This window comes from Zalophus californianus, chromosome 1 (genome assembly GCF_009762305.2).
Source record: "Zalophus californianus isolate mZalCal1 chromosome 1, mZalCal1.pri.v2, whole genome shotgun sequence".
NCBI classification, from domain to species: domain Eukaryota; kingdom Metazoa; phylum Chordata; class Mammalia; order Carnivora; family Otariidae; genus Zalophus; species Zalophus californianus.
The window spans coordinates 129223546-129367724 of NC_045595.1; the positions used below are offsets into that span (position 1 = coordinate 129223546).

At 38.5% G+C, this 144179-nt stretch overlaps 1 long non-coding RNA gene across 1 annotated transcript; it reads left to right on the forward strand.

Moving 5' to 3' along the window:
- The first annotated feature begins 50521 nt into the window (after positions 1-50521).
- LOC113916159 lies at positions 50522-117136 on the forward strand. Its single transcript, XR_003517854.1, has 3 exons — positions 50522-50787; positions 96147-96207; positions 117103-117136. It is a non-coding gene; the product is annotated as an uncharacterized LOC113916159 (long non-coding RNA).
- Positions 117137-144179: the final 27043 nt, after the last annotated feature.

Consider the following 144179-nt stretch of genomic DNA (forward strand, 5'->3'; position numbering starts at 1 on the left):
CTACGATCCCATATAATCAAATATAATTATAATTTTTAAAAGCAGAGAATTTTCCTCACCTGTGGCCAGAGAGAGATAGAACTCTGGAAGACACATCAGAGAGATGTACATTGATGGATTTGAAGATGGTTATGAGCCAAGGAATGCAGACAACCTTTAGAAGTTTGAAAAGGCAAGGATGTGGCTTCTCTCCCAGAGCTTCCAGAAGGAACACAGCCCTACTGAGACCTTGATTTTAGCCCAGTGAGATCCACACTGGACTTCTGAACTGCAAAATAATAATTTTTTGTTGTTTTAAGCCACAAAGTTTGTGGTAATTTGTTATGGTAGCAACAGACAACTAATATCTTTCAAAAATGAAGGTGAAATTATGACATTTTCACATAAGTAAGGGTTGAGACCATTCATCTTTAGCAGACCTGCATTACAAGGCATTTTCACCAAACAAAAGGTGAGAGAACTAGTCAACAGTAGAACTAAGCTATAAAAAATACTAAAGGAAGTTCTTCCAGGTGAAGGGAAAACAAACCAGATCCATGAGATTGAATGACTAGTGTTCAAAAGTATAAATTTGTCCTGTTTGTTGTTGCTGTTGTTGCTATAGTAAGAATGGGAGCATCACTCCTTCCAACTCTGCATCTTGAGTAGAATCTGGAAGTCAACAGATGCCCTTTCAGTGCAATGATACAGGTTGAGAATAAGAGGATGGCCAAAGAGAAACCATGCCAAAAGCTTAAGAAAGCTGGTGTGGCTACCTTAATATCAGACAAAGTGTACCTTCAGGTCAGGAGCATTACCAGATGTAAAGAGAGTACCTTTTTTTTTTTTTAAGATTTTATTTATTTATTTGAGAAAGAGAGAGCCTGAGCACAAGCAGGGGGAGGGGCAGAGGGAGAGGGAGAGGCAGACTCCCCACTAAGTAGGGAGCCTGACTCGGGGCTCGATCCCAGGACCCCGAGATCATGACCTCAGCCAAAGTCAGACACTTAACTGACTGTGCCACCCACGCCCCAAGAGAGTCCTTTTGAATGATAAAAGGACCACTTCACCAGTAAGTCATAGAAATCTTAAATGTATAGGCATCTATCTAATCAGAGCACTTAAAATACATGAAGTTAGGGGAAAATAGACAAATCTGTAATTTCAGTTAGATATGTAGATAGAAGTCTTCTCTCAGTGATTGAGAGTGAAAGACAACAAAATCCAACAAGAATATAGATACAGGGGTGCCCAGGTGGCTCAGTTGGTTAAGCGTCTGCCTTCACCTTAGGTCATAATCTCCAGGTCCTGGGATTGAGACCCGCGTCAAGCCCAGCATCGGGCTCCCTGCTTATTGGGGAGTCTGCTTCTCCCTCTCCCTCTGCCCCCCCCCACTCATGCTCTTTCCCTCTCTGTATCTCTCTGTTTCAAATGAATAAATAAAATCTTAAAAAAAAAAGAATGTAGATACGGTTCTGAACATCATCAGCCACCTGAACCTAATGACTACTTGCAGAACACTACACTCAAAAATTGCAGAATACACGTTCCTTTCAAGTACTCACGGTATATGCACCTAGATCATCTTCTGGAACTTAATATAAATCTCAATTTCAGATGACTAAAAGTGTACAGCATATGTTTCCCTGACCAATGTAACTAAATTAGGAATCAAGTAAACTTTCATATATTTGGAAATTAAACAAACTAATCCCAAATAATCCATGGATCAAAGACGTACTCACCAGAGAAATCAGACAATATGTTAAACTAAGTGATAATGAAAAGCATCACACATCAAAATTTGTGAGATGCAGCTATGTTGGTTCTTACAGAAAATGTGTAGATTAAAATGCTTACAATGGAAAAAAATATTAAAAATGAACCACTTCTTGGTGCTCAATAATTAGTATTTAGTCATTGCCAATGGTGCCATCTACATAGAAAGCTTGGCAAACAGTTTAGAAAAATTTACAAAAAATTACCTGTGCAGTAGATTAATGTTACCTATAGTATTCATGATCAATGACCATTCTTAAACTTGACAAGAAATTTCATTAGCATAAATTCTATCTCGTGGTGAAGGAAAAGAGCAAAGAATTTGACAATGCTTACGATCCTGGTCCCCACTTCTTCCTCTGCCAGTTACAACTGCTCTGCCTAACCCTCCTGGTTTTGATTTCCTCAGAGAAAGAATGAAACCCACTTTGTGTATGTCATAAAGTTGCTCTAGAAAATGAAATACTACTTGGGAAAGGGTCTTTAAAAATGCCAAGTGCTGGGGCGCCTGGGTGGCTCAGTCGTTAAGCATCTGCCTTTGGCTCAGGTCATGGTCCTGGGGTCTTGGGATCGAGTCCCACATCGGGGAGCCTGCTGGGGAGCCTGCTTCTCCCTCTCCCACTCCCCCTGCTTGTGTTCCCTCTCTCGCTGTGTCTTTCTCTGTCAAATATATAAATAAAATCTTAAAAAAAAAATGCCAAGTGCCAAAATCAGTTAAAGCAATTATCATTATCAATGAATGAAGCTAGAAAATATTACTGCTTCTATTTTTTATTTATCACTTATTTTACCAGCACAGTCATTCTCTCTGATTTTCAAATGTGACTTTGAACTCACCAAAGGTTGATATGAAAGATCTTCTACAGAAATCATTGCTTTATTTTTTCTCACTTCCCCTATGATCCTCTGTTTTGTTTCTTAAATTCCACATGAGTGAGATCATATGATATATGTCTTTCTCTGATTGACTTATTTAGCTTAGCATAATACCCTCTAGTTTCATCCACGTCATTGCAAATGGCAAGATTTCTTTCTTTCTTTCTTTCTTTCTTTTTTTTTTTTTTGATGGCTGAGTAGTAAAACAAGATGAAATCAGAGAGGGAGACAAACCATAAGAAACTCTTAATCATAGGGAACAAACTGAGGGTTGCTGGAGGGGAGGGGGTGGGGGCTGGGGAAACTGGGTGATGGGCATTAAGGAGGGCACATGATGTAATGAGCACTGGGTGTTATAAAGGACTGATGAATCACTGAACTCTACCTCTGAAACCAATAATACATTATATGTTAATTAATTGAATTTAAATTAAAAAAGTATTTAATTTGAAATAGAAAAGAACCATCTATTGTATATTTATATGCAAATAGTAATATTTGTAAAACTAACATACACTATTTGTAAAATTATATATGTATTAAATATGTGGATATATAATAGGAATATTAATGAGCATATTAAAATAACTATAATTTTGATACTTTTTAAAAATGATATACTGTTATTTTATATTGGATCCTTACTATGTGCTAGATACTAAGCTAAACATTTATTTTTAATATGCATAATCTTATTTCATTCTTCTAAGACCCTTAATAAACAAATTTTATTTTCCTCCCTCCCCCCGCAAAAGAGAAATTATTGCAAAATGAGACCAAAAAAGAGACTGGAAACTATAATGTTTGGGGCTCGAGCCGCTTCCCTGGCCTGTGACACCCGTTGAGTCCCTTTCATGCTCCTGGGTGTAAGTCAGGGGTCTCTAGTTCCTGGTCTCTGTTCTCCAACCTCAGCTTATCCCACTTAACTCTAAAACTTTCGTGCTCTGTTTCATGAGTTTTGTGTATGTGATCATGCAGTACCCTCTGCCCTGAATGTTTCAAACTTTGTCTTTACCTGAAAAACCTATTTTGGCTCCATCTATTTTGAGTTCAGGCATCTTCTTCCTCAGAAAGGGTTTCCTTTCCCCTCTCTCCCCCGCCCCCCCAGAGAACCCTACACATCATGCTGCCTTATGGCCCCTGACGTTGTCTGTGTAGGAGTCCATCTCATCTATTATGCTCTAAGTGCCACAAGGGAAGGACCATATTTTATTCATTTTTGTACCTTTAGGGTGTAGTAGAGTGCATAGTGCATATTAAAAACTCTACAAATACCCACTGAATTTTTAAAAATTGAATTGCTTATACTTATGAATGTATTGAAAGGGTCATGGCAAGAAGCAAAGCTCTAAAAAAGCCATAAGGAAATTATGGAATTTTCAGTTTTTTTTTTAAATTTGGTTTCCACTAAATATTAAAAAATGTATTAATAAAATATTGAAATAGATATAAATGAAAATTCAGGTACATTTTTCTTTAGATGAACTTGGTATATAGACATACGTTTTTATGTGGTTAAAATGGAAAATTTGGAAATGATTCTTCATTTAACAAAGGAGCCTTTGTTTTACAAAATAAGCCACAAGATCTCTTTAAGCAAACTGTTTATAGACAGTAAATTGACCAAAAAAGATTTAAAATGTCTATTTGCCAAGAACATGTGATATGCACAAAATTAAGTGTATCTGTATCTTAATAGAATGTGTTGGGCATGGCTCTAAGATTTTCCTTTGATTTTAAAAGAAACATAGGGTATAATATTTTCAAAAGATTGTATATTACTCCAACTAAAACTTTCAATACAGGATCAATTGTCATGACTACTTCAACCAATATGAGGAAATTGGAAGATTTCAATAGGGGAAAAGAAAACAAAAATGAAAATAGAGATTGCCAAAGCCCAAAATAAGTTCCCCAGAGAATTTGGGAGTCTTGGCCTTGATAGGATGTGGGATGGGAATTTTCCTAGCGCTTTGGAATTTGGGCTAAGGTCCAAAACTGAAGGCAAGTAGTGACTGTTGTTCCACGTTCTAAGAGATGTACTAGATTTGGTCCTTATTAGATGTGCTGAGAGGTGGCCCAGTTGTCAAGTACTGTCACTTCATAGAATACTTTTAACAGCCCGGAGGTTCATTAGAGGATAATTTCTTGAAGGAAATTTGCAGCAACAGAGAGCACTGTGGAATGGGAGGGTAAGCAGCAATGTGACCTCACCTCACGTCAAGGAAGGAGACTGCAAGAAACACCTTTCAAGAAAAGATAAAAGAGAGGTGTTTGCTGGCGGGGTAGATGCTGTCTTACAGAATGTGAGAAATTTCTTGGGAGAATTTTAAATGTGTCCTCTAGAGCAATGCTTCACAATGGACACAGACTTGGATAACATTTGATAGAACTGAATTTCTAGAAAAATGAAATTAAAAATCTTCACTGATCACACATTCTGTATAGGAACGTCAAATTGCTATAAAAATTTGTAAACAGTACTCTTGATTTCTGTACTTATTTTGTCAGGGATTGGTAACGGACTATTCAGGGATCAGCGTGGGGTTTCCAGACCTCAGATTAAGCAGCACTGCTCTAGATCAGAGCTTTACCTGGAGATCTGGTTAAAACGCCCATTAGAGGAAGCATACAGGAAGCCCTAATGTCTTTATTTCTAAGAGGCTGCTTAGATGTTGACGCTGCTGGTCTGGAGCATGCTTTGATTATCAGAGCTCTAGAGCCAACCAATAGAAATATCATGTGAGCCACATTATAATTTTTTTTACATCTTTGAGATCTCTATTTGGACTAGCCGCATTTGAAGTACAAAGCCATATGTGGTTAATGGCTACAGTATTTGGCCAGCAGCTCTAGAGTTTGGGCAGCATAGGAACTCCTGATTCTTTTCAGGAGAAATGAGAAGGCATGAGGAGGGCTGGAGACGTGCAAAGTGACATACTGAGGCCAGGAGGGCAGCTGTGCCTCCAGTCTGAAAACATGGCAGGGAAGGAGGTGTTTGTTTTCTTGTGGACAGGCGGAGGCTGTGCAAGATGGCACAAGTTGTCTCGACAGGACCTTGCGTGAGAAAGATGCTTGCTTAGGTCAAGGGATCCTAAGAAATTTCCAGGATTAGGAATCGAGGATCTTGCAAAGGAGAGGCTAAAGAATTTTTACAAGCATCAGGAAATGCTGTGTGAGCCCCTGATATTTTGAACATCTTCTCTTACACAGGGCCATTTGATGACAAAGAGAGGTCTGTAAAAAGACCTGAGTTGGGAAGGAGAGGAACTTTGAATTGAAAGAGAAATTGAAGTTTTGGCATTTGATTGGAGTGGACTTTTTTGGTTCTTGAAAAGTTCTATAGTGCCCAAAAGTAAGCCAAAACTTGTGGGATCTACCCAAGGTGTAACTGAGGGGTGAGGAAGAAATCCTTGACAGCAGGTTTGAGAAAGGTTGTGAAGACAGATTCAAATTTTGTTTGTTCCTCATCATATCAATCTGATTTAACAAACTGGTTATAATCTGTGTGAGCTCATGGTGCATAAATGGCAATCACTTGAATGCTCTGTCCTTCGCATCTTTAGTCAGCAGGCTGACACTGGCTGGAAACATCACCAGGAAATGCCAAGCAACACCTGCAAGATACATTCCAGAAAGTACTGTTTCAGTCTTGTTAAATTATCTTATTCCCTATCTTTGTGGCAGAAACTTTTAACATAAACAGTTAGCTTTGGAATCTTCTGAAATGCCTAAACTCAGAAGGTAGAGACAATTGAAGGGAGTCAAAAGAAATTGGTTAGTGTGTTATTGGCTGCAAATGATAGAAACCCAGATGCCAAAGCTCTTAAATGACAGTAATAATATCAACTCATGTAACTGAGTCCTACGTAGGGCAGGCCTCAGAGTTGGTTGACACTGTGCCTCAGTGATACTAAGTTTGTTGTTTTTATCTTTTCTCCACTCTGCTGTTCCTTGAGTTGGTGTCATGTTCAGATTGGTATTGAGAAGGCTGAGTCAGTTCTAAGCAATCTATTTATGGGCACTACTACCTAGGTGAGGAAGAAAAGAGTCTCTTCTCATGCTTCTTCTCTTTTCTAGAAAACCCCACATCTAGAAACCCCCCCTCACATCTCCCTGTCCAGAGTTGGCTTCTATTCCTGTTACTGAGTCTATTTTTGGCAAAGAAAATAGAATTAGTCATATTTCTTTGGGGCTGATGCTGGAGTTGGGTTCGATACTTATAAATTCCTCTTATAAAGAGGGAAGAGAGTTATTTGGACAAAATTAGTTTCTGCTAAAAAAAAAAAGGAAGAAGAAGGAATGGATGCTGGATAGGCACCAGTACTGTTCACCAAAGACACATAGGTTTCTAATCTTCAGGAAAGCGTGTTTTTAATGGCCAAAGATCCAAGACACACTAGATGATGGAATATATATGTCTAAGCTGAATGGGGCAGTCCCTGTGAATGCAAACCAATTACTGAAACTGTTTTCTGAATGACATCATATCATGTCACATCATAATTAAGATTATGAAATTATGAAAAGGCTTATGTGTAGAACTGACTTTAAATTAAAAGACCTCTCCAGGGAGATACTGTATTTCAGTGGAGGACCTTTATAAAAAAAGCACATCTTCCAGATACCCGACTGAGTTAAACTTGGATTAGATCACCATGTCCACATTAGATGCATCATACTTAAGTTTTAAAATGCCCTTCTTTACTGGTGATTAACATAACAATAAAAATTATTAAAATAAAATAAAATAAAATGCCCTTCTTTACTTGTGTGAAACCTTTGCTTTAGACTAGAATAGGAAAAGAAGAAATATGTTTTTATGAGTATGGTTGTTTTTCTGCCTTTGTTATAAATGGAAAGTTATGAACGTTTCAAGAAATACTATCTTTTTAAGCAGTTAACTGTCAAATTACCGTAGTTAAATCTTGAGACAGAGATGAAGTTTTTATAAAACCTGCAACAATTCCAGAAGATTATTCAAACTTATGGCTTTTTTAAGCATATTTTTTTCCCCAGCACTCATTTAAACTTTTCTTGGAGCCATAATGTGTAGTTCTTGTTTTTCCGGTATAGTACCTGAGCATAATAGTATGGTTGGAAATTTCCTTCTATCAGATCTACTATTTTTTTTAAAGATTTTATTTATTTATTTGACATAGAGAGACACAGCGAGAGAGGGAACACAAGCAGGGGGAGTGGGAGAGGGAGAAGCAGGCCTCCCGCCGAGCAGGGAGCCCGATGCGGGGCTCGATCCCAGGATCCTGGGACCATGACCTGAGCCGAAGGCAGACGCCTAACAACTGAGCCACCCAGGCGCCCCAAGATCTACTATTCTACAGAGTGATAGGAATAGTTAATCCCAGATTAGTTCCTTCACAAATAATACTTGGGGAAAATTTTCACTCTTTTTATTGGCAGCTCATATTAATGTACCTCACCTTGAATGCCAAATTTCGAAGAATAAGAAATCCCAAAAGACAGACATTGTTTTCTTTTACTTTTGTTTTGCTTTTTTGTTTTGTTTTGTTTTGTTTTTAGGAGACATATTTTTGCTCCATAGTTTTTCTTGGCTAGATGGTTTTCTTTCAAGTTCTCCTCCATCTTTCTTTCTTGTTTACTCCAGGAATGCAAACTTGACCTTGACTTTAAGGTCAAAGCATTTTCAGACTGTGCAGTCAGCAGAGAATAGAAAAAAAATCAATGTGAAACATATTAGGGAGGAATAAGGGTAAGAGTAATGGCAGAAGTGCTGGGAAGTCATGCAGGAATTGGAAACAACTGAGGTAATACTTAAAGTAAGACTATACCAAGCAGAGATCTTTATGATTCCTTTCCCTTTTGCTTCTCTTTTCTTACATGTGAGTGGGTTAGAATTATGGTAATTTAAAGCCTAAATCATTAACAAAGTACTTTCAGGGGCCTATAATTATTATTGATCTGTAAAATTGAGACTTCTGTTTCATATTTTTCCCCCTGAAACCCTTTTTTTCCTTTCTCTGTTTCTACTGAAGGTAGGGAAAATGACAAGTCCACATACCTGTATGGTACATGAGCTTAGGAGTGTTTCTTGAAGGTCCACTGCTGAAAATTGAATTAAATATTTTGAGGTCTTTTTATATCAGCATTGGAAGTAAATCTAATTTTGAATGATAGTATATTTTGATTTTAAAAGGATACAAACCCCATGTAAAAGCTGAAAAGGGTTGAATAGAATCACAGTGAAAATTTTTATTATAAAACTATGTAGATCTTTCTAGAATCCAGCCACAGACCTTAGAAACAAAGAAAGAAAGAAAAAATGTTAGATCAGTTGTCACTTATGACAAGGCTTATCTTCTCTTTTCCTCCTTATTTACCATTCAAGTCAACAAATTAGGCATAGGAAAAAAATCCCACTAATTTTTGAAGCTTAGTATTTACTAAAAGTTACCGAAGTATAGAACGATCAGAGAAAACTTTAACCTTTATATACGTGTGTGTGTGTGTGTTATAAGTGTGTATATCCTCTCTATATTTGCAAATATGAAATGACAGATTTTTAATCATATTGCCATACAGAAATCGAGTTTGGCTGATTTTTAAGTAATTATTAAACCAGACTATTATGTTATCTGGGAAATGTGAAATGTTTTCTCAAAAAGAGACATGACATTTCTAAAAATCTACCTTAAACATATGTTATACTCGAGATAGAACTGTTCTATAATTAAGATTGTTTAGATGTATACATTAAAGATGATTCTGTGTAAAATAAAGCCTTTGTTACCTAACATTCTCTCAAAACTTGTTACTTTTGCACTGACGTCACACACTTAAATTTTATAAGAGCACAAGAATGAACTGAGAACAGAGCTCCGGGTAGGCTCATTGATAACCATAAGTGTCCATTACTGGCCCGAATGGGTATTGATGATTTTGCCCATATCATAGTTGAAAGTGAAGAAAACTGAAAAGCTCTTTTTCTTCCCCTTTGGAAGCATTTGAAATAATTCCCTGGAAAAGAACAAAATCTATATTGGGGGCTGAGTAGGGGAAGATAGAGGTTGAGCCATTCCTTTGATCAGTACAATAAGTTCAAAGGTTATTTCTACAACTCCTTATCTTACATCGACATCTTATTTCCAATTTGACAGATTCTCTTAAAGGGTCAAAAAAGACAAGGACTTCCAAGCCAAATCAAATACGTGCATTTTAATTCATGGAAAATCAGGGAAACAAGAAAGATTCTCTCCACTAACATTGATTTTCCTTATATTTATTTTTTCAGTTGGACCACTCCAGGCAAAAATTCACTTGGCTTCAACTAATTTGCAAATACCATCATTCACTGCTGTTTTGCTACCCATTTCTCAAATCTCAATTAAATGTGATGACAGTTTACTTGCTAGAAACACACAGAAATGTTCTTTCCCAACCAGAGGGCTTCACTCATTTCCTGCTAGTGGACTTGGAGTCAAAACATCCATTACTGAGGCTGAGTTTTAATTTAGAAGGTTATCACCAGAGTCAGCTAAATAATCATAAAATCCTTTACAAATGCAAACCACAGTAGACATGTAGAGTAACAGCTGAGAACAATACATCGATCATGAGACTTGTTTACAATGGGTTTTTAAAAGGACACTTTTAGGTTCCTAGTTGTGGAAAGCTTGCATAACCTTCTGAGGCACCCTGAGGATGGACTAAAAAGTATTTTCTCTCTGCAAATAATTTTTACATTAAAACCAAAACCAAGCACAACAAACTTACTCTACTAACTTTACTTCACAACAACAATAAAGATCGACTCTGCAAATCTTAATACTCTGACTCAGACTCCACACTTCCTATGAAACTAAAAGCAAGGAGTGAAATGAGACCCAGTTTTGCCTTCAAGAGATGCCAGCTGAAGGGAGGAAAGAATATATTACTTTTCCCTTATTTCTTCTACGTGCATAAATCAATATAAATCTGTTAAATGTAAAATTTAATGTACATATAAATCTAATTAAATATGTGTATGGTATTACTTTGATAGTAATGAGACCTTAACAAATCACAGAATGTTAAGAATATCCCTGTGTGTAAAATGGGTACCCACTTCATGTTAACAGCTACTCAACAAATGTTAGCTACAAAGGATAAAAACAAACTATAAGGAGTCTTTGACAGAGACCAACCCATCAACCCTCCCCTTTATAGTTAGAGAACTGAAGCCCAAGTGGTTGAAAGACTTGCCCACCTCCTAAGTGGGTGATTGGCAGCCAGGCTCAGTGACTCCTCTACCTCATAACTGGCACAGAACCTCTTTGGGCCTCAGCTCATCATTTGATAACAAGAGTAACTCTACCTGCCCAGGGGTTATCGATCAAAGGTAATAGAGGTTGTGAGAATTCCTTTAAAATTTTAATTCACGGTACAGTGCCTTGCGTGTGGCAGGCACTCCATAAATCTCTGAGGAACGGAATTTGTCGAACAGCTATGGTGAGGGCTGGCTCTGATTCACTCACTGGGAATCAAAGCTCACCGTGCTTGTCCAGACTCTTTAATCAGGCTTAGGCAAGCAGCCCCTTTGACCTTGATCGCTTGGTGGGTGCCATCCCCTGTGCTATGGGAGCAGGCACAGGCGGTCTCCACCTGCTCGTGAGTGCCAGGATGGGGACTTTTCCTTTGGTTTAGAAATGAAGGAGCGCTCTGCCTGACCCCGATAAACATCTCACTGCCATGTTTAGGAGCCAAACTGTCCAAGCCTATCTAGCTGCCCCTGGCAACCTTCATTTCCTCTGCTTTTCTAAAACAGAAAAGCCTAAGTGGAAGGTGTTTCTCTCCGTGGTGGCAGAGCGAATTGTGAGGGATGCCCCAGAGGCCCGGCGACCCTTACTGCCTGCACAACTCCCTGCCTGGCCTGTGTATTTTTTTTTTTTTCTTTTGGTGGGCTGCCTTCCACAGAAACAGAGAAGATGTAAGAAAGGGCAATCGGTTCTGAAAATGGGGAAGAAGGAAAAGAAAATGCTAAAAACTGACTTCACACTGAGACGTTTAAGGAGTCTTACACCCCCTGGTTTTTGTTTTGGCTGGCCTTGCAGAGAGGTTGCATTATCTCTGGACTTAAAAAAAAAAAAAAAATGCTGCTATGGTTTTCTTTATCTAGTGAGTACGTGACTGCACTTGGTTAATTGTATTTACACATTCTGGTTCAATGAGATTTTAAAAAGGGAACAACTGTGGGAATGTTTTTAAAGAGCGTGGAGTGAGGAGAGGTAGGTAGGATTTCTGCCACTTCCACCCTGCTCTCTGCCTTGTCTCACGTCCTTCCCACTCTGTGTGCCTCTCCTCCCAGCAACCACTGCATTCCCAGCACAGCCACCATATGACAGCCTTGGTACCCGTCTGGAGAGAGAAGGAGGAGAAGTAGAGTCAGAAGATCAGGGAAGCAAAGGAAAAGACGGCAGCAGAGACTGCTTTGGGAGAGTCCTATGTGTGGGGACAAGTTAGTCTCTGCATACCTCTGTTGGCGTGGCAGGCTTGACTTCCCTCTGACTGGTCTCCGGACTTTAAAATCATGACTTATCAGTACTCACGAACTCCTAGATCAAGTGACGCGTACCTTGCGGGTCAGCGGATGAACAGTACACGGAGATTGCTGACGGGTGCAACTCCATGGCCGTTGGGAATTACATGAGCTGTGTGATCACAGTCAAATCCTTTAGCTTCTCTGCGCCATTTTCCTCATCTGTTAGGTAGCAATGATGCCTGTTCTGTGTTCCTCACAGAGTTGTTCAAAGAAAGAAATGAGACATCGTTTGCGAAACCATAAAGCAGGATGCCAGTCAAGAATATATAGCAATTTATAATTTTGTTTCTATTTTATCTTATAGAAGAACTTGTAAACTGAATGTTCTTAGGTTTCTCCAGCATACAGGTATAGGTGATTTCTCATTTTGAGTTAAACTTGAATTTTGTAGGGCGCCTAGGTGGCTCAGTTGGTTAAGCGACTGCCTTCGGCTCAGGTCATGATCCTGGAGTGCCGGGATCGAGTCCCTCATCGGGCTCCCTGCTCGGCGGGGAGTCTGCTTCTCCCTCTGACCCTCTTCCCTCTCGTGCTTTCTATCTCTCATTCTCTCTCTCTCTCAAATAAATAAATAAAATCTTAAAAAAAAAAAACCTTGAATTTTGTAGTGAATAAAGACATGGATAAAGAATTTTGTAGTGGCCAGTCTACTCACTCTGACATGCATGTCATTCCTGAGACGTCCACCCCAGGTATTTCTGTGGGCCACAAACTAACTTAGGTGGCATCACACATCCAGTCCAAAGTTCCACTCACCACAAAACCCTGCTGCTCTTTCCACCAGCCTCTACCCATCTGAAGAGTGGATCCTTGCCCAGCTGCCTGGCCCCAAAGTCCTCCATCCTCATGGCCCACAAGGTGGTGGTCTTCTGGGAAGTGAGAGGGGAATAGCTTCCTGGTTTCGCTGTTACACCCAAGTCAATGGGCCCCTCTCTTGGGTGCACGGGAGCATTGGCTGAGTTTGGTCTAACGCTGAGGGCGGGCTGTTGCAAGTAGTGCTAGAACTGGTGTGGTATCTGGATGGCCTCTCACTCCTCAGTCTCTGGCCCATGGCTGAGGCAGGCTAGTCATGCCTCTCTCAGTCCTCTCAAACATTTTCCTTCACAAATTGTATAAGATCCTCCTGACACTGTGGCTTCCTTTGCTTTCTACCACCCTTAGCTCCCCCTGCCTATCTGTATACATTTGATCCGCAGTTGGGCATACAGTTTGACATGTTCAGGAGATTCCTCATCCATCATATAAATCACCAGATGGATAGGAACAGTTCAGTGGACAGGAGTTTCTTCTAAACCTAAATCCCACATATACCTGGATCTTAGTTCCAGCCTAACTAGGACTGACTTGTCTACCCCATTCATACTTCTTGTTAGGAAACCTCCTCTGGATGGCATCCTGACAGGCTCTTTGCAATTACATAAAATAATAGAAATCTTTTAACTAATGTCCTGGAGAAATATACCATGTCTTTTATTTTTTTAAAGACCCTATATGCTTAGGATTCACTTTATGTTTCAGGTGAAAAGGTTTAAAATGGGGAGTATGTGAGAGCCTAATATTCTTTTATGTTGCTGAGGAAGTTTAAAAAAAAAAAAAGCCAAATCACTAGTGATTAAGTTCAAAAGTTGGTTCCTTATGAAAAGGATTCGTGGGGTTTAAATTTTCATTATCGGCAATGTTTTACTTTTGTGTGTCTTCTAGCCCATGACTTTAGCAACGCAGGAACGATCTTTACCATTTACCTTAAAACCATGGATGGTGCATTCACTTTATCATTTCTATATTATTCAATGTTAGCACTATAAAAAGGTGCTAAACAGAATTTTCATCCATGAGAAACTTAAAATCTATACCCAAAGAATAATTTATGAATCCAGTCACTCAGCCAGCATATATTTATTGAGTGTTTATTATGTGCTAGATGCTGGAGTGACACAAAAAAATGAACAAGATGTAGATCCTGCCTGGAGGGGTAGCAGTTGATTTCCTCAAGACTCTCTATTAGAATATCATAACATCCAGGGCTCAGCCAGGAGTTACACTGATCATAAATCAATAATCTCATTTCAGGGCTCAAACACAGAGATGGCAAATAATGCCCAGGCCTGCCCCAGGCAATATTGACTGAAGCAACAAATGACTTATAATAGCAGGAAGCAATGAATAATTTTGTGACCAAGAGTAAAAGAAAATCCCCTCCTTGTCTCAATCCCTTTCACTTAAATAGCATTTGGATTTTTTTTAAAAAGTCCACAAAGTTTATGAAATCTTACCATTTGCAAGGATGTGGATGGAACTAGAGGGTATTATGCGAAGTGAAATCGGTCAATCAGAGAAAGACAATTATATGATTTCACTCATGTGGAATTTAAGAAACAAAACAGAGGATCATAGGGGCAGGGAGGGAAAAATAAAACAAGATGAAATCAGAAAGGGAGACAAACCATAAGAGACTCTTAATCATAGGAAACAAACTGAGGGTTGCTGGAGGGGAGGGGGTGGGTGGGGGATGGGGTAACTGGGGGATGGGCATTAAGGAGGGCACGTGATGTAATGAACACACTGGGTGTTATATGAAACTGATGAATCACTGAAGTCTACCTCTGAAACTAATAATATAGTATATGTTAATTGAATTTAAATAAAATAAAATTTAAAAAAATCCACAAAGTTTATATTGAAGCACTATGTACTAATGCTTTGTTTGGCTGAGAAGGGCAGTGTCTGGAAGAGTGTCATCTTGGGGAACAGAGTGGGTTTTGACAGACTGGGCTTCAATCCCTGTTCTGTCATGTACTCCAGGTGTGATCTTGGGCAAGTTACCGCAGTTCTGAGTGCCTCTGTCTCAGTGGATGAGAATAATAGGATCATCTCTCAGGGCAATGGTGAGGACTGGCTGAGAGTAGGTTCTCAGTGCGATGCTAGCCCATGTAAGTGCTGTAAGTGATAGCTGTGGTTGCATCCCAGCTCATGAAGTACGGAAATAATCTTGAAGGCAGTTATTATCCACCTCCTCATCCTTTCCCCCCCCATAAAGCCACTAGCTAAGTTGGAAGTGGGCAGCAATGAGGCCAGATGATTACAGAGAAAATAAAGGGTATTTCTCAAGCATGAACAAAATTACGAATAATCTGTAAGGTGGTTAAAATGGTGATTTGTGAGTAGCAACTTCAGGAGATTTATCAATAGCAAAGCTAGGAGTGCTATTTAATCAAGAATTAATTCTAATCGGAAAATCTCCAATTTGGTATTTATTCATTTTTATTTATAGTATGTATGTATCTGTTTATCTATGTTCATGAATATCTTTTTGGCCTGAAAATAATTTGACAGCTTACAAAATTGCATATCAAGTAACAAGACAATATTAAATTGAAATTAGTAGAAAAAATTAGCCAAAGGGAAAAGAAAGGTAGGAAAAGGAGACAGACTTGTACATGAAATTGTGCCTTGAAATCCCATGCACTTCCTAGGAGTGGCCCACCAAATTGATTCTAAGGTGTCTACTGAACAACTTCAAGAGAAGAAATGAAAGCTATAATACAATGCCATACAATCAATGATATAAAACAAGCTAGTTGCTCAGCAAAAAAACAATCACTACTGATACTGGGGTAAGAGTGATTTCGCCATGTTGCTTGGTTTTAATATTTGTCCTAAATTTGGAATATAGTGATTAATAGAGTCATAGAGTAACTGTTTACTCTGCCCTTGCCGCATAGAAATTATTGTGTTAGGTGCTACAGATATCTAAAACCATCCCTGCTCTCAGAGAATATGCATCTGATAGAAAGTATAAGTAATACATTAATAAACTAAGTTCAAGGTAGATAGTTATAATGAGAGAGAAATGAGTGGTGTTAAAAGAAGCAATTTAAGTCTCATACCAATCTATGGACCACCCCAGGAGAAGATACTGTAACGAGTATGTTCTTTGTACTTTCTATTAACTATGCTAGTTTCTATGGTGGTTTTTAAATACTTAATGATTCTTGAATGTGGATTTTAAAAGCCACAGAATGCAGTATAATGCATAGCCAATTCAGAACTATTAAAGGTAACTGGGGGAAGGACTTGGCATAGATACCAGAAACCTGTGAATTATTCTATCCCCTGTTCCTGTATACAGTTTAGATCATGAATTTATAAACTGCATATCGAGGCTCACATTAGTCCATCATCTCAAATTGTCAAAAATTGGTTCTACAATTTTCAGAGAGAGCAAAGCAAAAATTCCCTCTATTGGACATCTGTTATATTATGGGAGGAATACTGGGCATGGAATTACAAAAGAAGTGAAATTTGGTTCTTTTTCTGAAGGAAAAGAATTCGTTGTTTAGGCGGGGAGACAGGTGTATAAACAAATGATAGCAACATGACAGATGCCAATAGACATATACAAGAAGAGAAAAGACAAGCTCTGCCTAGCAGTTTGGAGAAAAGGCCGCGTTTACCGGGCATTTGAGATTCTTCTGGAAAGATGAGCATTTTGCTGAGTAGAGACTGTATGATTGGGACGATATTCATCCCCGCTAGAGGACATATTCTTGGAGCACCTCCCAGCCTATCAATTTAATATTTCCTAAGTACCTATCAAGGATTCAGTGTGGGGTTAGGTGGTATGGTAATTATGAAGAAATGGAAGACCTGCTATTAGTCTTCAGAATGTCTACTTGTAATGAGTAGATTAAATTTTCCACACACTTTTAACAGTGATTAAGAGGTCATGTCTGTAGGTCTTCAACGGTGTGTTACAACATAAATTCTGTGGATTAGAGGAGCGCGTGATTATGTACTTTAGAGGGACCAGGGCAGGCCTCCCAGATAGGGTAAGCCCTAATCTGTTCCTTGAAAACTGGGATAGGATTTGGATGGTTGTTCAACAGTCCAGCTACCACATTTAGTGAGCGCCTGCCATGGGTCGGGGTTGTGAATGAGAAGACAGCATCAGGGTCAAGAGAGAATTGGGGTCAAGGATGTGTGGATCTCTGAGAAAACCCGGTAAGACCAGAGAGTTGGGGCTGGGAGACTGTGGAAAAAAGAGTCTAGAAGGAAATAAGCCTGGGCAGGATACCTGTAGTTGGATTAAACGTGGTCAGAAAGGCAGTGGCTTTTATATTTCGAATGTATGAAAATGAGGAGTCAGTGGAGGGTTTTGAGTACAGGAGGAAGCTGATGAAAGAAGTATATAAAAAATTAGTTTTCCTCATGATATGCCGGGGCTAGAAAGGATTGGAGAGATCCCTTCACTCACTACAGTCTCCAGATTCCTACTGCCATCATTCAACAGAAAAGAAAATTAAGGCCTAAAGAGGTTATGTGATTGGCTTGAGCCCAAATATGGTAATCGTAACTGCATTTCAGGCCCCTTCTCTCTCTTCCAGTAGTGTGTGTCTTCTGTAGGCTGGATGGCTGGTTAGTCAAGGGGAGAGGAGCCTGGGTGAGCCCAGCATCCTCTCAGTGGGACCACCCAGGCTGGATGTAGAAGGGAAGGTGGGAAGCCTATGTTACAGCCATAGAATCAGAATGTTGGAGCTTGTAGAAGACCTCAGCCTCATCTAGCCCAGCTTATTTCTTTGCAGAGAGGAGAAAGTAGAGGGCCCAGCAGGAAGGTGATTCATACAAGGTGGCAATCCAAAGGTAGAACGAAGGCCCAACTTTTGAAGCACAGCTATTTTTCCTCCAACAGGATCTCTTTCTCCTTCAGATCCTATATTTGTGATGGTGGGCCTCTGTTCTCTGTCTCCAGAGAGTTATCTGCTCATGTGTCTTGGCCTCTCTGTCAAAGAAAAACATTGTTATTTGGGGCCAGGATCCTTGACCTGCTCATGGACCGGCCACTTCTCCCACTCAGTTCCCAGGTGTGGGGGGTGGACGGCGCAGGGTGTGAGGCACATAACAGTATCTCCTCTCTGGCCATCCTCACCTCTGGAAGCCATGTCTTGCCAGGAGAAGTAGGGAGGTCAGGGCCTAGCTGATATCTGGGGCTGCTGGGGAAAGTGTTTTTCAAATGGCAGAGCATGGGAGGGTGAGAATCACTTCACCAAAGCCCTGCTTGTAACTCCACAGTGGGAGTGACAGCCAGAGTCTGAGTCTGAGATGACTGAAAGAGAAGGAGCCAGTTGGGAAAAGCAAGGAGAGAAAATGGGAGATGTTGAAGAAATTCAAACACAAGAACGTTTTGCAAATAGTGTTAAAAGCCGTTAGGAACAGGTATTTAGATTTGGTAATTTTAAAAAAAGTGAACAGGCCCTGAAAGTAACACAGTTGTTCCGGGTAGTCCCTCCACTCCCCCCCCGCCCCCCACCCTGGCTTGTGGCTTATGTCTTTGACTGTGGTGAACAATACACGGACACTCACATTTTGGACATCAGCGATCCAATGAGACCTTAAAAGACAACTGGCCTCGAAATAACTAAGAATAGACTATATAAAATTATCCCTTAGTATAAATAAACAATATATTGTTAAAAAAAATTAATGACCTTGCCCTAACTTTTGCCCTTATAGATAATTTTTGTACAGTGTGAAATTCCAGATTGTATACTTATGGCCATTCAGCTATTTACTTGCTAATGTACATTTATTATGAATACACACAACACTTTTTCTCATTTAAGAGTATAGGTGTATGTTTATAATAAAGAGAGTGAGTATCCCTGAACTTCATTCACATAACTGCACAGTATTTTTTTCATTGATTTAAATTGAGTTGGGATTTATCTATATGGCTTATATGATTATATTTGGGGAAGGCTAAGTAGCAGAAATATTATAACATAGACAATGGTATTAACATATTCAGATCTGCAACTCAGCCCTCACTGCTTTACACATGTAATTAGGTTGTTTCCATGGTAATGATCTAATTATGGGCTTCTCCTTGGCCTTGTGTAATCACATTTGCTGCATTTTGGCAGAGATGTTTTCCTTATTTTGTTGAACTGCAACACTTGACAAGATGTTCTCTCTTAAGATGAATAATCATTTTTCTTGGGCAAGAAAAAGAAAAAAAAATGAAACAATACCTTCAAAGGTGATTTAAGAGGGATTATAGATATTTGACAAATCATGCCAGTATTACAATGTCTATTACCCTTGAAAGCATGATCTGTTGTTATCTTTTGTGTATGTGTCATTAATGATGGAACTCATAGGAGATTCTCATTTTTAAAAAACATGCATGCTATTTAAATATATTTTTTCCATGGGGCCTAGGAACCTGAAGAAAATGTTAGGTCAAGAAAGAGAAAGCTCCAGAGAGCTTGGCAGAAAGAGAACTGGAGACCGTATTCAGCAAGAATATTATATTGCAATTGACAAGGCTATTCATGAAGAGATATTTGATTATGGTTACCATGGCAGTAGGAAACACCTGAAAAAATCAATTAAGGCTTATTTTGGCAGGGATCCAAATGCAATCCTTTATTCATTTGCAAAAGAAGACAGGAAATGTAAATACTTGTAGGAAAGACAGCTTTATTGTCACGGGGTCCCCTCAGAAAATCTCTGGAATATTACGAGAATAAAAGTTTAACTCTTTTATATGTTTAAAATGCCACTGCTCTATAAAGCATTTTATATGGGAGACTTTATACCAGAAAGAATGCATGTACTGGGCAGCACAGGCTGCTTATGCTGAGAGTTAGCAAAAAGGTTTATGGGCTCCAATGGCACAATGTCTGGGCACCAGCGCCCAGGGGCTAGGAACTGAAATCCCTCATCCTTTAACTATAATGGAAATGACTGCAAATCCAGAATTAGTGGATCAGAGCTCTAAGGACCCAGCGTGTTGAAATTGCATCTGAATATCATTTCACAGGGAATAGAGTGGGTAGATAGTTTTTTTATAACCTAATTGATTAAAGGGCACAAATATAGCATGGTGCTTGGGAATAATTATAATGATAATAACTGATCTTCTATTTATAGCAAACCCATCCTTATAAAATATCATATGGTTTGGTTTTAGACTTATATAGTATTATTTTCCTGGGGGAAAATGGAAATAATGAGATATTTAGTTATTATTTGCATAGAACTAACAAGAATGTCAATGTCCTTCTTTAGATGTGTTCGTTCATTGAATAAATATTTCTTTACTGCTTGTAATGCACCAGGCACTGTACAAGGTCTTGGGAATAACAAAAGGTATGATAGAGACATGATTGTTGCTCTCAAGTTATTTATTATTTTGTGGAGTAAACAGGCTAATTTCAACCCTGAGCTAAGCAGTCTAATACAAGGAATCTTAGCGTAAGATGCGAGTACAGAGGGCAGGCGCCAAAGGCAACGTGGGATATGGACTAGATATTACAGAACCACTGCAAGCAGGGTAGTGGGGCGGGAGCCTGCGTGGTACGAGGGAGTTGAGAGATGAGGCAGGAGCTCGAGCAGGGTCCAGAGCACCACAGCCCTTGCCAGTCATGCCCATGGCTTGGCCCTGAGCATAATCACAATCCATTAAAAGTTTCAAGCAAGGGAACAATATGGGCTGATTTGCGACACCTGCTGTTGCTACCTTTGGCATCTAGTTTTGAAACGGTGATTTTAGAAGAATCAATCCAACAAGTTACATCCTGAAATATTTAAACTGCCAACTGGGCTTCGAATAGTGTAGTCTTAGGTGAACCACTATACCTCTCGAGGACACCATCTTATCTTTTCCAAGGGTCTTCGTAGCTCTGTTCCTCTGTAATGATGTGGTTTGTTTTTAGTTTGTAGACAGATTTGCTTATAGTATGAATATACTTGTATGTGTGAGTGAATTATCTTTGATTGCTCAGAGCTCTGACCTGTCCACCAGTTGCCTGATCTAAAACACTTTGAACACCTTCATTCCCACAATGAGGCCCTGCCTCCCAGGGGGTCAAGTCAAAAGGATGTTGGTACCTGTCATAGAGAAGGATGTGAGTTTGCATGAGTCACTGTGTGCAAGAGTGAATGATGGTTTGAAGAGGTAGTCATAAAGCACTGGAAGCATGCAGTGAATGACTTTCATAGTCTCTGCTCTTTTTTGATTACACCAAGGACAGTTTTTTATTGAGTAGCATATAGAGTGTGGCAGGGGTTTGAGTACTCTGAGGCCACAGTTGAAATAAACCAGCTCTGGCTCTGTTTGGTGGACAGAACTACCAAACATGCAAAGAACAGAAATGTACTTGTTGTAAGTCAGAAATATGCCTTGAAGGGAAAAGGAAGGTCAGAGATCTGGTAGTTGGTTATAGAATGAACTTTCTCTTAAGGTTTTGCTGGAGTACGTGGGCCTGAAATTCAGTTTTCTTTTCAGGCAGAGAATGGGAATTCGACAATATATTTTGCCAAACAGTTTTGCTTAGTTTGTTAATTATTAAGCATCAACAATGCTAATTTAAAGAATTTTATGTGTTTCATGTTGGTATATAGGTAATCTTGGCATACTTAAGAAGGGTTACCAGGCATTTATTCAATAAGTGTTTACTAAGTACCTAACATCTGTCAAGGACTTGGTGTAATGAGATGAAAAAAATCCTCAGAAGTTTATTCTAGACTGCAGGATGGTATAGTACATATAGTGAGGAAACATGCTCAAGGGAACACAGATGAGTTTATATAGCCTAACTGTGGGTTGAGGCAGGAGGTAGTGGAATTGTCATCTGTGTCTCTAGAATCCTTAATAGTTCTTAATAGCTCAAATCTAATTCCAGTAAATTGTACCATATGAAAATCTTAGATTAACCAAGAGAATTCAAGAACTAAGGAAAATGAAATATTTAGAAGAATCCTTTGAGCCTGGTCACATAGGCTTTTGTTCTAGAAAAATGAAGGTAAGGTGATCTAGCTGACCTCTTAGCCATCCATCCATCCATTCATTCAACACATGTTTGAGCTTCTATGTCTCAGGTACAATTCTCAGGCTTGAGACTACAGAGATAAATAAGACTGACAAAGTCTTTTCTTGGACTGTCAGGAGCTTAATTTATAGAGGATCCCAAGACGTAAGAACTCCATTTGCTCTGTTACATGCAAAGACAGTCTTAAATTGCCCCAGTTAAACTCAGGCCTTTGGTTTGAATCTTGGAACAGAAAGAACGTTAGTCAAAAAGCTAGCGTATGAATACAATTTATGGGTTAGTAAATATTATTGTACCGATGTCAATGTCTTAGTTTTCAGAGTTATACTATAGTTATGCAAGATCTTAACATCAGGGAAAGCTGGGTGAAGGGTTCAAGGGAACTCTGTACTCATTTTGCAACTCTACTGGAAGTCTAAAATTATTTTAAAAATGACAGCTGAAGCTAAAGCAGAAAAATCAAGCCTTGGCTCTGCTCTACTTTTTGTTGTCTGTGTTTTTCATGTCCCTTTCACCCTTCTGCTTCCTCACCCCAGTGAATATGGTTCAGGCAGAACAGAATGGGTAAAGATCAGAGTATTGTCAGTCTCTTGTTCACGTGCATTACCATTCTGCTCTCTGTTTTTCCATGTCAAAGGCTGTCTGCCTTAGCACCTATGTTACATAATTATCAGAACCCATGATTACTATCATCATTTTGGTCAATGTCATGAATACCAAGGCAGAGGGATAGAGACCTTACAGAGATGATCCCTTTTCTGTATTTCTTGGGATTTTGGTTGTGGGTTTTAATGTCACTCCTTATTTTGTGTCTGGATCTAAGGATGCCGGATTTGGAAGAATTCTTGAAGATCTGGTCCAGCTCTTTCATTTCACAGATAAGAAAACCAAGGCCTGGCCAGATGAAAGGATTCGTCCAAGATCATTGTTCCTAGTTAGTGGGAAAGCTTGAAGCAGAACCAGCTCTTTTGACTTCTAGTAAGATATTTTCTCCATTCTGAGCTGCTTCCTTAAACCCCACAAATAGCTGAGAGCACTCCACAGGTGATGGTTCATTCTATTACAAACAGACGGTTACCATTTACAATGTATGATTTCAGAACCTGTTGGGAAGTCTAACACAGGAAATAAGCCTGTGGTGGCAGTATACATGATTGCTAAGAAGTATTGGCTGCATTAGATTATTCACTAAAAATTCATCAAAACATTCCTTCCATTTTCTGTGATTGCTTTTGCATCTACCTGCATATTTGTATTGACACCGAAAGGGAAAAGTGCCAGAACAGCACTACCCTACACAGTTTTGTTACCTAAGGGACCTAAGTATAGCATAAGTGTTCAGGTAATTTTTTTTTTTAACATTGCATTAGGTGAGGTTCACGTATCTGCAAAAGTCACGTGAATTAGGCACTTAGGAGTCTTACCAGTTTTTGCTTAACACCACAAAGAATATGTGTCAGAGAAAATGGTTGCAAATTAAAGCTGACTCACAGCAGCTGTGACTATAGCCAGCATCTAATCCCAGTTTATTTCCTTTTCTTTCAGGTAAGCTCAGTGATGTGATCAATAAATCTAGATAATTGCAACTATTAGAAAAGTTAAGCGGGATTTTTTTTTTTTTTTTCTTTCTTGACCTATGTAAGTTCTTCCAGGGTAGCCTGGCTGTTGGTCTGGTCTTCCCTACAGTACCTATTCCCCCAGTCCAATGAGCCCCTTTTCTTTGGCAGTGTGGTTAAACCCTGTGCACTGCCCCTGGAGCCCCCCTTTCTGCCTGTCACAATGCTCCTGGGGCCACGGCTAACTGGGCTGTGCAGACTGTCATTCTCTTCTGGAGGCATAGTCCTTGAGGAAACACTGCCATCATTATGCACATCTTGGCTTGGATCAAATCAATGAAGACCTCTCTATGTCTCCCTCTGGTGTGATGCATTCCCCCTGTCTTCTTTCTGCACCAAGCATCTCACAGTCTTTAGCCTCTTCCCCTCCCCTCCGCTTTTCTCTTCTACCCTCTCTCCTACATCCTTTCTCTTCGCCTTTTGTTTCCACCAAATATCTCCACAGAACCTTGCTGTGCCTGGAACAACACATACTGCATACTGAATATGCAAAGGTAAATAGGATGAACTCTTCTTCTCAAGTGTGTGCCTCTCTGAGTCCCTAGCTGTCACCCCATACCCACCAGACTCTGCCTGTCCCTGTCTACCATGGGAGCATCTCGCCAACCCCATGGCTCCTGTGTGCTTTTTCTCTGTACACTGTCAACCTCCGTTTACACCAGGAAGTCTCTGTGGTAATACAGTGATGAGGACTAACTGTCAAACAGCATGAAGATATTTAATGATGGTTTAAAAAGCGCCTGGGACTAAAGTTGTATGAGAAATTTGTTACATATTTAATTTAGGAAAGATTGTTACAGTATCAGGGGAGGAAAGGGAGAAAATATATTGCTCCCCATAAAAGTGCAGTAAAAGAGAAAGCACAAAGAGCCCCTCTGTTGTGTTGAAATATTGTCATCCTGTGATTAAATGGAGGCAGCAAGGTGGTTTCTGTTTGGCACTTATGCAAGAGAGATGTGGGGGAGGCATAAGGTTTCACAGCTATAGTTCTAGGTCTTTTCTAGAGCTCTGAGGAAATTAAAATGCAAACAAAGCACTGGGATTCTGAGGGTCTTCAGAGGAGGAGTCCTAGTGCTCGGGGGGAGAGATGGGCCATGAAATGAACTTGAACTTCAGGACATTCTGACACCTCTCTGTTTTCCTCAGCTTGACAGCACTAACAGGAAACAAAGTTACATCATTTTTTTTTTCAATGTACAAAAACTAATATTATGTCTTTTCTATCCTGGGAATCTAAGAAAAGAACCATCTTGCAAATGAGTCAGCCTGGAGTGTCCAGATAGCTCAGTCAATTTTTGGCTCTGTGCTTTAGCACATTCTGTTAATAGGGTGGATGGTGCTTGTGTGTCAGACTTCAGAAAGTGGCAGGCATTTCCTAGCCTATCATTCATTTGAGCTACTGAACTTGGGATCAATAAATATTCCATTACTGCATTATTTATGGCCAACTATAAACAATTTCTATCATTAAATCTTTGCCTTTTAGTTGTCTCTCATTAGCAAGGGATCAATTTCAGATCCCAGTCTGGGTCATGCCCAGAATTAAAGAAAAGCAATGTGTGAGAATGTTTATTCATATTCATATTTTTTATTAAAATAGATACATGGTGGAAATTATTTCTGTGTCTAATATTTTCACACTGTTTTGGTTCTAAAAGTCACCTTGAGCTTTGTGTCAGATGTCTGTGGTGACGGGGAAGAAACATGGAATAGCACTTAGATGAGTTAGGGTTCTTATCCTGTATCTGCATAGCTCTAATAACTGATTGTATGACCTGTCAGATAAGTCATTTGCCCCATTTGTAAAATGATTGGATTGGAATGGATGATGCCTAAATTTCTCTGTAGGTCCTATGGTCCACAGATGGGGGAGGCTTGTAGAGAGTGGTGGTAGATGATATGTGGGAACAGGATTTAAATAGCATCCTTGCTGATGTTCAGAATTCATATTAGGACAGTGGTAATGAAGGTGTGAGCACCCTCTGGAAGATTACCTGTTGGTTGTGAATGTTTTGCAGTGGACTCTTTCCTACTATAGGGGGCAATTCTATCTGGAAGCACACAAATTGTATCCGCATTGGAGGATTGCCAGTGTGCTGGAGGCAACTGAAGAGACAGTTTATTCAGAACATGGTGTTATTTTTTGTTTTGTTGCTGTGTTGTTTTTAAGGGGGAATTTTAATTCTTTCACTGGGCTCACAGTGTAATTTACCACAGTCGTCCCCACTTGGCCCCCTTTACTTTGACCTCCTTTCCCTGAAGGTATTGAAGTTGGTAAGAGCTAGCCCAAGGAATTCAGAAGGCAGAGCTGGCCTTCTGGCCTCAGGCAACAGCTACTGAGTGCCAACCGTGTGTCCGGTGAAGTGGGTGGCACTAGGGATCCCAAGCGAGATATGCTGGATGCAGCTTCTCCCCAGGGGAGCTCACATTCTAGTGAGGAATACTGGCACAAGCATTCTTTTTACAAATACTTCAATAATCACAGGTTTGCTAAGTATGAAGGAGCCCTGCAGCATGCTGTGCGTGTGTGGAGCAGGAGAATCTAACTTAGTCTCAGAGCAAAGGAAGACTTCCCCAAGAAAAGGATTTTTAAGCTGCGACATGAAAAACAAGTAGAAAGTATTCAACAGAGAATATATAAGAAAATGTTGGGCGAGAGAGGAAGGCACGGAGGTGGTGGGGGCATGACAGCCTTGAAAATGAAGAGCTGATGTCTTGAGCAAGATGAATGTGGGTTAGTAAACATATATCTACGCCTGTTTCCTCCAAAATCATGAGTAAAGGGCTGTATTGAAAAACAACAACAATGAAAAAGCCAAATTTCCCATCTTTTCTCTTGAAACCTGCTTCCTGCCCCCTCCCCAACCTTCCCATTTCTGTGAGTGACTCCTAGAATCTCCCTGTTACTCCGACGCAAACTCTGCATTGTCCTCATCTCCATCTCTTTACACAATTCTCCAGTTTCCAAATTCCATTCCTTCTTTCTGTGGACCATCTTTGACTCTTCTACTTCCTTTCCTTTCCTCTTGCCTCCACCCTTCTGGAGGCCCTCACACTCCACAACTGCTCCGTCACACTGGAGTCGGAGCCACTGTCTTTGTTGGTTCCCCAGGCAGTTGAAGAAGTGTCCTCCTAAAAACACTTCCTTACACAGACTAACCTTTTCAGTTATGTATTTGGCCTTCCATCACCTAAAGAACAAAAGCTCAACCCTTTAATCTTCCACCTTCCAAAGGCCCTAAACCACCTTGAGAGTTTATGTCCCCTTTTACCTCCCCTGTGTTCTTTGGCCTGGCTATGCTGTAGAACACAGATGATCTGGTATCATGAGTGAGCATTTTGAAAGAAAAAAAGTGTAGCAGACACATACATTTGGAAGAATGAGATGATTCTTTTACCCCAATACCCTAATCTGATAGTGATTTCCTTTTTTGTATATTCCTTTTGCTCCTATGCACATGTATCTAACAAATTTTCATCATGGTGTAATAGACTTTTGAACTCTGCTTACTGCGCCCTGTGGCAGATTGTATTTTCTAAGATGGCTGCGATGTGCTCTCCCATTAGCACATTCTTCTTTCAATATGGCATCGACACTCCTCCTATTAGGAAGAAGGGATGATGTTTACTACCCTTGCATCTGGGGAGCTGTGACTACAACCAAAGTCATTCTATGCGAACTCTGATGCTAGGCCATACAAAGTGATGGGGCTCCTGCAGGTACTTCTTGGGGTGCTTGCTCTTGGAATCCAGGCACCATGCCATGAGGAAGCAGGGAGCTCCCACGGGAAGCCATATGGAGAGGCGATGTGTCGTGGACAAGAGTTCTAGCGGAGGTCTGAGGTCATAGTCAGCATCAACTGTGGATTCATCAGGCTTGTGAGTGATGAAGATTTTGAAATGATTCCAGCACCAGACACAAGAGAGACCCAGAGGCAGAACTGGCTGGCAGAGCCCAGTCAACTCCCAGAACTGTGAAAACTAATGAAAAAGTGGTTGTTATAAATTTAAGCCACTTAGTTTTGGGATGATTTAATGTTACAGCAGTAGATAGCCAGACCCATACCTTAAACTAGTGAAATACCTGATGTAATTTTAAATTAAGAACTTTATCCTAAGAAAAAATTTCAAAAGGCAAAATACATACATTATCACAAATACACCAACAGTACTTGTAACCTGATGATAATAGGGAAAGAAAGCCAGATGTCCAATTTTCTTTCTCTATCTACTCACATTTGTTTTACCACTGAGCTTATCAACACCTTAAAGGCAGGCATTATCTTTTAAACTTTGCACACAGTAGGTTCTTCTATTCTATATTATTTTTAATAGGGTAATGTAGTCTATAAATATTTGTTTATGATTTATTTTAATAACTTTTCAAAGTCTATCCAAATGATTTCATTTTATCCTTTGAAAGCCTTGTCTTATTTTACAGGTGAGGTTAGGAGTCTAGCACTGTGTTCTCTATGGACTCAGACCTTCTGATTTTAATCCTGGGACAAATTTTACTCCACCGCAGTTGCTCATTGTCCTGAGTTTCCTTTCTAACAATGTTTGTAGAAACATGATGTATCATCGTATGCCTGGGGAGGGCAGTGTCTTTGTTCTGGAGCCCTGATATGTTTTCAAATGGCTTTACTGAAGCTCTGTGGAAACCAGTAGCTCAGAACTTGAGTCAACATGGGAAGAGTGCCCATCAACCTTTCTGAGAGTTGCATTTTGGGCTCAGTGATAATGTGTCAGGAAGGTTCCACCCAGGACCACCCTAAGTTTTCTTGTGATATACCAGAATGGTTAGTTACTCTTGTATCTTTAATAACTGATCTTTGCAAAGGTTGAGAATGAAAGAAAAGATCACACACAGAACACCAGCTGTGGTGTCAGACTGGATTTGAAGCCCGACTCTGCCACAGTTCTGTTGCTTTGAACCAAATTTACTGAGCTCTCAGAGCCTCACTTTTCTCACCTCCTAAATGGGAACATAGTAGTTCCAACCTCATTGGGTTGTTGACAGGAAATAATGAGATGGGATACGTAAAATGCTCTTTAAAATGCACTTCTCTTGGAATGCCTGGCTGGTGCAGTTGGTTCAGCATCATCTGACTCTTGGTTTTGGCTCAGGTCATGATCTCAGGGTCCTGAGATTGAGCCCGGTGTTGGGCTCCATACTGAGCGGGGAGTCTGCTTGAGGATTTTCTTCCTCTGCCCCTCCCCCAACTTGTGTGTGTGCTCTCTCTCTCTAAAATAAATAGTCTTTACAAAAAATGTAAAAAAATGCCTTGCTCTTAATAAGCATGGAACAATGAATATAACAACCTAAAAATTCATTTTGGTTAAACTGTTTAAAAATGTAAGAGCTCAAATATCACCTGGAACTGTCTAGAAACTCTCAAAGTTTTTGTGTGGCCTTGGGCAAATCACTTTATAGTTCTGGGCCCCAGGGAAGATTTGGCTAGAGGATTTCCAAGATTCTTATCTTCTCAGTTTAAAATTCTGACTTTTAAATAGTAACTTAGATGACATTAAACGGTTTTGGATTTGTTAATCTTCTAATTGGTTTCCTTGTAATTACCACCATGTTTGTCTTTTAAATACTAGGTGACCTTCTGCCATGCTGGTATTTGATTTGCTAACATCTGGAAGATGTTTACCCTTTGCAAACATTTCACTAGTAATGACCACAATCTTTACAGTATCACTGCAGTTTTGCTAGGAATGTAATGGTTCTTCCATCCTCACAGGGCAACATTCAACTGGACGGTGCATTTGAGGTGTCAAAGCTGTTCTTAAAGCCATGTTGGCTTTCTGCTGGTGGTGTCCAGCCTTGTCTACCAAATAGTGTGTCTATTATCTTCATTTATTCAGTCAGAACTAAGTAAAACTAAAATCACATAGGACATTTGTGATTTATAGGGATAATCATTTGCAAAGGGTTGCAATATCAATAATCCTGTAAGTTGATCTTATCCCCATTTATAGATGAGAACCTAAACCTCAGTTTATGGCCTGTCACACAAATATAGATAAACAGAAATACCTAATTTCAGAGCTGAGTCTCTAGGCCTCGTCTTGGTTCTGGAGATTGCTCCTTCTACCACACAGTATGGTTCTCTGTTGCAGAGATTCAGGGTCATTCATGCTGCATGGGGTTGAGGGAAAAATTGCTAACCAATCTTTAAATATTTCCTTTGATTATAAATGAATATATCAGAAAATTAGAAATGGGGATACATCAGAAATATAGCGAAGAGGGGATCAAGGAAATTCTCTTAAGATGGTACCCTTCAACAATTAAACAAAACAAAACAAGGAAATAGGTTAACATTAGCAGTTGTCAAAACTATGATGAGGAGATCTCAGCGTCCATACTGGCGGCAATACCCAGGGCATTAAGAGAAGGCAGGGAACATACAGGGCCTTTTTGTCATCTTCAGACCCTACAGCCCCTGCTCTCCAGATTGTTCCTTCCCAGTCACTCCATGGCTGGATCTGGACCACCTAGCTATACCTCTTAAGTAAGTGGCTGGAAAAGTAGGACTTTCATTATGCTAGTATGATCAGAGCAATGGAGTAAGTACAGGACAGCGAAAGGAGCTAGTGTGTAGGGAAAATTGCTATGGCCCAGAGGTCAGAGGCCTCTCCAAGCTTCAGTTCCCTTACATCTCTAATAGTCTATGACTATAGCAGTAAAATGTTTCCTAGTGATCTTAAAGGTAGAATAGAAATCTGTCCCCAGAATGAATTTAAGACCCAGCCACCCTGCTGAATATGCTCAATGTGTGACACCAGATCTAGGCCTTATTTCCCCATTCACTTAACTGGGAATTAGAAGTGAAACAGCTAATTCCATAAGATATGTTACTTGCAAAACCCAAATATATAGAATGAATATTCTGCCCTCTCATATGTTCCTTCTCAAGGAAGAGCCTTGGAATGCTGCATGGACTTGAGAGTCCAGAAAGGTATGGATAGAAGGACATGGAGTTAATTGAGAAATGTCAGCAGAATAAATGACAGGACAACAGCAGCACGTTTCTTGAGTGGTTGAGATGTGTAATGTGCTTTATACACATCATTTCTAGTTTTCATAATAGCCCTGAAAGGAAGACAATATTATCTTCATGTGACAGACATAGAGGCTGAGGTTCAGACAGATTAAGAAATGTACTTAAGGACCATCAGTAATAATCAGGAGGGCTCTTTTTCCATTAGAAGCAGACAAGGATGGGTAGAAGGAGTCTCTTGGCTAGAGAGTGGTGCAGATGACATATATTGCCCTCCTACCTCTCTGGCAGGCCTTAGTAGAGGCAAGGAAAAGATTATGCAACTGAACATTTTGAAGGGGTTGGAAAATCTGAGAGGGAGGATAGACTTTTGGCTTTTGGGAATTTTTGGCCTCATGGCATTTTGATCACAGATGGATTGGAAGGTTTGAGGCTTCTGGGGGTATAAACTTTTTTTAACACATTTCAGTGGAGGTGATTGATTTCTCTGGGGCTAGGGAAACTTCTGGCAAGGTAGTCCTACTTGGTACTGCAGACCAGAAAAGATCCAAAAGCAAGGTAAGCTGGAGCATGTATTTGGGGCGCTTTCTGCTCAAGGCAAAGAGAGAGAGAGTGCTGCTTAGTTCATTAGGAAATCTAGGACTCAGGACAGATGCTTTGTGTAGGAATAGAGCATTGCTTTAGATGCATTTATTGAGCATTTGCCTTTCTGTGCCTACAAAAACTGAGATGGGATATGGGCTACATGGAATGAGGAATCCCAGCAATAGCCACTTTTATTTTGAAGTGTATATTTTAAAAAGTAAATATATAGAGAGGTTATCAGTTATATAGATTCAGGCCATATTGATTCATGTGCATTATTTATGGTATAACCAATATAACGAAGCTGGTATGTACACAGCCATCAGTTAAAAATGATTTAATACTCATTTGGCATATGACAGATCACACATATTTTAAAATGTGGAATATTCAATTATAAAAATAATCTCAAAATGAGAAGATATGCTACAGACTGGGAGAAAATATTTGCAGTGGACTTATCTGATAAAGATCTGTTCTCCAAAATATAAGAATTCTTAAAACTCAGTAATAAGAAAATGAAAATCTGACTAAAAACTGGGCAAAAGATGTAATCAGACATCTCACCAAAGATATACAGCTGGCTAATAAACATATAAAAAGATGTTCCACATCATAAGTCATTATGGAAATACAAATTAAAACAACAATGAGATACCACCACCACCTATTAAAATGGTCCAAATCCAAACCACTGACAACACTGAATACTGGTGAGGATGTGGAGCATCAGGAACTTGCATTTATTGCTGGCATGAATGCAAAATGGTAGAGTTTAGAAGACAGTTTGGAGGTTTCTTACAAAACTAAGTGTACTGTCGCCATAGATCTAGCAATTATGCTCCTTTGTAGTTGCCCAAATGAGTTGAAAACTGGTGTCCACACAAAAATCTGCACATAAATGTTTATAGTATCTTTATTTATAAATACTAGGATGTCCTTCAGCAGGTGAATGGATAAACTGTGGTACATTGAGACAGTGGAATATTATTTAGTGCTAAAAAGATATGAACTATTAAGCCATGGAGAGACTTGGAAGAACTTTAAATACATGAGGCTAAGTGAAAGAAACCAACATGGAAAGAATATATGTATTATGATCCCAATGAGATGACATTCTGGGAAAGGCAAAACTATGGAGACAGTAAAAAGATCAGTGATTACCAGGGGTTAGTAGGGAAGGAGGGGTGAATTGGTAGAGCATAGAGGATCTTTAGGGCAATGAAACTATTCTGTATGAGACCATAATGGTGGATACATTAGGTCGTTCATTAATGGTTATCATATGTTAGTCCAAACTCACAGAATGTACAACACCAAGAATGAACCATAATGTAAACTATAGACTTGGAGTGATAATCATGTATAATGTAGATTTATTGATTACTAAAAAAATGTGCTACTCTGATGGAGAATGTTGACAGGGGAGGCTGTGAGTGTGTGGGGGCAGAGAGTATATGGGAAGTTTATATGTACTTTCTTTTTTTCTTTTCTTTTTTTTTGTTCAATGATTCATTAGTTGCATGTAACACCCAGGGCTCATCACATCATGTGCCCTCCTTGATGCCCTTTCTGCTCAATTTTGTTGTTACCCTAAAACTGCTCTAAAAATTGTCTATTTAAAAAATATATATATATGCACAAAAGAAGGAATGAAAAACATCTCAATTCTACCATCCAGCAATAAGTCCTGCTCACTTTGACATACACCTTTATCATTTACTCAGTGATTATCGGGAAGCACCTACTATGTATCAGGTATCATTCTAGGCATCGTGGCTACAGCAGTGATTCTAACAGACAAAAACCCTTATCCAGTGGACCTTATATTCCACCTGGGACAGAAGAAGACTCAGAAAATAAATGAAGTGAATGAATAAATGATATAGTATTTTAGATGTTAATAAAATGCTGTGAAAGGACACAGCAAGGAAAGGGGAGTAAGGAGGACATAGGTGAAGAGAAAGCAATAGGAGAGGTGCTCCTATTTTAAATAGATCATTTTGGGAAGTCCCCATTTTTGATATTTGAGGAAAAACCTGAAGGTGAGAAAATGAGCCATGTAGATATATCACATAGGGCATTTGGGGCAGAAGGAACAGTGAACAATGGTTATGGGGCTTAAGGAACAAGAAGGAGGCAAGTGTAGCTTCAGGAGAGGGAGCAGGAGAAAGCCTGGCAGAAGGTGGTCATCATAAAGATTAGCCATGTCAGGCAGGACCCTGTAGGCCATGGGGATGGCTGGTGTTTGTTTCTTTTTGGAGTGAGATTGGAAGTCATTGGAGAATTTTGTGCAGAAGAGACATGTGTTTGGGCTTAGGTTTTAATAGGATCACTCTGGTTGCTCTTTAGAGAACAGATAGTATGTGGAAGTGGTTAAAAGAGGGAGAACAGACAATATGGAGAGAGAGTTAAAATGGGAATATTAGGCTATTTTAATAACCCAGATGAGCCACAGTGTTCACTTGGACCAGGATGATAACAGTGGAGGTGCAGAGAAGTGGTCAGATTCTGGGCAGATTGTGAAGGAGACCTGCCAGTGCTTGCCAGTGGATTGAATGTGGGATGTCCAAACTAGTGTGGAGACAGGAGGCCTGCAGGGTTTTGTGGGTGTCTCCGAGGATGAAGCTGGCATTAGTTAAGATGAGGTAGACTCGGAAAGAAGATTTTACAGGGACCAAGACCTCAGGAGTCTGGTTTCGGACATGTTCAGTTTGAGACTTTTTCCATGCAAATCCAAATGGAGATTTGGATATATGTGTTTGGAGTATAGGAAGAGATTGGGCCTGGGGTATTCATTTGCTAGTTGTTAGCTTAAATGTGGTAGTTAAGGCCATGAGTCTGGGTGAGATCACCATGAGCTGGTACAGAGGGAGTATTGACTTATTGAGTCCTTGAGCCCTACAACAGAAAGAGCAAAGGGGCAAAGGGAATTTCTTCATCTATAAATATTTTAACGTAATAACCTTCTTACATGGTGTTTTAGCTTGCTCTGTTTCACTTAGCAATTATATCATGAACATTTTCCCATTTTAGTGTATATTCTACAATATAACCTTTTAAAATAAGTTAGTTTATTTCCCTAACAAAGAGTTGACATAATACCACTTTTAATGGCTATTTTATGAATGTATTATAAAACACGCAACAAATCCCCTATTGTCTGACTTTTGAGTTGCTTATAATTTTCCCATATTATAACATATTTGATGAATATTCCTATGCACATATATATAATATGTCTTCATTTCTTTAGGATAAATTTCTAGAGTGGAATCATTGGATCTGTTGTTGAATTTTGTCAAATTTCTTTCTGTAGGAAAGATAACAAGAAAGGAGGGCACTGGGTGTTATATACAACTGATGAATTATTGAACTCTACATCTGAAACTAATGATGTACTCTATGTTGGCTAATTGAATTTAAATAAAAATATTTTTAAAAAATGAAATTATTAGAAGGAAATGCTCTCTCTTTATACCATTCCCAAACCATTTTCTGTCAAGCTTTGTAATCTCTGTCAATCTGATGGGTGAAAATGATTGGTGAATAAACAGTTTTATTATATCACTTTAGTATTTTTTATGATTAATAATGTAGTTGAGTATCTTTTCACATTTATTGGCCATTTGTAGATGATTTCTTTTGCTTCTTAGCTATGACCCAGCTGTGGTATTTAAGACCAACCACAGAGCACTTTCTACCCTCCTGTCCTCTGTCAGTGGAGCCCGACTTGGGGTTGGCTTCCATGGACATAAATACCAGGATCAGATTCACTGTCTTTATTGTTGTATTGCCAGTGAAGGTGATTAGCTTTGGGCAGGCCTCTCTTCATAAATTTGCTGTTTATCAAACCCATCACCTACACAGTGTATAAAAGAGCGAGATAAATTCTCTGCTAATATTCTTCCCCACATCTGAGTTCAGAAGTTCAAGAAGACAGGACCTTTGAGTTAGGCCCAGCCAACAATTAGTCTGCAGCAATATACTGCAATTCTAATACTTCTTTTTTTTCCATTTGAAAATTTCTCCATTGTAATTGTCCTCTGGTTAACAACTAGAGTTTATTTCAGGAAAAGTTAATACCATAACTTTTACTTACTGAAGAAGCAAACCATATTTGGAGCTTGGAAAATAATTTCAACTTTTTTTTCCCCTTAAATGTTTCAGGCTTGGGCAAAGCCAAAGATACTCTATGTCAAGCCTCTCCCCCTTCATTTTCTAACCCCTATGTATTTAAAAAGAAATCCAATCTACTTGGTTCTGATTCCTTTACCCTTAAGTCATCAAATGCATTTTATTAAGCCATGCTTGATATTCACAAGAATTTGGGGCTTTGTCTTTTTTACACAACTAGGAAATCTCATTTTGTTGGCTGTGAATAGAACTTGACCTCAAGAGGATAAAATTCAACCTGAAAATTTCAAACTCATGAGCTAAGTTCTCTTTTTCTGGTTATTATTTTCATTTGATTCTCAATCTTTATTTAAAAAATAGTAAAGTTCTATAGAAAATGTATTGATCAACAAAGATTGACTCACACTGTTCTGATTAAATTCCAATTTTTCAAGAGGCTTCTGAGAGAATTGCAGTGATACTATATTGTTCATAGCATTTTCAAGGGAACTGTTCAAAAACACTGGCTGACATTTTCTTTTAGTATAAAGTGACAATCTTTGGGTGATCTAGACTTTATGACATATCCCCAGATAGGCGTGATGAATAAGCAAGTTTTCTTAAGTTGCATTGCTTCAAGTTATCAGCAAGCCTAATACACAATTAGATTTCTTAATAGTTTTATATTTTTAACTTTAATTGTGGCTTGACTATTTCACTATGGTATTGCTACTCCTTAATAAATTTATGCTTGAAGAGCCAATCTTTAATTGAGGAATCTTCACTTATTTACCAAAAGGAGAGAAAGGGGAATTCTGAGAGCAAAAAAAATCATACCACCAGAACAGTATTAAAAACAAAACCCAGGACAAGCTAATGGTACTACCTTTGTCATATCTTCTGAACTGGATGCCTTACGTATCAATTAATTTAGTTTTCCATCTTTATTTTTTACCTTTAAAATTTTATTTTATAATGTTAAGGATACTTAATATGAGGTCTACCCTCTTAATAATTTCTTAAGTGCATTCATAGTACAGTATTGTACAGACATACAAATAGCCAGCAGGTATATGAACACATGAACAACAGGTATGATATTTGTTGTCACTAATCATCAGGGAACTGTAAATCAAAACCACAGTGAGATATTACCTCATACCTATTAAGATGTCTATTGTCAAAAGAACAAGAGACATTGTTGGTGAGGATGTGGAGAAATTGGGACCCTTGTACACTGTTGGTGGGAATATAAAATGGTGCAGCTGCTATGGAAAACAGTATAGTGGTTCCTCAAAATACTAAAAATAGAACTACCATATGATTGAGCAATCCCACTCCTGGGTATTTATTCAAAAGAATGGAGACCTTGAAGAAATATTAGCATACCAATGTTTGGGTGTGGAGACAGGGCATTGCTCCTAGTGACTGGTGAGAACCTGGAAGGGAAAAGAACCTTCATTCTAAAATACCAATCATAGAGGTACAGAGCCCAGTGGCACATCAACCTTCTGCCCCCCACCCCCGACCTGCACCAACACATAATAGAAGACACACCTAGGCAAGCTTGCAGCAACTCCAACCTCTCCCTTTAGATAATCTGGGTGAATAGATGTAAAAGATAATTTAAAAGACAGGCAGCCACAAAATACAACAATTTATATATATCCAGAGAGATATAAAGGATAACATTTTAATATAAAATAAAAATAAACCATTATAAAACAGAACTAGAAATCTTGGAAATAAAAACTGTAACTCTACCATGCAGATATTACTGCTGTTAATGTTTAAGCATATTTCATTCCAGTCATTTTCTCTTCACATTTTTACAAAATTCTTATCAGATCATATTCAATATACTATTTCTACTTGCTTTTTTCTCCCCAGAACAGTTTAGGAAAAAGCCTATTTAACATGCTACTAGATACCATTTCTACTAATTAATATATTTTACCCATTGACTTTTCATTCATAGAACTCTTTGGAACTTTTTATTATAGTGCCTTTCATTAATAAGGAGTCCCCATTTAGGACTTGAACTTGGCTCTTTAACAACCTGGCGCCTTCTTCATTGTCTTCTTTTTCACATTAAGTTTGGCAAAGATGGGAGCACACACTTTCCCTTTAAATGCAGAGTGTTACTTTCATGCTTAATATTTATGACTCTTATAATTACTCTTATAAAAGATCTACTATTACTAGAAACTTCAGCTCTTGGGTTAATAATCCTGCATTTTAATGAGCTCTAGGTAATTATACTTTGAAGTCCAAGACTTCTTTTCAAAAATTGTAAATTGAAGTTCTTCTTTTTAGAACTATGTAATTTTAATTTCATGTTGAAAAGCAATGAAAATTTGCACATTATAGCACAACTGCAATTTTAGAGGGAAAAAATCAGTAATAGACTAGGTAATTTTAATTCAGGTCACTTCTACACAAGGGTAGTGAAAATAAACTGAGAAAAATTTTCTTCAGAAGCTGGAGAATTAATCTCTTACTCACCTTGAAAAAACATCATGCAAATAGGAAGACCCATGGAACAAACTGATTTCTGCTTTATGAAGCTTTTTGTCAAAGCCAAGTGTCACTAACAGCAAATAAAAAATTGCTAGCTTTCCTCTAACCAGGTCATACAGCCACAGTGACACTACTAGGACCATAGGAATTTGAGTTGTCAAGTAAACACATTCTGCTACCTTTCCCATGTTAAGCTAATTCCCTGCTGCCAGTTGACCTCCTTTGTGGCAAGCGTCTCTTCTTTTTTCCTCCAAAACCCTCATTGTATTCTTCTGAATCTCAAGATTTAGTACTAGGTGGTTTCTAGATATGTAAAATTTTGTGATGCCGGTCCTGGCAAATTTTACTTTTCAACATGGCCTATTTTGAGGGTAAGACAATTGAGCACCTCCAGGCTTCCCTTCCCCAAGTGTCCAGGCACCTGGCCTTGGAATGGGTGACAGAGCCTTGGGACAAACTCCTGGGGTGGTTCTATCTTGTAGCATTACCTTCTACTAGATATGAGATTATAAACTTGAGGCAGGTTGTTAGACTTAGAGATCTTTTGTCTTTCTCTTAGCTTTGATCATAATGCCTTGCACATAATATGGCGGGTAAGAGCAAGCTTGCAGGTAAAAATTCCATGAGTTAGACTTGTGCCTCTTAAACTTTATTGTGTGATCTTAGGTGAGTTAACTTCTCCAAGCCTCATTTTTTATCTCTGTAAAAGAGGGATAATAATCGTCCCCATATTATTGTGATTAAACAAGTAATAGGATCTACATAAAGACAGTGGCTCTAAGTGTTTGATAGTTATTCTTAATAATGGTATTGACTCTGCTTCGAAATATTTGTTGATGTATTAAAAGTTTTTCTTCAAAGGATTTATGTTCCTTAAGGCTGAATGTGAATCAGAAATAATCGGCAGCTATCTTTTGATTAGCGGCTATTGTTAGCATACTTTCCATGTGTAAGTATTGGGAAGATTAGTTATCACAAGAAATATTTGGGGAAGTCCATTTTTAACCACCTGGGCAACTGATAACATTCTCATCAATGTCTAAAATGCAGGATTGGCTGAAGATAAGTTTCATAGTAAATAGACCTTACTTTTCCTATATGAAGCAGCTTAAATCTTTAGATAGTTTGCGAAATAAACATAACTTTTTTTGAGGTCAAATTTTAAAAGACACATATTTTGTTGTCTTCTACTGAAAACATATGCTTCATTTCCTTGAGCAACTTCACTTTCAGTTCACAGATTATTTACCTTTTGGGGGAGTTTTTTTGGGGGGAAAGAGATTTATTTTATGGCAAAATTAGCTAAAGCAAAAAATTCTACCTCAGCAGTACTAGATTTATAAATTGGTCTTTCGATGAAAACTAACCTCTTGTCCCTAATTATTATATTTATGAGACAAAATAGGGTACTTGTAGCGTTGTGGCTTTCTTAAACATCAAGAAAACTAAACAAAACAAAACAAATATATAAAAAACAAAGTTTACCCTACTCCTAATCTCTCTGATGAGTTTGCAGTACGGATGAGACTGGATAAGTCTGTCACACAAATATTTGAGATGGTAGCCTCTTGAATCAACACTCAAGAAGAGTATTTTTTAGGTTTCAATTAATAATGAATAATTTACTAATGCGGGGGCTCCTATTTCTAATTGTTTCTTTGTTAATTAAGTCCATTAAAAAAACTATTTTCATAGGATACAAGGGAAAGCACAAACATGAAGGTTTATGCAAACTTTAATTAGGCATATGGAAAAACACGTCAGCATTTTAAAAAGGGAAATGTACTTAAGGAACAAATACACAATTTCTTAAAAGCTTACTCATGTTGACCCACTAAGCAATGTCAAGAGAAAGTCAAAACTCCAACCACTAGAAAATTGGGTCTGTGCCACTTGAAAATTGGTGCAATTCAAAGTGTCAAGCAAGCAGCTATGAGCAAAATCTGTGCTTCAAATGCAATTACACCACAATAATAATAATAATTACTTGTTTTTATTATAATGTAAGCTGAATTTCTCTAGACCTCACCAGTCTATGGCTATAAATGAGGTCACCTTATTAGTCGTTATTCAAATTACTCTGGCTCATTGCCTCTACCTCTATAATGGAGTTCTCTGAAAAGTCTTCCTCAGTTATTTCTGCAAGTCCCTAGATGCGATCACCTACAAACTTGCCCTTGCTATATCCTGCTGCTACTCTGCTATTAATGATTCTTTAAGGGCTATAGTATCTTTCACCATTCTTGTCTGCTGCTGTGCTCCTGGGTACTGTGGGTGCCTCCACTGTTCTACCAAATTCCATTATAGAGGCACTGAGCCAGCACTGTGCCCAGGGTCTTTGCTATTCAATGACAAAGTGTAGGGAGAAGGATGGCTCTTTTCCCATTAGATTATTTTCTGTAAGTGGACATCCACAGTGGCCTTGATAGGGAAGGCCATGGGACTTTACTGCTCAATATGGAATGAAGATAGGAGTCTGATGAGGGCAGGGCCAGGACACAAACCCAAGTAACAAACCTCTTCAAGATTGTGAATTTCTTCTAAAAAATGTACTCATGCATATTGGTCCTCAAATGTATTGACGTTTAAACAAACCCACTTTGTTCAGCCATCATCATGATCATCATAATAGATAACACACTGAACATTTATGGTATGTCAGGGACTGCTATATAGCTTACCTACTTTTTTTTTTTTAAATTCATTTATTTATTTGAGAGAGAGAGAGCACATGCAGGGAGGAGGAGGGAGAGGAGAGAGAAAATCTCAAGCAGACTCCCTACTGAGCACAATACAGGGCTCCCTACCAATGCAGGGCTCAATCCCACAACCCTGAGGTCATGACCCAAGCCAAAATCAAGAGTTGGATGCCCAACCAAATGAGCCAACCAGGTGTCCCTAGCTTATCTACTTCTTACGACTTCACAAATAGGTAATTATTATTATCATCCTTACCTTTTCAGATGAAGAAACTGAAACCTAGAAAATTTAACAGACCTAGGGTCATGGAACTAGAAAGTGGGGGAACAGCATTTTAGGGAAATCTGAATCTTAAATTTGACTCAGGATGGGAAGTGCATTGGAATAATAATGGTAGTTACTATTATTCCCCCCTTATGTACCAGGTACTTTACAGATACTATCTTATTTAATCATCATGAATTTATGAAGAGGTATTAATCTCATGAAATTGTGGAGATAAACAAATGGGATAACATAGAAAAAGTAATTTTCCCAAAGTCCCCTACCTGGAAAGTAGGAGAGCCATAATTTGAATTTATGTATGTCTGATACTAAACATCTTTGCTGTATGTGAAGTCCTTACAGAGAATACTTTTACTGCCTTTATATATGCTTAGGGATTGGGTTTTATCTTCTTCAAGTGTTTGAAATTCTGAGTTCAACTCTTAATGTAGCAATTTACTGCTGTGTATTCTTGAACAAGTTACTCAAGTATTCCAAACTTCAGTTTCTTCATTTGTGAAATGGGGATGATTACTTCCTAGTACTGTTGTGAGGATTCAATAAGATAATTCTTGTAGAGATCATAGTTCCTGGTACATAGAAAGTGCTCAGTGTATCTTAGCTGACACTGAGGAGAATGGTGCTAAAGCAGTCAAATCCTAAATATCATTTAGAAAGATCAAAGCCATCCTGTAAATCTTTTAAGAAATTTCAGATCTTCAATACCAAACAGATAGTCGTCTTTAAAGTTAGTTTCCATACAAAGAAAGCAATTCTGTACAGCTGAAGAATGGGAATTCTCTTCACAAGTTAGGATTGGGAAGGCAGGTTTGTGACCCTGCCTCCAGCAGAGAGATGGCTCCAATAATAGTTGTAAATAGATTGTGATCCTTGTGGATGAGGAGGTCATGAGCTGAAAGAAAGACTTTGTAGATAATATTTTAGCTAAATGAGAAGAGGCAAGATATCTCTTGTGATCTCAGAAAGGGAATTTCAGCGACTCTAGTCTTTTTGATATTTGAGGAGGCTTAGAGACATTCTTTACATTACTATGAAAACCAACCAGACATGAATAGAAAAAAATAAAGGTAAAATTCACCTTTTCCCTTTTCGCCTTCTCTTTTCAACTTCTTTAATCATCTGTGTAAATATGACTGGCAGAGACTTCAGTGTTCATGAAGCTATAAACATAGAAAGGAAAAATTCTATAATATAAGAGTGTGTATCAGAAAAAGTGTGTATAATTATGTAGTGACCAGTGAAAGCAAAAAAAAAATCTGTGACTAAAATATAATAAACTATAACCCAAAACATCTTGATAAGGTAGTACTGTTTTTCTCTTTGTATTTCCCTCTCTTCTTCTCTTCCTTCCTTTCTCCCTTCTTTTTTTCTTTTTTGACCAAATTATATTATCCTCTATAAACTGACCTCACACAAACTATTCAACTTTGTCTCTAATATGTCCACACAAAATCTTGCCTCTCTCTCTGGCTCTCATCTCCTTCCCACCATATTCTGTTCCCTTTACCTGGGATGTGATTCTGCTCCCACTAAACTGTTCACCAACCTGAAGCCCAGCAATTCTGCAAAGCCCAGTTCAAGCCTCCATTTCTGTTAGAAACCTGCTTTGACTTCTTTAAGCATTGCCGTTAGTAGGAAAAATATAAGTAAAGTCTGTGAAGTAAATCCTGGCTTTGCCATTTACCAACTGACCTCAGTCAACCTCTCTCAGTCTGTTTCCTCATTTTTGGAATAACAGCATTTCATAGAATTTTGTCGTTCCTTAACATAATACTTGTAACTATTTTCATTAAAGATCTCTTATTGCTCCAAGTTCTTCTTTCACCTTTAGTCATAACTATATAGTTTAGATTTAGGCTTCCAATTCTAACCATGGTAGACTAATATGTATCAGACTTACCCTCCTAAGATTATTAGACTAAAAAGCCTATATGAAGTAAATATTTCCATATACCTGGACAACATATAGCACAGGATTAGGATCACCGGCAAAAGGGCTACACATGAGTGAGCTCCATATTTACCCAGACTTTTTTCCGGGGGACATTTTCAAAATTACAGCTCCAGGTTGTAGAGGCCAAAGACAGAGAAGTGGTCTTATGAGATGTAGAAAATAGAGACCATAATTTAGGGCTGCTGAGATAGTTGGAATTTGTGGGGCAGGGTTATGGAGAGAAGGAATATTCTAGAGAAAGAGCTTCAGAACACTGCATTAGGGGTTCTTTTGAGTCTTTGGCCGAGTACTAAGAGGTGTGCATATAAGGCATGACTCTGTAAGGTCTGGGAAAGAATGGCTATTGGGGTGAGAGGGACAGTGTGATCCTAAAGGTTTAGCTGTGGTAGGAGAGCTTGGAGTCCTAGTAGCCAGGTTGCAACTTGGGAATTCACCTGCGACTGCAGAAAGGACTTGCCTTAGGAATAGTAAGAAACACTCTAGACCCAACCTAAAAAATCCTCAACGGGATCAAGACAGTCTACCAGTAAATTAATTTGATAGCAACACAAAACTTAAAACTATTTAAAGAAGACGATAAAAATTCAGAATCTCAACAAAATTGCTAGACGTGTGAAGAATCAGGAGAATGTGACCTGTAATCAGGAGAAAAGCAGTCACACCTAAGCCATTCACAGTTAAATCCATGAAAACCAAATATAAAGAGAAAAATCTTAAATGCATACAGAAAAGAAAAAGAGATTATCTTCTGGAGATCAAAGGTAAAAATGAGCATGAGCTTCTTATTAAAAAGGAAGCAAGCCAGGAGTTGGTGAAGCAGCATCTCTAATGTACTGAAAGAAAAGAACTCCATCTGTCTAGAATGGTAGTTGCAGTAAAATATTCTTTGAATTGAAAGGTGACATAAAGACACAATCAAAAAAAAAAAAAAAGGCTGAGAGAATTTACCAAAGCAGTTCTGTACAATAAAAAAAAATATTAAAGACTTCAGACTGAAAGGTAAAGAATTCAGGTCATACAAATGAATAAAGAGCACATGAAGTGATAAATATCTAGAAAATAAAAAAATTAATTTTCATTTTAAATTATTTTAAATGACAGTTACTATTTAAAACAAACAGGAAAATCCAAACATAATGTAACATGGGCTTTATAACATAGGTAGGAATGAAATATATGGGAACAGCTGCTGCAAAGAATGGAAGAAAGGAAATGGAGGCATACTGTTGTAAGGTTCTCATATGTGAAGAGGTATTATGTTCAAGATAGATTAAGTTGAAGATGCGCATTGTAATCCATACAGAAACTATTAAAATCCTAGAAATCCCTATTAAATTACCACCAGCATTTTTCACAGAGCTAGAACAAACAATCCTAAAATTTGTATGGAGCCACAAAAGATCCCAAATAGCCAAAGCAATCCTGAGAAAAAAAGAACAAAGCTGGAGGCATCAGAATGCCAGATTTCAAGCAATATTACAAAGCTATAGTCAACAAGACAGTATGGTACTGGCACAAAAACAGACCCATAGATTGATGGAACAGAATAGAGAACCCAGAAATGGACCCACAACCATATGGCCAACTAATATTTGACAAAGCAGGAAAGAATATCCCATGGAAAAAAGATAGTCTTTTCAACAAATGGTGTTGGGAAAACTGGACAGCAACAAGCAGAAGAATGAAACTGAACCATTTTTTTACACTATACAAAAAAATAGACTCAATATGGTGAAAGACCTAAATGTGAGACAGGAAACCATCAAAATCCTAGAGGAAAACACAGGCAGCAACATCTTTGACCTTAGCCGTAGCAACTTCTTACTAGACACATTGCCAGAGGCAAGGGAAACAAAAGCAAAAATGATCTATTGGGACTTCATCAAGATAAAAAGCTTCTGCACAGTGAAGGAAACCATCAACAACACTAAAAGGCAGCCTACAGAATGGGAGAAGATATTTGCAAATGGCATATCTGAAAAAGGGTTAGTATCCAAAATCTATAAAGAACTTATCAAACTCAACATCCAAAAAACAAATAATCCAGTTAAGAAAGGGGCAGAAGACGTGAATAGACATTTTTCCAAAGAAGACATCCAGATGGCTAACTGACAAATGAAAAGATGCTTAACATCACTCATCATCAGGGAAATACAAATCAAAACCACAATGAGATACTAACTCACACCTGTCAGGAGGGCTAAAATTAACAACATGAGAAACAACAGGTGTTGATGATGCAGAGAAAGGGGAACCCTCTTGCACTATTGGTGGGAATGCAAAGTGGTGCAGCCACTCTGGAGGACACTATGGAGGTTCCTCAGAAAGTTGAAAACAGAACTACCCTATGATCCAGCACTTGCACTACTAGGTATTTAGCCAAAGGATACAGAATACAGATTTGAAGGGGTACATGCATCCTGATGTTTATAGCAGCATTATCAACAATAGCCAAACTATGGAGAGAGCCCAAATGTCCATCGACTGATGAATGGATAAAGAAGAGGTGGTATATATATGCAATAGAATATTACTCAGTCATCAAAAAGAATGAAATCTTGCCATTTGCAATGATGTGGATGGAGCTAGAGTATATTATGCTAAGGGAAATAAGCCAGTCAGAGAAACACAAATACTGTATGATTTCACTCATATGTGGAATTTAAGAAACAAAACAGATGAACATATGAGGGGGGGGGACAAGAAAAAAGAGAGAGGGAAACAAACCATAAGAGACACTTAAAGACAGAAAACAAACCAAGGGGTGATGGAGGGAGGTGGGTGGGTGGGGGATGGGCTAGATGGGTGATGGGGTATTAAGGAGGGCACTTGATATGATGAGCACTGGGTATTGTATGTAGGTGATGAATCATTGGATTCTACTCCTGAAACCAACATTGCACTGTATGTTAACTAAATAGAATTTAAATAAAAATTAGGAAAAAATAAATAAAATAAACTATTAAAATCTTAAATAAATTAAAAGAGATAAATAGGGCTACAAAGGGTGCCCGGGTGGCTCAGTTGGCTAGGTGACTGCCTTTGGCTCAGGTCATGATCCTGGAGTCCCAGGATCGAGTCCCGCATCAGGCTCCCTGCTCAGTGGGGAGTCTGCTTCTCCCTCAGACCCTCCCCCTTCTCATGCTCTCTCTCTCTCTCTCACTCTCTAATAAATAAATAAATAAGTAAATAAATATTTTTTAAATGGGGCTACAAAATATTTAATACATCCAACAGAAGGCAGGGAAAAAAAAAACTAGTACAAGTGGGACAAACAGGAAACAAATAGTATGAAAAAAAAGACACAAAACCATATTCGTATTTGTATTAAATGTAATTGGAGTAAACTCGATAACTAAATGGCAAAGTTTGTCAGACTAGTTAAAAGATCATGAAGATTAAGAATAACTTCATGCACTACAAAGACTTAGATAGGTTAAGAGTAAAGTAACATAGCATGAAAAAACTAATCACAAGAAAGCTGGAATGACTATATTGATATTAAACAAAATAGCTATCAGGACAAAAAATATGACCAGAAATAAGGAGGGAAATAGAGAGGGACAATCACCAAGAAGGCATAATAAAATATAACAATCCTAAATGTTTATGGAACTAGTAACAGAACTTCAAAATATATGAGGTAAAAATGGGCAGAATAAAATGGAGAAATAGACAAATCCACACACGGACTTCAAAATTTTAATACTTTTTCAGTAACTGTTAGAACAACTATACCAAAATAATCAGTGAGGATATAGAAGAGTTAAACAATACTATTGATTGAATTAACACAACTGATACTTATAAGGAATATATATACTTACATTTATAAGAAAATTTATACTCTTTTCCAGAAAACCTAGAACATTCACCAAGATAAACATGTGCTGAGTCATAAAGCAAGCCATAAATTTAAAAGTATCTTATCTCCCTACAGTGAAACTGAACTAGAAATCAACAGCAAAAATGTTTCCAAACATTTATAAATGAAGAAACATCTAAATGCCCCATCAAATAAATTAAAATTAATATTTAAAATGTTTTAAAATAAATGAGAATATAAGCACAACATTAAAATTTGTGGGATGCCATAAAAATAGTGCTTAGCAGAAAATTTATAGCTTTAAATGCTTAGATTAGAACACAGCAATGATTTATAATCAGTGCTCTAGATTTCTACCTTAAGAAGCTAGAAAAAGAAGAGCAAATTAAATATAAAATAAGTAGAAGGAAGGAAATATAAAGATAAGAGTAGAAATCAAGGAAGTGGCAAGAAACAAACAATAGAGAAAATCAATGAAACAAAACACTGATTCCAAGAAAAGATCAATAAAATTGATGCACCACTAGCTAGACTGTCTAAGAAAAAAAAGAAAACACAAATTGCAAATGTCCATAATAGGAGACATGTCTCCTATCCTGTTGACATTAAGAGAATAACATTACAATTTTTTATAATACTACAATTTAGATGGCAAGGACAAATTCCTCAAAAGATGTAAATTGCCAATACTGGTACGAGAAAAATGAGAAAATCTGAATTGATCTACATGTATCAAAGAGAATGAATCTATATTTATTAACATCCCCAAGGCATGGAATCTGTAAACCTGGGAGGCAGATAGTATAAATTTTGGTCCAGTCCAAAGATCTGAGAATCAGAAGCACTGATATCCAAGAGCAGGAAAAGATAGATGTCCCAGCTCAAGAAAAGAGAACAAATTCACTCTTTTTCCTTTTTGTTCTGTGAAGGCCCTTGATGAATTGGATGATGGCTACCTACATTAATGAATGTGACCTTCTTCACTCAGTCTATCAATTCAAATGCTAATCTGTTCCACAAACTGCCTCACAGACATACCCAGAAATATTTTACCGGCTACCTGGGCACCTTGTAGCCCAGTCAGGTTGACTCGTAAAATTAACCATCACACCCAATGAAAATATAAAAGTTAAAACAAATAAAGCCTCTAGAAGAAATTATAGGAGAAAACATATTCATGACCTTGGAGTAGGTACACATTTTTTGATGGTTCATAGAAAATATTATCAATAGAAGAAAAGCTGGTAAATTGCATTTCATCAAAATTGAAAACTCTTCTCATCAAAAGACATGTTTTTGAAAATGAATAGATAAGCTACAGCCTAGGAGAAAATATTTACAATCCTATAGCTAACAAAAGACATATGAAGAATTTCAACAACAGAATTAACAGACAAAAAATCCAATTAAAGTGGGCAAAAGGCATGAACCAACACTTCAAAAAGGAAATACATACAAATGGTCTGTAAGCATGTGAACAAGTGTTCAACATCATTGTTTTTCAGGGAAGACTAAAAAGGTTGACAAATCAAATTTTGACAAGTGTAGGACATAAACAGAATTTTTTTGTTTTTGTTTTTTAAAGATTTCATTTATTTATTTGACACTCAGAGAAAGAGAGAGAGCACAGCAGGGGGAGTGGCAGGCAGAGGGAGAGGGAAAAGCAGGCTCCTCGCTGAGCTGGAAGCCAGACATGAGGCTCGATCCCAGGACCCTGGGATCATGACCTGAGCTGAAGACAGAAGCTTAATGACTGAGCCACCCAGGTGCCCCCATAAACAGAATTCTTAAACATTGCCTGTAGAAGTTCAAAACTCCTTGGCAATTGTTCATAAAGTTAAGCATAACCTACATTGCATCACAAGGATTTTCCTCTAGGGTATTTATCCAAGAGAAGTAAAACATATATACACAAAGATTTTCAAAAGGATATTTGTAACTTCTTCATTCATAATAGCTCACGACAAGAAATAACCCAGATATCCACCAACAGGAGAATGGATAAAAATTGTAGTATGTCCCTACAATGGAGTATTACTCAACAATGAAAAAGAACTACAAAAACATGGATAAATTTCAAAGCCATAATGTTGAGCAAAGAAAGCCTAACACAAAAGAGTATATACTATATGATTATATGATGTTCCAGAACAAGTAAATCTAATACAGAGTAACAGAAATTAGAATAATGATTGCCTCTGAAGAGTGTGAGGGTAGGGATTGATTGAGATACGGCAGGAGGGAACTTCCTGGGGTGATAGATTTCTGACTTGTTAGGAATGTGGCATTTCCACAGGTATATGCATTTGTCAAATTTATCAAATTGTACACCCTATGTAAATTATATCTCAACAAAAAGTCCATTTAAACTTAAATACATAGATATCACATTGTATTTTATTATGTTTTAAGATAAATACTGTCTTGCTTTTAGGTATATAATTTAAGTTATATAGGTTAACACCTACCTGTGTTGTAGGAATTCCAGGCACATGTAAACTGTGCATCTATGTTTAAACAAAGCCAGGCTCAGAGTATTGTAGTTGCAAAATGAATACTCAGTGATTTATAAGGAATTTTAAAAAATCATTTTGTGTCATGTAGAATTCTATTACATATGTGGATTAGTGAGGCAGCAGGGATAGATAGCAGTTTTTTAAAAAGCCTTTACAAATCTAGAGAAACAAAAATAGAGAAAGAAACTGTAGGGTCATTTTATTAGGTGGCAAGCATAATATTTTGGAATAGGAGCATGTCTTACTCATGTTGAGGCTTTTCTGTGTCTCATATTGCCTGGCACACTGAAGTTTAGTATATATGTATTTAGTATATATTAATATATAGTATATATATTTGGGGAATTGACATGACCAGCTTTCTGTTGTAAACACTGTTTAACAAGACCAAATTTTATACTGTAATTATTTTTGCAACTTTCTGTTTTAGTGTTCCAGAGTAAGTTATTTAAAACATAACTTGAGGGCGCCTGTGTGGCTCCATCATTAAGCCTTCAGCTCAGGTCATGACCCCGGGGTCCTGGGATCGAGCCCCACATCGGGCTCCCTTCTCGGCGGGAAGCCTACTCTCTCTCCCACTCCCCCTGCTTGTGTTCCTGCTCTCGCTGTCTCTCTCTCTGTCAAATAAATAAATAAATAAATAAATCTTTAAAAAAAAATAAAACATAACGTGACCTCCCAAAAGCAGACCCAGGTTTATTTTTTTTAAAGATTTTATTTATTCATTTGCGAGAGAGACAGAGAGAGAACAAGCAGGAGGAGAGGCAAAGGGAGAGGGAGAAGCACACTCCCTGCTGGGCAAGGAGCCCGATGCAGGACTCAATCCCAGGACCCTGGGATCATGACCTGAGCCGAAGGCAGATGCTTAACCATCTGAGCCACCCAGGCACCCCATTAGCAGACCCAGGTTTAAAGCAGGATTTAAATTGTGTATTGCTAAGTAAAAATACTTTGGTAATTATTTGGTTTCTCAACTCAAGGATTGTGCTTCTAGCTAATTCTTGGAAATCATACAGGAGTTATGGTGCAATTGGCCTGATGTTTTTCCCTTTCTTAGCATTGCGTGTGTTATGTGAAAAGGAAGAGGGAAGGGACCTAATGCTCTGATCCATGGGTTCATGTTGAGTATGATTAGAAATGACATTGGTTAGCATGGTTTGAAGTGATTTCCAATTCTATCTCTCCTTTTTTGGGAAGTGAGCTATAAATAAGACAGTGTGTTCAGTGCTAGGGTCATAAAAATGAGCAAAAGAAATTTCCACCCTCTAAGAGATCACAGAGCAGTGGGGCAGGGGAGGGAAGCAAGATGAATAACTGAATGGATGATTAATCATAGTCAATTCTATTATTTTGTAGCAGTTAATTTCTGTGTTAATAATTATTACCATATATAAGGCATCTCTCTGATACTTTACAGGTACTATATCCTCAAGGCAAGTATTACTCTCATTTCAGAGCAGTGAAAATGAAGGCTTGGAGAGCATGTGCCACAGACCCTGGGGGGATCGGAATCACGACTTGGACCCATTCTGTATGACTTCCTCGCCTATGATCCTTCAACCAGAATCCACAGTTACCGAAGATGGACTTTAGCCAAGCTTCTCAGCACCGATGTGTAACTTCATAAACCACATCCAAGGTAAACAAACAAACAAACAAACAAACCTCCAAATGAGCTTGCTGCTTATTTTCCATTCCTTTGGTAATTTTTATTTTACACTTTCTCAAATTCTGATAAATAATCAACAAACACGCAGAGGGAAAAAAAGATTCATTTTGTGCTAACCATGTGTTTCCATTTAAAATTTCCACGTGAGGAGATGACAGCGGTTCAGAGCAGCGTACATGTGGTGATTTTGCGCCTAATGTCACATGCTGAGTTCGTGTTCTGGGGGGAGCTTTGGCTGCTCTTTGAAGCAGTGCTTCCTGCCCAGTGGAGGCATGAGGAGGCTTTCTTTATCCCAACTCCAGCTCCATGACAATTAGAGTAGATGGTTGGCTTAGGCACTAAGAGTCTTGCGTGCTATTCAGTGTTACAAACACGTGTTGGCTCTCCTCTCTGGTCAGAGGCTGGGCTGGGTGCTAGAAGAGCTATGGTTCTCAGCCTCTTGCTGTCCTGTAGCTTACTTTCTGGTAGGGGAGACCCTCAGATGACCAGGGGCACAGCTAAGGTTGAGAACTCAGAGTGCGGTGCTCTAAGAAAGTGACCTACAACAACTCCAGAGGGATAATGTTTGCAAGGGCCCGGGGGGGGGGGGGGGCGGTGAGGGGGGACTGACTTCCTGGTAGAAAAATAAAGAAGCTGAACTTATGGACTCTTGATGCAGGTTTTATTTACCTATGCAATATTGTTTATTCTTCCCCACAAGAGTGTGATGGATGTGAATTTTTTACATATGTTTCAATTTAAAAATAATGTAAGTGTAACTAAAAGTTAAAGTCCTGTTAGAGCATATATATCTCACCTCACATTCTCAGTTTCCATCCCCAAGAGAAACCAGAGTAAATAGTTTCTTCTATATTTTTTCTATTAATTTTCTAATTAAACATGTTTACACTTCTCTGTGAATGCATCCTATATTTTTATACAAATGGGAGCACACTAAATAACCTATTCTGGACCTGAAAGTTTTCACTTAAAATATCCCAAGATAATTTCCATGACAGTAGGTACATAGGGCTTTACCTCTTTTTTTTTTTTTTTTTAATACAACATAGCTTTCAATATATGTGTTGGAGTTTTTAGAGGATCCAATAAGTAGCATCCCTCTTGCTCTGTCCCTGGGGTTCTGAACAATTAGAGAAGGAAACAAATGGAGGCCACAGATGTAATTTTATTGCAGATAGAGGCTGGGGTTATGTGACTGGTCAAGCAGGCTTATTAATACTGAGCCTAGGTAGGCAGAGCCAATCTATGTAGCTTAGCTCCATTCCCAAAATGCAAAGGATAAAGCCACGCCAAGATCTGCCATGCAGATAAATTATGCCTGGGGAGAGTGACTCAAAAGTCAGAGGGAGGCCATGGGGATGCTTACAAAATCCCTCTCCACAGAAACCAGAAATGGGGAGAAGGTGCTCCTCTCTGACAGCATGGACAAAGCATCCTTAATTTAGCTAGTCTCCTGTTGATGGATGTTTAGGTTACCTCCATCCCTGCTGCTGGGCATACATGTTTGTTATTCTCTTTTTACACAAAAGGAAAGAGGCTCCAGGAGGTTACATGTTCAAAGTGAGAGCTCCTGAGAGGAAGAGCCAGAGTTCTGACTCATGTCTGACTTCAAGTCCAGGGCTCTTTTTATTTTCCACAGCCCCTACTGTTCACCCAATTCCTAACATCTGTATGGAAAATTAGTAATAGTCTATGAGTCCATTTTAGGTAAGTCCTCTTCCTAGTTCCTCATGCTCCTCATGTGAGGAGGCTGAGGCAGGAAATATTTTCTCCATTTTAAAGAAAAGTAAGCTAAGGTTCAGAGAAGTTATTACTTTTTACCTAGCGGCACTTGTTAATGGCGAGATTTAAGACTCAGCCTCTATTCTTCTCACTTCAGATCCTCATCCTCTATCTCAGAGAGCCTTGAAGCAGGCAGTGAAATACAGAATGCAGACCAAGAGGAGGGAGCAGAGTTAGCAGACATGTTAATGTCGATGGGCAAAGACGGGCTTTGCTCCAGCCGTGACAAAGGGTCTCCTTTCAATGATATGTAGATTATGTCCTTCCTAGGCATGACTGTGTGTGGTCTGTGCATAGAACCGGCTGGGACACATTTAAAATACAGATTCTTATGCCCCACTTAGACCTACTGACTCTAAGAGAATGGAATCAGGAATCTGCATTTTAACATGATGGGGTATTCTGATGGAAGATAGTCTGCGAATCACGGATGGGAGAAACCTTGCTTTGGGAAATTTTTTGAAGTTTGAAGCTTTTTGGGATACAGTAAATGACTCATAATCAGAAGAATTGCTTCTTGAGGCTGTGTGTCATTGTGGAAAGAACATGGGCTTTGGAATTAGCTAAGGCTAAATTGATTTCTTATTCCACCATTCATTAGATGGGTCTAGGAGACAGCTATGAACCTGCTGAATCTGAACCAGCTTATGTACAGTACAATCTGTTATGAAGATTAAGTGAGATGATATATGCAAAAGTCTGCCCTTTCGATCTTCCATAAATGTTACTTGCTCTCCATTTCTTCTAACATTTTTTTCAATAATCTTTCTCATCTCCTCCACCTGCGACTTCTCTGAAGGGCATCCTGTTGGTCTCATTTATCTTCCCATTGCTATTGCTTAAATTTCCTGCTACAGAAAAGAGCACAGATGCCCAGTAGGGCAAGGCTTATACTAATCAGGCTACTACATTGATGGGCCTTGTTGCTTGTTCTATAAGAACCGTGGAATGAGATGAGCAAAGCACAATTACTATGTCCCTTCTCAGAGGACATGTGCGCTGATTCGTTAACAAAATGTTACATTGCAAAGGTCTGCACTGAAATGGGATTTTGCTTGTATTTCCGAAATGTCTTGAAATGAGCGGGGACTGTTAAAGGCAAGCTTTGGAAGTAGGCCCTTTTAATTTTCTTCTGATAGCTCTGATCTCTTTGTCTTCAGTCCTCTCTATGCCTACCGGACCCACCTGAGCAGCTCTCCAGGTGCAGACCTTTCCTCCTTCATGCCTTGGCTTCAAATATGATACCTCCTGTGTCCTCTAACCTCAGAATCCTCTAAGAAGAGGATGGGATTAAAAATAGCCCAAAGAGGGTTTTCATACTAGTAACAGCTGGGTATGCTAATTACACTTGTCTTTTGAAAGGAGGCTTTTCAAGTCCTAGAATAAAAAGAAAGGGAAAAGTAGAAACTTTTCATATCCTAGTAGTTTTAGGATGACATCAGGGGAGAGGTTCAAGTACTGTCTGAGGGATTACATAAACTGGTGATAGATGCGATGATTTACAAATGTAGTCATAACTTTAACAGGCAGGAAAGCAAGAAACATGAATATAAAGAGACAAATATTCTTATGGAAACAATGCAAAGAAATGGTTAAAATCACAATACTAGATGTATGGTCCCAGAACTTATTGATGTGAAATTATACTTTCAATTTGACAGACCTCAATGTGTAACTGGCCTGCATTTTTATCTTATAGGAAAAAAATCACTCACCATGAACAATCACCTTAAAAGCAACAGAGAGAAAACATTTATAAACATTACTTTTTTTCTTATAACAAATGTGATACATATTTGTAGTTGAATATTTAGAAAAGGTAAAAAAAGAGAGAAAAAGCCCATTCCCCAGAGATGATCACTGTGTACATTTGATGTATATCTATTCACTCTTTTTTCTATTCATCAAGTCCAACTTTGGGGAATCAAAAGTGGAATCATAATGTATATATTTTTCTTTTGCTTAAAAAATATGGCACATACCAGTGCTTCTCAAGCTTGAATGCACATAGGAATCAATTGAGGTCTTGTTAAAATGAAGATTTTGGTTCAGTAGGTCTGGGCTGGGACCTGAGAATCCGTATGTCTCACAAGCTCCTGGAGAATGCTGCTAGTCTACGGATCACACTTTGAAAAGTAGTGGGTGTGTGTACCATTCTGTGTCATTACTGATTTCTTACCAATGTATTTTTAAGCACTGCGAGTATTCTGTAGACAATGTATGTAACTCAATAATGCCATATCAGTGGCAGTTAGGTTTATTCATTTATTTTTATTATATTATAGAAGGTATTATGATGAACTTCCATGGAGAGAAATCTTAACACACGTTCATTAGGATTTCTTTGAAATAATTTCCTTGAAATGGAAATCATCAAAACTACTCCAAATTTTAAGGCGTTTAATACATATCACCAACTACCTGATGGAAGAAATTGCAGTTCAGAAAAGTAGTGTTAACTAATTAGATGTACCACCCTGACCTGAATTTTTTTCTTCAGTTTGTCCCTGTATCCTTTCCCTAGGGAGAAGTTGTTCCTGTCTCCATGGTAACCTCACTGCTTTCTCTTGAATCATTCTCAGTATTCTATTACTGGTGTTTGCTGACAAGGATGTCTGCCCCTGGCTGGCCTGTGCCTTAGCCTCAGTGCTGAGCACAGAGCTAGACACTCAAGAAATGCTAGAGTGAATGGTGAAGTGAAAGCCCAAGTCTTTCAATATATAAATACTTGTTAGAGCTTTACGGTAAGGGCAGTATCAATTTCTTATCTAACACGTTACACACTTTGCCCACTAATTTAAACCCAAACATGAAAAATTATTTGCTGCTTCTTATGGAAACTCACACACCACAAGCTTTGGTGTTAAACTATTTCCTTTTATAAAGCACGCCATGCCCATGTAGAGCTGGTTACAGTTTCAAAGCTATGTGCGCCAAAACCTGTGCTCTGTTATTGTCATGCCAGGGGTTTTATTAATAGCATTATGTAATAATGCTCATATACTATTTTGATATGATATTGTTAATGATGTAGTAATGCCAATATAATATGTTACCCATCTACCCTGTATGGATTGTGTCCTTATAATTGTTCACAATGGATTTTTTCATTGTTTTTGATTTTTGAAAATATTGTATTAAGTATTATCTATCTCGATTATCAAGGTTTTTGCATTCCCTTAAATTTCCCCATCCAAAGTAGGTTCCTCACTTGCCTCATTATTGTTCTGGACCCTTAAGTTAACTGTAAATTCTTAAGATTTTTGAGCGGGCAAGTGAAATTTTTAACTCATATCACTTAATCAAATAATATTTGCTCGATCTATCACTTATGTATTTAATTATTTTTCCCTTAGGTGTTCCTATCTAATCAAGTACTTGTTTAAGTTGCTGTACCTGTGGGTGTGGCAGGAATTGGTGCTGGCTTTCTGCAGGCAACAGACAGGAACATTTTTGAGACAGAACTTCTCATACAAATACCTACTTTTATCAACTCAAAGCTCTACCTTTGGTTTGATTGCCGACTCAAGAAATATTTTTTGACTCCCGTTGTGTGATAGGAACTGTGATAGCCAAGTGCTATGTAGGAAAAAATGAGTAAAACATGGTCTTTGCTTTCAAGTCGGTCCCCATTTGATCATGGAGGCAGTCAGAACACTAAGGTAGAACTAAATCCAGGTTTTAAATGGGAGCAGAGAGGAAAGACAGGGATGTTTGGAACACAGGGAAGATGTCTTGGTCATGCCTAAATTGTCTCTTCCAGGAATGGGTTTTGTGCATCTGTTACACTCACAACACCCTCCCTCTCCCCCTCCTTACCCCTCCTCCCACTCCCACCCCACCTCCCCACCCCTTGCCTCTTCCTCAGTCTGTAGCCATTACCCTCGGAGGATTTAGATGCTTTGGCCCATGCTCATTTAATCCAAGTCAAGATTTACAAAACAAAACCTGGCGTGTTATTTATAGGAGCAGGAAGTAATTCTATATTGAAGCCCATACATACGGTGTCACGTGTAGATTGAGAATCACCATGTCTGCTGACCTATGTTATCACTGACTTCGAAGTTATCATTGAGAAGCAGCAGCTGTTGCCAGGAATAGTAAATCAGATCTCACGTTTTAGAAGGAATGATATTGTGGCTTTTCCAAAGAACTCATTTTTAATAGAAGACACAAGTCATCACCCACACGATATACGAGAAAAGTATAGATTTATTTATATTATTTATTTTTGGTGATTTTAATTTGATTTCAAAATACTTACTGAATATTTACTATGTGCAAGTGAATAGGCCCAAATCCTTAATCTTAAGTGGCTGGAAATTTATTTGGGAAAAAGCCATGTCCACAAGTATCTAGAGTCCAAAGCCCCCTGGCCAGTGTGTTAGAACGGATACAAGTTGCTTAGAGGCAGTGAAGGGAAAGAACAATTAAGGTCAGACTGGTGATGGGGAAGAAGAGAGGACTTTGTAGGGGAGGGGGCATTTGACCTGGGTTTTGATGGCTGTGCAGGTTTGGTTTGGTTTTGTTTTAGGAGGTAAATAAGGAAAGGCATTTGATACCAAGAAAATAGTGTGGATACAAGAATCGCAGAAACTGGAAGGTAATTAGGTGTTGCTGTTGATCAGTGCTTCTTAATCCTGGCTGCACATTGGAATGACCTGGGGAGCTTTAGAAATACTGGTGCCTGAGTTTCACCCCACAGATCCTTTGGTATAGCTTATACATTGGGATTTTTAAAAGGTCCCCAATTATTCTAATGTGCAGCCAAGGTTGAGAACTCTGCTGTGGAGTAATATATTTAGCGTGGTACCGTGAAGCAGAGGAAAAAAAAAAAAAAAAGAAAAGAAAACATATTTTTCTTGGGCAGCATTATCTTCGTGCTGCAATTCTTACAAAGGAGCACAGAACATTTAAAGGAATATACCTATTAAGTCTGTGAAAAAAAGTTAAGGGTGAGGAATTCTAATTTACGTTGACAAATGAAAAAAATGAGATAGTCATAGGAGACTCAGGACGATAGAAACATGACCAGTCTCCAGAACTCACTGTGAGAAAGGACAGGGTTTGAGGTAAAAGAGAGGGGAGTTGGATTCAAGAAGCAAAGGGATATTAAGAGGAGTTCTTAATCTCAAGAAACGGAGGGTTGCTGGAGCGGTGGGGGGTGGGAGGGATGGGGTGGCTGGTGATAGACACTGGGGAGGGTATGTGCTATAGTGAGTGCTGTGAATTGTGTAAGACTGATGAATCACAGACCTGTACCTCTGAAACAAATAATACATTATATGTTAAAAAAAAAAGAAGAAGAAGAAGTAGAAGACAGTAGGAAGGGAAAAATGAAGGGGGGGGGGAAATCGGAGGGGGAGACGAACCATGAGAGACGATGGACTCTGAGAAACAAACTGAGGGTTCTAGAGGGGAGGGGGTGGGGGGATGGGTTAGCCTGGTGATGGGTATTAAGGAGGGCACGTTCTGCATGGAGCACTGGGTGTTATACGCAAACAATGAATCATGGAACACTACATCCAAAACTTAATGATGAAATGTATGTTGATTAACATAACATAAATTTTAAAAAATGCAAAAAAGGAAAAAGAAAAAGAAAAGAGGAGTCAGTACTTTGTGTTATTCTAATGGCTGTATTCAGTCTGGATTCTGAAAGTATAGAAACTTGACCTAAAACTACTTCTTTTCCCCCTTTCTTTCCACCAACTACCAAATGTGTGTGTGGGATAGGGTACACACAAAGGGGAAGTGAGTCCATTGAGGGGGCAGGCTTCTTTCCGTGTAGGTGGAGGGGAAGGACAGGCGTTGCTTTCCTCCCTCACCCCTTCACTCTCCTAAGCTCCAGGCTTCCTGGCATCACGAATGATTCCTGCCTCCTCGCCGGGCACGTCCTTTCAAGTCTGCCTGACAATAGCTCCCACATTCTGTCAGATGATGGTCTTCTTCAGGAAACAAAATGAAACCTCCCCATGCAAAAGTTGGATGAATAAAAGTGCCTCCAAGAGAATCTTCTTCTCTTGAAAGATAAATACTTCTGAGCCAGTATTTCTTACCTTTTTGGCTATTCTAGTACAACATGCTTCAAATCCATTCACTCATGCCCTGTTCTCCCTATTTTCCACCATGGTTACTATTCATCACTCTCAACTATGAACTCTGTAAGGGTCTAGATGGCCATCCTTGTTTTATTCTCGGTACCAAGCACAGCACTGGATATAGATTTATTAAATGTTCATTGAATAAATTATCCTACATGTTTTCTAGGCCGTAGTTCCTATTTTTTTCCCTTTCTGCATGTCTTTCCAATATGTGACCTCTGAATAACACATTGACGTCGAGGCCCTGGGATCTTGTTTCCTTAGATCTGTAGCAACTCATTAAAGGTCAAACATTTTGAATGTTTAATTTTCATTAATGCTCTGTCTTTCCACATTCCATAATATCCTCCCACTTCATTCTGGTTCCTAAAAAAAAAGAGAGAGAGAGAGAGAGACAGACGTAGTTACATCCATGTTTTTTTTTTTTTTTTTTTTGCAATAAATACACGAACGCTAATGAGTAAGCTGGACTTGGCAGGAAATACATCAATATCAACTAATTGATCTACCTCTGCAACATTCCATGATGGACCCTCACTCATGGACACCATCTTATTTCTACACATAGAGAAGTGCTTTTCCAACCACAAGAAAATGATGTACTAACCATGACAAGGAATGAATGTGCATCTAGCTTCTTTTTTCTATTCTCATTATTTCTTTTCAGGCTCTACTCAATACCTCCTTTGTTAAAGAGATAGCTTTCTAATTTCCCTGTTTCCTAATTTATCATGTCTTCCCTCTCCATCTCTTTAAAAAATATAAGTGCCAGACAAATTTTTCTTAAATAAGATTGTGATAGTCATTTTCCTACTCAAAGCTTCTCTGTGACTTTCTACTTCTGACTCAGATATGGCCTTCTGACTTGGGTGTTTGTGGGAGCCTCATGCCCTCACCCAATTTTTCCTTCCTGACTCTTATGCCACTCCCTTCTAATACAGGATGTTCAGCCAAATGGGTCTACTCTGTGCACTTTCCCTATAGCCCACTTTCCTGTCCTCTTGGCTTTGTCCTCGCTACTTCTTTCTTATGAACCATCTGTATTCCCACCAAGAACACTTACCCATCCTCAGGGGTTCAAAAGCTCTTTCAAGAAACATTCCTCAATTCCTGCAAGTGAACACAATCCCTCTCTTTCTCCAATTGCTTCATTGATCTGTCTTTGTATTTCTTCTACTTCTCTCAATCTAGTTTGCTTTATAAATATCTATAACCAGGGGCGCCTGGGTGGCTCAGTCAGTTAAGCATCCGCCTTCGGCTCAGGTCATGATCCCACGGTCCTGGGATCGAGTTCTTCATTGGGCTCTCGGCTACTTCCCCCTCTCCTTCTGCTTGCTGCTCCCCCTGCTTGTGCGTGCGTGTGTGTGTGTGCGCGCGCGCACACGCGTGCACATGCGCGCGCGCTCTCTCTGTGTCAAATAAAGAAATAAAATCTTAAAAAAAAAAAACAACTAAGTATCTATAGCCATCCTACACTGTCTCCTGACTGATTCCTCTAGCACCGTAAACTGAACACTGTAGGTGTATCACACGTATTTGGGACACGTTTCATGAAAGTGCAGTGAAGATTTAGGGATGAGAGGAATGACATGCTTTCTCTTGTATCTGCAGTATCAAAAAAGAGGCCTGATGGGGGAGGACAGGAATTACCTACCCATGTAGAGGGCTTTTATCCTTATAATTTTGACCTCTAAACTCTTTATTTTTCCCTTGCACCAGCCATCACCTTCCCACACCCGTATACATACTCACATATACACATGGGTATAGGTAGGACTTTTGCTCTACATGAAAGATAAGGAGGATTAAATTCACTATGATTATTCTAAGGTGGGCGAAAAAACTAACGTCATTTAGATGCAAGTAGTCTTTTGTAAGGAAGAAAATAATCATTAACATTTCTGCCTAGGAAACAGTTATAATCCACTTACTATGGTACAAAACTTCGTGCAGAGAAAATTTAAAAATACGTGATTATATATTTAAGAAGGAAAAAAATGCATTCCAGCTATACCTGGTAGTATATAAAGTAAGGGCGCCTGGTGGATCAGTCGGTTAAGCGTCTGCCTTTGGCTCAGGTCATGATCCCAGGGTTCTGGGATCAAGCCCTGCTTTGGGCTCCTTGCTCAGCAGGAGAGTCTGCTTTCCCTCTCCCCCGTTCATGCTCTCTCTCAATCTCTCTCAAATAAATAAGTAAAATCTTTAAAGAAAATAATATGGAATAAAAAGTAATCTGGGAATACTGAGAGAGAGAGAGAGAGAGAGAGAGAGAGAGAAAGCCTGAACAGCTTCTGTTCTGTACACAGTAAAACTATGAACATTTGAACATTTAGTGACATCTGGACTAAAAGAGTAAGCCGGAAAAACAATCTGTCTTTTGTGACACATTTTTGAGTTGGATCCAAGGAGCAACTTTTAGTCACAAAATAACAAATAAGTGTTTTATGTTGGACAGAGTATTTTGTTCTTCCTTTGCAGGCCGCTAGTCTGTAATGACACTTGCTGTAACTGCCTGTGCTTAATTCAGAAACACTCCACTGGTTGGGTGGCATGGCTCATCTGTAAGCTTCCCCTTGATAGCCAGCATCATCACTACTGGTTTTGCTACTTATAATGATCATCCTCATAAACATTAGGTTGTTTTGATGTGTGATATTAACACCTGAAAATGCCATTTCTACTATCTTCTGTAGAAAATAATGAAAGACCTCGAGGGATTCCTTTAAATTATCCCAAGTAAGTCAAAGATTCTCCTTTCCAGCTTTTTGTTATTGATTTCCTTGTGACAAAAACCAAAACAAATGGCGTACTGAGTCACCATAAAAACTAAAAGTTCCTCATGCATACACCACATTTTAAGCTGCCAAATGAGACCAGGAGAGAATGAAGCATTCTCCCTATACCATGATTGAATTTATAAGGTGATTTCACTTTTTAAATACCAGTGGAGTAGCCTACATATGCTTTTATACTCTATTCCCTCCTGCTCACCAGCACTCCTCTGATTGCTTGATTCAAGCCCTTGAATGGTGACAATGACTACCAAGGCCTCTGGATGCAACCCCGCCTACCCGCTCTCCCTCCTTAGTTCGCCCTCCACACTGCTGCCACAGATGCCTCCAAAAGTAAATTGAATCATGTCATCTGTTGGAATCCTTCTGAGCTTTCTCCTTAGCAGGCCATACAAAGCCTGTGAGGGTCTGACTGCCTTGGTGCTCACCATTTCCCCTCTTGCTGCCCTACCATCAGCGCATGGTCCTGCAGGACTGAGTGCTGTGCCCTTCGCCTGTGGTGCTCTCTTTGGCTTTTATGTCCTCTCCCAAATGTTCTTTCCCTCTCCCCTTGCTCCCACGCTGTTCCCAGTCAACTACTCAGTCTCAGTCTATCCATCACCTCTTCAGAGATACCCCGTTGCCCTCCAACATGTGTCCACAGCCTCCTGTGGTTCCTCCCTCAGCTCTCACCCCCCCACACTGTCTAGCACAGTACCTGCCTCCCTGGCTAGACAGTGAGCTCTCCGAGGGCTATTTGCTATGCCTTTTTAATCTTTCTATCAACATTCCCTCATGCAAGACCATTAACTGGGGTGGTGCTGATTATGTGTTTGTTAAAATAAGATCCATTCTAATTGCCTAAAAATAACTCGCATATTTGCATATTTTATACAACACCCCCCCCCCGTATCATTTCTCTTTTGAACTACCCCTTTTCTGCCAAATCAAAAGAAATCAGTGTGTGTGTGTGTGTGTAAACAATACCATCCAAGGAGAATAGATTCAGCATGTTTACACAGGGCACAAGACCACAAACAACTCACTGTTTAGGTGATTTTTCTCATTTTCTCTTATATGGCGGATATTACTAAGCTCAGTAGCAGAACCATTCTGATCTATTCATTTTAGGTGTTACTTTCGATTAAATCGATCAGCATAGACCATGCTCCATCGAGGCATGATCAGAAAAATTGGTGCTTGTGGGTCTCTGACAAAATATAGACTAACCTCTTCAGTATATGATCTGGAGGTACCTTAAAAATGTTTTGGAAAATTGTTCTGTAGCTGAGTCTGCAGTCACAGTCCACAGACTGGAGAGGAAATCACATACTTGGGAGACGGTGCTCCAAGAAGTATTATTGATGGTGATGAAAATGTACTAAGAGAGAGCAATAAATCAGGGGCTATTTGACCCATTTCATGAACTGTACTCCATGTTAGGTTTCTACAGTAAATTCTTCAATGCGTTCACCATCTTTCTCATTCTCCATGATACACATATGCACATGTATGGGTACACACACACACACACACACACACACACACACACACACACACGCACACACACTTCAGCAAGATTTGGGTAGGAAATAATCCAGCCAGGAGAGATGCGTACAGTCAGAACACAGATTTTATTTTACTTTATTATTTTATTTTTCCTAAAGATTTTATTTGAAAGGGAGACAGCATGAGTAGGGGGAGGGGGAAGAGACAGAGGGAGAAGCAGGCTCCCCGCGGAGCAGGGAGCCCAATGAGGGACTTGATTCCAGGACCCTGGGATCATGACCTGAGCCGAAGGCAGACGCTCAACCGACTGAGCCACTCAGGTGCCCCATGGAAATTTTATTTTAACAAAAATTCTGCAACTTGCAGTCAGAAATGATGCCAGGGAAAGAACTGTTGCTGTTTGATTGGGTGAGTCTACCACTAATTAATAAGAAAAGCACTGTTGCTATTTTGAACACAAGGTATCATTATAATTAGAACAGTTGCCTCATTTGTAAGGAAATAAAACTGTAATTCTTAGCAGTGAGTTATGGCTGATGGGTGAAGAAGATACGCTCTCATATTTAGTTAACGAAAAAGATAACTAAGGATTCACGTTTCTTATGCTATGTGCCCTCTCTCTTGGTAAGCCCTTCCCTTTTGGCTCTAGGTTCCTTGAAGGCAAACATGAAAGTATCTATAGCTGCTGCACTGACACTGGTCAAAATTCTGTGCCCCATGCAAGTGGCTTTGTCTAGACTGGTACATTTGTTATCTTAAAAAATATGAACCTGGCTCCAATATTGTTTTATTTGAAGCACAATCTCTTTTGGAGTGGATCTATTTCACAAAGGTTTTACTGAGGTATTGAAAAGGATCCTTTAAGGCTGTCTGATCTTCCCTTGACATTCAGAATTATGGGGAGCCTTTGATGAACTGAACACCTGGCTAAGTCAGGCAGCTGAGGGAATAGAAAAGAATGGAGGGTCGGGCGGGGCACGGAGACTGGAGTATGTGAAGCAGCCAGAAGCTAAAGTTGTAGGTGCCTCCTACGTGCTGGGCACCAAGAGAGAAGCACTATCCTGTGCTTTATTTCATTTCATTTAATCCTCCACCAGAAGCTTGCGATGGAAATTGTCCCGTCCCTTTTATATGTGAGGGAACTGTCCCTGGGAGATTGATTGGTTTGTACAAGCCATGCATGACAGAAGCAGGATTCAAATACATGCACTTTGAAGCCAGGGCTTTTCTTGACATCCCACACCAGGTGGTGTTACCCACAGTGACTTGGGAGTCACCGTGCTTGGGTTTCCCTCAGGTACTGTGTGGCACTGGGCAAGTCACTTCACCTCTTGGGAGTTTGTTTTCTCTGCCCTCAGCATAAGTAACAATGCCTTTTCCATGATCGTTGTAGGGTGTTGTGATGACCCACCTAAACAGCACCCGTCGGAAATCACTTTGTAAATTACAAAGCACCAAATGAATCTAAAGGGTTACAGCCCTTGGCCCACACCTAGAGAATGAGATATTGAGAAAGAGTAAAGCAATTTGAGAGACACTCATTTTGTAGTCTCTGAACTTGCAATTCACAATTGCATAAAGATCTCTTTGCTACGAGGGTCGATTAATTATAGCTGCCAGTTTTTAGTGCTCGGCTTATCTTACATACAATTAATTATTCCATAAATCAAATAAGCAAGTTGTTGGCAAATGACATCTGCAGTCTTTGAGCTGACAGCAAAATATATTATGCACCATAAATATAACAGGCCAACTTCTATTTTCTAGACATTTTGGTGCTGGTACCCAGGAACAGGTTGTTACTATGGTTGCTGCTGGTGATGGCTGAACATGCCCAGACCTCTCAGCAGCTCAGGGGACAGCTCTTTAAGTTCTGACTTCAGGTTAGCACGTTCATTTGACAATTTAAGACAAAAGTGGGATAATGGAGACTTCACTGAAATAATTTTGTCAGGACCAGCTAAAATACCTTGTGCTGAGAACTCTAGTCCCTGAATACTACTTATCTTATGTGACCTTGATTCCTTTTTTCTTTTCTTTTTAAATTTTTAAAAACATTTTTATTGAGATATAGTTGATATATAATATTAGTTTCAGATTGCAACACAATGATTTGATATTTGTATATATTGCAAAATGATCACCACAATAAGTCAAGTTGCCATCCATTACCACACAGTTACAAATGTTACAATTTTTTTTCTTTTCTTTTTTTTTTTTTCAAAGATTATTTATTTATTTATTTGACAGAGAGAGACACAGTGAGAGAGGGAACACAAACAGGAGGAGTGGGAGAGGGAGAAGCAGGCTTCCCGCTGAGCAGGAAGCCCAATGCAGGGCTCGATCCCAGGAGCCTGGGATCATGACCTGAGCCGAAAGCAGATGCTTAACGACTGAGCCACCCAGGTGCCCCTACAATTTTTTTTTCTTATGAGAACTTTTACGGTCTACTCTTTCAGCAGCTTGCAAATATGCAACACAGTATAATTAATTATAATCACCATGCTGTACATTACATCCCCAGGACTTACTTACAAGTTGATACCTTCTGATCCCCGCCCTCCTTCTGCTAACAGCACCTGGAACAGTGCCTGACACATAGTAAGTACTCAACAAACATCTCGCTCAAGCTCCAATCTTATACCATTTACCTTCTGTTTCCTCAGCATTAATGACTGATTGCCTCTCCCCTTGCAACTGCCCTTGACCTTCAGGGTCTTACACCATGTACAGGCCCTTCTGTATCCATCTGGATGGAGACTTAGCCCAGGATCTTGGTTGTCTCATAGGGCTTCCAGTAGGCTCACATACTGAGAAGTTACAGTTCTGTACAGATTCCTATCTCTCCACTGCTCTCTACCCTCACCTGGGAGCTCTACCCAGGAAGAAGATGACCCTTTCTATAACAATTGTGTTTGGTTGAGATTGACAGAATATAGTCATTCTGGGTGGCTTGATTTAATGTATTTTAACATCACTCACAAAGTACCTTTTTCCATTTTTCAACAAGGTCAGAACTTCTTAATAGAGAAATTTATAATTTAATCCATTTTTGACCTAAAGTGGTATAAATAGCTTTCATTCTTTTAATTTGGTAAATTGTCCCTGTATTGGTGAGTTATAAATGATCTCTTCCAGTCTTTTACCATCCTATTATCCTTTGGTTCTTTTCTCTCTACACATTAGCATGTCACTTAAAATGGAAACGTTAATTTATTTGAACCTTTGAACATTTCTCCAAACACAATAATCCACTCTGTATATCCACGCATACCACCATAACAAGGTCTAACCATTACAATCTATCATGATGTGTAGACCATATTTCATTGATTCTAACATGCCTATCTCTTTTACCTGATAATATCTCTGAACTTGGCTGCATATTACAATTACAAGCATCTTAGTGCTGTTTCATGATCTAATGGACAGTATTTTTTCTTTTTTATAACTATCTGAAAGAGTGGTATATCATGCAACCGGTGGTGCCTTAGAATGGATGAAACGTAATTTAAAGTGAACCATAGCTAAAACTTTTAATTCACATTTGGAAGATACGACATAGGATCTGGTTCAGTCTCATCCCATCCTCCTTTTGCTGTGCTTCTCGGTACTGCATAAGCTGAAATATTTAAAAATTGCCCAGGCTTCAATATAATATGCTAGAGTTTGGGCTGAGAATTGGGTATTGCTAAGTAGATGGGCACACAAAACTTGGAAGGTAAAAATGAGACAAAGGGTGTCTTCTTGTTCCCTTTGCTTGTGTGCTTCCTGGCAAACAGGGTCTTGAGGACAACATGTTCCTCTGCAAGAACATTCCAGTGGACTTTTCCCAGCTTCCTGGTTGCCAGAGGCAACTATGAAGCAGCAGGAGAAGCTTCAGTGGATTTCTGATTCCAGCTTCTTGGTCTCTGAATTACTATTCTGCAGTGTGCTCTCTGACTCACTAGTTGTAGTGGTGGGATCAGAGATCCCCTGGTAGGTAAGTTTTGTGTTGTTCTGGGGGTAAGTTCTGGAGGCTTACCCTATAATTTATTCTTCTATCCCTCTAATAATTTTATAAACACCTAACTCCCTGAATTGGATAACTTCCTGCTTATAACACCAGGAATAGTTTGGGTTTCCACTACGGGGGTGACTGACAGTTCCACCAGATTATTAAGGACACTCTAAAACAAATAAAGATGTCAAAGAAATTCTCCTTAGATCGATTCTAGCTATTTTTTTTAGACCTAATACACAAGCATCAGGGTTTGTCATCATGGTTGAAGTAAACAACGTAATGCAAATGATTTCCTTTAGAGAAATGACAGCACTTAGTATTTTTATAACCTCATTATGTGACTGCAGAAGAGGCATTATTGTTGCAATAACATCCTCAATTTCTTTATCGAAGGCAGAGGAGCGTAAGCAAACAAGTAGGTGGACACATAAATAAATCATTGTTAAATTATAAGAAAAGAACCACACAAAATACTTTCACATTTATCTCTTCATTTGTCACTTGAAGAAATAGAGTTTAAAGAAAAAAACCCTGCTATATAGGATATCAACATAAACCATCAGCCCGACCTTAAATAAGTCATTGCGTTTTGTTCTGACTCAGATCTTTTCCCTATAAAATATGGAGAATAAGACCTGTCACTTGCCTGGATTTCAAGGATATTGTCAAGAAGAAGAATATTAGATAATGTCTTTGCATCTATTTGGGAAAGAACTTGTAAGTTTGGAGTATTATTAAACTTGGATTATGTACCCTTAGTATTATTCTTATTGCTAAGACTTCATAAAGAGTCACCAAAATTTGAAATTAAAAATATATGCGAGATTGGTCTAATTAAATAGAGCACATCTCTTTTTAAAACTGCACTGTGAAAGAGCTCTGTCCATAGACACAATAATGAAATATATCCCAAGGTTAAACCAGGACTTTCTGAAAGCCATTAGGGATCAGTTCAAAGCTAAATATAATTCACTAATAAATGTTCCTCATTTCAAATTACCCTCTCAGAAATGATTAAAAGATACATCTTAGAAGCCAGTAATTTTCAGGTTAACTGTCATTTTTTTCCCAAAGATTTGTTTTCCTTTTTAGTTTGTAGAACTGTGATTTTTAAGCCACATATTAATATGCTCAGTGAAAACTTTCCTTTAGTATAGATCTGTAGTGCTGAACAAAGGGAGAAATCCCAGCAACATATCTTTTCCTTAAACTGTTTTCATTTCTATTAAATCTATTATAAAATCAAATTGGTACCTCCTGCTTTTCTCCTCTGTGATTTGTCACTGGTTGAACAAGGGCTGGATGTCAAAGAAGTTGATTTAGATATAAGGAGAAAAGTCATGTAAACTTTAGTGTTGGACTATTTTTCTACTTTCGAGGTGAGAACAAATGCATTTCTTTCAATCTGTAGTTATGGAAAAGGCTTACATACTTGAGTTATTATGTCTATTTTTAAGTAGCAAGAATAGAAATTCCAAAAAGATTGCATTTCTATTGCTAATGCTTGCAAGGTAGTTACATGTGATGGTTAGATGCACAAACTTGGGAAATGACTGCACAAGCTCAAGTTCTGCTGCACCAATCTATGAGTTGGGTGACTTTGGACAAATTACTTAACTTTTCCATATTTCTTTGTTTGAAAAGGAGAAAATAATAGTATCTACTTTTTAGGGTCTTTGTTGGCATTAAATGCACTCATATACCTAAGAAGGGTCTTAAAATATAACCTTCTTCACGCAGGTGCTCCATAAGCTCTTATCACTTCCTGTAATGGTATCACTTCCTACAATATACAATACTCTCTGACTTCCTTGTTCACAGGGCTGATCATATTTAGAAACTTAACTTCTCACATGGTCAAGGCCAAACAGAAATTCTTTTTTCTTCTTCAAACTCCGCAGGTTAAATTAAATAACAGAAATCAAAACAACATGAAATGATTACAAATCACTAAGCTTAAGGATTGTGCTTGCCCTTAATGTTTCCACAAATATACTCCCATGATTTGTTATGCAATTAACATACATGAAAAGGCAGTAATACAAATTTAGACTTCTCTAACGCTACAAACATATGGAGTTGAAAACATTCAGCCACTTGATTGTATTCCTCAGGTTTTATATAGTGGATTGCTAAATTGCAGAGGCATGGATAGAGCATTTTCCCTTAAAATTGTGTCCAGGGGAAAAAAAAAAAAGGTGTGTCCATCTCTTAAGATGCTCCATAGGGAAAAAAAGAGTGGGAGAAGGGGTTCCACAGTCAAATAATTTAATTGAGGAAAATTGCAAATTATGTTCTTTCTTGCAAATTATATTCTTTCTAGCAAATTCACATTATTGATTGGTATATTGAGGTCTTGAAATAAAGAGATATTTAACTATGTCTAACCAATTTCTTCCAAATATTTGATAAGATTTTTGTCCTTATTACTTTCTTGAGGAAATTGATAAGGATTATTAAAACTCATGGGCTCTTTGCTTGCCTTGCTCCCCCCCGCCCAAGGCAGTTAATTCCTGCTTTTGGCAAGATGTTTTATTTTTAATTTCCTTTATTTTGCTTTTAATTGAGTGATTGACTAATATTTTAAATTGCTTTCTAATTTCCTTTTCCAGGAGGTCTCAGAATATCAGGGAGATAGAAACCCTAGCCATAAGAATGTGTTAGAGGAGGAAACTTGACGGGCAATGCCCATGTTTGGGAATCAAACTCTCGCAAATACGTTATCTTTACACAATCTTGTCAATGATTTGGGACTTGATACCTCAGTCCTTTGGGCCTCTTCAGTTTTTTTCTTCAATTCTCTCTCCCTCACAGGTGCTTTAGGATTAAATGAAGTGATAAATATTAAACTCCCTTAATAGTAAAAAATCAATACAAATATTCAAAATAGAGTTGCCTTTGTTCTTGTTGAGATTGTAGTGGTGGTGGTGAACAAGCCTGTGTCATTTGGGAAGTGACAGTAATTGCTTTATAGGAAAGTATTTCCCAGCATGGCTACAATAGAGTGAACCATTAAAGGGATGTTCATACCATCCCAGGTGTGAATATAAAACCTTTCACTTTGCCTTTTTTAAATGGAAAATATTAATATGTTGCATTGCCCTAGATGGCTTGAGGTATGTGTAATGATTTTCCAAAATTAAATGTATCATCTCCTTTTCTCTTAGTTCTCATTGTTGAGTGACTTGGTGCTCAGTGGTTCAATTTCATTATTTGGGAGTGGTGTTTCTGATATTCCTTTTGAGTTTTTTCTTCGTCCCATTCAGAGTCTGTCCATCTCATTATGGGGACTTCAACACCTGTGATGTAGTCAAGAAATTCCTGGATTTGGTGTCAGAAATATTGAATACAGGTCTTCTGTCTGTGTCTTGCCCACGTTCATGTACTTTGATAGAATGTAATGAAAGAGCACAATGAATTTCAAAGTGCTGTAAATTTTAGTTTTTAAAATCTTCAGTATCATATTGCAGATCCTATGTACATTAACCACTTCTGGGTAGAAATCAGACAGTTTGGAATGTTCACTAAGTCTTTCAGCATGACATTTAGAGCCCAATCTTAAACGCTAGTACCTATTCCAGGATAGTATGCATGGCAGACTAGAGATAATCTATTCAAACTTTAAAAACAGAGAAAGAAAAATGTGAATGGACTGCCACATAGTCACACACTGGTAAAAAGAAAGAGTTCTAATTGCCAGCCATGTACATTTGGTGAATATCCTCTAGGTCCTGGACTAGTTTAGTTATTGAGGATGTAAAGAAATATAAGACTTGTACTTACATTTTGAAAAAGTAGATATTTGCTAACATAGAAAGAGAAAAGGGTAGGGAGTTCCAGATGTAGATAAAGGTGTAGAGGTGGAAATCCCTGTGCACCACTCAGACCACATGGAATAAGACAGTAGGTTAGAGAGTAGTGGGAACTAAGGCCATGAATATTGTCTAGTAGATTGTGAAGGGTCTTGAAAGCCCTTGTGTATCAATATGATGGATACTTGTCTGTGACAGTGCTTTAAGTAAAATTTAAAGTGCAAGTGGCCTAGCTATTGAAATTTGGTTGACAAGTAATATAGTTGAATTTATAGGATTATGAATTTTTTTTCTTTTTAATGTGGTCTAGCAAATTCAGAATAAATTTTTCAGTGCTTTTTAAGAGAATTCAGATATTATTGGAAACAAATACTTCTAAACATAAAAGAAAGCCAATTTTTTTGCAATGTTCTTTCTTTTTACAAACTTATGACATCTTCATATTGCAGAGGAGTTTGGGGGCAAACTTTGTTGTTTTTACGTACTCACTCAGATTGTACACATCCACAAAATTCCTTAAGTTTCTGACAGCAGGAAAGAAAATGAATAATTAAATGCAGAGAATCATGATTGGAACATATTCAAGAAGCTGAGAATCTATTTAAAACCGACAGCTCATCAGATGTAGTCTAGTCAATGGTTATATTTTTGTGTCAGCTTGAAAGCCAAACAGGCATGTCTGAAATCCCATGGTAAGACACTATGGTTTTTAAAATGTTTTCGGTTTGGCAAAAGCTCCTTTCTGGATTTTCTGCATCCCCTCAATAGAAGAACTGACTCCTAAGGAAATTCAAAATACATCCACAAAAATGGAAAATTATAAGGTGCCAAGTGCAAGGCCACTGCCAGCAACAACACATGCCTGCAGGAACCTTACAGCCAGAGGGCAGGACGTTCCAGCCAATGCTGCTTTTTCTTTATAGCTATTTAAATTCCAACCTTGACCAACAAATGGTCCAGGTCCGGGTGAGGTGGAGAGAACATCTCTCCCAATTAAAAAAAAAAAAAAAAAAAAAAAAGTTGACAGTAGAAGGATTCTTCTTACACGGGCAAGCATGAATTTTAGATGTTCCTTTCCACCGAGTAAAAAATTCCCAACCTGACACAAAAGTGCTTTGATTCATTGATGAATCCGGACATTTTCATGTTCTATAGACCTGACATACACCTGACAGATGCCTTACAGGGCCAGAAAGTGGTGTTTTCCATGCCCGATGTCCAAGCACCGGAGGCAGGGAGGGAATTTCTCTCTGTGCTGCTGCTTGTTTGGGTCTAAGAGAGGTGTTGCTACAGTTTGTGGTGGGCTTCACACAAGGCATTTAAGGCAGAGCCCATAAGTTTCAGGTTTCCCCCCCTCTGGGATTTATTTGGAACAGATGGCTTACAATTGTTTTGTTATTTATTTGGGAGAGATGATTTTTTCCCCAAACCTCTTGAGCATCATAACAATAGTAAAGGATTCAAGAAGTACAGATAAATATGGTTCAGAAGCAGAAGTTTTTTAAGCACCTGCAACTTAATTTCATTTGACAGTAGCAAGGGGCAGTGCTCTGTGTGATGTTTCCACAGAAATGGGGGTCATGGGCAGGAGAGCTCTGAGTGAGGAGGAACAATGCTTTGGGATCAGATCCAAGTTTTATATTAAGGGCAGCATTATATTTCATCTTAATTAGTGTAATGTATTCATTCCACGAACATGTATTGAACATCTTCTGAAAACAAGGCTCTCTTTACCTTCACCACTTTCTTGATCTCCCCATATAAAAGAAAAATCCCAACACTAGTTATATCAAAACTCATTTTGAAATAACATATCAAGAAAGGGGGAAAAAAAACAAAGCAGAACTCTTGGTTTGAATAGGCATAGATCACAGCAAGTCCTTGAAGAGGTCCAAACTGGAAGTTTCCCTATAGGTTATTGTACTCCAGTGGCCTCACTTTAAAGACGAGAACCTGCGGCCCAGAGAGGCGAAGCCACCTCTTGTCTAGTTGCAGAATCAGTAACTGACTCATTTTGCCAGATTTCTAGTCCAATTATATATTTTGAGGATGCCATGATCACTCTTTTTTTTTTTTTTAAGATTTATTTATTTATTTATTTGAGAGAGAGGAGAGCACAAGCTGGGGAAATGGCAGTGGGAGAAGAAGCAGGCTTCCCGCTGAGCATCAGGGAACCCGATTGGGGGGGGGTTCCAAACCAGGACTCTGGGATCATGACCTGAGCTGAAGGCAGACGTTTAACTGACTGAACCACCCAGGCACCCCTGCCATGATCACTCTTAATAACAAGCAAAACCCAAACTGCTTAATGCATGTCTCTCCAAGGCAAATCTTCAGATCTGCCTGTGTGTGGGGAGGTGGAGGGACCTGGGAAGCAGGGGAAGACTGTGGAGGCCTGAGGTCTCTGTATGTGTTGAGTGCTGGGCCAGGCGCTTTCATTCTTGATCTCTTTTAAGTCCTTGTAACAACTGTTGAGATCAGTGCTGTTGTCTCCATTTTCCAGATGATGATTGTGAGGCCCAGAGTGACTAAGAAATTTACCCAGATGCACACATTTTGTGAGTCATGGACTTAGGATCTGAACTTCTTTCTGCCTCCAAATTCTTTGCTCTTTTCCCTGTACCTTAATTATTGCCTGTTAGAGGATGTTGTGCATTTCTTCATAAATGAGTCCAATTTTTGCCGACCACCTGGTTTTTATGGCTGTCCAGATTGATTTTTCTTTTAAATTTATGTTTCTCAACTGCAGGCTTTTTTCCTTTCCATTTATCTCTTTTCTCAGTCATGAGGTTCGAAAAAATGAGAACTATGCTGGCTTTGTTTGCACTGAGAACATTCCAAAATATTTGGCTGTACCTCAAAACCCTATTAAAATAATATTATTTATAACTTTCTGCCTGGTCAATTTTATTTTAGGTTTGGCTATTTCCCACAGGAGGCTGTTCTTTCTCTTTGATGGTAGGTGTGCTGCTTGAAAGCTTTGGTCACAACATTTTCCAAGTGCAGCTCAGGTCCTTGCCTTCCGGATGAATGGAAACTTGTTAGACAATTGTCCCCACCACTCTGAAGCAGCTAATTTCAGGATCTCACTCTCAGGATCTGTGGGGTGGAGTGTTGGCGGGGAGAATGCCATCTGTTTACATGTGAGCCTTCAACTCTAGTCACAAAGCATGACCCGTCCAACCCCACGATAGATCGCATTTTAGAGCTGGGCTTTGCTGTGGCATGCTGTTTCCCAGAATGCTTTCTGAGGAATACAGTTAATTTCTTCTACATTTCTCCTCAGTACGGCTATCATTGTTAGCAGATTTGTTTAGCTGCCTTAGCAGCTTGGGACCTTTCATTGACTTTTGAGCAGATGATTTGATTTTCAGGCAGAGTTGAGGGAAAAGGCAGCTAGCAGAATCATTACAATGGAACACCCTCCACAAAGAGTGGGGAGGCAGGCTTTTGACAGAGCATATCTGAAAAAGAGGACCTGTCTTTGCCTCAGTGTATAATTGAACGATGGCAAAGCAACGTGAATCACAGAGGCCAAGGACTTCTTACTTAGAAATTTCAACAAATAACGGTTTCTCTGAAAGGCCATTCCCTTTCAGACAAAAACAAGGGTCAACGAAGCGGCAATTCACAAGTGACAGGGCCTCACTCCAGGGAGCAGCTCACCTAAAGGGAATATGGGGAAGAAGAGACACACTGAATGGTTAACCCAAAAAGATGGTTACATAACTGCTTAAATTCCACAACTTGCGGACTGGTGGCCTCATTTCAGTCTTTAGATACATTCCTATCCCTGTGGTCGGTCGCTAGTGGCCACCCTTTTACATTTCTCCATCTCTCTGGCTCCCTGGTAGCTAAATACATATTGATTTTCCCAGAACCCCAAGCTCTCTCCATAATAGGAAGACCTGGTGGACATCCTGTCAAATGCAAAGGAAAGCCTCTACCAGACTGAGCATTAGAACATGGTGTTTTAATAGAAATGTGAAATATCGATGCAATTATAAATCAATGAAAACCCAGAGGGAAAGAGAATCTCATTTGAGAGAAGATCTTTTAAGTTTTTTTCTCCCTCCTTTTTTTTTTTTTTTCCGTGTGAAGAAAAATTGAATCAGGGAACCAAATTTATGAGGTAAAAACTGTCAACAAAGTATTCCTAGCTGTTGCTGGGGCTGAGAAAAAGAAAGCCAAATCACGCATGCAGTGTGAGTATGTGAAATGACATGTTTTAATATACTAGTTAGGGGGTCAAAAATACCTCCCCTCTTTCACTTTGTGGACTGCCAGGGTACCTTTTGAGGTCTTAAAAGCTCATGCTAGTTTGCTTAACATAACTGCTGTAACTCGTGGTACAGAGCCAGATGCAGAGCTGTTGTAACGGGGCTGCAGTGCCTTCACAGAGGCATGTTGCCAAGTTGAGGACTAAGTCAGAGAGCATCACTAATAGGGGTCATGTACTAGGGCATAAAAAGTCACACAGAGATCACAGGATCATCCATTAAATTGGGTGGGGCTGCAGCAAGTAAATTTATCACTCGCCATAGCCTGGATCTGTCCCTCATCACGGTGGGGTTGTTTCTTACACTGGACGTAGCTAATCTTTGCCAGCCTCTTGTAGAAATTCTGAGCTTGCCGAGGGAAGGTGCAGAAGCGTGAGAGCTGGAACGGCAGATATGCATAGGAGAGAAATGAACAATGGATCGAGACTGTTGGAGCAGGAGAAAAATATGTTGTTGTTGTTTAATATGTTGGTTTTGACATCATTTTCCAAAAATCAGAGTTATAAAGGTGAAATTTTTCCAACCAATTACCCAAGATTATGATGAAAATTATGAGATGTGTTCTGCAAGTGATGAAAAGATAGGAACGTATGAATATAAACAGTCACATTTGTGGTGGTGGTAAGGGGACAGAATCAGATGCCTTGTGCCAATATGCTCGTAGTTTTTGTTGTTTCTTTTTCTATGTCAATAAAAAAACTTGTGTGTTTTAAAATAATTACTCAAGACTAATAGGGATAATGTTTCACAATGTATATATGCAGCTGATTTCATGTGCTTTTGAAATTTCTCGCATGTTTCCAACTACAACTTACTTTGGACTTCTAGAAAGTTCAAAGGCAAGGAGAGTCCCTGTGCTGACCTATCACAAACTCCCACAGCCTCACTTCTACCACCACACCTGCCTCTGGACATCACTTGCTTTTGGTTTATAACTTGATGGAAGATGGGAGGTGGTAGGTTCAGTTCTGGAATCTTCCTTGGAAATTCAGCCATCATGAGCAAATGAAAAGAGATTCCCAAATCAGGAGGTTGGTAGTATGAAGAAGCAGTACTTTTCTTCTTCTTTTGCCTCCAGCTTAGTTAGGATTTTTGTATATTATTTTCTTTTATTAAAATTGTAATGTACTATAAAAACTGTACTGATTGTAAATTATGGACTGTGAGGGGAAAAAGATAGCACCTGTTAGATGTGAGAGAGATCCTCAGGGATCTAAGAAATGGAATATTTATAAAAATTATAATATGTACTCTTCCTTAAAACCATAGTTAAAGAAAGAATTGAACACTCTTAATATTGTGTAGTGACTTGGTTTTAGAGAAATTTGTTCTAAACTGGCCATAGAAATTACATAGGCATCTAAGCCAGGATGTCTCTATAGCATAATGTAGACACAATCCAGAGTCTACACTAAAATTTGAAGTGAACAGATCTATCCTCAGGGTGGAGGCAAATGGAACATAAGGATTGCTTTATATTTGTGATTTCAAATGGAAACATCACTTAATGAATCCAAGCTTTGCCAAAGGCCCACTTAATAATGTTTACTTGGCTTGAGAAAATAGTGTAAGAGACCCATTTGCCTTGGGAGGCTGGGAAGGAATTAAAATAGAGAAGCATTTGCCCTTCCAAAGGTTTTCCAGTTGTCTAGATCTGGAATTGTTAGAAGATGGTATGGTATTCTTGGAAGCGACTGAGTCATGTAGGTCAAAATTCCCCATGGAAAACATGTTTAGACATATCCTAAATTATTTAGAAAGAGGCTCAATACTTCTATCACTAAAGAGAGTATGTGGAGCCTTATGCAATCAGTACAGAATGCAGCAGTAAGGTGTCCACTGAAAAGGTGGAAATAGCATCATATCACCTTCAATGCATTAGCTTGATCAAATCCATACATAACATATTTGATTAGCACTCTCTATAACTAAACCAAGAGACATCTGTAAATGTAGGACTGGAAATACTTGATAGCACCTAAAACTCCAATCAAGGAGACTTATTAGAGTATCAGAACTAGAATATGATGGTGATAGAGTAATCTGAATCTAACCAGTTTTTTGATACATTTTTATTGAAAGACAGTATTGAAAGAAGAGAGATGGTTAACCTGGAATAATTAAAAAGAAGTGTCAAGAAGTAAGATTTGTCAGAATAGCTCCATACATTTCCCTAGAGGGAAAGAGTGTTCTTGCTAGTGCTGCAGATTCCCCTGACAAATTCCTGCAGATTTGGCAGGCAAATTCTAGAGCGTGGAGAAACGCATCTGGCCTTCATAGTTTAATGACACACATCGAGATCATCTACCTGAAGCGAGTTACTGATTATAAATCAGCTTCCCCTGAGTATTGTCTTACAGGAGAAGAATGTCTGACTAACTGTTGTAAACTTTCCTGTCTCCTTGGTAGACATTTTTCTCTTTGTAGATTGATAATTCACTTTCTGGCTTTTAATGGTTTGATTAGTGAGAGTTGGTTCCCCTGAGCCAGATCACTTCTAAATACAATGATAACATTGAATTTTTTTTCAAAGATTTTATTTATTTGACAGAGAGAAAAAGCAGGGGGAGTGGCAGGCAGAAGGAGAGGGAGAAGCAGGCTACCTGCAGAGCAAGGAGCCCAATGTGGGGCTCGATCCCAGAACCCTGGGATCATGACCTGAGGCAAAGGCAGACGCCTAACTGCCTGAGCCATCCAGGTGCCACGATAACATTGAATTTTAAAGTTAATGTGCTGGTGATCCCCAAGCTCTCTGGTCTTCCCTAGGTGGCCAGGAGGCTTCCCTGGTGTTCTTGCCATTTCATCTTGCCCTGCTCACTGAGTGTTCTCAAACTCAGTAAAGTCGGGGTGCCTGGGTGGGTCAGTTGGTTAAGCATCTGCCTTTGGCTCGGGTCATGATCCCAGAATTCTGGGATCGAGCCCTGCATCAGGCTCCATGATCAGCAGGGAGCCTGCTTTTCTCTCTCCCTCTGCTGCTCTCCCTGCTTGTGCTCTCTCTCTCTCTCTCTCTCTCCCTTGAATAAAAAATAAAATCTTAAAAAACAAAACAAAACAGTAAAGTAATTTTCCTGTGAAAAGAATAGAAGTAGAGAAAGACTCAGGTAGCATAAAACAATGTTTGAGAAAAGATCAAGTGCAAAGGGAAAAGACATTGTGAGATTAAAAAAAAAGTTGGAGAAAATAAAAGAAGAAAAGGATTTTTATTATATACTTTATACTTTTAATATTATATTTTTATATTTTCCAGGTTACATACAATGAAAATACATTGCAGCTGGAATTGCAAAATAGAATAAAATCAGAATATTAAAATAAAAATAAATAGAATATAAATGCTTGATTCTTTCTGGTTGTTTATCATCCTAACCTTATATTTACATGAACAATCTCTTTGAGTGATCAGATCCAAGTATTTACTGGATATCTAGCATGTGCAGGTGCTGTGGCAGGCATTTTATACACTATATTTCATGGAATTGTTTGACTAAAAAAAAACCCAACAACTAGTCCATTCAGTCAAAGCAGTATTAAAAGCACTGTTTCCCTTTAATCGTGAGACTGTTTTTTAAATGACCTCAAAAGGCCTACTTTAGTTCCCCTTCCCTCGTAACCCCCGCAAAAAGGAATATCAATTAATTATTTTATTTTCGATTTTTTTTTACAATGGAAAAACAGTGAAAAGTTTGGAGTCTTCGCTATAATGCTTGCCAAAGAGCCCAAGTCAATATCCTGAGAGCTGCAAGCAAAGGACAGTTTTTTCTCCCTATCTAATAAAGAAGTAACACTTTTCCTTTACCCTTCCTCTGTGTCAAATATATTAAATTAATGTGCATGTGTGTGTGTTTTAATATCTCTTGCACGTTTGGTCACTGTCTTCCTTCCCTCTCTTTAGCTGACTTGATCCCTCCAGGGGTCTTGCCTTTAGCTTCTTAGCAGAAACCCCCCTGCCTGGCCAGGTGCCTGGAGGCCCATCTCTACTGTAGGGCCTTAAGGTTCTCTTTGAATCACACTGGTTTCTTTCCTTTAGTCCTACTACTTCTAGTAAGATGTACCATATTTTCCGTACTGATGGCTTTCTCAGTGATTTTTTAAGTTTTACGCTATCATTTTCGCAAAATCCTTTTAGGTCAAACTATAGTTATTGAGGAATGAGACCAATACTAATATATTGCTAAATTACTTTAACCAAACTAATTGTTTTAATGAATGTAGCCTTAAACATGGCAATTAAAAAAAAAAGCTTTTGAATTTAAGTGCTTTTGCAAAAATAAGACTATTATTATGAGAAGGAAAAGCAAGGAATAATTTCATTCTCACTTTGAAACATAGTCAAATTTAAATTGCATTGATAAAAGTGAAATATTGTGGTTCATGAGTCAGAGATCTGGGTTCCAGTTCTGCCTTTGCTCCTAAGTGATATTAAGGAGAGCATTTCAACTTTCTGGTTCTTAATTTCCTCCTCTAAAAAAGAATTTAACAAAATGGGATTGAACTAAATGACTTTTAGGATATCTAGCAGTGTTAAGATTCTCTAAAGCACTGTGTTATATATCAAAGTCCTTTTAGACATGAAATTATTCTGAAATAATGGTTTTATATTTTAGAGGCAACATTATGGGTCTCATATCAAATAAACTGGTGTGGAGCAACATTACTATCTTGAACTCATGTACTGTAGGTAAGAATGTATACTATAGTAAGCTTCAGATAGCATAGATAAAACTTTTGAGAAGGAACACTTGTTCAATCTTCCGTTGAAAACAATGCTGTCCAATAGAAATATAACGTGAACCATATATATATATATAATTAAAATTTTCTAGTAACCACGTTAAAAAAGTAAAAGTGAGATTAACTTTGATATTTATTTTAACCTGATATATTCAAAATATTACTGCTTCAACATGTAATCAATATAAAAATTTTTAATGAGATATTTTGTATTCTTTTTTTAGGGAACTGACTCTTAGAAGTCTGGGGAATATTTAAACTTATAGCATACCTCAGTTGGAATTAGCGACATTTCAGGTGTCAATAGCCACAGGTGGCTAGTAGCTACCACATGTTGGTCAGTGCAACTTTCGAGACAAATTATTTCCTTCTCATCATAACTTTAAAAACTATGTATTAAAAATATATGAAAAAAAAAACACTCCACAACTTTGTGTTCAACTGAATTTCAATGAATCTTTTGAGAGGATTGTGTTTGCTCAGGTTTTGACAATGTGGCCAGTTTCCCACAGCACAAACTGCAGGGATGTCAATCATCTCTTAGAGAATGTAGGTCGTGCAACGAATCCCAATTATCCAGGCTCCGTGACAGGAGCTGTGATGGCTTTGCCTGGAATTTCAAAAATGGACTCAACTTGAAAGTGACATATTTCATCGTGTTCATTGCAAAACTGATGCCTTATCAGAAAACCTATTTTTCTACTGCCTCTAGAATACTGACCACTGCAAACAGATTTATACAGGTTTCGTATGTTTTGCAGATAGTTCTTTATGCAAGCCCCAAAGCAGAGAAAGTTAATCCAGATTTATGCTTTATTGCAAATATTTTGTATAATGTTGGACTGAGAGCTTGAATAGAGATGTTACATAATAATTAGCTTTTTGAGCAAAAACATTTAAACATACTTTTTTTCTTTCTTTGTCCCATATTTTATATTTTAAAATACAAATATGAAACTTTTTGTGAAGTTTTCAGTAGAGAAGGGCTATAACTAGATTTGAGTCAGATTTGAAGCCTCCATCCATGAGATCCCAGGCAATTAAACAGAGATTGTCTCTGTGAAATGTCTTTTAAGAGGAGGTGTTGCAGGGGTGCCTGGGTGGCTCAGTCAGTTAAACTTAATCTGCCTTTGGCTCAGGTCATGATCCCAGGGTCCTGGGATAAAGCCCTGTGTTGGGCTCCCTACTCAGCGGGGAGTCTGCTTCTCCCTCTGCCTCTCCCCCCCACCCCCCTGCTTGTGCTTTCTCTCTTGCTCACTCTCTCTCAAATAAATAAATAAATAAATAAGATCTTAAAAAAAAAAAAAGAGGAGGTGTTACACAAAGAAACCTGTTTTTCTCACCAACTTTCCCAACATATCTGAGTCATATAAATTAGATTCATATCAAGTTCTTTGCAGAGTTTTAAACTTTAGAGAATTTCTAAATGAATTAGTCTTCACTTCATAACGGTGCAGAGCACTCACAATGAAATGCAAATGTCATGCATCCAGGGAGTGAAAGACTTCAGGATTCTGAAGTCTTGAATCCCGATCCAGCGCTAATATTAAGACCTCAAATTCTTCAAGTACTTAAACTCCACAGATGTTATGGAGTTTCAAGATGCTTAAACATGAAAAGAGTTGAGCAGACATAAACTTTTAGAGTTGTCAGGGACTTGTAGGTTTCTTCTGGTCCACCAATTCGTAACTTTGACCAACTCTGCCGGAATCACCTGTGGTACTGATCATAAATACAGATTTCTGGCTTTTTTCCTCATCCTCACCTCAGGATTTCTCAGAGTAGGTCTTGGGATTGTCATATTTATCAAAGCCCTCAGGTGATCTTCTGTTCGGTTAGGTTGGAGAACCCCCATCCTCTGTCCTGCAAATGAGAAAATAGAAAATGAAAGAATTTCAAGTATTTGCCTTGTATCTCATGGCTTAGCAGATGTCACGCCTAGGGTCCAGAGCCCATTTGTGTTTTCCTCTAAATGACCCAGGCTCCCCAAATTATATTCCATACCATATACTGAACAATGAGGATTTTAAAAACTGGATTCATTTGAATTAAAGTTAAACAGATTCCCCTTCCTCAATTGCTTAATCAAGCTTTTATTATCAAACTTCGCAATGGTGTTCTTCAGAGAAACTGGCAAGCCAGTTCTCCTAAGCCCTTCCCTCATTTTTAAGGTATGTGAGGTTTAAGATAACGTAAGAAGATGCCCATATATTTTTCTGTGGCAGCTGAAATCATTTAGGTAGGTTTATGTAAATTTTATGCAAATTTCACAATTTTATGCCCCCAAACTTATGGCGATTATAACTATTTTATTCACCAAAAGTTGGCCTTCAGCAAGATCCTACTGAGGACTGATGATCTATGCGGCCTCCTTTTGCCTGGCTTTTTGTGACATTTATCATCCTACTTGGATACTCAAAGACTTGCAGTGTGTGAATAAAGGGCTGAAATAAGACCTTGATTTTCCTCCAACCCAGGCTAAACTCTACGGAAAGCATTAGAAGCTCATTCCATGGAGCTGCCTTGCTCATTTCCCTGTACAACTCATCTTGATTCATTTATGCCACAAAGTACCAGTTGTTTAGATTACAATTTCACTGAGTAAAAAGACACACCCTAATATGTATGGAAAATATTACTAAATTGTATTAGATTTAAGAGTGACTGTTTGCCAGCAGCTAAATGTAGAAAGAATAAGTTCCTGACAGTGCAGCTCTAGAGAAAATTTTAAGGGGTGATGATTTCATTAATTTTCAGAGCTTTACAGCCAGCTGGAAGAGGTTTTTCTATACCATTGTGGCTTACTGCCTTTGAAATTGCTTTCTTTTCTTAAATTCACCTGTGTTAAAATGATATAATAGCAATAATAGTGAAATAAAATTAGCCTCTTTATATAATCTTGAAGCATCTTAACTAACTTAAATAATAGAACCCTGAGTTTATAATGCTGCAATGTACCTATAAAAAGAGATTGGTCTTAGGAACATTTATAGATCCTCATATTAGTCTTATCAACAGATAAATAACATTTGGAAAATTGAATCATATATACATAAAGTGCAAAGAAACTTCTAGCCTTAAGAAGGAATTCCCCATTGAAATCCTATATCCTGTATAGGATCCTGTATATTTATGTATTAAATCCAATGCCTAGTTGTCTCACTTGGGGTAGAAAGAGGACCAAGCCTGGAGCCAGATGGTCCTAGTTCGGGTGATGGTTCTATCTCTTTACTTATGTGACCTTAGGCCAGTAACAGAACTTCTCTGGGCCTCAGTTTCCTTATCTGCAAAATGGGGATGTTAACATTAATGTTGCCTTCTTCCCATGGTGTTATAGAAATAAAATAATAAATGTGAGTGACTAGGGGAAAAACTTTATTCCCCAGAACTCTAAGGAGTTTGTCTCATGTAGAGAAAAAAAAAAAAATCCGAGTAAGTGGTTCTACTGTAGAATCTACACTCTCTATAGTGTGGGCAGGGGAAGCGCCTGTGTTTGAGACACAGGAGGGAAGGAGGGCACAGAATGCCAGGGAAGGGAGAGCACAGGGGAAAGAGGGTGTCAGGGCATCATGAGCATAGCATTCCTAGGAAACAGAGGTTAGAACTTTTCATGTGAAAGGGATGGACAGATGGAGGGTTGGATGGATGGATGGACAGATAGATAGACAGAGGGACTGACTAGGTAAGTCCCTGCACCACCTTTTTAAGAAAACCATCAGTCAAGATTGACTTTGGGGTAGCTGCTCAATGAGGCATCAGGATGGCCCAGAATTCTTTCAGTTTAACATGTAAATTTTGTCACTATTAAGCTTTTGTACAAATGCCAAGTATTTCTGTTTCTTAGATATGGCTGCTAGTAGGTGAGTGGCTCCTTCAGGAGGAGCCCCAATCCACTCCTGGAAAGTCTGGCCTTCTTTATGTTGTATTGAAATCTTTTGATTCTGGTGAGTGTTACCTAGGATCCTGACTCTGTTCAGAGTCACAGAATACTTTTCTTCCCTTTGCTGTAGGGCAGCACCACTCCAAACAAGCTCAGTGCTAGATAAGGGTGGAGAGCTATAGTCTGTGTGTCAGCCCATGATTGTCAGTGTTGAAAGCCTCCATACAACATTACAAACATGTTCTCCTTTATCTTCTGATATTCAACTTAACAATTCCACAAACCTTGCATTAGTCAGGTTTTTGGAGCTGATCACACAACTCAAAATTTACAAGATGTCAACATCTCACTATAGGACCGAACAGGCCAACAAAAAGCCTATTTTATATAGCATGTTCCCAAAGTAGAGCACTAACTTATTTTGTAATATGGTGGCTTTCTATAGTACATGGAAAATTGAATCATCATCAAAAACCTATCTTCTACATTTTCAGTGATGTGAAGGATAATTCTTTTACCTCAGTCACGTATCATTCATTCATTCAACATTCACCCGCTTCTTTATTTACGCATTATTCACTCATCAAACACTTACTTAGTTTCTACTATGTCCTAGGCATTTTGCTAGGTGCTAGTGCTAGAGATAGGGAGTAGATGAGATATGGTTGGGGCCTAAAAGAGTCTGGTCATCAAGTGTTTAAACTAAGAGGCCCGGAGGAGGTATCAGGAATGGGGATGAGAAAAAGAGTTTTCAACAGTAAGTAACCATAGGTGAAAGAAGGAAAAGTGTAATTGAGGTGGAAATACCAGGGGGACATGCATGTGTCCATATGGAGGTGTGACTCACCACTATAATAAACCTGCAGCCTTGGAAGAATTATATTGCTCCAACTTCTTTATCATAAGAGGAAGCAGATCCTCGAGGCATATAGGGCAAGGCAAGGTCTCCTCGGGACTAGATCTTCCCAGTGTTTTGGTGTAATTCCAGATCCCCTCATCTTGTTAGTGCAAGGCATCACACAACTGGGGACTACCTATTCCCTGTAGGATTTTATTTTATTGTATTTTGATGCCATATAGAGTAGTATACTTTTTATTTTCTATTATAGACGTATAATCTCATAGAAGAATAATTTATCCTTTCAACTGCTCATTAGTTGAGTCTAGTTCCCTCCATATGAAAAACAAAATTTTTTAACCCCATTCCCTTCCTTTCTGGAAGGCATTTTTAATTTTCCAGACTAGTTCAATAATCAATATCCCAATAGTTTAAGTGCTCTAAATGGTACCCTCCTAATTTTTAAAAACTCAGATGGTTGCAGATTTTTCTTATTTAGGTCTCACAAAAAATCCAGCAAAGACGCTGGTAAAAATGACATATCATTTTATGTCTAAATTTAGTGACAGACATTTAGCCAAGTTTATTTTTCACCAGATACTGAAGTTCACAGATTTTTCTAAAAAGAGTGATAAGGTCTAAATTACCATGCAACCAACGATTTAAAGGAAGAGATGAAATAAAATGACCTTTTACTCTAACCCCTATTATATACATTTGAGCATCAAATTGGGCAAATCCTTTTTACAAAGTCCCCACTTTTTTCCCTCCCTTAGAGAAAATATTGGCCCTCAGAGTATCCAGTAAATTACTAGACCAAAGGGAATTCCAGTCTTTTGATTCTTGACCTAATTTTCTTCCTATATTGCCAGTATGGACGTAGGGGTCCTGTGTGCACATTGAAGCAGAACTTAATAAAGACTTAAAAAGGGGGAAAGGAGAATGAAACAAGGAAAGAAAATAAAAGACAATGCTGCAATCTCTCCTTTGATGAGCTCTGGATATAAATAAGGGTGTGGTTAAGAAGTGAGTCATCATACCACTGCCCATTCTTTTGTAGCAAAGACAGTGATACTATGGAACTGATGCAGTAGAGAGGCATTTATATAACTATTAGCCTCTGAAACAATAGACAGGCAGCAGTGTATTCTGGAAAATGTTCAAAGAGGAGGAGTCACTTTGTCCTTTTTAAAATTTAATATCTATTTCTTTCCCTGTATCATTTGGAGGAAGCTCCTTTTTTTCTTTTCTTAAGCAAAATAAGTGTTTTGCACTAGTAGGTAGTGAGTGAATTCTTCTTGCCAGCAGGAAGAAAAGCAATTTTTTGAATGCCAAATATAGCTCCTTTGTGTGAAAATATCACATAGCCAGAGACATTTTAGAGAAGAAAGGAAAGATACATGTTCTGAATTAATATTTTTTAAGTGTACAGGGAAAGGAATGTTAGCAATGGAACAGGAAGAAATTGACATAAATAGACTGAGAAGAAACAAATCATCTTATCTACAGTCACGGCAGCTCCAAAGTCGGAATGTTTATCCTGTCTGCAATGCTCTTGGCATTTTTCTGTGATCTTAGAAGGATAATTTATCCTCCCAGGCCATGTCTATAGGAGATAGGTATTTCTAATCATCCTGTTTAGTTCAAGGCATTTCTTCTTTTCCTTGCCTTCCACTTCTGGTTTCAGTGTAAGATCGCCAACTAGGCAAAGCATGAGCTACCCTGGACACAAAAGATGGCCGTAGTGCTGGGGACAGACGTAGAATAATCTCATGCATGGCTGTCTTTAAGTCTTTAAATCACACTGACACCTTTGGGATCCATACGTCCTGAGGAGACTCTTCATCCATTATTTACATATAGCAGGTAATCAGCCAGTTACAAAGAGTTTTGATAAAGGTGGTGGGCATCTATGACTTCTATCCACCCAGTATCTTTTCCTGCTTCATTTGGCAATAACAGATGCTTTGCCTTTGACCAACTAACCTCTCTGTCCCATGTCATCTTGGTGACACTGGCCATCCAGCTATCCTGCCTTTCTTCCCACTAGTGAATGGACCTGTGACCCAAACCTGAACAGTGAGATACTCTCCCAGGAATTTGAGTCTTGAGTGGAATGACACAAAAATGGAACATGGTCACTGATTCAGTTTGCTAGTGGTACCTTGAAGAGAGTCCCCATTGATGCATTAATCCTCTTAACTAGACCCTGTGAATTGTCCTGATTTCTTCTTCCCTGGGCTTGGCTGATCAGTTTCTGTGATCCCATTAGTTACCTCACATCACTGCAATGAATTTGATTTTGAAGTTGGCCAGGATGATTGCAACCAAAAGTTCCTAACTGCAACAGCAGAAATATTTCCTCAGTATGACTCATCTCTTAGTAAGATACCTACTGAAAAGCTTATGGGGAAATAGTGTTCCTCCTTTCAGAAACTCATGCATTGGCTTGTATCTTCCCATTATCTTCGTCTCAGTTTTATTCATTCATCCATTTATTCAATTATATTGTCTTTTATCCACTCATTCGTTGACTACCATTTTCTAGGCACTAAGGGTATTACCTTTAAATATCTGCATGGCATCCTTCTTCATCTCTCTAACTCTTTGCATAAATGTCACCTTCTCAATGAGACCTCTGACCTCCTCTCCCAGTATACAGTCCCAATCCTCTTATCTTGATTTTTTATAACATTTTTACCTCTTTAGGGACCATATAATTTACTTATTTATTATCATATATTATTGTTTGCTTATTGTCTATATTCCTGAAATAAAGAACAAACTCCAAGAAAACTGGAGCTTTTTTTTCTTTGTTCATTCTTGTATTCCCAGGACCTAGATTAGTGGCTGACATTTATTGGATAGATGAAATGTACTAGAGTTTCTTTAAAAGTACGTAGATATATACATTATGAAAGGAACATATTGTGGCTTTTTAATGTGTCAACTTGGCGAGGCTGAACTCCATTCCTTCAAATTCCCTTTGCTGGGTGTTTTCTATAAGGATGGGCCACAAAGTTGATTCTTGCAGGGAATTTGTGGGGTGGAAGTGAAACAGCAGCTTTTTCATAGCTGGTCCCTGTGTTGCTTACCTGCTAGTTCACCTCATCCTCCTTGGTGTGAGTCAGCAGCTAGGCCTGCAGCTTCTCCAAATCTTATGGCTTTTCCTTCAGTGTTACTGACTCCTGGACCACATGTGTGTTTTCTCTTTCTGACCAGGAGCCCCAACTTCTTCAGGATACTCACACCACCAAGGTCAGAGGCAATAAGAACATACACATTTTATAGTTTCATGGGCTCAAGTCATGCTTGTGATTCCAGCTTGTCTTTGACCCACTTTACATCAATCTTCCCTTTCCAGCTGGTTGCCTTTGACTTCAAGCTTCGGTGTCAGATTGCAGACAACAGCCTTGTGGAGGCTGATTAACCATCTCCCAGGATTGTATAAGGTTGAATCTTTTTTTTTTTTTTAATTTATCTATCTACCTGCCTACCTACCTACCCACCCATTCTAATGTCTAAATGCTGAATGAATTCTAGGCCCTGACTGATACAGATTTCAGTACCTGGAAATGACATGAGGTGCTGCCATAACAAAACCTAAAATGTGGGATGGCTGTGGAAGCAGGCAGTTGGCAGAAGTTGGAAACCCTGTAAGAATTTTGAGGAGAGTATTAGTAAAAGCTTTGAGTGCCTTGAATGTACTCTTCATAGAATTTTGAATTATGTGGTGGCTGGCAGTGACAACTTTAAGGAATGGGAGAAAAATTTTATTGGAAACTGGAGTAAAGGGCAGAAATTTAGCAGCACTCTTGCCTGTAGAAATCAGGAAAATAGAGAATTTGCCTAATGAACAAAGCAGAGGAGATTTCCAAAGTGTTTAAGTACCACCTGGTTTCTTCTTGCTCTTTGAAGTGAGATGCAGAAGAGAGAAATTCAGGTAAGGACTTGAAACAAACAAATAAAAAAGCCAGAATATGACTTTTTGAAAGCTCTCAGACTCTTCACATGGTCCAGGATGCTAAAATTAAAAAGAAAGAAAGAAAAAGAAAGAAGGAAAGAAGGAAAGAAAGAAAGAAGGAAAGAAGGAAAGAAGGAAAGAAAGAAAGAAAGAAAGAAAAAGAAAAGAAAAGAAAAGAAAAGAAAAGAAAAGAAAAAAGAAAAGAAAAGAAAAGGAAAAGAAAAAAGTAAAGGAAGAGAGGGAGGGAGGGAGGAAGGAAAGGAGGAAGGAAAGGAAGGAAGGAAGGAAGGAAGGAAGGAAGGAAGGAAGGAAGGAAGGAAAGGAAAGCAAGCAAGCTCTGAGCAAGGATCAAATCCAGGGCAATGCCGGAAAAACATTACTGGAAGGAAGAAAAGTCCAGGGTATGACCATAGAATATTTTGTTCAAATCTCAGAAGGTCTAAAGTGGTGCCTCAGAGGAACATGATTCAGCTTGAAGGACTCTAAAGAGATTAACAATGTGCCACAGAGGGTCTCTCCCTCAAACTACTTCTAGGAAGTTTCAGGGCCTCATCCCTCAGTCATCTCACCTGCAGCCAAGGTAGAGAAAGAGGGGTTTATCCAGAAGACATTGTGGGGTGTGGCTTTTGTCTATGGGGTTTAACCCCCAGAAACTTCGTAGGGGGCTCACAATGTTCTCAAAGAAGAAATATGCAGACATATTGCAGCTTGGGCTGAGGGAGACAGAGACGGTATAGAATGAGGAGAGATTGGCCTTTGAATCCTCAGAATTTTAATACTTGTGACTTTTTGTGAAAATGTTAGGGTAACTAAGAGGGTGGAACCAGGAGCACTGAGGGCACGGTGGGAAAACATGAAGAATTATTTCAGGTGGGAGGCCTAATCAAGGACCTTCCAACATTGGCCGAGCTGAATTTCAGAACTGCCGTGGACCAGTAACTGCCCTGTGTTTCCCACCTCAGTCTCTGAACATGACCGTCTGTAATGGTCATCCCACACCTGTCCCGCCATTGTGTGTTGCAGGCGGCGGGGATGGGGGGGCAGATAATTTGTCTCCTTTGCTTCCCAGGACTACAGATTGCAAGGAAATATACGTGAGGAGTTGTGCTTGAGGGATTATACTTGAGGAACCTCATCAATACTTGGACCTGATTTAGATGTTGAGATTCTGGGCTTTGAGTGGATACGGAGAATTTTGAGGTCTTTGGGGGCAGTAAGTATATTTTGCCTTGAGGGCCAGAGGATGGACTATTGGGAATCTCTAAGGGGGCCCCCCAAGGATCCTTGCCTCTTGGGATGCACACTCTTGTGTGGTCTCTCCCTGCTGAGTATTGTTTGGCCTTATTGACTTGCTTCTAACAGGCAGAATATAGCAGAAGTGATAGGATGTCAGTTCTGAGATGAGTTTATAAAAAGTTGTAGTTTCCATCTAGGAGGCTTTCTCACTGTCTTTTGAATGGCTCAATGTGGGTAAAGCCAGCTGCTGTGTCATGAGGCAGCCTGTGGCAAGTTCCATGGGAGTGAACTTGAAAGTGCACCTTCTGAGGCTTGCCAACCGCCGTGTGAATAAGCTTGGAAGCAGATCCTCCCCAGTCAGTCCCTGAGATGATTGCAGCCCCAGCTGAAACCTTGATGATAGCTCATAAGAGAATCTGAGCTAAAACTAGCCAAAAAGCTGCTCCTGGATTCCTGATCTACAAAAACTGTTGGATAACAAATGTTTTGTAATTTTCAGCCTCTAAGTGTCAGGATAATTTGTTATGCAGAAATGGGTAAAAAATACATTTCTATTCTAGAGTATAGCCTACACTCCAATGTTCTAATTGCTATTATACAACATTTTGTAAAGGGGCAATGCCAATCTATTTAATAAGATGATCATGTCAACGAATCCTTTAGTCTTCATTTGAAGAATGCCATCAAGTTTTGTCTCGTACCTCTCCGCGGTCTTACTTGATCTTTGATTAATTAATTCCTTTAATTATAAAATGATAGCCAAACAGGTCATTAGGGTATGATGTTCTCTTGTGTCCTTAGACTGCTCTCAGGTTAGAATGCTCAAAGATAAGATGGGCTGGATCGATACATAACAATAGCTAACTTGTTGGCATGTTTTATCTGTACGAGGAACTGTGAAAATTGCTTTTTATATAATCATTTTAGATAATTCTCATATCAAAGTATTGGAACCATTTTATTCCTTTAAAGAGACTTAAAGAGACTTACTCAGTGTCACACATTGGTTAGAGGTAGATCTGAAATTTGAGCTCAGGGCAGTCTTTCTGCAAGGCCTGAGCTCTCAATAACCCCAGGCAAAGAAGATCTCCTGTACCTCATATAAGCAAGTTAATAAAATGTAATGAGTGGATTCTCTTCATGGCACAATACTTATGGAACAGAACTAGGGCAAACCCTTTCTACGTCTTCATGGATGTAGCCTGAGAGGGGTTTGGAATCCAAACAGACTCCTTTGCCAAAGCTAAGTCCGTGATGTTTTTGAAGAGAGGGGTGAATGCCCAAGATGAAATAAATTTTGTCACCAGGTTAGAGCCTCTGCCCCTTAGAAAACTTTAGCTGATCTGAAATGTTGTTTAGAATGTGGGACGTAGTCGAGCTGGCCAATCACATTGATTTTCAGGATCAGGAGTACTCGATCCTGAGGGAGCAGTCTAAGGGTCTGCAGAGACATTTGATTGAGTAGAACAAGACCTCCCCGCCTATGCCTGTAACCAGGACTACCACCTCTTTGTTTCTCACTGAAGAAAAAGGGAGTTTGCATGTAAGGTAAACTGGTATGTGCCAGAATATTGACTAGATACCTCAACTTACACGTCTGGGGTCATTCTGACAAATGCCATCGACTCATCTGTTCATTCTTTTAAAAAGACAACTGAAGTATAAAATATAATGGATTCCTTGATATTAACAAGTGTCTTTATTCCACTTAAAAAAAAACAGATTTTTTAAGGGTTTGGTATTAATACAAATTTTAAAAATGGAATTTTAGGTTAAGGTTCTTAACAAAATATTTTTATTTGCTTTTTCCTCTCACTAATTTTCCCACAGACTTCATTTTTTTTTTTCAAAATCAAATCCCACCTCTCTCTCACTCTGAAGTTTCAGCATAATTTTAAAATATCATTGTTGGAAAATGCAGTCTATTTTTTTTTTTTTGGACAACTTTCTCATACTCAGACTATGCATTCAGTCATAGGGTGACAGTCAGGCCAAAGTTTATCTTATCACACCAGAGTTTTTAGGTCATTTCCAGTGTTCTTATTTTTTCTTTTCAAACTTTCACTTGAAAAGAAAATTAATTGGGAAACACCAGCACAGCTTTTTTTCCTTCCTCTTTCTGCTACTCAACTGCTAACTGCCAATTCTTTCTGAATTCTTTATCTGATGTGCACAAGAGACAAGGAAATTGTGGCTGTTCCTAGAGCTGGCAATAGTTAAATGGAATTCCAGAGAGTGACTCAAACCAACATGTATTTTGTAGAATCTTTTGATTATACACAGCTCTCTCCGAGACATAAAAACCTCTTGAAGGATTAGCTTCTAGAGAGAATTACCATTTTGGAAGATTTGTGTCATATTTCAATGATAAAATTATTCAGAAAAAAATGCCCTCTGTAAATAATCTCTAAGTTCTCACAAACATCTGAGCCCTTGGGGGCCAGAATCAGGGCACAATTTGCATAGATTAAATATACACACGTACCCACACGCTCACATTTACTAATCCAAAGGTCTCACGGTTGTATTATGATACTCTCTGGAAACTTTCGTCAGAATAACTGTACCAACTCTTCAAAAGAGCCTGTGATACAGACCATGAAAACATTATTGTAGAAACCTTATTTTAACCATTGATGTATTTCAGCTCTATAAAGTTTGCAGCTGAATTAACTTGGTTAAAATCCAAGTATGTTATATGTATATTTTCCTCAGTAGACTAGTGTGAAATGTAAAGCTTATCTTTCTTTTATTTAATGCCTTAAGGGACCTAAATCATATATTATAAACACTTACTGTGTGATGACTCTTCTGTTAGATTTAAATCTCATTGTTTTCAAAATGAGATTTTGAACATTGCTATTACACCACGAGCTAGCTACATCAAGTTCTCTGAGATTAATTATTTTTACCAGAATATTGGATGTGTTGGTGGAATATTTTGTTGTATTATGTTTCTGTCTGACAGACTTTCAAGACGTCATAAACTATTAATGCTGGAAAGTAACTTAAAATTTTGTGCAGCTGGCTAATTTCTCATCAGAAATAGTCCAGAGAGGTGGAGTAATTTTCCACATTTAACTGACGACTGACCACTGTAACCAAGGAACCAATTTAGACTCAACTGCGTTTTCTCTGTGAAGATGGAGTCCATGTCCAGTGAAAATCTAACTCACTTTACAAACTAGCCCAATGGTTGTCGTGGCTTTCAGGCTCCAGTCAAACCTTTCATTGAAGAAGGGTAGCAGAGTGAATCTGTGCTCTTCCCCCTTATCTAAGCCTTCCTTAGGTCAGGCTCCCCCATCCCAATTTTCCCATCCTAAAGTAAATTGCAGTGAGAAGTTTTAGAGAAGTTAGCTCTGAGTATGCAATGCTTAACGACAGGAAAAATTCAGAGAATGTGTTTGTGTGCATATGAGCAGGTGTTTCTATGGGTGGGACAAGAGTGGGCAAGATGGAGAAGTAGATGGGGGTGGGGGAAAGAGCTGTGATTTTCTAGAAATAATTTGCTCCCGTGTCATCCTGGTAAAAGGCATCTCCCTTAAATCAGGCAGGCATAATGAATGGTGTGATACCCGGTAGCCTGCACAGTTAAAAATACATGGCCTTTCATCCTAGAGATGGCCCATTACCACTCACTAAAACAGTCCACCACAGTGTTGCCCTAGGGCCATTCATTTTTCATAACCCCTTGGCGACGTGACTGGGATTTCCTGAAACCGTTCTCCGGTCCCTGCCCAGTGCTCCTAATGAGTGCTCCTCATTAATACTCTCTGATTCTTTTCTTCCAAAGGTTATCATATCTTGGTGTTATTTGTGTGTGTGTGTGAGTGTGTTTTCCAAAGACAAACAAATAAATGGAGCAACAACTAAGCTTGGCTTTGCTGCAAACACAGCTTATTCACGGGGTGAAGCTTGGTTAAAAGGCCACTTTAAGATACTCGGAATGTTCAAAGTTTCCAGTCTAATGCATAGGAAGTCAGAAATTTTAAAAAGCAGTTAAAAATCATCTCTCCACTGAAGGCTCAGATTTCCCATCACGGAAGGCACACTTTGGCACAACAGTTGCAACAAAGCAGGGCCTTCTGATTTGCTGGCTGCTTCAAACAACACCTACCTCCATTCACCATCTAGTGCTTCTCCTGCACTTGGTAACATATCCCATCTGGTTCTTAGGGCCCCTGTCATAAGGAAACCTGGAAGAGTGAAGAAAGGCCTGATTGATCACAAGGTCCTATCAAATGTCAAGGGCGTCCCTGGCTGACCTCCCATCTAGTCAGAGCTGCTTTGATTTAATCTCCAAACTGGCTGCTTCTCCAGGCTGTGAGTTCTGTCTGCAACCCATGTGTCAGCATTGAGATATGACCTGCTTCACGCTCCATTCATCTCATTTGAAGGACGGAAATTAAACTGGAGGGTCGAAGAGGGGAACTGCTCAAAATACACACACATTAACTGAAGGCTTTTGTGTGGGTGCATTATAGGAGTTTGAACAACCATTAAAAATTATATGAAAATGAAATTGATCTTTACTTCACCGAAATGGTTTAGAACTTTGCCCCCTTCGCCACCCCCTTCATCTATTCTTTCTTGTAGTAATCATATGAAGCTGATCTCATTAAGGTTCAAAGTAAAGGAGAGAAAATTTTACAATTTTTCAGTTTGTTTTTAAAAACTAACTTACTGCCTGCAATTTGCACAGTAAATATTTGGGGAAAAAAATAGAGATCCAAAGAGCTGATAACCAGACTAAAAGAAAGGTACACCGCTACGTTTAATTATTGATTCATTTAAGCTTCACCTTTCAAGGTTTTTTTTAAAAATTCATTTAAAACTCCCACTTTGGGAATAGTCCTGTAACTGTCCAGTCACATTGCTGTGGTATAAATCTATGTATTCCCGGTCCCATTTTTTCTTTCTCCCCTTGCTCTTTTTATTGGCCCTTTTATACTGTTAAGGAGGGCTAGTAACTAGCGAAAGCTTGATTCCTTATAGGTTTGTAGTAAACTATTCATTTACTAGAGGTGTCCCAAAATTTTGAGAATAGGATAATTATACTCTAAGTGTGTTTAGAGAGGGAGATATATTTATGTCTACATGCATTCATTTGCTCATACATTCATGCATTTGTTATTTGAACTCTGTACTGTAACAATATCCAGGTAGGGAAAGTACTTTTTAAATTTTATTTATAAAGTGTATTGCACATTTCCTGTTATAATAGTAGTACATACCCACGATCAATAAATGGTCAACAAAGACAGGAGAGGAGAGAATGAGACAGAAACAAACAGACAGTTTGTTTATGAACACTTTTTATTTTCTTTTCTCTTATGGAATCACACTGTTCCTGCTTGGGACAAGACTACATTTTCAGTTGTTTCAGTCATCCCAGATTTTATGTCTATATCATATTTTTCATGGAAGTGATTATTTTATTTTGTTAATATTTTATATAAGGCCATTTTGGTTTTTTAAGTTTTTTTACCATTCTCAATATTATTGTATAAAAATATTTTTGTGCTTCCATGATATTCCTCCAAAATTCTCATTTGGAATTAGGATGTGCCCAATTTAATATTTGCAGTCAAAAGTATTATCTTTTCTTTTATGGTTCTTCATTTGAATACCCACTTAGAAATAACTTTCCTTCTTAAATGATCATATGTTTTCTTTAGTACATATTGTTTGTTTTATATTTAATATATGTACAAGAGAATGAGTACTATAGTGGGTATTAGTATTATTTCTGCATAAACCATTTCACAGGACTTATGGAAAAGATTTGAAACCCTGGATATATGGAGGAAAAGCTTTTGAGCTTCTGAGGCATTCAAAGAATGCCATTTAAGCATTTAGTTTTGCACGCTGGGAAGCAGAACACAATATGACTGTGCCTTTCTTGTACTGCTTCTCAGTAAAATCTCTTCCTGAATATCCTTATGTAAATATCCTATTACTCAAGACAGAATGTGTTAAAGCATGTGTTTTGCAAGTTAATTCATTCTTTACAGTGCTGAGTGGGAAGTGGGCTCATTGTTTTCATGTAGTACTTTGCAACAGAACTTTTTGCAGTGATGGAAATGTTCTATATTTGCACTGTTCAATACGGTGGCCACTGGCTACATGTGGCTACTGAAAACGTGAAATGGTTACTGAACTGAGGAACTGGATAATTTTATGTAGTTTAAATTGTGGCCAGTGGCTCTCTTATTGTACAATACAGCTTTAGTGGTTTTACCATTATTTAAACTATTGTAACAGTTTATTAAACATTATAGATGTTTACCCAGTTATTCAAGTTCATTTCATTGAAGAATAAATATTCAGTGGTGAGGAACTTATAATTTTGGAATATAAGAAGAAGAAAGATAAAAATTACTAGTGCATTGAGAGTCATTTTTCATGTTTTCTTTCAGAGAAGAAGATTGAAAATGTCAATAAGGAAAGGTGATGATAGTGTCTTCATGGAACCCTTGGGTAAGGTGGATTGCCAAAAAATAAGATGATCTGGGTTTTAAAATCTGGCTTTGAAACTAACTAACCTATTTAGTAAGTCACTTTTGGTTGTCTTAGTTATGTGATATGCATGATAAGGAGGTTGGAATAAATAATTTTCTTTGTTCTCACTGTGGGTAAATTGTATGAATCTCTTCTGTTTTATATTCAGAATTGAATACTACATTTTCCTTCATACTTCAGTAATGTGTATAAGCACTCAGTGCCAGATGCTTGTTAGTGCTAAGCATTTGTTGAGTGAATGGCTATACTCAGTTGTCCACTTGAATCAATAGCTGCTTTTTCACCATCCATTCTTATAGCTTGCTATTTTCCACACTCAGACTTGGGCAAGGTCTTTAAACACAGATGGTTTTGATGTAGGCGACATCTTTTGCTACAGAGTGGTAGAGGATCATTGGCATAGCCCTCTGCTCTTGAGTTGCTAAAAGGTTCTACTTCCAGAGATGGCCAAGGAATTGTGAGATTCCAGAACTCAGCTGACCTTCCTAAAGGAAGCGCCTCAGGATGCTCCTCAAGGCCTGGATAAACACTGAGGTGATGATGGGAAGGCAGGAGAAGGACCAGAATATAACTGAGACTTAACTTCCTGATACCTATCATATATGACTTTTCTGAAAAGGAGTTACTATACCTCAGCAGTATTGACTACTTTGATCACTCAAGTCCAGAATAATTAAACTCACCTTCTTTTATATTTTTACACATATATTTTGCTTGTTAGATATTTAATACTACCTTCTTTGGGATATAGTTAGTTTTTAATGTGGTGATGTATTTTTAATCCACTGAAACTGTTAATTAAATTCGTAAGGACAAAGGCACAAATCTTATTCCTGGCACACAGTTCTTTGTATCTTACAAACCCCAGCCCAGTGTAATCTATTCTTCCCCACCCAAGATCAAACATATGGGGGAAAAACTGTCTAAACGGGAAAGCATTGTACAGACATTGCTAGTTGTTATTATGGTAAGAATTGATGTTGTAGGTAATTTAATAATTACTCTTATTTCCGTTACATACTCCCCTCCAGGAACTTAGCAGCTGGTTAACATTTTTCTGAGCTCACTGTGTAGGTGCCCTGAAATCTTCCCAGAATTTCTAGAATTTCAATCCTACAAGAATGTCTAAGGAAAATTCATTATACTCTTCCCTGAGAGGAGATAATATTAAAAATTAATGACCATTTCAGTCCTCTGGGATGTAATATACTTCAGGGGAGGGGAAGAGGTCTGTCACTATCCTTTTCAAGGGCAAGTCACAACAATTTGAGTGATAAATCCCTGAAGCTTGATGTTCTTCTCCCCATTGTAGAATGTGAGTGTTGACAATGACTTCTTTTAAAAGTAGCAATATCTCGGGTGCCTGGGTGGCTCAGTTGGTTAAGCAACTGCCTTCGGCTCAGGTCATGATCCTGGAGTCCCAGGATCGAGTCCCACATTGGGCTCCCTGCTCAGCGGGGAGTCTGCTTCTCCCTCTGACCCTCTTCCCTCTTGTGCTTTCTATCTCTCTCATTCTCTCTCTCTCTGAAATAAATAAATAAAATTTAAAAAAAGTAGCAATATCTCATTTGAAATTAGTGCATCTGGTTGAGAAAAAAAAAGGGTCAGTGTATAGTAAGAGTTATATAAATGTTCATATCCTTTACTACCATGAATTCACAACTCAAACTGTATCTTAAAGAAATAGCTCAATAGAAATAAAAATCTAAGGGAATGAATGCCTTACTTATGCTTTATCAGCGATAAAAAGAAGTTGGAAACAATTTAGATACCCATTACTAGGGAATGCTTAAAGAAATTAAAGTATACTAGCAAGAAAACATGTTAGAAAAATGTTAATTTGGGGGATTTTAGAGCCTATATGCATCAATGTTTATGCCATAATGTCAAGTAGAAAAACAGCAGAATGAATATTTGTACTTAAGTACATGAGATGTTTATATATGTATGGGCACTAACATTCCCCAAATAGACTCGTTTCATTGGTTAGAAGGTTTATAATATGTAATGAACACAGTCTTGGGGTTAGAACTAGGTTTAAATTCCAACTCTGCCCCAAACTGACATTGGCAAATTATGAACCTTTCCAAATATTAGTTAAATTTTTGTCCATATTAGTTAATTTTTTTTTTTTTTTTTGTGAAAATCAAACAAGCAAATCCACTTAAAGTGCCCAGGATATAGTAGGAGCTCAACACCATTATTTCCCTTTTCTTTACTAACTACCTGAGACTTCCCTAGGATGAGAAATTTTACTCAAGCTGATTGATTCTGATAGGAATTTCAATATTCTTGTTTTTAATCCAAATAAGATTTCTTAGAAGGCAATTAGAAATTAAGGATTCAGGAGTGCCTGGGTGGCTCAGTTGGTTAAGCGTCTGCCTCCAGCTCAGGTCATGATCCCAGGGTCCTGGGATCGAGCCTTGCATCAGGCTCCCTGGTCAGTGGAGAGTCTACTTCTCCCTCTGCCCTTACTCCTGCTCATGCTCTCTCTCTAATAAATAAATAAATGAATGAATGAATGAATGAATGAATGAAATCTTTTTAAAATGAAATTAAGGATTCATGTGATAGTTCTTCTGTAATTGGTAATCTTTATATTTCAATGGATTTCAGAAGGATATTAAATATCCAGGATTGGAGGTCAATTTCTATATACAATTGAAAGTATAAAACTCAAAATGGTATATTAATTTGCAATAGTTAGTTTTATGCATCAACCTGATTGGCCATAGGGTGCCCATATTAAACATAATTTCTGGCTGTGTTTGTGAATGCATATCCAGATGAGATTAGTATTTGAATCAATGGACTTGGAAGTGAATTGCCCTTCTCAACATAGGTGAGCATTGTCCAGTCCCTTGAGGGCCTGAAGAGAGCAAACACTGGAGGAAGGAGGAATTTATCCCCTTTCATCCCTTTTTCCTGCCTCACTGTTTGAGCTGGGGTATCTCATCTCATCTCATCTCACCTCATCTCATCTCATCTCATCTCCTCTTCTCTGGACCTTGGACTGAGATTTACTGCATAGGCTGTCCTGGTTCTCAGGTGTTTGGACTCAGACTGAATTACACCATTAGATTTCTTGGGTTTCCAGCTTGCTGATGGCAGATCGTAGGACTTTTCAGCCTCCATAATTGCATGAGCCAACTCCTCATAATAAATCTCTCTTTCTCTTTCAATAGATAGATAGATAGATAGATAGATAGATAGATAGATAGATAGAATTGTATAGATAGATAGATAATAGAGATATTAGATGGATATTAGATAATAGATGTATGTATATAATAAGTAGATGGATAGATAGATATCTCATCTCTGATGACTTTTGTTTCTCTGAAGAACATTGACTAATACAAATTTTGGTACCAAGAGTATGGAATTGTTTCTCTAATCTAATTAGGTTTAAAGATGCTGATGACTCTCTTTCCAGGAGTAGAGAGAGCACTGATAGACCATAATGTAAACTATTTATAGAGATATGCAAAATATCTGCATAAATCATTTATTTATAAGAAGCAAGGAGCTAGGTGACAGTATATGGTACTTTTGAACATTTTTGGAAAATTAATGAATATAATGACATTGACTAACTGCTGCTAATATCACTGACAAAATAGCAACAGAAAAGGATGAGCTCAGGGATTTAAATTCCAAGCTAGAGCACTGCATGCATGACCTAAGAGCTACTATATGTGCTTGGAAAGACCTTTATCACCTGTAGCTACAAGGCTGAAATTGCTGAAGATCAAATGTAAAGCCTCATCCTGCGATTTGCTTAATTATAATGCAACTTGAACTCAGCCTCACAGGGTTTCAACTGTTAAAGTGAGGACATTTAATGGGCAGGAATGGGGTCATAAGCTGGGATGAGGTCATGAGTGAAGGTTCTACCGAATCTGAGGACATTGAGTCCCTAAAATCTGGCGAGTCTTCTTTACCAGTGGAAGAAATCCCTGTACCACCAGCAGAATTGGCTCCTCACCCCTCACTCCTCACAGTGGCATTCCAACCTCCAGTGGTACTGACTTGGCCACCCACAGTGGTACTGGTCTTTTCACCTCCACCTGACCAGATTAACCCTACATTGCCTAAGAAAACTGTAATTGCCTCCCTTGAGGTAGTTGCTATGCATGACAATGCCGATTCTCCTCAGAACCCATCCTACCACCCCTCTTTGCTTCTAGACCTGTAACTAGATTTGAGTCCCAGCAGGTTCCCAAAATTTATACTGTATGACCAGTGAGAAAGTGTATTACTCCAAAAGAACTACCTGAGTTTTCCAATTTATACAGATGGAAACCTAGGGAACATGTGTGGAAATAGATAGTAAAGATGTAGGATAATGTTGGAAGGAACATAAAGTGGGATCAGGCCGCATTTATTGACACAGGTTCTGCATTTAATGTTGTAATTCAGGGAGTTAGAAAGGACTCTAATAGTTTCTTTGGTTGGTTGGCTGAAACACAGATCAAAAGATGACCTACCATGAGTGAGTTGGAAATGCTAGACATGCCTTGTGGAGGAAGGGATCCAAAGGCTTAAGGAGATTAGAATGTTAGAATAGATTTAGTGTTTAAGATCTACTTAGCCAAATTAAGAGGGTCCAAAAGACATACCTTTCCCTAGTACTGTGAGGAATAAATTTGTAAGGGGAGCCCTGGCATCCTTGAAAAGCTCTGTGATTACTCTTCTCTGTACACCAGACCTCATAGTGGGAACTGCCGTCAATGAATTAGGAAACCTAAATGCAATGGCAGTAATTGGATCTCAGGATGGAAGGGGCCAAGTGCTGGCATTCAACCATCAAAGGCAAGATATGTGTGGTTACTCTAATGGACATCAGAGTCAAAGCCACAATCAGAATACTCTGACTCATGCAAACCTATGGCACTGGCTAATTGACCATAGTGTCTCAAGAAATGAAATAGATAGAAAGCTTGCTAAATTCTTACTTGGTCTCTACAAGCAGACAAGTTCTAGGTCAAGTACACAAATCTAGCCTGAATCATAAGAACAGAAATCCAAGTCCCTTCAATCAGTTCCAGGCTTGAGCCAGTTTACATACCCAGGAGAACTTGAATGAAGGGGAGGCTGGGTCCCCTTGAGGTAGGAGCCCAGTATACTACTGAAAATGTATACTGCTAATCTTTCTCCCAGCCATCCCCAAAGGGACCTATGGCCTTTTAACAGGGTAATCTTATATTGGGGAAAAGGAAATAATCAGAACTTTGGGGGATTATTGGACACAGGCTCTGAACTGACACTAATTCCAGTAGACTCAAAACATCACTGTGGCCTGTCAGAGTAGAAGCTTAAGCTCAGGTCGACCTTGTAGTGGGTCCAGTGGATCCCAGAACCTATCCTGTGATATTTCCCCAGTTCCAGAATGCATAGTTGGAACAGACATACTGAATAGCTGGCAGAATCCCCACATTAGTTCCCTGACCTATAGGATAAGGACTACTATGGTGGGAAAGGCCAAGGGAAAGCCCTTAGAACTGCCACTCCCTAGCAAAATAGTAAATCAAAAGCAATACCACTTTCCTGGAGGAATTACAGAGATTAGTGCCACCCTTAAGGACTTGAAGGATGTGGGAGTGGGATTTCCCACCAAATCTCCTTTCAACGCTCCCATTTTGCCCATGCAGAAGACAGATAGATTGTGAGAACGACCAGAGGGTTATTGAAAATTAACCAGATGGTGACTCTGGTTGCAGCTGCTTTAACCAGATGTGGTTGTATTGCTTGAGCAAATTAACACGTTCCCTGATACCTAGTATACAGCAATTGATTTGCCAAATGCCTTTTTCTCCATCTCTGTCCATAAGGTCTGCCAAAAGCAGTTCTCTTTCAGCGGGTAAACCCGACAATATACCTTCACTGTCCTATCCCAGAGGTACATCAACTCTTCAGCCTTGTGTCATAATTTTGTTTGCAGGGATCTTGATCTCCTTTCCCTTCCAAAAGATATCACACCGGTCCACTACATGGATGATAGCATGCTGATTGGGCCTAGTAAGCAAGAGGTAGCAACTACTCTAGACTTATTGTAAGACATTTTTATGTCAGAGGGTGTGAAATAAATCTAACTAAAAATCATGGGCCTTTTATCTCAATGAAATTTCTAGGGGTCCAGTGGGTGGGGCATGTAGAGATATCCCTTCCAAGGTGATAGGTAAGTTGTGGCATCAGACCTTACCACCCAAAAACAGGCACAGAGCCTATTGGACCCCTCTGGATTTTGGAGGGAGTTAACATGTTGGCTCAGGTGAGTGATTCTGATCCCAAGAGGAGATTGGACTGCCATCCCACTGTAGAGGTAAGGAAGAGTATATCTGATATGCCATATCCCTTAAGGCATCTCTTAGTATTGCCAATCACATGATTAAGATCAACGGAAAATTACAACAACCCAATCCAGGCAGGACTGCTAATGACCCAGACTCCAGGAATGAAGATTAGGGTCACCCTATCAGATAAAGAACGATGACCAGTTGAGGTGCTTGGTGAAAACAAAGGGAATATGGAATGAGTAGTGGAAGAAAATAGTTAGAAATACCAGCTATGACCATATGACCAGTGACAGAAATGAAGACTGTAATTTTCATGAATATTTCCTCCTTATTTTGCTATGAACACATTTATGTGATGTGTGTATACCTATTTGTGTTTGTGTGTGTACATGTTCTTTGTATCTATTTGTGTATATATGTATATATTTGTTTTCTTCATGCTCTTATTTCCTTATCATATAACATAAGATATATTAACTTTAAAGATTTTATTTATTTATTTGAGAGAGAGAGAGAGAGAGCACATGAGAGAGGGGAGGGTCAGAGGGAGAAGCAGACTCCCCGCTGAGTGGGGAGCCAGATGTGGGACTCGATCCCGGGACTCCACGATCATGACCTGAGCCGAAGGCAGTCGTTTAACCAACTGAGCCACCCAGGCGTCCAAGATATATTAACTTTATATCATAGCATTTAAGTACTGCTATTTTTTTTTATTTTAATAAGTATTGCTAATTTTAAATCACAGTATTTAAGTGATAGGATGTAAAGGAGAATAATAGACATTAATCAAGGACTTTTTTCTTCTGGGGAAGGGACAAATGAATTTTTTGTTGTACACAGGATAGTTGTATCATGTTAGGTAGAATTATGACCTTCTTATTGTCTTTATTCAAAGATTAAATATGGTTTAAGAAGATGCATATGGGAGTGAAGTTGGCAAGGCATGGACTTATGATTATGAATTTTGTGTGTCAATTTGGCCATGAGGTGTACAGATTAAACATTACTTCTGGGTGTGTCTGTAGGAGTCTTTCAGGTGAGGTTAACATTTGAACCAGCCGACTCAGTAAAAACTAGAATGCCCTCCCAGTGCAGGTGGGCATCATCCAACCTTTCATTTCTCTGAAGGACCCTGACTAACCCATACTGATCTTGACTATAAACTAGAGCCCTTTGCATTTGTTTTCCCCATACTGTTGACATTAAATTCTGGAACACGTATATATATATTTTCCATTAACCTTCTGGGAGTTCCTTTCTCCAGATGCAAGGATGGAATATCCCCCAAATATAAGGCAATTTCAGGATAGCTAGAAACTCACTATGCAGTAAATTTGAGTGTTTAAGAGAAATTGCTCCTATAAATGAAAGAAGAGGGGGGATGCTGCAAAAAGTGACCTTTGCCACTTAGCAGTAGGGGCCAGAGAGGATAAGGGAAAGATCAAACAAGGGGATTAAAATTCTTTGTCAAGTGAAGCTATTCCTTGTACCCATGCTTAATTACAAAAGGAAATTAGGAACAAGTGCATGTATATTACTGCATGTATTAATGTAGAGTTTAATTGGTTTGGAGTAAATTAATGGCTGCTTGCAATATTTCTGGCAATTTGTTATAAGCTGTGTAATTTTAAATTGGTTTCTTGAAAATGCTGGGTAAAACATTTTAATTCACACATTGCTTTAGGAATTGATTTGGGGATAATAAAATATAATGAAATGTTTTACCTCAGATGGATGTAAGTTCTATTTGCTCTGCAATTTTTTTAAAACTTGAATGCAAATAATGAGTACACTGCTAGGATCTTTAGAAGAGCTGTAACTGTTTGTAAGTTACTCATCTCCCTCTCTCTCCATTGGGCAAACTATAGCTATTTTAAAATTCTATTTTCTTGAAGAAGTAGAGAACAAGGAAAATCCTCTAGGGCTTTCCTCTTTTATCCAAGAAAAATTATATGTGAAATTGAAAAGCAAGGAGGTATAAAAATCTGACAACTCAGCAAAGAAATTATTATAAAAGACTAGAAATTGGGACACTTGTATTTGGGCCCCTAAAGAGAAGTTCCATGAGTTCTTAGCTGGTTTGTGGTAGCAACAGGATTCCATATGACCAACTGTAAAATAGAGATGATGTCAGTGGCTTTTACCTGATGTGAAAATTAACGGCAAGTAATCTGGGGAAAATGATAGTTATTCTTTAAAGATAATCACCCGAAAATAAAGGAATGGTGTTGGAATTAGCATATAAGTTTTCGATATTTGAAGATTATTTTCCTGGTCTGACAATATGTACCTGGGAGAATTTCAAGCAGAAAGGAGATCTGGGCATTTGAAACCCCTCGAAGAACATAGGACCCCTGCAGGTTATGGGAAGTGGTCTCCTTTCCCTTCCTTGTTAGTTAGGCGCTCACTTCCTGTTGGCTTTCTTCATTCCAGTTGAAATTTTCAGCTTTCAGAAATAATCACCCACAATTTCCCTGCTCTCCTTTTGAAAACTTCTTTTGCCATTATTTTCTTTTGTGACTGAGCGGGCAGTAATGGAACCTAGAAAAGAGAACTTGTGAATACCTTATGACCCAAATATTTCAGAATTTGTCCTCAAGTTACCACAGATATTACTACTGACAAAACAATGTATTTTTTTTTCAAATGCTTTGTTTCCCTTTCTGTGACTGTCCTACATTTTATGGATTTTTTTTGGGGGGGGGATATCTACTTTACTCATGCCAATTCTTTTCTCTTACCTTCAACTAGAAAGCCTGTTCTAAGAAAAGCTTTTCCTAGCTCTGCCTCCTTTCCACTAGCTTTCACTGAAGGTTGCTCTTCTATTATAAAGTCAGTCACATTACATATTGCAAACCTTTACATATGGATTTGATTATCCCATTAGACTTGTGAGCTCCTTGAAAGCAAAAACTATATTGTGTTCTTCTTTGTAGCTCTTTGTAGCTTAATTACATTCATGCACGGTAGGTACTCAACTCATGCTAATTTATTTAAACTAAGGTGTAAATGACTAATAAAGGTTCTTTCTTACATTGGCAATACATTTTAACAAGTGGGTATAGATTTCATCTTGGAGACTTGAGGAATTAGTAAATAAGAAGACAAGGTCTTCTTATTTTGGTTTTAATCAGAGGAGCCGTTTTGGCACATCCAAACTGATATCACAAAAGGTCTTCCTTTTCTGTCTACCTCTAAAGCCACTTGTGGATTCCCAATTTTGTTTGTTTCTGCTCTTACTTTCTAGTAGTTTTAGACTTGGTTGTTAGCTGAAAATGTAGAGACCTTTTGGTGGGTCTTCTGTTTTTCCCCCTTTCATTTGTATTTATTTCTCTTTTTTGTAAAACTTTTCTCCACTGCTCTTTGGCTTCCTCACTGCCACCCTGTTAAGGTGGTAGGAAAGATAATCTAATCTCATTTAAAAAAAAGTTGAAGTTCAGAGAGTCTGACTGCTTGAGTTCATTAAGACTGAAAAACTAGAATTTTTATCCTTACTCTTCAGTACCCAAATTCAGTACTCTTTCATCCTAAAATAACCTTACACAGCATATCATCATTTTAGGATATTTTCTCAGTAAACATAGAGATCGAGCACAAAATATTAACCCTGTGGGATGATCTGGTTCATTAACACTTTACACACTGGTCCTTCTGTACTTAAAATCTAAGAGATGCTCATGCCCATCAACAGACAAGATCCATTTATTTAAGTTTAAATATTTTGTTAACTTCTTTGATTTGTCACTACAACTGATCACCTTAGGTATTCTTAGCATATCAACATAGTGATTAAAATAACAATAATCTGTAGGAGTGAAGATTAAATGTATGTTCATGTTAAACTTTGCCATAACCCACAGAACCATTTTGGTATGCTTAGTACCAGATAAATTTATACGACAAGAGTTAAATTGGACCATCTGTGACATACGCCTTCAAAGACACATGTTATCAATAACTGCCTTGAATTTTCAAGTTCCATCCCTAGAAGGCTATTAATAACTCCTGTGCTTTCATTATCCTTCTGATTAAGTAAGTATCACCATGTTCAAAGACTCAACTCAATCTTAGCAAATGGAGATCATTAAGAGATTAATACATATGTAACCAAATATCCTTCTCATGGATATAGAAAAACCTTGTAGTATCTAAAAGAGATAGATAAACCAAAAGATATCAGCCACAGCAAAGATAGCACCTAAACCCCATATGGGAGTTTCTTCTTTCTATTTTACTGATATCAAGAGCTTCTAAAAAATGAACATAGCACTTCTCCCTCTGCTCCAGTCTGAAGTTGGAGGTTGATTTTCAGATGTGGATGCTAAACTTTGCCTACCTCAATCAAGCATATCTATCCAGTCTATTTTAAGCCTTTCCAATCTGGCCAACACACTGGTAGCACAACTTCTTAAGCGTTGCCTCCCCATAAGTGGCTTGAGCCTGATGATTCCTTTTCGCTTTCTACCACCAACTTTACTTGCCATTTGATGTCAGCCCTACTCAGCTGACTTTGTTTTGGAGTGCAATTCTCTCGTAGTTTCAGAGTCCTTTCTCTTTCCTGGGCATTTGACATTGATCCCTTTGGCCAATCCTATGGCATTCTTCCTCGACATTGTTTAGAGATCTCTTGATGGCAATAATGAAAGAATCCAGACTAGCATGAAGTAGAACATCATGTCCCCACCTGAGGAATAATGAGCACAGGGATATATATTGCTACTGACATTTTTTTGGTCTCTGCTTCTCTTTTTACATCTATTTCTTTTTTTCTCTCATACTGAAGACTTGATTTCTGTTTTCTAGTTGTGATGACAGGTGGTTTCTGTGTCCATTTCTCAGAAATTAATCACTTCTTTTCAAGCAAGCAGCTAAAACAAGCAGGAATCTCCTAGACACATTCCAAATTGTCAGAGAAGAAGGACTTATTCAGCTTGGGTCAGATGCCCACCCTAGAGCCAATCAAATGTAACCAGGGGACAGGGTAATATTATACTATCAGGGAAAGCCTGTAGTAATCATATGGATATAGATGAGTTTGGCAGGTTGAGGGGGAAGGGGGTTAACTAGAAGTTTCCAGAAAAAAAAAAAACACTTCTATAACACTTTTCTCTCAACTGCTACATAATTTTTCCAAGAATCACAGGGCTTTCCCATCTGTGTTAAAAGTAACCAAAAATAAAGTGGTTTGATGCTACTTTGCTTAAAGTCTCTGCTAGGTGAACTTTTAACATCTATCTAGCCTTTTGAAAATGAAATATTATTTATCGTGTCCTCAGCTCTTATATTTAGCTCAAGAACATAGCTTCCTCAGCTAGCATTTCTTTCTTTTAGACAGAAAAACAAAAATCTGCTTCCTGGCTGTCCCTCTCTCCCTCTGCTTTACCATCCCCTCTTAATTGAGGGAAGGTTCTAAAGAAAGGTCATTACTGGTGTCAGCCTTGCCACTATCTCCTCACTTAAGGGTTGCAGCCTATTATAATTACACCAAGTCACTCTATGCTCTTCCCCCCACCCAATGAAGGCTTCATTATCCCAAAGGGAGTATATCATACAAAGTCTACACTTTGCAATTTGGCCTCTTGCTAAAGATTAGACTTTCACAGGGCCTTGGGGCTGCCAGGGTTTCTTTCCTTTGATCTTGTATTTTTCAGTAGACCTTGTCTGTTCCCTTTCTGGAAACTACTATCAGTTGCTAAAATTTTAGTCATGCTATAGTTGTCTTCTACAGATCATTGGGTGAGACAAAAGCAGCAACACACTCACAAAATACTAATTTAATGACTGTTGATGGACTCTAGTGAAAATAGTTCAACTCGAATTATGACTGAAATCATGAAAACACTAACATTCCCAACACTTCTGGAAAAGTGTACAGTTCATTCTAGTAAGTAATAAGCATAGAATTAATTATTAGAATCTTCAAGCTCTAAACTCTTGATAAAACAAAGATAAATTCAGGCATATGTCAACTTTCTCAGGTGTTTTGCTACAGTGGCTCCCAACTCGGGGTGCATGTAAGAACTAAGTGGGACACTGTTGAAAACACAGATTCTGAACCTCTACCTGAGACTTACTGAAATGAGAATCTTTTGGGAAGCGATCTTAATGCTTCTCAGATCTTGATGGCCAGCCAAACTGGAAATCACTGATTTCTATTGCAGCTGTACTCTTTCCTTTAAGTGAATTCCAGGAAGTCATTTTACTCACAGACCTGTGACATTGGCAGAGCAGAAGTCAACTTCACTGGTAAATCCAGAGAGTTATCTCCTGTGTCCCCATAATCCCAGCCCCAGGTAGTTCTGCCCTCCACATTCCTCTTGGTTTCTACTTGGCATCTTTTCAGAAAATCTTCCTATATCAGGTGTCTATCCCAGCAAGTTTAAGAAGAGAGTCAATGGCTCTTCTCCACACCTAAATCTGGGCTGATTTGAGAGGGTAGAGCCGTACTCCATTTGGCTGCAGAGTCTCCAGGAGATGGAAGTGAGAGAAGCACCAAGCAGTAGGAACTGCCCATCTTCTAGACTCTTGGGCTTTTTCCTGTCTTCAACTTGACCACTTGGCATTCCTGCCTACTCCTTAAGATGAATCTGATCTTGGACATGAATAAAAATGGAGCTTCAACAGACTTTAGGACATCACTTCCAACCAAGCATTGATATTTTGATCTGACTCTGATAACCAGGTTTCACCTCCCTCTGCACATCAGAGTCTCTATCTTGGCAACCTACCTGATACTTCAGTCTTTCCACGTCACATTTTTCAAAGAGTGGTATGGAAAATCCTTCACCTGGATCTTGTGAGGTACCTATCAAAAATATAGGGAGATGAGCTAAATGGGTGATGGAGATTAAAGAGGGCACTTGTGATGAGCAATGGGTGTTTTTTTTATGGAAGTGATGAACAACTAAATTCTACTCTTGAAACTAATGTTTTCTATGTTAACTAGAATTTAAATACAAACTTGAAACAAACAAAAATACAGACTAGGAGCCTGTATCCAGGTCCATTGGGTCGGAATTTCCAGGGCTGGAGTCCAATAAGTGCATTTAAAAAATAAGTGGGCAGTCAAGACTTCATCTGGAAGGTCTCTCGGATTCTTTAATATAGAAATCCTGGAATTCCATACATGTCTCTCTAGCTTGTATTTCTGGTCATTTTCATTATTATTCTGACTTTTGGGTAAAAGTGTGGTATAGCACAGTATTTGTACATTTCTCTTTTAGCAGAGACATCCATAAGATATCACCCCTAAATTTGGCTGGGGATACATTGTACATATACAATATTTGGGTTCAGTACATTTTAATGTGCTAATCAAAAAGATGTTTGGGGTGTCTGGGTGGCTCAGTCAGTTAAACATCTAACTCTTGATTTTGGCTCAGGTCATAATCTCAGGGGCGTGAGATCAAGCCCTGTATTGGGCTCTGTGTCAGGCGTAGCACCTACTTAAGATTTTTCTCTCTCTCTCCCTCTTTTTCTGCCTCCCCCACCATTTTCTCTCTCTCTCTCTCTAGGAAGAAAAAATGTTTTGTACTGTATTTTGGGAAAAAGTAATTGTGTTTCCAAGTATACCTATCCAGAAACATTACAAAAATGCAACTCATTCTATGAAGGGCAATTAATTCTTCTTATTATTGTAATTATTTATTATCCTCATCAAGAGCAATTAATATGATATATTACAAATAATAATTTAAATGACTATAATAATAATAGCAACATCTGGAATTTACAAGGTGCCTGTTCTTTAAAAGATACAAATAGTATGAAAAAGAATGAGTTAGGTTTTATAAAACATTTCCTAGGAGTTCTTCTAGTTACTCATTTATAAGAAATATATATTCACCTATATTCACCTGTATGCTACCTATGTGGTGAAGGAATTGTTCTCTCAAAGCTGAATATAGATTAGAAAGTTGGGATAAGGGCTTTATCTTATATCAGATCAAATAGTTGTAAAATACCTTGACAAGCACTACTAAGAACAAATGAAATTATATTACTGTAAAACAGTCAGGTCTGACTTCAGCAAACCCCACTTGCAGCAGTATTTAACTTATACAGCAAAGCTAACATTTCTGCAAAATATCCTTTGCACCAAGGCTGACATGAGTTAGAATTGGTAAATCACAATAAGCATTCAACTATATGGCACAAATTAGAAGTGATTTATTTAGAGGTTTTAAATCTGAAAAGGAGTTTTAAACTTGACTCTATGTAAAGGTTGTTCCTGTTTTTATGAATGCTGATTACCAAAAATTATAACATAACTCATCTGCATTGTCACTGAACTGCCTAGAGAAACTCACATAAGTTTTCTCACTTAAATGAATGTGTTAGTGTAGAATGCAACAATACCAAGAGTGAATTAGGCTAATTTTTTCAAATAATGGTATTGAATTATAAAGAGAGATGGTGAGATTCTTCCAAATCCATTTGATAAATTTGTTAATAATAATAATATTTCAAGTATGCCACAAAGTAATCTGTGTGGCTGGGTTGTATCAAATCTATATATTATGTAGATATGATATATATGACTAGATACAATAGTAGATGGGCAGAATTTTTTTTGATAGAGTAGAAATGGTTCTCCAGCAGAATTGGTAGAATCACATCTAATTTTTGTAATCTTTGATAAGCACCATTTTTCTGTCCTTGAGATAATGTTTTTTAACATCTAGGATCTTTTGCAATAGGATTTTCTTCAGCCATGTAAGTCAGAGACCCCCCACTTGCAATGACCATATTACTCATGAATATCTATGTTATGATACTCAATGCTTTAATTAAAGAAGGGGGGTCTGAAAGGGGAGAGTTCCAGAAAGCCTGATGCATGTTCAAAGGCCAGCAGGTGCACTATGTAAATGAATCAAGTCTGAAAGAACATGGCCATTGCCCCTGCAATGTCAAACCAGCTGTCCTTGATGATGGCAATGGTGGAGACCTCCCCATTTATTTATCTATTCATTCCTCAAGTATTTATTGAAATCTACCATATGCGAGGTACTATGCTGGCTGAAAAGTCTACAAAGACAAGTAAGCAGTTTTCCCTTCAAGGGGCCCATAGACGAGAGAAAGAGACATACAAACTGATACTTGAGCACCAGGTGGGACGTGTGACACAGCATCGTGATTCAACACAGACTTCAGAGCCATACCACCAGTGTTTGAATCTCACTGTGTCATTAATTAACTGTATGACCTTAGCGAAGTTATGTAATCTCTTTCCTTAGGTTCATCATCTGTAAAATGGGAATGTCTCCCCCAATGGTTTATTGTGAAAATTAAATGAATTAATGTATGGAGCATGTTTATATGGTTGAACCATATAATTAGGTTGAACTGTACAAAATTGCTGTTTTTGTGGTCAAATAATGTTGAGTAAACAACTGACCATGAAATATTAACAAATTGAATGTCATCAAATGTAAACATTTCGACTCATCAAAATACGCCATTCTGAGTGTGAAAGGCAAACCACAGACTGAGAAACAGTGTCAGCAGTGGTGAGGCACCACTGATAGCCTTGAAAGAGATTCAAAAGTTTCATGTGATTCATCTATCAAAAGCAGGCAGGGATACTGTCCCACGTAATGTCACCTCCTTCAACCCAAGGCAAACAGGTCAGTTTTGGAAAGAGTCCCAAGTCAGGAACTCAGTGACAGCTTCTGCATTAGAAACATAGAGTCCTTGGGATGGCTGGGTGGCTCAGTCGGTTAAGCATGTGCCTTCAGCTCAGGTCATGATCTCAGGGTTCCAGGATCGAACCCCGCATTGGGCTCCCTGCTCAGCAGGGAGTCTGCTTCTCCCTCTGCCTCTGTCTGCCACTCCCCCTGCTTGTGCTCTTTCTTTCTCTCTTTCTCTCCGACAAATAAATAAATAAAACTTTTTTAAAAAAAGAAAAAAAAAAGAAACATGGAGTCCTTTAGTTTGCACTGACTCTCTTTCCATGCCCAGTGTGTTGACAGTCAGGTTGTAGCAACCAGGGTGGTGCAGGCTTGGCCAGCAGCTTGAACCTAGGCAATCTCATCAGAGAGCAGACTTTTAGTGGGGTCATCTACCTGAAGGACCTGCATATTTGACCAGCAGCTGTGATTTGTCTCCCTAGTTCTAGGTCCCAAAGAGGGGTATCTTTAACCTGCCAGACTTAGTTGTCCAAGTGGCAGATGAAATAGGTAAGCTATGGGCGATAAAGCAAAAGTCAGTAAAAATATAACAAAGCTCATACAGGAGAGTGTCTAGAGTTCTGAGACTGTAGTTCTGCCTTGAGTTCTGCCTTGAGTTCTGCCCACGGAGTGGCAGGACCCCTTCCATTTCAGTTCTGCATATGCTGAGGTTGAATAGTCAGAGTGGGCCAGTGGGTACCATCACATTTTAGCTTAGCTGAACTACAGTGAAGTAGGGCCACATTTTTAGAAGAAAAAACAATGTCTTCCTCTAGAGATAGCTGCCCCTTTTCCATGTAAAGCCAAGATATCACGGATACCATTTCCATTTGGCTAGGAAGCTTTTTGGGTCCTTCCCATTTTGTTTGTTATTGAATCTGAGTTCAGCCACCCCAGAACGTGAATTCCAGGTAGGAGTCCTAAGGCCTTCATTTGTCAGATGTTCAGATGTCAGCTGTCCAGAAAAACCCAGAAGCAAACTAACAGCTGCTTTTTCAAAAACGAGTGTCTGGTGGCCATGTCAGGGTGATAGCCCCAGGGGAACCTCCAGATAGAGGCTGTCTCCCTTTGCCTGTGAATCCAACAGGTGAAATCATCAGTCATGAGGACTTTTTGCCCCAAGCATCATGAGGACTGTGTGGCCCCAAGGTGGAAAGAGAGCTACGTCTTGCTAGACAGCTTCACACATAGCCTCTTGCATTGGACTTTTCTCAAGAAATGTTGACTTGCAGGTTAGCTGATATAAAAGACCACGTAGAATGTCCAGATGAGGCATATGCTATGTCTAATACCCAAAGCGTACACTAAGGGCTAGGCTTCTTTTTGAATGGTGGATGTTTGAAGCAAGGATTTTTCCTTGACTTCCAGAGGGCTTGAGCATCATAAATGTACCCACACAGTCTCAAGAAACTTTGTTTGGCAAGCATGTCCCTGAATATTGTGTTGTTAATATCAGCCCTGCTCCCCTCTCGCACTGCTGGTAGAAGTCAGGGCTGTTGAGACGGGCTTCAGATTCTCTGATCAATAGGACATTATCTGAATAAAAGCTTTGGGTCACTTGTGTTAAATCCTGGCCCAGCCACTAGTGCCAAAAGATAGAGGAGTGTAGGTATTTCTAGAGGAGGTGGGTTGGGAAATGTATGTGCCATACCACTACTTCTCTACATGCTGCTCTTCCTGAAATGGAGGATCCCCTCTGGCACTTACGGGATAGTAAAGCGCATAGTACCTTGATTCCTCTACATTAAGATGTAGAAGCAAAAACATTTATTAAAATGTTTAAAAAAAAACCCACTCACAGGCTACTGTAGCTTCCTTTCCCCACTGTGAGTCCTGCCCAAACCCATTCCTGAATCTGGGTATCTTTTGCTTCCAAGGGTCTAGTAAGACCATTACTTGGTGGCCTGTCTGCAGTAGAGTTAGAATGGGTGGAGTCTCTCCCCTCCCCAGTCTTTGGCTCCTTCTCTTATTATCTAGTAGGCCACCTTCATCAACATTGTAAGTCCAGTGTAGGACAGGAAGTGCCTAAGTAATTGTCAGGGCTTCATGTATGTTTTCCCATTTGTTATGCCCCCTCAAATTCTGTGTTGAAATCCTAACCCCTAATACTTCAGAATGTGACCTTATTTGTAGATAGTGCCTTTCCAGGGAATAATCAAAGTTAAAGTGAGGTTATTTGGATCTGCTTTAATCCAATGTGACTGGTGTCCTTAAAAAGGGGGAAATTTGGACGCAGAGACACACATAGAGGGAAAATGATATGACGAGACATGGGGAGAAGATGGCCATCTAAAAGCCAAGGAGAAAGGCCTGGAAGAGATCCTTCCCCCATAGTCCCCTGAAAAAAACAGCCCTGCCAATACCTTGATTGTGGACTTCTTACAGCCTCCACAACCATGAGAGAACCAATTTCTGTTGTTTAAGCCACCCAGTTTGTGGTACTTTGTTATAAAAGCCCTCACAGACTAACAGATCCTGGAAATTTTACTTTCTTCAAAAAATTTCTCCAAGAGGGCCAAACCTCCCGTGTCTCCTATCTCACAGCTGATACCCATTGCAAAATAGTTCTTGAGAACTCTCACTCTTATCTCCAAATGAATCCAAGGTTGGCATAATAGACTATAGGAGGGCATCTAGTCTGAAGAGGTAATCTCCCTTAATCAGCATTACACACCCCAGCCCTCTTGTCATTCAAGTGAACCAGCTGAATTTTTTAGAAGTCAGCTGCTTTCTGCATCAAAGGGTCACAAATTCCCCTCCTTTCATGCTCTGTGTAGGCATACCGCTGTAGCTGTTATTGGAAAGGGGGTAGAATCTTCTTACAGTGGTATGTGTCAGAGACTCAAGTACCAGATGAACAGAGAAATGTGCCTCCCAGGGGAAGGGTAGCAACTGGGATAGCTGTCACTGAACTTACTCCGGGAACTCCTTCTGTACCCACTTCCCCATTTCTGAGTCATTAAGGGACAATGAAGTGGAGGCCATTTATCTCCCGGCAGAGTGTACATTTTGTTTAATGTCTCTTCCTGATTTCCATGGACTTGCCTCATCCCATTAATAGACCCACAAGCCTACATCCTTGCTGTTGCAGAAAAGCCAAGTCTTCGTCACCATCCCATCCTTGTCTTCTGCCTACTTCAGGCTCCTATTTTTCAGGATTGTTTGGTGGCCTTAGCTCCATTTCCTGTCACTCTTATAAGCACCATCTCCGTGTAGATAATTTTGCTTTTGATCGTTATTTGTAAGTCCCTATGTATCATGGCCTTACTTGGTCTCTTGATTATTCAGTTATGATGATATCTCTTTGTAATTAAAATCTTCGGTTGGATACATTAATCTCATTGATGATTCCCTTTAAAGTAAATGTATAACAAATAATCACTTTGATACTATTAGTCACTTCTATGTATTATTGTTCTTCTTAAGTTTTCCTCAACATCAGATGCTGTGACCTGATTTGTGGATAATTTTCATATTTCTTCCCCCTGCCCTATGAAGACCTATGACTACAAGCAGTATTTTATAGTGTGTGTGTGTGTGTGTGTGTGTGTGTGTGTGTGTGTGTGTGTGTGTGTTTTAATTGCATAGTTATCATTTGGTCTAGAAATGTGTGTTATAGCAAGGAGCAGAATTATTTACCAGTGAGTGACTTTGGATAGATGATCAAGTTTACTAAAAGACTCTGTGGGCTATTTATTGATAGCTTTGAGCACATCTCTTAGCTTCTAAGTGCAATACTATAATTTTGTACTAACTAACATTTTAATTTTGACATAATTATAGATTCACATACAATTGTATATCCTTTGCCCAGTTTCCCCCAGTGGTTACATTTCTCAAAGATATAGTACAGTATCACAGCTAGGGTCTTAATACTGATACAGTTAAGATACAGAACAGTCATCACCGCAGGGATCTCTCATGTTGCCTTTTCTGTCCACACCCACCTCTTTCTTGTCCCCCTGCCACACCCTGATCCTTGGCAACCACTAATCTGTCCTTTTTTTTATAATTTTGTCATTTCAAGAATATTATATACATGGAATCATAAAGTATGTAACTTTTGAGATTGGCTTTTTGCACTCAGCATAAATTCTCTGGACATCCACACAAGTTGTTGTATATATTGATAGTTCATTCCTTTTTATTGCTGAGAAATATTTCATGGCATGGATGTAGTACAGTACAGTTTGTTTAACCATTTACTCTTTGAAGGATATCTGGGTTATTTCCAGTTTAAGGTTATTATGAATAAAGCTGCTATGAACATTCACATACAGATTTGCATTAAAACATACCTGGGGTTTTGTTTTGTTCAGGTATGATGAGGCCAACAGACCAGGAGACATTGCCATTGAAAAGACTCCTTGTTACTCATAGTTCCTGAGAGGACAGAAGCATACCATGCCCTCAGGGTCACACAAGAGAACCCTAAGGTCAGCTGCAGGCAGAGAGAAAGAGCTGGGAAACCACAGAAAGGCCTTTATTGTAGTTTTCACAGGAAGGAGTGGGCAAGGTATTTAAGCACTGAACCAGGTTAGGAGTGGCTCATTTGAATAATTTCAGTGGGCTCCCGAGTGCAGAGGCCACTTGATGCCTGGCCCCACAGGGGAATGTGTCTCCGAAGTGTTAACAGCAGCATTTATGGCCAGTGGGGAATTTGGGTTTTGGACTGGTTTGTTTGTATGTGAAAAGCAGGCTTCTGGGAGAGTGCTTCACTACCTCTAGGAATCTACAAACATAACCAACCGTGGGAGGGACAGTCCTTCCCCAGGCAGTAAGGCTCCAGATGTCAAAAACATCAGATACGGAAACTAGAAAACATGGTTAATACAGCAGTCTCCCCTAATCCATGGTTTTGTTTTCCCTGGTTTCTGTTACCGAAGGTCAAGCACAGTCTGGAAGCAGATGAATCTTCTTCTAATGTACGGTCAAAAGGTCAATGGTGCCTGTGCCATTCATCTCATTTCATCTCGTCCCATAGACATTTAACCATCTCACATCATCATAAAAAGAAGGGTGAGTAAAGGGCAAGAAGATATTTTGACAAACCATACTCATGTAACTTTTGTTACTGCATGCTATTATAATTATTCTATTTTATTGTTAGTTATTGTTTGTTAATCTAACTGTACCCAATTTATAGATTAAACTTTATCACAGGTATGTATGTATAGGAAACACATCATATATATAGGTTTTGATACTATCCTTGGTTTCAGGCATCCACTGGGGGTCCTAGAACATAACCCTTGCAGCTGAGAGGGGGGAACGACTATACAAGGTTTTTGTGTGAACTTAACTTTTCATTTCTTGGGATTAAATGGCCAGGACTGCAAGTGCTGGATCACATGGTAGTTGCATGTTTAGGTTTACAAGAAACCACCCAACTATTTTCCAGAGAGGGTGAACAATTTTACATTGCCACCCGAAACGTAAGGTTGATTCAATTTCTCCATACCTGTAGATTTTAAGAAGGAAATTGTTATTTGGGTTATTGACATTTCAGGCTTCTATTTAATGTGTTTTTTATTGAGTGAATGTAATCTGCAATACACTGAGCTGGAAATGATGAAAGATGCAAAGGTGAACAGGAAGATGACTTTGCTCCAGGAGCCTTTATACCACCCCTGCCCCCATGGAAGTAAACCTGTGAACGATGAACAAGAAAGAATAAAAACAGGTGGCATATAGAGATTCAACCAATGTGCAGTGTAGGTGTGGAGGAAGGGGCCATTAATTCTGAGGGTGTCTGGGAGGCCTGGTGTAGATGGCAATTTCTGAGCAGCTATTGAAGAGTGAATATAATTGAAAAAGTAAGAAGAGGAAAAAAAAAGTAGGAAAGGCACCCAGCATTGAAAATATATGTGTACTAGGAGTACCAGGGGTGCTCTGAGGGGATTGGAGCTCAAGGGGCATGGCAGGAGGGATCCAGCAGTTCAAGTGAGAAACAGCCTTGAAGAAAGATCAGGAGCAAACTCAAATGACATGAGCTGGACCTTGTTTGGTAGCTAAGGAGAAGTCGCTGAAGTCGGAGGGGATGGATACCATTTGATCTGCATGTTAAGATGTTGACAATGTTAGTTAGATTGAAAAGTTATGAGATCCAAGGAGAGATTTGAGAAGCTGCTGTGGTAGTTGAGGTGAGAGACGCAGAGAACGTGAGCTCATCGTTTCATTGTGGAACTTTCTTTCATTATTTTAAAGTCAGCAAATAATACAAGTTCCTTACAAGAGTCAGACAATAGTGGAAAGGAAGGAACAAAAATCTCCCAGAGTGTCCTTACTCAGAAATGACTATAGTAAACATTTTGTAATATTTTGTTAAGATTTGGTTGTAATCTTTATCTGCATATAGGCGTGTATGTGTAATTTTGAGCAGATATTGATCATGCTATATGTAATGTTTATTTTTACATCTCTAGTATATTATGTCATCTTTTTAGATTTATAAATGTATTCAGGATCACTCAAAAGTCTTTTTATTGTATGGAAAAAACACAACTTAATCAACCCCTCCCCACTGAAGGTTATTTAGGTGATTTTGTTTTGTTTGATTTTTTTGCTATTTCTAACAGTGCTCTTTTTATTCAAGCACTTTACAGATTTGGAATCAAATATAAAATTCAGTATCTGTGGTTTTTCTCTTTCATTTTTGTCCATGGAAGAAAGAGTGGGGGATCAGAATAAAACATGCTAAGACACTCAACACCCCTTTGAACTGGCATTCCCCATCAGGTGGCCTTGCAGCATCTCTCAAACTCTGAAGATAGCATGGCTTAGGTTGAATTAGAGGCCAATAAGCTTGTGATTTTCTAGTTGCTACAAGGTCTACTCAAGGTCTTTTGTGCCATATTGAATTTTCAAAACTGAAATGTGCATTAAATTATCCAGGGATCTTTTTACAAATGAAGGTGCTAAGGACAACCATAAAAGATTGTGATTTAGTAGGTCTGAAGTAGAGTCAGGAAACTATATATTTTTTTACTCTTCCCCAGGTAATTTTGATATACAGCCAAGGTAAAAACTATGGTCCTGGACCTCTCTTTCTATCCTTTTCTGGCACAGCTCCCTCCACTGGCTTTGAGTTTACTAAAGTGGTGATAGAATACTTCACGCTAAGGTGAAGCTGAGTGATGGTGGCGTGATCTGCTCCTTTATGGGAGGCTTGGTGTCTTCATCTGGAAGGGAGCCAAACAGGTTGAGGGCAGAGATACTTTTGAGAGGGCGAGTTTTTATAAAAACATTAAATCTGGAACTGGGCTTTAAATAATATCCTACTAGCTGTTGCACTTCTGTTTTCCAAAATTATTTACCAATCTCTCTAATTGGGTGATGAAGCCTTTGACATCCCTACCAGGAAGTAGGTAAAAATGGATATCTGGGTAAACATGACTATCTCTTCTCTGAGCCCATGTTTTACATGGTGGGGTTGATACCGTGGTATCAACAAGTATACCTGTATACGGTCTTCAAGACAAGATAGAAGCATCCAGAGAGGGGCAAAAAGGCGCAGACAAGAAGGCTCACGTTGCTGAGGACAGATTTTGCTTACTGGGTTCTTTTCTTTGGGAAGACTGCGCAAAGGGCATTGTCCCAAGGATCACATAAGGAAGTCTGCAGATGTGTGGTCTCCACACCATCAACAGATACTGTGCTATCACTGGACACTAGACAGAATTCCAGGGCATATGCCTTCTCCTCATGCCTGGCTTCTTCAGGCCCCTGCTGGCCCTTTGTAGAGATGCATGTTCCTCACTCCTGACTCTTGCCCATGCTTCTGTTAGGATGAAGGTATTCTATAGATATCTCTGTCATCGATCTTTACCCTACACCCCCAGTTCTGCTACTTCCTTGGGTCTCTAGGAAAATCTAACTGACATTTGCTCCTTAATAATGGCTTCTCTTGGCTGAAGAAACATTTCCTCCTCTGTGGCCCAGAACCAGCCCCAGTCTTTTGCCAGTTCCATCAGAGGGGCTGACATTCTCTTCTATGTTCGAAGAGGGGAATAGAACTTGCAGCTCCAACCACAGACTTCTATAGAAACCTCAAGCAAATTGCCTGGCACAGGTTAATTTTCCCAGTCTCCAAAAAAAAAAAAAAAAATGCTAGCATCTTACCAGCACTTACCGACACCTTGAAAGCATCAGATTAAAATAAAATGGTCAGTTACACTTTAAAGAATGGAGAGGATCTGCAGCATCAATATTCATCTCACAAAATCTGTGTGTCAATAATGTGGCATAAAAAACAAAGTTATTGCAAAAAAGGATGTTGTTACAAGAGAGGATCGATATATCTTGTTTGGGAAATCAACACTGTGACTTCACCTCATCATTTATAATGTATTAGCTAAAAGGTCTAAACTGTCTCAATCAGGAGACACACCTTGAATTTTCTGCATGAGGATTTGATGTAAGTAATGATAGCAGCACCCATTTATTATGGACTGTATACAGGTATTCTGCTTAAGTCACTCTCATTTAATGCCACAGCATCACTGGGAGGGAAGTCCAACATCCATTGTAGAGAGGGGGAGATCTCAAAGAGAACCTCTGATCAAAATCAACACTGAGTTTTCCTGGGGCCCCAGCATTTGCCCAGCACCCTCCCTGAGGTTCACTTATTTACATAACCCCAGGCTTCTCAAAGCTTACACTTGGTGTGGCTGCAGTGTTGTTGCTTTTCTCTTGTTGTTCTCTTTCTCTCTACCTGGCAATGTCTGAGGCAGGTCAGTCAGCTCCCACAGACCCAATCATCATGGCTATTGTGGGGGTTGTTGGAGAGGTGAATACAGGGTTTAAAATATGAAAATTAAAAGATAAACATTTACACAAAACAGGTAATGAGAGACAAAGGTTATTCGACAAATCTGAATGCCCAGAAAGAGACGTGTGTTTACAGACTAATACTGAATACCAGGATGGTTCCACTCTCACACTTTGCCTAGTATATTTTTGCCTAGTATATTTTAGAAGGTCAAACACTCTTTTCTATTAAATCGAGCATACAGAGAAACATTGTTACAGGATTTTGTGTCCCCTTAGTGCCTGTGGTTCTTGGTCACGCCGCTCTGAATAATGAAAACATAGACCAGACAGAATGGTGGGCAGTAAAGCAGAGTTTATTGAGCAAGAGCACAAAGCTCCTAGAGAGGGAGGGGGACCCAAGTGGGTTATACCTGGAGTTTCTAAGTTTCGGGATTTTTATAAGCTCTTTTGCAGAACTTTCTTTTTTTTTTTTTTTTTTAAGATTTTATTTATTTATTTGAGAGAGAGATCACAAGCAAGGAGGAAGGGTAGAAGGGGAGAAGCAGACTCCCCGAGGAGCAGGGAGCCCGATGTGGGGCTCCATCCCAGGACCCTGGGATCATGACAGCCAAAGGCAGACACTTAACTGACTGAGCCACCCAGGCGCCCCTTTTATGGAACTTTCTTAAGCAATCAGGGTGTGGTGCTAAGTCTTGCCAATCAGGCCTTTGGTCACGTATCCATCCCCCTATTAGGTTAATGTCCATGTGCTGAGGGTCTTTTTTTTTTTTTTTGCTGACATCTGGGGGCTTAGGTCTTAACTACCCACTGCCTGTGATATTGACAAATGTTTTTGTGGTTAATTGTCTTATTGTAGGATGTTTTGCAGAAGTCATTTCTGCAAAGGCTGCAAAGCAAAATGTCAGAGCGTTCCTATCTAAGCTGCAAAACAGGATGTCAGTGCTATTTTACTTTAGCTGTCTTGACTCTGTATTTTCTTGTTGGGTACCCTGACCCTGACCACCTAACTGTCCAACTAATTCTAACAGCATCTCAATAGCATTTTAAAGTTATGTAAAAACAAATTATAAAAAAGTTAAATTTACTTTCCATTCCTTCCATCCACTCTTAGTGTTTTGGCATATATTCTAAAAAAGAGATAGGGACTGAGAGGGAGGGAGGGAGAGACAGACAGGGGTAGAAAAAGATGGAACCATTTCATAAAATAGAGATCATAGATTATATATATTTGTCTTGTTTTTTGGGGGAGGGAGGGGGCTATGAACATTTTTCCAAGTCATCATCCTTTGAAAACGTGTTTTTCATGACCTAGTAATATTCCATTATATGAGTAAACAATTTAATGACTGCCCAATTTGGGACCATTTATGTTATTTCAAAGCTTTTTAAAATTTTTCCTATAAATAATACTTCAATGGACATCTTTGAATATGTATTCTCATCCACATTTTGAACTATTTCCTTTTAATAGAATCCTAGGCATATAGTTATGGCTTTTGGGTTTTTTTTTTTTTACACAGCTCTTGATGTAGGTTACCCAATTGTTTTCCAAGAGTTTGATGTTAATAAATAACTCTATCACCAGTGTTTAAGAATGACTAACTTGCATATTATTATTTTTAAAAATTGACAAATGTAAATAACATTATATAATAGTTATATATTTTATATCTTTAATTATTGAGGTTGAATATTGCCTACAAGTTTATTAGCAATTATGTCGCTTTTGTAAATTATCTGCTCATGTATCAATTCTTTTTCCTAACAGATTTTCTTTCTATTGGTTCTTTGGATATCAACTTTTTTGCATTTTTTTTGCCATCTTATAAGCTGTTTTTTAATTTTATTTAATAAAAATTTAAACATTTTTATTTAATAAAAAATAAATAATTTACTAAAATATAAAAATAATTTTAAAAAGGTGTATTAAAAAGTTCAATGTAAAACAAGTGAAATCAAGAAAACTTTAGGTGAATTTTGAAGTGCTATTAGATAGTGGAGAATTTTTAAGTATAAAACTAATAAAAGAAATAATGAAGAGGAAGAGCAAATTGAACTGCAACCAAATGTAACCCATTTGCTTTTCAAAACAATTTAAAAAAAACAATATGTCATAAGCAATTATAGAACTGAACATAAAATATAATTACCACTTTTGAAAAACAAATATGTAATATCAAATTATTTTTCAAATTAGTTATATCAGTTTATATTCCCACACCCCAGGAAACAATTGTCATAGCGAATCAGCTACATAGTCAAGGGTGTTCACAGCAGTGTGAGCTGCAACAGTCAAAAATGGAAAGTATTTCACAGATCCATTAAACAGGAGAATGGGGAAATTACACATTTTCCTATGCTGGTACACTATAGAGTAGTGAAAGTGACTGAGCTAGAGCCGCATACATTACCATGTGTGAATCCCACAAATATAATGTAAAATAAAAGCAAGATACCCAGAATATATACAGTGTGATTCATTTATATAAAGTTCATGCACGACTAAACAGTAAATTGCTGAGGACACACACATGTCATAAAACTACAAAGAAAAGCCCCCCAAAAAATGATAAACACAAAACGCTATTGTTTAGATTACTGCTTCTGAACACAGGCTGCACATTAGAAGTAACTGGGGAGCTTTAAAAAAAAAAAATATTGATGCCCAGGACCCAACCCAGAACAATTAAATTAGAATCACTTTATTCAATGGCTTAGCTAAGACTTACAGTAAACAAATACTTAGTGCATCATTGAGGAAATTAGGGTCATCCTTTCTCAGTACCTCAAGGTCTCTGCTTCTTCAATTATTTCCTCTCTCTCCTGCAGCATTAATTTTTTCCTCACTGTTGGGTTTCTGTCTCTGGCATTTTCACATGCCTTAATGTTAGCCATCTTAAAAGAAACAATAAAACAAAGAAATAAAAAATAACAGTCCCTTGACATTATGTCTTCCTCCTTCCATCTACTAACCTATTGTTTTTTTCCTCTGCTTTGATAGCTGTTGTCCTGGAAGCAATGGTCTAGCCCTCCTCTTTCTACCTCCTCATTTCCCTGTCTCCTCAACCCATGTTACCAGCCACGCCTCTCCAGAACGGCTTGCAGACAGCTTTCATTAAGGTCAGCACATCTATCCTACCAGACCTCCAACCTCCATTCTTTGACCTCACCGTGTTCAGCCTCTTGGTGGCGTTTGACAGAGCTGGTCACATCCTCTTGCTTTTCCTCATGCCTCACTGTCACTTCTTGTGCCTGCTTTCTCCTCTTCCTCCTGACCTCAGAACGTAAACTTAGGCCACAGCTTAGTCTCTGGCCCTGTTCTTTAGTGATCTTGCTCTTCCTGAAACACTAAGAGATATTTCAATAGATATAATTCTGGGCTCAGTCAAGACCTTAATTTCCTTAGGTGAGCTCACCTTGTCCCGTGCCTTTCAATATCCTCTGCTGGTTGTTGGCTCCTAATTGTTTATCTTCTGCCCTGATGTCTTTTCTAAACTTGGACTAAAATATCCAATCGCCTATTCCATATATATACCTATACAAACTGGTACTTGATTTCAACCCCAAATTGATTTCTACCATTCCCTCAGTTTCTCAGGAGAACAGCAGAGATCCAATTTATCTGCAAGTTTTCTTAGGTGGGCCTTCAAATTATAAAATGAGCCATTCACTGTCACCATATTTACTGTTACTATTTTAACGTAAGCCTTGTCTGAGCTAATGCAACAGTCTCATGATTGTTCTTTCTGCTTTTACTCTTTATCCACTTCTGGTCTTCCTGAAGCCGCTTGATCCTTTAAAAATATAAATCAGGGGTGCCTGGGTGGTTCAGTCGTTCAGCGTCTGCCTTCGGCTCAGGTCATGGTCCCAGGGTCCTGGGATCGAGCCCCGCATCGGGCTCCCTGCTCGGCGGGAAGCCTGCTTCTCCCTCTCCCGCTCACCCTGCTTGTGTTCCCTCTCTTGCTGTGTCTCTCTCTGTCAAATAAATAAACAAAATCTTAAAAAACAATAAAAAAAATAATAGTATAAATCAGATTATGTGTCTCTCGTGTTAAAAACCCTCCAGTATTGTCCCATAGCTGAGCTCACCGTGGCCTCGGAGGAGGACATGCAAGATCTGGTCATTGTCCACACCTTGATGTCATTTCTTACCCCTCACCTTGATTGTGAGATTTTAGACCCACTCTCCTTCTTCCATCCCTTGGAAATGGCTGGCCCCTTTAGTCTCATTGTCTGAGTGCCAGATTTTCCCTCTGCCTGGAATGCTCTCCTCTAAGATTCTGCCTTGGCTGGCTCCTTCCTGTGAGTAATTCGATCCTCAGCCCATATGCTGCCTCCTTCTCAAGGGGCCTTCCTTCATCATTCCAACTCAAGGGCTTTTGCCCCAGCCCACATCCACACTCACTCTTTCTCACATTAACTTACTTTCTATCTTTATTAAACTATCATTATCTAAGGGTATTTAATTTATTTATGTGTCTGTATTGTCTCTTCTCTGCTTCATTAGAACATCAGGTCCCAAAAAGTGGGGACTTTGTGTTAGTCATTGCTCTAAACGTAATATTTAGAGTACTGCCTGATGCTTGGTTGGGTCACAATTGATATCTGGAATGGATAAATAAGTAATAAATAAAACTCTACTTTTTACATATAAGTACCCATGTTTTATGCTTATGTTGGATAAGTTTTTTTTTTATTTGCAAACCTTCTTGATCATTACATAAAATGATAAGAGTCACAGTTCATTTCCTGAATATTAAATATTTGATTTGCTCCACTATTATTCCTTCATAGAAAAAAAAAAAAAACATGGCTGAGGAAGTGTTCTTTAAACTGTTTTTCCTGTCTCTGAGGCCAAGCCTTTCACCTGTAAGTACACCTGCCTATACATTTCCCTGCTTCTGCTTTTTACCCCTAACTCCCACCTGTGTATTTCCTAGTATGCTGGACTCCCAGATGTTCGTCATGTGTTTGTCACCCTTGCGTCGCTTCTCTGCTTCCCCCAAATGCTTTTTCTTCATTATCCTTCATGACTTTTGTATGCTCTGTATATACATGCACTGTTAACATCTCTCTAAGAATTGAAAATAATGGCACATCATCAGAAGCATTTTTCCTTCTCTCCTGACTTGCCCAGGCTTTGCCAGCGTGGACCCCTTTTTTGAAAGAAAGCTGAGGAGGTTAATATTGACAACTTGAACCAGATGGCCTGGAGACACCGTGAGGTATTTCACTAGATGTAGTTCTGGGCTCAGTCAAGATATTAATTAACAGCATTGTTCTTACTTATTATACAATCGTCATTATGCGGCATTACACTGATTATGCATTATACACGTGCAGTTCTTTGGGTGAACAGTTCACTTGAGTATAACTTGTGCAAAATACAAAATGTTATTTTAAAATATAAGTGTACCTAATTTAAATGTTCCTGAAGTGAATTAAATGGCAATTTTGTGCTGTTCTTAAGAGAAAGGATTTACACCTACACTGTAAATTATAAAGTAAGCTTCAGTGTTCTTAGCACCCACTTCATGCTGTTCTGTTAAGAATTCCCAGAAGGGCTGCTTAGAATATACTAGCGATTAAGTGAGTTACAGTACATTTTAAAGGATTTTATAATACCACAGAGAAATAAAAATAAAACACAAAATATATATTTAAATTGTAAAATATGTTATTTCAAAAATTAAAATTAGGATTTATCTGATGGTTCATTCTTCATATTAACATAGGATATCTACCCCACTCCCTACTGAGTGCTTCAAAAGGCAACATTTAAAGGTACAAAGTGTCTTTTTCTGGGTGGCTGAATACAAAATGTCAAAAGACCAAATGTCACCTTCCACTCAAGTATTTGTGGTATTTGGAAGAAAAAAAAGACTGTCATTAAGCTAAAATAGTATTATATTACCACAAAACTAAAAATATTACTGCAACAAATCACAAAAGAAGAGATATATCATTCTTGGTCTTTTGTATTTTAAATAAAGTAGACATGAGATAGAGTAATGCTTCGTGGTTTATTATAGAACCACAGGAAGAGTCATTCCTCTGAAATCATTCTCCACTTCTCCTGGCCTGCAGGTCTTTGTCCCAATGTTGAAGTCCCTCTCTGATTTCAAGGCCATGAGCGATGAGACTTCAGGCCCATTGACCACTGCAATTGATGACTTTAGGATTCACCCTTTGAAAATCTTTTCCCTATTTTTCTCTCCCTCCTCCTTATCCCCATTTTTGAACAATAATTTTATCTCCCTGTCTTGGCATTTACCACAGTGTGTCCATATTATTCATCATCTGATGGGACCCTTCAGGGCAGGGACTTCTTCTCCCTCCCACTCTGATTTTAAGGCCATATATGTTTCATGGATATATGTAATTTCACAATATGTATCTATTATCCTCTCCAGCTTAAAGAATTACCAGTCATGACCAATATCATCTTATTTACATCCCAGCTAACTTCACTCCTTCAAACACTATGAATTACTTTGAAGCAGATTCCAGATATCATATTATTTCAGTAATAAAACTTTAAGTGTCTATTCTTTAAAAATGTCATTAGAACATCTAGAAATACTAAAGATAACTCATTGTAATACTCCAAATTCTCCAAGTGCCTCATTAATTTATTTTTTACATTTGGTTGAATCAAGATCTGCATTAGTTCACACATTAAATTTCTTAATCTCTCTCTTTGTTTAATATCACATTTATGCAAGAGATAGCAAGAAGAAACCACAGAACATTTGGGGCTGTCAGTATTCAAAGGAAGAGGTTGTAACAGGAAACAAAGAAAGAAATGGGGAATTAGAGCAGGACTCTTGGACCTAAGCCTGTGTGTCATATTGACTCATTCTTGGGAGACCTCTCTCAGTTCCTAGGGCAGGGTTTGGAGATTTCAGTGTCCTTTAGGTCCCTCCAGGGCCTATTCCTCTGACTTGCTGGTTCCTGGAACATGGGCCTGGATTATCTCTAGGCAGGTATTCTGTTTGTTCCCAGTGACTTCTAAGGAAAGACCACGGTACCTTTTTACCCTCTCCCCCAGGCTAGTTCTTGGTGCTGTTATCTGGACACCTCCTATGTTCTTCAGCTTAAACTGGTCAATACTAGCAGGCTTATGAAAGCTGTACTATTTCAATTCTAAACATCCATGAACTTGATAACAAAGCATCAAAGTACATGAAGCAAAAACTGAAAGAACTGCTGTGCAGAAGCTTTTTATCTTGATGAAGTCCCAATAGTTCATTTTTGCTTTTGTTTCCCTTGCCTTTGGAGACGTGTCTAGCAAGAAGTTGTTGTGGCTGAGATCACAGAGGCTGCTGCCTGTGTTCTCCAGCACAGCAAAAGAAACAGTCAATAAAACTAAAAGGCAACCTACGGAATGGGAGAAGATATTTGCAAATGACATATCAGATAAAGGGTTAGTATCCAAAATTTATAAAGAACTTATCATCAAACTCAATACCAAAAAACAAATAATCCAATCAAGAAATGGGCAGAAGACATGAACAGACATTTCTCCAAAGAAGATAGACAAATGGCCAATTGACACATGAAAAAATGTTCCACATCACTCTGCATCAGGGAAATACAAATCAAAACCACAATGAGATACCACCTCACACCAGTCAAAATGGCTAAAATGAACAACCCAGGAAACGACAGATGTTGGCGAGGATGTGGAGAAAGGGGAACCCTCTTACACTGTTGGTGGGAATGTAAGCTGGTACAGCCACTCTGGAAAATAGTATGGAGCTTCCTCAAGAAGTTAAAAATAGAGCTAGCCAATGACCCAGCAACTGCACTACTGGGTATTTACCCCAAAGATACAAATATATAGATCCGAAGGGGCACCTACACCCCAATATTTATAGCAGCAATGTCCACAATAGCCAAACTGTGGAAACAGCCAAGATGTCCATGGACGATGAATGGATAAAGAAGAGGTGGTATATATATACACAATGGAATATTACTCAGCCATCAGAAAAGATGAATACTTACCATTTACATCAACGTGGATGGAACTGGAGGGTATTATGCTGAGCAAAATAAGTCAGTCAGAGAAGGACAATTATCATATGGTTTCACTCATATACGGAATATATGAAACAGGGCAGAGGACCGTAGGCAAAGGGAGGGAAAACTGAATGGGAAGTCATCAGAGAGGGAGAAAAACCATGAGAAACTCTTAACTATAGGAAAGAAACTGAGCTTGCTGGTGGGTGGGGGGAGTGGGGTAACTGGGTGATGGGCATTAAGGAGGGCACATGATATGATGAACAGTGGATGTTATATGCAACTGATAAATTATTGAACACTACATCTGAAACTAATGATGTACTATATGTTGGCTAATTGAATTTAAATTAAAAAACTAAAAGAACTGCAAGAAAAATACACAAATCCACAATTATAGCCAGGGATTTTAGTAACCATTAATCAAAAATTGATAGAACTCATAGGAAATCATAACACTATTAACCAACTTAGTATAAATGAAGACTTGCATAACACTATTAGCCAGCTTGACCTAATCCATGCTATAGAACATTCCACTCAACAACAGCAGAAAATATATTCTTTCCAAGTATACTTGAAATAGTTGCCATGATAGAGCATATTCTGGGTCAGAAAATAAGTTTCAATAAATTAAAAAATAATATCACACAAAGTGTATTCCCTGACCATACTTAAAATAAATAAAAGAAAAATATCTGGAAAATCCACAAATAGTTGGAAACAAAGTAATGCACTTCCGTATACCCCTTGAGTAAAAAAGAAATAGAAAATTAGAAATTATTTTGATCTAAATGAAAATGAATATACAACACATCAACATTTGCAGGTTATGGCTAAAATAATAATTAGATGGAAAATATTTAGCACTGTACACCCATATTAGACAAGAAAAAAAAGTCTCAAACAAATGATCTCAAATTCCATATTAAGAGGCCAGAAAAAGTAGGGTAAATGAAATATGAAGTAAGCAGAAGAAATAAACATAAAGATCAGGGTATAAATCAGTGAAATAGAAAAAGAATAGAGAAAAATCAATAAACTCAAAGCGGATTTTTGAGAGCAGATGAAATTGAAAAACCCCTAGCCAGACTGATCAGGAAAAAAAAGAGAAAACACAAGATAATATTTTGTATTTCTATTTTTTTTAAATATTTTATTTATTTGACAGAGAGAGAGAGCACACAAGTAGGCAGAGTGGCAGGCCGAGGGAGAGGGAGAAGCAGGCTCTTGCTGAGCGGGGAGCCCCATGCGGGGCTCGATCCCAGAACCCTGGGATCATGACCTGAGCCGAAGGCAGCCGCTTAACTGACTGAGCCACGCAGGCGCCCCTGTATTTCTATTTTTATTTATTTATTTTTAGTAGCAAAAACAAGAAAATAACCAAAATATCAAAAAGAGAAAAAAGGAAATGGTTTAATAAATTGTGGTGCATTGACATGATAGAATATTATTAAGTCATTTAAACAATTAGAAAAATTAGTAACAATATGGAAAAATGTGTCTTTATAAACGTTATAGTTTAGTGTAAAATCAGGGTTAAAACATGTGCCATTAGTGTTGCTATGAAGGCTGAAAATAAAGAGATAACATTTTATAGAGTGGCACAATGTAAACTAGTATGATATTTGGATATTCCGATATAAGTGTGATAGATCAGAACAAGAATAAAACATTATTTCTCCATTCCATACTTGGATGAGTAGATTCTTACCTAACATTGTGGCCAATTCCAGACTTCATACTTTAAAATAAAGCCAGGATATTTGTATTCAGCAAGAAGATGTAAAATAGAAATAATTCAGAAGATGAACAATGACATTATCAGAAAAGGTTAAAGATATTAGAAAAATTTAGCTTGCATAAGCCAAGCAATTTACATTATCTGTACACAGAGAAATATCTTTGTGCAAAAATATCTACATTTTATATACTTATTAAATATATTTAAATATAAATATACTTACATATAAATATACTCAAGTATACTTTTAAAATACTTATTGAATATGTACACTATAAATGATAGAACAACATCAAGGTTCTTATATACCAAACTTTTCATGTGACATTGTTAGTAATCTTATTGCCATTTGTACCACTTGCTGCTGGAAGCCTTGATTTGTGATCTGTCTAGCCTATCATTTCTTTCTTTCTTCTTTTTTTTATTTTATTATACTATGTTAATCACCATACATTACATCGTTAGTTTTGGATGTAGTGTTCCATGATTCATTGTTTGTGCATAACACCCAGTGCTCCACGCAGAACGTGCCCTCTTAATACCCATCACCAGGCTAACCCATCCCCCCAACCCCCTCCCTTCTAGAACCCTCAGTTTGTTTCTCAGAGTCCATTCATTGTCTCTCATGGTTCCTCTCCCCTTTCTTCTTAAGAAAGGATATTTGGCCCTAGAAATGACATCAGAGATTATCTATTTCTAATACTTGATTTTAATGATGCATAAACAATGGTATGGTAAAAGGACATGGTAAAAAATGGTAAAAGGACATGGTAAAAAAAAATGGTAAAAGGACATCAAAACCCAGAGGAATAATTACTGAAAAGAACTGAATCCGTATTTCTTAACTCCTAAGGACAGCTGCTTTGCTCCTTTAAAAAAAAAAAAAAAAAAATCATCACATTCTGTTTTGTAAGACACCTTTCCCTCTAAATGGCTCCTATTTTGGTTGGACGGTTTTTCTGAAGGGAGAACTTTGTTTCAACCACTAAACTAGGGTTGCTGAAGTTCCTCCCCAGATTATTCTGTTGATAATCTTAATAATCAGTTGTTCAGTTCTGGCCCCTGCATTCCAGAATCTTGGACTCAAAGGCCCACTGGTTCTCCCTTATCAGGTCTCAGCACTATTGATTCAGCGGAAAAAACAACACTGAGCATCCACTGTGTTTGGTACCATACTGGGCACTGGCAATACTGCAGACTAACTAACTTTGACTTAAAAGTACACAACAGTGGGGCACCTGGGTGGCTCAGTCAGTGAAGGGTGTGCCTTCAGCCCAGGTTGTGATCCCAGGGTTCTGGAATGGAGTCCCACATCAAGCCCCGCATTGAGCCCTGCATCATCCAGCTCCCTGCTCAGTGGGGAGTCTGCTTCTTCCTCTCCCTCTCCCCCTCCCTCTTCCCCCACATCCTCCCTCCTTGTGCATGTGTGCACGCTCTCTCTCTCTCTCTCAAATAAACAAAATCTTTAACAAAAAAAAGTACATAAGAGTGAAACATACACCAGAGAAACAACTTGGTGATTAATCCACAGGAGGATGATAAGTACACTTTCTCGTCTTACTAAATCTACAAGGGGAACTAAGGATAACCTGGCTAAGGAGTAATGCCCATGTTACCCTAGAGATCTCCAGGTTCTGGTGTTTTCTGTGCTTCTGTAGCTGACAAACTCTGTAAGTAAAATATTCTCTTGTTAGAAATAGTCATACAGTTAATCTGGCCTTCATCAAACCTCGCAGGTCTCAGAGTCATTCTGTCCCTTTGAGGCAACTTTGCATATTTCTGCTCTGCTTGATCTCCCAGTTTAACTCTCAGAGCCAGTCCTATTTCCTCATTTCTGAGCCTCAGTGGCATCACTTTAAAGCCCCTGTATTCTCACCCCTCAGAAGGACTTTGAGCTCTTTTTCTATTCTTTTGTAAGAGCAGGCTTTGGCGCTAATTTCTTTAAGAAAACATCCCTGAAATGTACAACTTAACACATTCCTTCTAATATTACTCTGTGTACCCAGCTACATGACAATGATAGTGTTTCAGTACTCTCAATCCCGTTAAGAGCTATTAGCGATGATCAGTAGAACAGATATTGCTCCTGTAGTAGCTGTTTTCAGCCTATAGAAATAAGTAGGGTTTAGGCAATCGTTTTACAGTAATGAAATGAAATATGAATACTCTTAAATCTTTTATGATTACCACCGTAGCTTTATTGAGACTCAAAATCTAAATGTGCTTTTGGCAAAAGAGCCAATTAAGTAGGAGAGAGAAAATGAAATTACTTTTTATTCTGGATAACCAAATAGATGTTTTCTGATTTTATCTTTAAAGGAATTCCTTTTAAAAACAGACTTTTAGATCTGGAAGTCTTGAAAAGGTCATCTGGTTTAGCCTCTTGTCTCTACACATGTCTCTGTCCAAACAACTATTTTTAAAGATTCTAGAGATGGAGAATTTAGAACATTCCTTGTATATTGTTTTCAAGTTCAACTTCCTATATAGTGATTCTGTCTTTAGGAAATTCATAGCCTTGTGGAGAAGACAAATATGTACACTAATAATTAAACACAGGGAGGCACATGTTAATACAAGGATGCACCAATTGCTATAGGAGCACAGCATCAGACAAAATTTCAGAGGGGAATCTTGGAAAAACATGGAGGGTTTTGTGAATTTGCAAGTGCTCCATGCACAGGGCTGTGTAAATCTTCCAATTTTAGCACATATGCTGTTAACACCTGCTCTTTCTCTGTTGTTAAGATTGATCCTGAGGTGGGAAGAGATTGTAATCATCAACTCTTCTTTCTAACATCCCTTGTGCATATAGATGTACATATCACCATGCATCTTACAGAGAAAGAATAATTATAATGAATTTCTAGGTTTGTGCTGGAGATGAAAAGAAAGGACCCATTTTCCTCAATAGGCAAAGTTTGACATGTCTCGAGTTTGACAGCTCCGTAGGTTATCAATGTAACTGGGCCCAGTTTAGCCAGTGTTGATTAAATAAACTCTTATCTGAATGTTTTGTTTTTCTTTTCTTTTCTTTCATTTCTCGTCTCTTCTCCTTCCTTCCTTCCTTCCTTCCTTCCTTCCTTCCTTCCTTCCTTCCTTCCTTCCTTCCTTCCTCCCTTCCTTTTATTTTCTTTGGTAAAGGTTAGAGGCACAAGTGTTTGATTCCCAAAGCACTGTGATAGTGATTTCTATCTTAAAAAGTCTGGGGTCTACAGTGTTGATTTGTTTACTGATGACTTGGATATGGATAGGGCCATAGACTACTTCTGAAATCACCCTCAAGACCAAGAGACTATTTCTCCAATTGAATCTTTATGCTATATTTGAGTGTTCTAACTAAGTGGGCGTTTTTCTTGCAGTATAAATGGAACCGTCTAGCTACCAGTAGGATATTGCTCTGTGGTACTCAAATAATTAGACCAATAGGGAGGTTAACAGAAAATATACTTAAGTGGTTGAGTAAACGGCTCCCTTATGATCCTTTTTATCTAGTGGTTCAATATATTTTTCTATGAGAAATAATGAATCATCTCTTTCTAGGCTTCATGGATTTCTCTATTAATTTTTTACTGACCTCTAGTTCTCATTTTCCCAGCGATCAGTGTTTTGTGCCAGATACTGCTGCCAGCCAACCCCAAACCTGTCCTTCCTTTTTAATACAGCTCCATTTTTGTTCATGGGCTCAGTGTCTGCAGCTGGCATGCACATCAATCCCCCAGGTTCCCTTACCATAAAGAGTGCTCAAGCCGCACTGTCACCAGGTGATACTGCTGGGACAGCTGTTATTCTTTCAACAAAGCAGGGTAGATTCAGCTAGCATGAGCCTCTTGCCATCACCTTTCACCCCTTCTTCTTATCCTCAGTGGGGGATTGATGACCAGTAGAGGACAGCACATCTGTGATCGTGGGAATTGAGGCCACATTCTAAAAGAGTGGATCAGAAGTGATTTGAAACCTCATTCCCTGATGACTTCTTTGAGCCACCATGCTAGTGCTGGCCTGCTCAACCCTGGACTTGGTCTATGGAAACAAGTCACTATCGCTTGGGTCCCCATAGATGCGCTTCTGTTCCCTTTCGCTGAAGGCACTGCTGACTGATTGACTTATTTTTCCCTTTTATTTGGATAGGCCATTAAATATTACAGAATGAGAACTTCTGGAGTTAGAAAAGTTGGATTCAATGTCCAATTCTGCCACTTATTTGCTGGATGATCTTGGACAAGTTATTGTACCAATGAGTTAATTTTCTTATAAGTAAAACAAATAGTAATACCTTGTTCTTAAAATTATTATAACATTAAAAGAGTACCTAGCAAGACATTAAAAAATAATGTATGTATTCAATAACTGTCATTCCTGGTATCCTCTCACTAAAATGTCATTACCGTCATCATCCACAAATATTTGTTAATTCTGGACTTGTTAAAGGGCTCTTTGCTTGGAAACACATTTATGATAAGTTCCTAGAATTCCACCTCATTGCACAGTGTAAAACACAAAAGCTAAACTGTGAATAAATGAGCCATTGCCTTCTCATAAACAAAAGCCATAAAAAGGGAGTATAGATCTTAAAAAATTCTATCTGTTCAAGTGGAGTCAGTTGATTTATATTCTAGCCTTAATCTCTATTTCTTTGAAATTGATGTCAGAAAAATGTCCGTGGGAAAAGAAATCGGTATCAGCTACAACAAACCACCATATAATAGATCTCTTTAAAATAAAATAAAATAATTCCTTTTAGAATAGGGTAAAATGTCCTTCACCATAGGAAGCAAGAAGCCAGGAGGAGGAGTAGGGAGTTTAGATTCCATTACCCTGGGTTCTTAACTCAGGTCTATCGCTTACTGTGTGATCTTGGCCAGGTTCTAGGTCCATCCTCAGTTTCTCTTCCGTGAGGCTGTGTGAATATTTTAAAAGTTCACACATGTTGTGTGTCTGATATAGTTCTTTAGCACAAGGCAGGTATTTCAAATCTATTATTTTAAATAAATGCAGTAGAAGGCACTGATATTTATACCATCACGTGCTGTGAGCCACTGGGAAGCAACTGCACCTCTGGACAGTGCGCAGTGGAACAGGTAACTTCCAGAGTCACCTTAGTACATCGTATAAATCTAACAATCCAGAAAACCCACCCCTGTCTTGGAGGCCACGGTCAGCTGCTGGCCCATATTCCTTAAACATCTTACATTGTTTCTAAATCCTTGGCCATTCAGAAAAATTCATTCCATGGAAACTTCTTAGAATGCTCTTCCCCTCAGAAATTGATGAGAAAATTTGATGAGAAATCAGAAAATAGATTTTAGTAATTTTAAACGTAATTTAATTTTTAACTCCCTAGATACTTCTTTTTTGTTTAAAAAAGGAGAAGGGAAGAAAGGAAGAGAAGAGAGAGAAGGAAGAGAAGGAAGGAAGGAAGGAAGAGAAGGAAGGGAGGCAGGGAGGAAGGGAAGAAGAGAGAGAAGAAGAAGACTTTATTAAGATGCTATTCAATGGGGAAAGTGTCTACAGTGAAGTGCTCTAAAACATCCTCCTGCCTGCTTGGTGGCTCACAGGGCAATCGTTCTGCGTATCGCTCACCCGATCACCTCTGCTGGTTTCCTGGAGGCGACCCCCTGTCCACCCTACAGGGGGCAGGAGCAACAGCACCATATATCTCTGTGTTTGTTCCATCCACTGCTACAGATGCCATACAACCAAACAATGTTTGTCCACGATTGTTACCCATTACCTGTGAGCAACGATTTTATAGAAGAGTTTATTGAGTCCACACTGTGTCATTAATGCCAGATTATGACATCACGCCACCAAAATGAAAAAAATAATTAATGGAAATGCTGACACATTACCATTACCCAGAATCTGTGCCTATGAAAGATGCTGTTGATAGTCCTCATTTCCTATGGGAAAAGCATCTATCAGTGGGAAATGACAGGGTGCAGTTTTATCAGGCATAGCACTTTTTAATGATCTAAATAGGATATAGAACATTTTCATGCAAATATTTGTAGAGTAACTATTTATTGATGAATCAGATTCCAGGACACTGGATAGACCCCCAAAAGAAACTGCAGTGAGGAGAATTATTTTGGAGATCCAGTAAAAATAATAATAATATCTTTTATCAGGGAAAACTGAAAAGGCTCTGACGCTTTCTCTATTTGTAGTTTGATGCAAATGTTTAGTTTTGACAAGATAGAGCAATTGGTGAAGAAAGCTAGAATGCCAAATTAGAAAGAGAGGATCCCCTGAAAAATATCCTGTGAAACTGGATATTTCAAATAAGAATGACCGAATCACAAAGAGCCCAAATTGTCTCTCAAGGCAAGGCAATTTTTGGCTAAGTTATTTGCCCTTAATTAACTCTCTGGAGGGATAAATTGTTTTGAAAGTTTTGTGATAAGATATAATTAAGTTTTCTATTATGGAAATAGGGATAGAATAGGAGAGTAACGTAGAAAAATAGATTTATCTCCATATAGTTATAATAATAATCTTAATATGATAGCTACATTTATTCATTAAAAATATTGATTAAGTACCTACTGTAGTGCATATCCTATTCTAAGTGTGATGGTTACAGCAATTAATATGATGAGCAAACCTGTCTGTCTCACAGAGTTTACATTCTAGTGGGGCAAGGCAGAAAATAAATACAAAAATAAGAAATTGCTAGAGTGTTTTGAAGGCTGAATAAGTGAAATGGCAAAAGTAAAGCAGGTTAAGGAGGGTGGGGAGTGTTGAGGGCAAGAAGTGGTTGCAATTAGAATAGTCACAGGAGAGGGGTCTGATCCTAAAAAAAACATTTCCCAATGGAGAGGGCTCCAGGCAGAAGTATGCCTGGTGTGCTTGATGATGATTTAGGGGATCAGGGTGGCTGGCAGAGAGAGGGGGTAGTAAGAGAGGAAATTGAGAAACAGGAGGAGGAGGAGGGGAGGAGAGAGGGCAGACCATGGGGCTGTGTGTTTCCAAGAAATTCAAGATGAGACGGGGAAATGCTGGAGAGTTTCAAGCAGAGGAATAGTGTGATCCAGCTTCTCTTTCAACACACTGGCTGTGAAAATAGATTGTGGGAGGCAAGGGTGGCAGCAGGAAGGCCAGATGATCATCCCTGAGTGATTTTTGTTAATCACCTGCCCAGTGCTGTGAATTTAGCATAAGAGTCCATCATAAGACTTTGAGGAACATGATTCCGTTTTACTGATGAGGAACCTGAGGCTCATAGAAGTAACAGCCCCAGGTCCACAGCTGGTAACAACTGTAGAACTCTAAACACTATGTAAGTACACTCCTGAATCCATAGGGATCCAGCAGTAAGCAAAACAGCCATGGTTCATGCAGAGCCTACTTGAGGAGGTCAACATTTAGAACTCTATCAAACCAAAAATATATAATTATAAATTATGAGTAATGTTCCAGAGGGACTACAAGGTGTTATGAAAATTCATAAAATGTAATTTAGGTGGAGAGGTCAGGAAAGGAAAGGCCTTGCAACAAAAGTGACAATCAAGCTGAAGCCCCATGGAGGCAAAGGAATTAGAGAAAGAGGTAATGGAAGATAATTTCAGGCAGATGCATTGAAGTAGCAAAGAGATTAAACTTTGCAGAAACTGAGGAAAGGCCAGTGATGTGCAGAGGAGGAGAGAGTGGTGAGGGGTGAGTGGAAACAGGAGACAGAGGACAAACTATGCAGGGTCATAGTGTGGAGTTTGGATACTATCCTAAATATGAGATGCTATGAACATGCTTTAAACAGGAGTTGGCAGGATTTGATTTGGATTTTTCAAGATCATTTGTGATTTATCAAAGGAGAGTTTTTTAATCTCTTAGCATCATTCTTTTCTTCATACCATTTTTTGAGGCCTGGCAGACACTAAAGCTAGGACAACAAACTCATGGTGAGGAAGAGGCTATACTTCTAGAAACAGTAAGGGCAAGTCCAACTTGACAGTGGAAGAGGTCTTCTAATTGATGTTCATCTGCCCTCCCACTCCTATCTCCCAGCCCTGCCTGGGAAGAGAATGGAACCCAGATGGGAATCCAGTGGAACCAAATGATGATCTCCCATATCAGGAAGTGAGGGGAAAAGATGGGAGAGGTTAGAAGGACAGAGGTTAAAGGGAAGAGAATCTATTCATAGGGTGTTGTTTTGCAATGAATGGGAAAGATATGCCCCTGGAACCAAATAAAAAACAAAGACAAAAGACTCAAACTTACTGATGAGCCATGAAGGAGGATGAGTTCAAAGAGTAGAGGAACAATTCTGGCCTCCACCCCCCAGTAGACCCCACTTATGCTGGAACATGTAGAAGACGATTAAACTAAATTAAATTGTAGGCATCTCAGGGAAATAACAACCACCACAACAAAAATAGCACTTACTGATAGTTACCATGTGGCCAAAGCAATTTTCCTGTATTAACACATTAATCCCCACAGCAACACTCTGAGGTAGGATTATTATCACTCCCACTTTGCAGAGGAGTTAATGAAGGTACAAAAAGATTAGGGAATTTGGCCAAGGTCATTAATTAGCAGGTGGTGTTTATGTAAATAGCATGTTTTCTATTCTCTTTGTACCACATCCACTGCATTTCTCCCTTCATTTTACTTTCAGGATTAATGTCCATTAATGGGCTGATTTTTCCAAGTGCCAGAGCTTCATTGACAATAGAATCTGGATATAGTCAAACAATATAAAACTGCAGAAACTGTGTCCTTCACAGCCCTCCTTCTGATTTGTCTCGCCTGCACTTCAATCAGCTGTGAGAACACTCTGGTAGAATTCCTCAGGGCTAATGACAAGTCACTAATGTAATTGGTCCTTCCTTTCAGTGACCAGTAATGGTTCTAGTGCCAGGCACATGATACAACTCTTACAGATGATTGTTTTAGTTTTGATTAATGTCTCACCCTATTTTGCAAAAGTTTTCAGGAAATTTATTTTAGTTTTTTTATTTCCAAGGAACTGTATAACTCCTCAAGACCAACTAATAAAATCGTAGAAAACAGCTGCCATGAAGACAGTCATTACTGCTGCTGGAAAATGCAGGGCGTGAATCTGAAATGAAGATTAAGTTCCTCTCTCCCTATTGAAGCATGATTTTCTGCATTAGTTGAATGCTTCCTTGAGTCACTGCAAAATTGAGCCACTTAATCAGTGATATAGAAATATTGGGAACATTCAAAAAAGACACATATTACAAGAGGCATCAGTACTTAAAAAATGTGTATCTTTAATTCTACAATTACAGTTTTTATAATTATAGTTTCTTTGTAATGATTTCTAATATATTTGAACTCACAGCCAACTGAATTTTTCTTATTAGGAATCTGCATACTTACCCAGGTATTAGAGTATTTACCATGGATCTCTAATCAATATAATTCTACCAACAAACACAGACTCTACTGTTTGCAAAACAAACTATGCTTGGCATGAGGAAAACGGAGCTACAGTACAACACATCTTTAAAGATGGGGGCGAGGGGGCAGGTATACCAAGAAGTAGTTAGAATTCAAAACAAATGAAGTAATTCTTATAAAACGGGTTGAAGGAAAGATTGAGGGACTGCCAATGAGGTAGGATTAAGAGACAGGATGTCTCGGAGGAGATGCTATTGTCTAAAATCTTCAATAATCATGTGGTTTCAAGTATGTAATATCTGGCAAATAATAAGTCCTCAAGAAATATTGGATATATGGGCAAGGTTAAAAATCTAATAGGTGGTACAGTTACTTTGGGAGATAGTTTGTTGGTTTCTTACAAAACTAAATATACCCCTGCCATATGATCCTACAATTGTGCTCCTTGGTATTTACCCCAAACTGGTCATTTATGTCCACACAAAAACCTGCATGTGGATATCTATAGCAGCTTTATTCATAACTGCCAAAGCTTGGAAGGAACCAAGATGTCCTATAGTAGGTGAATGAATAAAAAATGGTGGTACATCCAGAAAATGGAATCTTCTTCAGTATTAAAAAGAAATGAGCTATCAAACAATAAAAAGAAATGGAAGAGCCATAAATGCATATTACGAAGTGAAAGAAGCCAATCTAAAAATGCTACAAACCATATGGCATTTGGCATTTTAGAAAAAGCAAAAACCATGGAGATAGTAATAAGATCAAGTGGTTGCCCTAAGTTAGGGGAGGGATGAATAGGTGGAGCACAGAGAGTTTTTAGGGTGGTGAAAATTCTTTGTATGATACTATAATAATGGATACCTCTCATCACATATTTGTCCAAACCCATAGAGTGTACAACACTAAGAGTTAATCCTATTGAAAACTACAGACCTTGGGCAATAATGGCTTATCAATGTAAGGTTCATCAATTGTACAAATATACCACTCTGGGGGAGAATGGTGATCATGGGGGAAGTTGTGTATATGTGGGGCCAAGATGTAATGGGAAATCTCTGTACTTTCTTTCAACTTTAGTGTGCATAAAAAACTACTCTAAAAAAATAAAGTGTTTTTTTTTTTTTAATAAGAAAAACTCAGTGGGGAAGTTTCAGGGTTCAGGAAGGGACAAATGGAATCAGTATTTCAGACTGAGAGAGATCATTCTCTGAATCCTTCAAGTAAAAACATAGGCCTGCAGTGAGACTGTAAAGAAGGCCATCAGAAAGTGAGGAAATAGTCGGCTATGACTTGACATTCTGTAGTATTAGGGAGGGTGCCTGGGTGGCTCAGTCAGTGGGCTCTGCACGCAGCTGGGAGTCTGCTTAAGGATTCTCTCCCTCTCCTTCTGCCCCCCATCCACTCATGCACGCTCTCTCTCTAAAATAAATAAATAAATCTTAAAAAAAAAAAAAGAAGTGTAATATTAGGAAGAGTTTGCAGGCATAATTTAGAAGATAATTCTGTCTCAGGAATGGTGTTACCATCCATTCAGCTGGGCAAGTCAGATTCTTAGAATTTGTCCTTGACATATTCCTCTCTCTTAACCCTCCACAAGTTCTGTTGATACTACATCTTAAGCTGCTAAACAGTCCACCTCTCCCATCTCCACCACCTCCACTGTAGCATTTTTTCACAGTGGCTTCTTAAAATTCCTTCTGAATGGTCTCTCCACATCCACCCATGCCCTTTTCAATTCTCTTCTCCATGTTGCAACCAAAGTGATCTTTAAAAGAGCCCGTGTCTTTTTTGTCAAAACTCTTTAAGTGGCTCCCACTTAACATGGTACAAAAAAGTCTTCATGATTAGTTCCTGTCTACATATCTGGTCTTATTTCACACCTTTCTCAAATATCATTATACATTTTCTTTTATAGAACAAATTATTACTTACATTGACTTATCTTTTGTGTAATTAATTTGTCTTTTTCTTACCAGAGGAGTCCATATGCTATATGGACTCTGCCTCTGATTTTGCATCCCAGTTGTGTGATTGTGAGAAGTCATTTAACCTAAATCCATCTCAGTTTTCTCATCACTAAAGCAAAAAATAAGAATAAGAATAAATATATCTCATTGAGTAGTTATGTAGATAAAATTCCATAAAATGGAATGATAATCATAAGAGTTTTTAGAACAGTGCCTGGCACATTGTCCATGCAGAGTGGATGAGAACTGCTAGTTATAGAATGTACATTCCATCACATCACACCAAAAATCTATTTGGCATATCAGTGCTTTTACATGATGCATGATATAATTGTCTAATTTCTCAATAAATATTTCTTGAGTAAACAAAGAATAAATAATATAAAAACAAAAGTGAATACAATTATGCCATAGAATACCATTTCATACTTATAGAATTAAAGGGATAATGTAAATATATATTGACAAGCCCAACTGATTTCTGTATTTCAGTTTTAGAAGATGATGATGTAGGTACAAATCCTAAGACTTACATCCCAAGAAACACAAATTTTGTTAGTGTTCTGATTCAGCTCATTTGGTGATCTTGGTTTTCCATAATTAGACTCAAAAGATATGGCTATAAAAGCAAGACTACCAATTTATTGATTTAGAATGAGATATTTAATTACACAATGTACAAGAAAATTAGTGTTTTTGTTAGCACATCCCCTACTTTCTAGGAAAGTATATAAAAAAAACAAATTATTATAGGAAATATATCTGTTAGGCATGGAATCAGAGCAAAGGGAGTGGTTGGATGATATTTGTAAATAGTTACATCAGGTTATGACACTGTGACACAGCCATCTTCCTTCTGGATACAATGACCTATAGACAGATCACCTCCCCCTGGGTTGTCCTGACCCAGTTTCCCTCTTGGTGAAAGTGTATCTTTTGCCAGACATTATACAGGCTACTTATTTGTGTTTATATTTTTCTTCTTTTTCAGATCATTGCTTAGATTGAATTGCTATGGCTATCCTCTAGTCTTAACGGAACAATTTGGTCTTCCTTTCATTAGACTTAGGCATTCCTTAAATCTCTTTGGTAATAGTTCTATAGTTCTACAAATTCATTTTAGGGTATTTTTGTTGTTGTCATTTGCTTGCCTTTTTTTTTTTTTTTTTTTGGTCTTTTAACCAAGAGTTAGTTTCATTTTTTGTGTCAAGATTTCATTGCTTTCATTCTGGAGCTAACTACTGATATCTACAATATGCCAAATAACTGATATTTTTAAAATGACTTTTATTTTCAAGTTTGCACTGTTTTTTGTATAAGAAGGACAACTGAGTTATTTTTATAGTTGTTGTTTTTAAATGCTTACTTATTATGATAATCAAAAAGCAACCTGCCAAAATTCAATTTAGGGAGTCTTGTAGAATAAGTGAGAAAAGAAAGGAACAATGTGCAGATTTGGTGGCAGCATTTTGGACACACCTAAACCCGAAACTTATACAGAAACTAGGAGGTAAGCAAAGATGCTGTTTTCTTCAATTTATGAGCAGTCATAGAACTGACTTTTATTTAAAATGATGTAAACAGGGGTGCCTGGGTGGCTCAGTAGGTTAAATGCCTGACTCTTGATTTTGACTCAGGTCATGATGTCACGGTCCTGGGATCCAGCCCTGTCTAGCTCAGCACTCAGCAGGGTGTCTGCTTCAGGATTCCCTCTGCCTACCCCCCACCCCACCCCACTCACGTGATCTCTCTCTCTCTCTCTCAAATAGATAAGTATTTAAAAAATAAAATGACTTAAACATTCCCTCCTGATGAATAAATATTCACAAATTGTTAAAACTTTAAATTTTTCTTCTTGTTGGATTACAGAAAGAAATGTCACTTTATAGTTATTTGATAAGTATTTATGTGAGAGATGACTTTAAAACTATTGTTAAGTACAGTAAAATTTCCATTTACTTGGACTAATGAGGGAGGAAAAGCTAGTTGGAATGTAATGAAAAGTCTGAAGTGATTTTTATTATTTTCAAAGCTAGTGATAAATAAAACAGGCTAAATCCAGCCTCCATTAGTGAGACATTGC